Genomic DNA, 142,993 nt, shown 5'->3' on the forward strand with positions numbered 1-142,993 from the left:
TAACTAAGGACTCTATTCTCAATTAAAATTTTACATACTTAAGTGTTGTGATATTTTGCAACTTTATACTTCAATCGAACTGCATGGGAAATGTGCAAATATCTGGATTTACATTTTACATAGAAAGGGGGTAAATATAAGGCTTTATTATGGATTCAACTACAGTATAAATGTGCTTTACTTTGGCCCTCTACAATATGAAAGTGTGTTTTACAAAGTTTTACATCACTCATGATAAATGATTAATACATATTAATGTAGCACTGATATTTTAACTTCCGATAGCGTAGTATTTTCTGGTTCTACTGTATTTGTATAACAAGTAAAGGATCTGAATACATTTTTCCAACAAAAATAACACGTTAATACTATTACAGGTCGACATGGTGATTTGGCATATATCACACTAGATGGCGCCAGAAGACTAGTTGCAGATATTCCTTGTTCCCTTAAACCATGCAGTACTTTGTGTTGCATTCACTGGCTCGTTCAAGCTCGTACTTCGTAACTCCTGTGTTTGAACGATATAATTTAAGGGCTTACGCTACGAGGATTTTGTGGCATTTTCTTTTGTTATATTTATTGGATCAAAAGTAGATTTTCCACATTCCTACCTATTTGATAGCATTAGTTACTGTTCACTGTACGAAATCAGGATGTTTGCATTCACAATGTATGAAGAGGTTTTAAAATGTAATGTCGAATTACAGGAATCATAAATTGATCATTTTGATACTTGATTATTCACTTAATATGTAATAACTTTTCCTATTTACAGCTTATCAAACGTGAAGACGTGCGCTCCTTTCCTTATAAAGTCATTTTAAGGCCTAGTTTAATAATAGCGATTCTTTCATAAAATACAAAGGTTATTGGTTGTCAAAACAAAAGTCTTGTTTATAAATCCAACACACTTTAAATGAATGGAGAGAAAAATCATAAGTTGAAATTCAAAGATTGCTCCACCTCAGATAATTGAACAACTGCCCATTCCCAGTGTTTCCCTCCAACCACGTTGGAAAAGGCGTAGGTCCGACAACTAAGTCTACAAATTCCGAGCATTCCGAGGCACATGAAGCTGTCATAATTCATATCCAATGAGACCCCGCCCTGTCCACCGTGTACGGTTGACCGTCACCTCATCTGTCTGTACAGTTCGATGCAGTCGCGCCTACTCGCCAAGCTTCCATGGCGACAAACTAGAAAAGGCGTTTTCCTCAACTCTACCAGCCTGTTAGCTCCTCCAGGAGAGCTAACGGGCATGTTACGAAATGGGATGATGTAGCAGGACCTCGCAGTACTTTAGCATGCTAAGCTAACGTGGATCTGTTCACACATTTGCCAGGAGAAACAAGCCCGTAACTAGAGCGCGCTAACGGCTGTGAGCTAACGGAGGCTAGCAGTCACCTGCAGGCTGTTCTTGCTAACCAACTGGCGTCGCCGTTGCTAGCTAACATGATGGAAAGTGTGAAGGAAAACGAGTGTGGGACGCTTTCAACTCCGTCAACACTACAGGGGGTACACGACTCTAACAGTGACAGTCATTCCGTGAAGCCGAGTGGATTAACACCGGGAAAGAGACACTCAATCGGGGAGGATAGTGACGGCGGGGGCGCAGAAGCAAAACTCTTCGGGAAGGGGCTGGCAGCCACCTCCCTTCTCCAGATTGCAATAAGGAATGGTATATATCAAAACCAAGTTGCCAACGCTATCGGTGGTGCGGCCAAAAATATGAACATACCGATTGTGAAAACAGCCAACATTTACAGCCTGACATCAGCCAACAGCACCACTTCTGTCAACTCTTTGCTGAGCAGGAGGCGGCAGAGACACAAGCGGAACCTGTCGCTGGGGGCTCCGCCGACCAACACCTCTCCCGGGGTGTCCTCTGCGGAGGCGGTGAGTCCCGCTCCCTCAGTCTCGCCCCTGAGCACACTAAGCCTAGATAGGAAGACTTTTCTTCGGCAGAAACAGTCAAAGCAGCTCCAGGCCTCGGATAAGACATGGGTGAGGTCGGACCTCCGGAGAGGGTGCATTCACGTCCACGACTGGCTCACGCCCTCCTACCCGCGGCCGGTGCTCTGCACTGTGGACACCACTGCTGCAGAATTAGCCAGTAAGCTGGAAGGGAGCAAAGCTGGGGCTGTGTTGAGAATTAACTTTAAAACTGCTGCTTTAGTTGACTTGAATGATAATTGCAAAGCTAGTAATGGACACACGGATGCAATCGATGTCAACAACCTCAACAGGGGGGAGAATGAACTCAAACCACAGTATTATCCTGATGCTAAACTGTCCTCTAACTTGTTGGATGAAAAAACAGCCAGTAACTCTTCATCTGAGGTCTACCTAAATGACATTGGGATGGATTTGAGCCTGAGCGTGGGAGACTGTTATGGAGTCTACTCTGGATCAGATATGGAAAGCAGCACCTGTGAGGACTTCAGCCCAGGTGGACCCAGAAGCACAGAGCACCGCGACTCGCTCAGTGACGGGCTGGGTTTGGGGACAGACTCTTCGGTGTTGAGCCCCACAGGAGACAGTGCCACAGAGGGACTTGACCCGTTTGAGAGCTCCTCAGATGAAGTAGACCTCACCTCGTCTCCAACACATTCAGCTGGTAACTCTGCTGCAGACCAGCAAGAGGACCTGCCCACCACAGACCCCTGTAGTGCTTCCAACCCAATGACAACCACACTAGATGACCCCCCAGCTGGAGGTGGTGGTGATATAGATACCCCCAAATTAATCAAAGCCCCATCTAAATGTCCCAGCAGCTCTCAGAATCGGCCGCTGTCCAGCCAAGCATCTGCCCAGCCTGACCCGGAGGTCCCAGGGGGGAGCAGAGTGTGGCCCGAGCCCATCAATACTACCCCGACCCCGGCTCTCTTCGTCCAGCTGCATGGTGGAGCTGTGCGGAGGCTCGAGGACGAAGAGAAGCCTCTTCAGATATTAAATGAGTACCTCACTAATCTGGGGTTTGAGGACGCATGGAGGGTGCAAGGGGAGAGCATGAATCCAGAAATCGGCTGCCTGATTCGCTTCTACTTTGGTGAGTAATGTAAACATTTGAAACATGTTACACTGTTGGATTACCCCCAAAGAGAGATCTGCAGGGCATATACTTGGGCCTCATCAAATATAATGATATTTTTTACCTCAATATTGACATTTAGCTGAAATTGTAGGTTCTAAAATCTGTGATTTCGCAAACAATTTCACCCTTTAATGATATGTTTAAATAAATAGGCATCAGGGTTTATATATATTATTACTAAGTGGAAAAAACAGAAAATTACAAAAGATCATATTTTAATCTAAGACTACTTTAAGTGTCATATCTTGATATCAGTATATTTTCCAGCCCTATACGTTATGTATGTTGATGAGACGGCTTGCACTTTATTTTGTAGCATTCTTTTCCAATTACACTGAGCCGCTGAGCCACTCGCTGCTTGTTACCCCATGCCACTTTAGTTGTGCTCGGCTTGTCTCTGCTCATTCATTGTCCGTCCATTCTCCGTGTACCGTGAGCGCTGTCATTGTGTTTGGTCAGTCAGACTGTTAAACAAGTGTATTCAATTGTCCGGGGCTTGACAATACGCAGTGTTTTGCCTGCAAACCCACCCACCCCCTCTGGGAGACACATCTGGAGGTAACAGGTGTGCTCTTTGGGCCCTGCGATCATGAGGCTTTCTGGTTTTTGTTTCTCTTCTTCTGGTGGTGTTGTTGTTTTTAGTAAAGATCCTGTTTTGCTGACAAGCCGGGTAAGAGGATGGAAAACAGCCATGATCTCTTATGGGATTAGCACAACTGGATTTTGTTTTTGACCTTGTTTCCTACAACAGCAGTTAAGACGGTGGGGATAAAGAGGCGCGGTGCGATGTTGGACGAAAAGCCTCCAAATATGTGTTTACTAAAATGAATATACTCTTTTTATCTTGCTGTCTAAATCCTGTTTAAAGTCCCTCTTTAGTCTCTGTCCTGAGCATTCAAGAACACCTCTTCCTTTGTTACATTTATTTGTACACAAGCAGCACACAGAAAGATACTTTTACTACACATACCGTGAGGTATACTCAAGACACAGTACAAAACAAGCTTTCCCTTTATCCTGTATTTTTTACACGGGGGGCTGAGTAAATTCCCCTGCTTTGCCCTACACCCCCCCTTCCCTTGGCTCCCACAGTGACAGTAACATGACAGAGGAACAAAGCATGACGTAGAGTGAGGCCGCTGAAAGCAGGGGCCCTTCCAGCCATTGCAGACGAACACACAGCCGTGAAACGAGCCGTGAAGGATGGCATGACAGGGAAGTGGAAGTGATTCTGCCGTGACGGGGACGTTGGAGGGGTGGTGGTACGATAGGAAGTGCCTTTCATAATGGTGCTGAAAGGAGGAATTTCAAGTTACAGTGGGGCAAAAAAGTATTTAGTCAGCCACCAATTGTGCAAGTTCTCCTATTTAAAAAGATGAGAGAGGCCTGTAATTTTTATCATAGGTATACCTCAACTATGAGAGACAAAATGAGAAAAAGAAATCCAGAAAATCACATTGTAGGATTTTTAATGAATTAATTGGTAAATTCCTCAGTAAAATAAGTATTTGGTCACCTACAAACAAGCAAGATTTCTGGCTCTCACAGACCTGTAACTTCTTCTTTAAGAGGCTCCTCTGTCCTTCACTCGTTACCTGTATTAATGGCACATTTTTTAACTCGTTATCAGTATAAAAGACACCTGTCCACAACCTCAAACAGTCATACTCCAAACTCCACTATGGCCAAGACCAAAGAGCTGTCAAAGGAGACCAGAGACACAATTGTAGACCTGCACCAGGCTGGGAAAACTGAATCTGCAATAGGTAAGCAGCTTGGTGTGAAGAAATCAACTGTGGGAGCAATTATTAGAGAATGGAAGACATACAAGACCACTGCTAATCTCCCTCGATCTGGGGCTCCACGCAAGATCTCACCCCGTGGGGTCAAAATGATCACAAGAACGGTGAGCAAAAATGCCAGAACCACACGGGGGGACCTAGTGAATGACCTGCAGAGAGCTGGGACCAAAGTAACAGAGGCTACCATCAGTAACACACTACGCCGCCAGGGACTTAAATCCTGCAGTTCCAGACGTGTCCCCCTGCTTAAGCCAGTACATGTCCAGGCCCGTCTGAAGTTTGCTAGAGGGCATTTGGATGATCCAGAAGAGGATTGGGAGAATGTCATATGGTCAGATGAAACCAAAATAGAACTTTTTGGTAAAAACTCAACTCGTCGTGTTTGGAGGAGAAAGAATGCAGAGTTGCATCCAAAGAACACCATACCTACTGTGAAGCATGGGGGTGGAAACATCATGCTTTGGGGCTGTTTTTCTGCAAAGGGACCAGGACGACTGATCCGTGTAAAGGAAAGAATGAATGGGGCCATGTATCGTGAGATTTTGAGTGAAAACCTCCTTCCATCAGCAAGGGCACTGAAGATGAAGCGTGGCTGGGTCTTTCAGCATGACAATGATCCCAAACACACCGCCAGGGCAACGAAGGAGTGGCTTCGTAAGAAGCATTTCAAGGTCCTGGAGTGGCCTAGCCAGTCTCCAGATCTCAACCCCATAGAAAATCTTTGGAGGGAGTTGAAAGTCCGTGTTGCCCAGCGACAGCCCCAAAACATCACTGCTTTAGAGGAGATCTGCATGGAGGAATGGGCCAAAATACCAGCAACAGTGTGTGGAAACCTTGTGAAGACTTACAGAAAACGTTTGACCTCTGTCATTGCCAACAAAGGGTATATAACAAAGTATTGAGATGAACTTTTGTTATTGACCAAATACTTATTTTCCACAATCATTGGAAAATAAATTCATTAAAAATCCTACAATGTGATTTTCTGGATTTTTTTTCTCATTTTGTCTCTCATAGTTGAGGTATACCTATGATAAAAACTACAGGCCTCTCTCATATTTTTAAATGGGAGAACTTGCACAATTGGTGGCTGACTAAATACTTTTTTGCCCCACTGTATATTGGAAAAAAGTTAACACAAATTCCAAACTTTTTGGCTTTTGGGCCATTTCAAAACACAGCAACTTCACTCACAACCTAAGTTTGGAAAATATATATTGATATATTATCGTCATTGGGATTTGAGAGTAAACATGTTATATGTTGGGTATTCTTATATCATAAAAGTGTCATTTCCTGGTTTCAAAGCTGTTGAGTGACTTCATTTTCTAATTTCCATGAAATCCACACTAATAATTATTTATCAGAATTCTCTGTGTGTAAATTCTCACAAGCAATGGCCAACCCTACAAAATGTTCCCGATGTGGATATTGTGGTATTTGGTCAGAAATATTGTGATGATTTTCCTCACGTTGCCCTGCCCTAGTCAAGTGAAACCTATTAATTCACAGGAAACATTTTTGCTACATGATGTCCTGTCCTGTGTAAAGTTTGATTTGTTTGTTAATATTGATGTGCAGAGTTTCGGGTGATTGACTCAGCACTATCCCTCTCAATGTACACTACCGAGTATTCTCTTTCTCGCTCTACCACACACACACACACCTTACCACACACACACACTCACACTGTGCTGACACTAAGAGAAAAGTGACCTTAGTGGAACTCAGATTTCACCTCCTCAGTGTTTCGGATCTCTCTGAGACAATTGCAGCAGCAGGCTCCTCTTCAGCTCAGATCCGCAGTACCCAGGAGGGCACTGCGTTTCCCCCAAGGTTAAATCTGCATCTAACAAACATATCTGATAAGCGACTTGTGCTCAAAACTCGCTTAAAACATGCAGGCTTCTTATTTTGTCTTTATGGTGTGAACATCACAGCCCCTACACCGTCAGGCTGTGGTTTAACAAGTAAGATGCTGCTTTAAATTAAGCTGGAATATAAAATACACTCTTTTAGCCGTTGTGAATAAGAAACATGAATGGGATTGGTCTTTTCCCTTAGGGACAAGATGCAACAAAAGTTGTAGCGCAAACACGAAATGGCTATTGGCTGCTTGATGAGAAACAGGATGTTCCCCAGTCAGAGAAGTAGACGGAAGGAAAGGGCATGTATATGTGTGTATATTAACACACTATGTCTCGCCTGCTCCGCCCAGGGAAGGGTGGACCCGCACAATACACATTCCACATTATTGTTTAGTTTAAAACGGGGTGTGAATCCCCGCTGATCTCCTCCATCACTGAGGCAACGTCACTGACTGTGTAGAAAATACACACTTAGGCTTTGTCTAAATATGCATCATAAACCAGCAGACCTTAGTTCATCATCGTGTTTTGTCCTCCTAAAGTAGCTTTCTTCACATCTTTATATATATTTACTGACATCAACTTGTTAATGTTAGAGCTAAAGGTAATGGCTACAAAAACTCTGAAAATATGGATGGCAGTCGAGCTAAAATATTTTAAACAATTAGAGTTGAAACGATACATTTGTTCTTAGTAATGTTTTATGCAAAAATGCTCCACATTTGCTCAAATGTTAGTTAAAGTAGTACATTTGATATATTTTGTTTTAGCACTGTTGATCACGTAAAATCAGCATAATAAACTCACAATTTTCTAGCGTTTTATAATGACAGATTAATCTAATAATTAACATTATTATCAGCAGATTATTTATTAATACGAATGAATCATGACTTTGTTGCAGGAGTACTGAACAGGTGCAGTTGTTCATAGCTTGCAAGTTTCCCCCTTTTTCTAACTTTTTGGTTTGGTGTAAAATTTTGAAAGTTTGGTTAACACAATTTTTATAAAGAAATTTTAAAAAGGATAGGCGGGGTTTAGGTCCACCCCAAACTTCGAAAGTAAGGTTGGTTATCATGATATATGAAGAATAAGAACTAAACAACAACTCTTATTTGGAACCAAATAAGTTTTACGGTTGGGTTTGTTATTCGCAGTGAAAGCTGAGTGACATTTAGTCTCCATCCCCGGGGGAGGCAACAGTTAGGATCAAGGTGCCGGTTTTAAAAGACATCACGTAACAAGGTAATCTGATGTGAGTTCTTTCAACGAGCCAGAGAACTCTACTGTCAGGTTATAGTTGGTTCACTCTATTCAAACAGCATTAAAGAAGGGGAGCCCCACACCTGCTTCTAGACAATCATCTGCTTCCCCCCGCTACTGTAACTGAACTGCGGCTGCTGTGTGTCAGCTAGGGGTTAACCCGACAAATCACGGCTGAGTGACTGCTCACTCTCCCAGCCCACAGGCTATTAGAGACAATTCACTTACATAACCACAGAGCTCTCACCCGCTGGACCCAGTGTGAGAGAGTTGATTCACAAAATGCCATTCAGCTAAAAATAGCATGTTCTTTTGTGCAAAAAAGGCCATTATGAAAACAGATGATCAGTATGTTTACTGATCAATGCACTCATGATCATCAGTAACCTCATTCATTCGCATATAAACAAGCTTCTTTCTCTCCATGCAGGCAAGCCTCGCAGTGTGGGCGGCTCTGAGCGCGTGCAGCTTTCGGGGGTGTTCAACGTGCGCAAAGGGAAGCTGGCGCTGCCGGTGAACCGCTGGTCCAAGCGGCAGGTCACACTGAGCGGGACCTGCCTCATCGTCTCCTCTGTGAAACACGCCCACACCGGCAAGATGCACATCCTCCCCCTCATCGGAGGAAAGGTACTTCCTCAAGTGCTTTGGCATGTCATTCTGTATAAAGACATTTATCAACCATAGAGGGACAGCATTCCTTTCTGCGATTAAGACCAGCGGTACTAAATACTATTTTTTTGGAGCTCAGGGGTTGGCAACTAGTGGTTGTCACTGAGATTTGGGCTGATGCTTAACTCACTTTTATTGTTATATAGCATAGCATATACAGCCCCAGAAAAAATTAAGTGACCACCTCAGCATTATAATTTTCTCTTGTTTTATTACTTACAGGTTTTTTTTTTATTGTATTCTATAAATTTCTAACCATTTTTCCGTGTTGGAATTCAACAGACACTGGAATGGCTGCCATACATGTAGAGATAAAGATTTAAGAAACATTTGGAGTGGTCTCTTAATTTTTTCCAGAGCAGTATATTATGTATTCTGTGAAGTCCTTTTGATAAATATCAAGATAGAGGTACGTAACGATTAGCTAATCATAAACACTGGAAATGGGTAAATCGCTAGCCTGGCTCCATTGATAAATACAAAAACACATGAATAATTAAAATGTGTTTGTATCTAGATTATACCAGAATTCAAAATCAACCAATTTGCCCTATAAGCCCTTTGCCTGAGGGATACAAACTTATATTTGTGTGCCAAATATCTTAAAATAAATGATGCAAGCAATGAAAACATGTCTTGTGCTCCAGGTGGAAGAGGTAAAGAGACACAGCCACTGTCTGGCTTTCAGCTCGGCTGGTCCCCAGAGCCAGACCTACTACATCAGCTACGACTCGTACACAGAGCACCTCCGCTGGCACAGGACCGCCTCAAAGGTACTTTAAGTGTTGCTATATGTCCACAGTTACCCTTTCTACTTCCATAACATTCAATTTTTATCATGACGATAATGGCAAGATTCTACAAATCTTCACTGCCTCCTCTGGCCATCCAAGTTGCTCATCATGCGGCCCCGCCCTTCCTTTTTTTTTTTGTCAGATTGCATCCCAGAGGGTGAACTCAGTCGACCTGTCGTGCTGCAGCCTGGAAGAGCTGCCCGCTCAGCTCTTTTACAGCCAGGACCTCACACACCTCAATCTCAAAAACAACTTCATGTCGCTCCACAAAGGTGTTCCAGCTCTGAGCACGTGAGTTCTTGTCAGCAACACACTCCACTGTGTCAACAGGAGGAGCCCATACACAAAAAGCTCTCTGTTGGATGTGGAATGTCCCTCTTTTTTAATTTATTTTTACTGTTTTGGTAATATAACATATGGTTTCAAGAGAAAGCAGTTTATATCAAATTACAGATTACGTGTGTGAGCGGGTTTTGGATTGTTAAAGGAAAGCCAACCTTGGAGAGTTTACATCTGATCTCTGGGACACAGGGCATGTTACATTGGACTCAAAGGTCACAATCCTATGTAGCAAAATCATTACAGATATTCAATTCCTTAAAGGGGACCTATCATGCTAATTTTCAGGTTTCATCATTTTATTTTCCTCCTCCATCCACGTTTACATGCTTTCATTTTCCTAAAGGTCTTTATTTTTCCCATACTGCCGTAGCTGCTGCACCTCTTTTCACTCCCTGTCTGAAACCAGAGCTCTGATTGGTTAGCTGGCCATTGGTTATGATTTTTCAACCGCTTAGATATGTCCCGCCCCTTAGCCTATCACGTACAATGAGTGCAAGTGTTACATATTAATCTCACTATGATATGAAAGTAAACAAAGAACTATAATGGGGGCGTTTCAGGCGAGGGGGATTGTGTGAGAGAGAAACTTTTGGATTTTAGCTTTTGCAGACCATTTACACAAAAACCTAAATAACACATTACAGGAAAGACTTAACTTAAGTGCAACAGGAAGTGTGCCCTATCAAAAATACTCAAGTAAACATTTAAATATTCTGGTATGTTATTTTTCAAGCATATGTACTGACATCTCTATAGCCCTCGGTCCAAAGTGCCATTGTTTCCTACTGAAGATTAATAGTCTTTAATAAATGCTTTGTATTACATTCATTTGGCCGTGAGTATTCCTGGCAGTTGGCCAGATTATGCAGGATTTGTAGGTGTTTGTAGGATCAGTTTATTGTTGGTTTTGGTCTATTCATTGTGTTTGTCGACAAGAAGGAAAACAGAATTGTCATTTAAAGAGGAAGTCTGGATGTTTCTGCACATTGATCCCCACTCTATGGCAGCAAGAGATGTTATGTTTTGACTTAAAAAGCATATGGCAGATTTATCCTAAATCCTGATTGTGGCATTATCCTGACTTAACAGCTTTCTAGCTAAATCACTGGAGAGCTACGTGAATTTCATTGTGTCCGCCTCATACAGTCTCTGACTTTATTAAAGGACTGTAAATCCTGTTGGTTTCAGATACATTTAAAGGTCTCCTATTTTGCTATATTTGAACAATATATTGTAGGGCAATATCTATACAAAACATATCTGTGAAGTGTTTTGCTCAAAATACCAAACAGATCACCATTGTAGCCATGCATCATACCCCTCTATTTCAGCCCTGTTCCTGAAGTGCTGATTCTGTGACTGTAGCTTTAAATTTGAGCTGAGCTGAAGCTGGCCCCGCCCTTTTGCAGTGTTTGCAGCTCTCTATCTGTAAAGAGAAGTTTCTAACGGAGATACTAAGGTAAATGCTGCCATGATTAAACCCTATATTATGTTCCAAACCACATCAAGCATCCTTTCTGAAACACTTCTCAGTGTTTACCACTAGAACAGTGACATTATATGTAATATATAAACAACAACTCTAAGTCCCTCCTGCAGACATCCTGCACAGAGACACAGAGGTGCTGCGGAGGGGATTCAGCTCGCAACTGTATATTGCGGACGATAGGTTGGGACGTGTCATGTGGGACACTGCCAGGAGTTCAATGTAAAGCCAGCCCACATTTCCGTTATGACGTCAAGTAAATTTGGATTAGCTCGTTTGTACCCCCGTTTTTAGAGATGTGGGTAAGGAGGAAAAGAGAGAGGGTTGTATTTTCTTACAGTTTGTGAGTCTCCTTACACACCGGGGACACATTCATGTATAAAAGACATCAAAAGTGCATTTTGCATAATAGGGGACCTTTAAGTTTTGTATTTCTCAATTAAAAAGTCCAGCTTCTGATCAAATTTTTACTCTACATATATTTAATATGTGCTCTTTTGTAGCCAAATCAAAGAAGATTAGATTAGCATTACATAGATTACAATGAATAGGGGCTCGGAAGGATGTAGGTCTATCACCCCGTCCCCTCTGTAAACTGGATTAAGTTAGGCAATGAAAGCCAGGAAAAACACACACACACGCACGCACACACACACACACACACACACATCTACTTGATAGTCATGCTGCATTGTTAGGGTGGAATATTTCAGTCTTGTAAACATTTAGCTTTAAATAGTATGTGTTCTGCAAGTGCTTATCCTTGAGACCTTGGGCATGCTTCCTGTTGTCATTTTCCTCGAGAAGGGTGTTATGTAAGATCTCACAATGTTTTGTTTTTGTTAGAGCCTCAATTCAGAGCAAGTCTTATTCATATTTTTCTCCCTTTTCTTCCTGTCTCCACGCACTTCCTGCTCTCCTTTTTTGTCCTTTACTCTCTCTAGGTTTTGTAAACTGAGGAGCCTCAGTCTGTCAAATAACGCTCTGTCAGACTTTCCCCTGTCCTTGTGTGACATCACCTCGCTCACGGAGCTGAACTTGTCTGGAAACCGTCTCTCGTCTCTACCCGTGGAAGTAGGAACCATGCACAAGTAAGAAACACACAACGACCTCTGGGCTGCAGCTCTTAACAATAACAGCGCTGATAATGACCCTGATCATTTGCCAGGTATTTTCCCTGAGAGCAGAGAGTATCCTCCCTGACCTCTACTGTTCTGACAGGAGGCGCTGCCTTTGTGGTTCCATCAGCGCAGATTAAATCCCTCTCTGAATTAAGTGAGCGACTGGCTGTGTACCAGACTTCTGTCCTGACAGAGTTTTTTTTTCTGCAGGTGATTCAAAATGCAGAGTCATGCTGCTGCTGTCCTTGCAATAAAGGGTATTTAGGGTCAGGCGCTTAGTCATTGTTTACAGCAGCATTTTCAGACAGGTCCCCTTTACAACCGCCAATATTTGGGAGCATTTTAAGAGTTTTAAAAAACAGCTAAAGACACGTCTTTTAAAATTATTTTTTTGTTAGCAACACCCTCCTTCTTAAAATTGAGTTTTAAGTATATAGTATTTACTTTTTAGTAAACAATTTTATATTGTTTTATTTATTTTAAAGGTTTTATATGTTTTAACTTGCTATATAAATAAAGCTTTATTATTAGAGTGGGTTTTTAAGATATATAAAAACTATACAAATAAATAATGCTAATTTAATAAGAGTATATTTATGTTTTGGAGTAAACATGTACTGATGCACCACCATGCCTACGGTTACAACACGTGTTAAATAGAAACCCATGCATGGAGACGGTTAACCCTGTAATCCTTCCCCAACCCTATTTCTGTGGTTGTTGTTTTTTGGTTTGTGCAACAGGACTTGTCTGTCTTGGAAAATATATAGGACATTTAAATGTAATAAAAAGAACATTTAAATAAGTCTTAGTTGTGTTCAGTGTATTCCTATACCTTTAATAAATGTAGTAATTAACCAGTGAGGGAATACCCTACTTAAGAAATAAACCTGTATTTTACTTCTTTATTTAGTAAAGTAAAGTAAAAGTATTCATGCGGCAGTAAACAGTTTTAGGTCAGTGTCTTTCTATCATATATGATGTTTCTTGGTCATTATTCTTGCTGCAATAATGTGAACGCTGCCTTTTACTGCTGTAGACCGTAGGAAAGAACGCTTTTTAAAAACATATATTCAGTTAACGATGGAAAAACATTTTGAGGTGCATCATTACTGAGCTGCAAAACCCCCCACCTCCCCTCCCCTCTTGTTGTTGTGTCCAGCCTGCAGACGCTTCTCCTGGACGGTAACTTCCTGAGCTCCCTGCCCGCAGAGGTGGGCTCTCTGGAGGGCCTGACCTACCTCGGCTTGTCCTTCAACTGCTTCAGCTGCGCCCCCCCCGTCCTGGAGAAGCTCAGAGGCCTGGAGAGGCTCTGCCTGGCAGGGAACCAGCTCTCTGTCCTGGATATGGCGGGGCTGCAGTGGCTGCCTGCTCGCCACGTAGACCTCAGGTAAACTCACAGGCATTATTAGTCGTAACACTGGAACAAAAGCTCGTCTGAAATCCAACACTTCCCAAGATGCTGCAGGAACAGTCTGCCCTGTATTCCTTCACCCCCGCCGGTTTTGGACTTTTTGTCCTGTGGAATCTCAGCATCAAGTAATTAAAGTTCAACTTAGCAGCCATAACCAGGGTTTAACTTAGGGTTCATGGGTTGAAATTGAATTGATTAGTAAAATGACACTTGGAATCGTAGTGATTTAAAAAAACAACTAAAGTATTTTAAAATAGACATGAATACAAATTGGGTTATTGAAAGTTCCTGAAATGACACATTTTGAGCGTGAATAAAAATGTTGGTTCTTTTAGGTAGGTTAACTTTATTTTGCTAAAATAACACTTATTGTGTGTATGTCTCCCACATTGTTTCAAGCGCTGCCTTCTGGAGTGATTGAATAATGCAGGGTAAACTGGCAAGCTGGCGGGAAATCAACATTGAGCAAACCTTTAGCTATACCTGCAAAGGTCAAATCTATAACCTGTGTCTTACCAAAAACGAAGAACATCCAAGTGGCGAGCAGCACAGCCTGCAGCGAATCAATACAACTTAGCGCCATCACCTTGATCCTGTCTTAAATCGTACTGTGTTTGGTCCTTAAATTTAGAGATTTCGACCTGGAAAGTCCTAGAATGTGATACTCAAGAAGGTGTTCAAACCCTAAAATAGTGACCTAATCTCCACTTCATTTTTTTCCTTATGTCCATGTTCTTAAAGGCTGAACCGGCTTCAAAGGGTGACACTGGGAGACTCAGAGCAGCTGGTACACATCCTGCAGCTGGACCTGAGGGACACCGGGCTCCAGGAGCTGGATGTCAGGCCTATCTGCAGGCTGGAGCTCCTCCGCTGTGACAGGAACTCTCTCTCCCTCCTCAGAGTCAGTGGCCACGCCCTCAAGAGCCTGCACGCTGCACACAACGGTACTAACATTGATTAGGTCAATATTACAATGTTGTTCATGGTACAAATGTGCGCTGGAATGATGGGAGGAAGTTGGGATCAAACTTGTTAATGTGATAGATTTGTGCTTGACAACCTTTGTTGCTACTAAGGATTTTTGCATATTGTGTTTGCAGAGCTGAAGCTCCTGGAGGTGCAGCCGGTGCCCGAGAAACTGACTATTCTGGATTTGTCCTGGTAAAGACTCTATGAATACCCTAACTGCCCTATTTACTGAGTGGAAAAGAAGGCCATGTGCTTGTTCTAAGTAGGGTGCTGACAGTATTCATTTTTTTTTTTTTTTAAGGAACAAGCTGGGATGTGTCCCTGCCTGGGTGTGTGAGAGCAGCAGACTGGAAGTGTTGGACATCAACCATAACTTTGTTACAGAGCTGCCCCTACAGTGAGCAGCACACACACACACACACACCATTATCCATTTTTATGTCATCATTTTATTTCAAGTCTTCAGATAACACAAATTCTAAAACATTGAGGGAACAAAATACTATAAATAGCAGTGATGGTTATAATAGGCAACATTTTTATAAGAGGCAACCCTGTAAATACAGATATACTTCATCAATAGTTTTGGCAACTCTTAAAACTCTTTAAATAGACATATTATTCCAAAGGGTTTTGTTGATAACTGGAGCAAAATGCCTACACCAGTGCAGTGTTTTGTTTCTTGTCTGTTTTACAGTCTTTGGCAGCAATGAAACACGTGTACTGTTGCCTTCACCGACAATAAGATCTTGGTGTTTTTTTTCTGGGTGGCTCACACGTATTGACAGTGGCTGTGAGAAGCATAAATGTTCCAACTCAATGTCAGCGTTTATCCTTTTCTTTTTCCCCCGGTGGAAAATCTGATACAAAAGAAAGCATCAGGGTAAATAAGATTTCACAGATTTACAGTGCACACAGAGAGACTGAGCGCGTGTGTGTGTGTGTGTAGGTTGCTGTCCAGTGGGAGCCTGAGAAAGCTGCTGGCAGGCTGGAACCAAGTGTGTCGGCTGGCTGAGAGACTAGAGAGATCACAGCTCGAGGTCCTGGACCTCCAACACAACCATCTGACGGAGCTCCCACACAACCTGTTCATCAAAGCACAGAGGTGCACACAACATCCTTCCTCTTCTTTTCTATCTGTATTTGTTTCCATCTCTATTTTTATCTTTGTGTTTTCAACATTTATCTATTTCCTCTTGTGTTAAAGTTTGTATTCTCTGTTGGGATTTCTTCACAGCTTGCGGTACCTAAACGTGTCAGCCAATAAGCTGGAGAACCTCCCTTCAGCCAGCCTATCAGAGGACAGCTCCAGCAGCCTGGAAGAACTCTATGTGACAAATAACTCCCTGTCGGACAAGTGTGTCCCCCTGCTGACTGGACACGGCCACCTCAGGGTGCTTCACCTCGCCTTCAACCAGCTGCAGACGTTTACTGCCAGGTAATGAGTGCAGAATGTGCTGCATTGTAGGACAAAAGAAACGCACTGTCGCTCTAAGAAGTATGATCCGGAGCTCCCTCTGGCTCTGTGAGGTTGCAGAACATTACTCCACCTCCTGCACCTAATTGCAGGCTTGTATACACACACACAAGCTTACATTAACTCGCATTCCTTTGCTTCTGAACTGTCCTAATCCTAGAGGAATCTCACATTACGTTATAATCACAGCCTTGCTTCAGAATGAGGTTTATGTCACAAGAAAGATGACTTTGATGGATGTGGTTTCCAAAAACGAAGTGTGCATTAGTGCTCTGATGAAACTGAACCTCCTCCTCCTGCAGTAAACTGGCACGTTTGGAGCAGCTGGAGGAGCTGGACCTGAGCGGCAACAGACTGAGGGCCGTGCCTACCACCATCCTCAGCTGTCAGCGTATGCACACACTCTCCGCCCACTCCAACTGCATCAACGCATTCCCCGAGGTTCTCCAGCTGCCTGAGATCAAGGTTAGTCTGATATATGAAGGTATTATAGGCTCTGTTTCTCTTCTCTCTTTTAGCTGTGATGTTCCTCTGGAGCTTGAGAATGTAAACATACTTTACATAAAAGGAGTAGCGATATATGGAATATAATGGAAGGTATCGTGGCTAGATCTGCGTAGGATGTATAAAATGACTGTTAGCAAAAATACAGTACAAATTATCTTGTAATATTTTAAGCTGCCTGCATTAGACTTGCTCAGGGGTTTTTGTCCCCACACGCTCTCCCATGGCACAAAACGGATATAAAAAACTCACGTATACATCGTGCACACTCGCCAGCCTTTTAACACAAGGGGTCAGATTTGTTCAAAATAAAAAAAAGATTTCAAAATATCAAGATACATGTTGTGTAATGCATCATAGCCTAAACATATTGAGATATGTCACCCAGCCCTAGTACATAATGTATTTCACTTTTTTACCCACAACTTTCACATACATTCCATCAGATTAAAAATGAACTGAAATTAACCCAAACTAGGATGCAGCTAGCTTTGGTTGATACTCAGGGTTTTGTCTAAACCGTGTTAAAGGGGTGCTGCGCCCTCTTACTTTAGGTGTGCGCCCTCATATCAAAGTGCTGATTTTCCCTGTAAAATGTTAAAGCGATGTCAAAAATATGATAATCCTTTCAAATAGAGTGTCAGGCGGCAGAGAACGCTTTATTTTTACGGAGCTTTGAATTAATAGTGGATGGATGTGGGTCTACCGGTGGACGAGAGGCAGGCAGCAGGCTTACACTGAAACTGTGATTTCTGACTCAGATTGTTTCTTTAACTGTTCTTTTTTTTATGTAGAGGAAGTAAAGAAACCGTGCCTCGGATGTATTTGTGGTTTGAGGTGCAATATGTGACTCAGCAGCTTGGGGGGGGGGCTTGTATTTTGGCTGGAAGTGACGTTAGCACCCTCGTACTATATTTTCTAGAAAAAACACTGATACCGAGCAGAACCCCTAAAAAAAGGATAAGACAGATCACTAGGTCTAACCAAATCAATGCAATAAAATGACATGACACTGAAAAGCAAGGTACCCCTAAATACTCTCTCCTGTAACCCCTCTCTGTTTGGCTCTGTCAGTGTGTTGACCTGAGCTGCAACGAGCTGACGGAGGTGACTCTGCCGGAGACGCTTCCTCAGAAGCTTCAGGATCTGGACCTCACAGGCAACCCTCGCCTCAACCTGGACCACAAGAGCCTGGAGCTCCTTAAGTATGAGCCTCCAACACCCTGCAGTGGTGTTGATAATAAACTAAATAATGTACAAGTCACTGAATCGTTCTGAAGCGACCGGCTGACCCTTTCCCCTTCCTCCTCTCTGCAGTAATATCAAATGTTTCAGGGTGGATCCATCTCCTTCAGCTCGTGTGAGCGAGCGCCACGGGGCCCCTGCAGTCTGGAGCCATGGCTACACAGAGGCCTCTGGAGTCAAAAACAAGTCAGTCCCCCCCCCCCCCCCTTTCCCTATTTTTTTTTTCTTCTCTCCGTGTACAAAAAGGTTTCTCTAAATATACCTACGGAATTCTCTGAAGTTCAATAGCAATAGTAAGAAAATCAATAAAGAAACGGGCATAAAAAACTGCATAAAGCTTAATTCTAATTAAGAAATAAAACATTAAAAGAAATAGTTGAAAAGCCCTTACTCAGCTGTATCGGGCTGCAGCTAAAAAGTGTTTTGGTTTTTTTACCGTGGACAGCAAAGCTTTAAACACTGAGGGTCAGCAGATCTTTGGGATTAAACTGTCAATAAGATTATTTTTAGTCTTAACCTTGGACATCATGCTTGTCCCTGGAGTATATAAAGTTTGAAGATCAGAGAATAGACAAGAGATCGGAATCCCTAAAGTTTAAATGAGATACAATTAAGTTAAAATGAAAGTCACCGCAGTGCAACCAGGACTAGAGTCATATTTTTCTTGCGGCTGCATTCTGAATCTGGTCAGGACTATAGTTCTTCATGATATGTAAATTCAGTTTACAGTTATATCTCGTGGCAGAATTGTATAAATAACCTATTCTTCTTCTTCTTCTTCTTCTTCTTCTTCTTCTCAGGCTGTGTGTGGCCGCTCTGGCCCTGGACAGCTTCTGCGGGATACGTGAGGCTCTGTACGGAGTGTTTGATGGAGACAAGAACGTGGAGGTGCCTTACCTGCTGCAGTGCACCATGGGAGACGTGCTAGCAGAGGAGCTGCACAGGGGCCAGAGGCAGGAAGACTACATGACCAACACTTTCCTCACCATGCAAAGGTACACACAGCTTATAATGACTGATTCATCACAGGTGTTCCCTTGTTTGTACATATCAATTTAACTTTTTATTATAATTCTAGACTCGTTTTTGTTATGTTATTAGCATTTATTGTATTGTGAGCTTCTATGTTGCATTTTAAAAAATGATTTTATTACATTTATTTTATAGAATTTATATATTTTTGGGGTGATTCAGCAACATCTCTCCTGGGACTGCACATGTCAAGCCTTTTATGCATTTACAGAATTGTCTATTAATGCGGAATGTCCCTGTTTCTTAATTTAATAAATAAACAAATAGTTCAATATTTGCCCCGATTGTACAACTTAATTCCTCTTTTGGTTGCACCAAGTTTTTCCTCGATCAGAAGTAGAAATTTGGACTCTTCCTCATTTGTGAGCAGTAACAAAGATCACACACACTCCTCACTAAGAGCTCCTTTGTTGCTCTGCTGCAGGAAACTGGGCACAGCGGGTCAGAGGATGGGGGGCTCGGCAGCTCTGTGTCACATCAGACACGACCCGGTGGCTCCAGGCGAGCACGGCGGCTGCTTCACCTTGAAGGCCGCCAACGTGGGCCGGTGCCAGGCTGTTCTGTGCCGCGACGGTAAAGCTATGCAACTCTCCAACACACACACCGTCAAAGAGGAGCCCGAGTACCTGAGGGTCCGGCAGCACAACGCCATCATCACCGAGGTAAAGGCATATTACAAATATGAATTATTGCTTCATTTATTTATTGATAAAGTAATACCATCACAGTCACAGTGGTTGGATAACAGACCTTCACCCCCCCCTCCTGCAGGACAACAAAGTGAGTGGCGTGACTGACTCCACCAGGATCATGGGTTACTCCTTCCTGTGCCCGTCTGTGACACCCAGACCGCACGTCTCCACGGTTACGCTCACCCCGCAGGACGAGTTCTTCCTGCTGGGCAGCCGGGGATTATGGGACATGTTGTCTCCCAGCGAGGCGGTGGAGGCGGTCCGGAATGTCCCGGACGCTCTGGCTGCCGCTAAGAAGCTGGTGACTCTGGCTCAGAGCTACGGCTGCTCTGACAGCCTCAGCGCTGTGGTGGTGCAGCTCAGCATCACGGAGGACTGCTGCTGTTTCTGCGAGCCCCCGCCGCCCCCACCCAGCCCGGGCCTGGGGGCGCACACCAGCACACACCCCTACTCAGTGGGCGGCGACGGGGGCATCCCGCTGCCGCCCGCCTCCTCTGGGACGGTGAGCGAGCTTAGCAGCGAGTTCAGCACATCGGAGATGAGCAGCGAGGTGGGGTCCACCGCATCCTCGGAGGACCCCCCGCCTCAGGCAGAGCCCCTCCCCTCCCACCTGAACCTGCCAGGGCGGGCAGGCATTCGACGGCCGCATTGTGGAGGGGGCAGCTTCCACAGGCAGTTCTCCGGAGCTCTGTCCGACCACGGGGTGGACAGCGAGGACGAGGAGCCCATCGCCGGGGTGTTCTCCAACGGCAGCCGCGTGGAGGTGGAAGCGGACGTCCACTGCCTGCACCGCCACGGAAGCACAGCCCCCCAAACGCACACTACACCAAGCACAAAAATCCCTCCTGCTGTGGCCACGCCTTCGCCTCTTCCCTTCCCCTCCCCGTCCCCCTCCCCTGTCCCTCCCTCCTCGCCCTGCCTCAGCGGGGAGGCTCAGTCGGGGACTCTGGGCCGCAGGGCTCGTGCTAACGGCTCCGTGGCCTGCCAAGGGAGGAACCAGGACCTCATAGAGGAGGCGGGCGACGCCCCCGTCAGGAAGCAGGGGGGATACTTCAACGCTCCCGCCCAGCCGGACCCTGACGACCAGCTCATCATCCCGCCAGAGCTGGAGGAGGAGGTCCGGCAGATCATCCAGCAGCAGCAGCAGCAGCAGCAGATGCAGACACACAGCCAGCCAGCACACAGCTACCAGAAGCCTGCAGACTACTTCGTCACCCCGCTCTAGCTTCCACTCTGAGTCGCACCGCTCCCTCCAAAAGACCCTCAGCGTCCTGAACATGCTTCTGGACCACAGACTGTGTTTTGTTATCTACTTCATTTTCTACTGTTAGCTCGATGCCCCTTGAAACGCAATGCAATTTTTTATAACTCTTAACATTGATCAAATCTTCACAATGTAATTGATTTTTTTTTTTACCATATCTTTAATTTGAAGAAGCACTTTGAAATGCTTTTGATTGGAAACTCATTCTTTGTTAAATGGTACTTGGAGATAGGGACCATTGTGTTTTTGTGTTGTAGCAGACATTTCCCCCGTGTGTCGCGGCTCTTGGCCTTTACAGTTGTGGGAGTTAGTAAACTGTTAAACTAACTCCTAGGAGTTTAATACTTTAAAGTGACTTAGTCACTGAAGCGTACTAATATTCTCTGAGAGAAAAGATGATCATTTCAAAAGGCTGATATTCCAGGTTTGTGTTTTGGGAGTGTGCAGAGTTCAGAGTGGTGCTGCAGTGCTGAGTAAATGCTGAAGGGGGAGGGAGGGTGTTACTACCAGCTCAATGAATGTTCTCAGAACAGTGCTACAGACTTCTTGATGATGGCAAATCGCACAAGAGAGCTACTTTTGCTATATAATAAATTAAAGTTTTCAGATAAGCACAACTTGTTGACTTGGACTTATTGTGGAGGAGTGGATGTTTACTTACAGAGAATTTGTTCCTTTCTGTTAAGTTTTGTTTGTCAACATTTCTTTAAAGGCTTTTATTCGTATGAGTTTGTTTTTGAGTGACAAGAATTAGATGTCCTATTCTGCTTGTTGGGTTTTCCCCTTCCTGGAAGTGTTACAGAAACATGTCACAGTAGAGGCACAAAATACAAATATGAACCTGAAAATTAGCAGAGAAGAGCCCCTTTAAATAGATGTGTGCCTTTTGAAACTTTCCTAACTACAAAAATGCAGTGGAGGTCAATAGAATTTAGTTTTTATAACTGATTTAGACAATTGTCATCAGAGATATCTATCTATCTATATATCTATCTCTCTATATATAGATATAGATCTATATCTATATATATATCTATCTATATATATATATATATACAGTGGGGCAAAAAAGTATTTAGTCAGCCACCAATTGTGCAAGTTCTCCCATTTAAAAAGATGAGAGAGGCCTGTATTATCATAGGTATACCTTAACTATGAGAGACAGAATGAGAAAAAAAAATCCAGGAAATCACATTGTAGGATTTTTAATGAATTAATTGGTAAATTCCTCGGTAAAATAAGTATTTGGTCACCTACAAACAAACAAGATTTCTGGCTCTCACAGACCTGTACTTTCTTCTTTAAGAGGCTCCTCTGTCCTCCACTCGTTACCTGTATTAATGTCACCTTTTTGAACTCGTTACCAGTATAAAAGACACCTGTCCAAAACCTCAAACAGTCATACTCCAAACTCCACTATGGCGAAGACCAAAGAGCTGTCAAAGGAGACCAGAGACAAAATTGTAGACCTGCACCAGGCTGGGAAAACTGAATCTGCAATAGGTAAGCAGCTTGGTGTGAAGAAATCAACTGTGGGAGCAATTATTAGAAAATGGAAGACATACAAGACCACTGCTAATCTCCCTCGATCTGGGGCTCCACGCAAGATCTCACCCCGTGGGGTCAAAATGATCACAAGAACGGTGAGCAAAAATCCCAGAACCACACGGGGGGACCTAGTGAATGACTTGCAGAGAGCTGGGACCAAAGTAACAGAGGCTACCATCAGTAACACACTACGCCGCCAGGGACTTAATCCTGCAGTTCCAGACGTGTCCCCCTGCTTAAGCCAGTACATGTCCAGGCCCGTCTGAAGTTTGCTAGAGGGCATTTGGATGATCCAGAAGAGGATTGGGAGAATGTCATATGGTCAGATGAAACCAAAATAGAACTTTTTGGTAAAAACTCAAGTCGTCGTGTTTGGAGGAGAAAGAATGCAGAGTTGCATCCAAAGAACACCATACCTACTGTGAAGCATGGGGGTGGAAACATCATGCTTTGGGGCTGTTTTTCTGCAAAGGGACCAGGACGACTGATCCGTGTAAAGGAAAGGATGAATGGGGCCATGTATCGTGAGATTTTGAGTGAAAACCTCCTTCCATCAGCAAGGGCAGTGAAGATGAAGCGTGGCTGGGTCTTTCAGCATGACCATGATCCCAAACACACCGCCAGGGCAACGAAGGAGTGGCTTCGTAAGAAGCATTTCAAGGTCCTGGAGTGGCCTAGCCAGTCTCCAGATCTCAACCCCATAGAAAATCTTTGGAGGGAGTTGAAAGTCTGTGTTGCCCAGCGACAGCCCCAAAACATCACTGCTTTAGAGGAGATCTGCATGGAGGAATGGGCCAAAATACCAGCAACAGTGTGTGAAAACCTTGTGAAGACTTACAGAAAACGTTTGACCTCTGTCATTGCCAACAAAGGGTATATAACAAAGTATTGAGATGAACTTTTGTTATTGACCAAATACTTATTTTCCACAATAATTTGAAAATAAATTCATAAAAAATCCTACAATGTGATTTTCTGGATTTCTTTTCCTCATTCTGTCTCTCATAGTTGAGGTATACCTATGATAACAATTACAGGCCTCTCTCATCTTTTTAAATGGGAGAACTTGCACAATTGGTGGCTGACTAAATACTTTTTTGCCCCACTGTATATATAGGGCTTGACATATAACGTAATCCATTCACTTTTATTGGATGTTAAAAACAGATATATCAAGACGTGTCACATATCGGAAACTGCATGGCTGTAGTGAGTGCAAACCTCTCAAACATGGTTATCCCTTTAAACCGATTTCAAATGAACATGGTGCTCAACGAGCCACAAACCTGCATCCGTCTCCGCATGTCACGTTGTCATAGCGCTGCTGCGATACAATCCCTGCTTTGTGTTGAATGGTAAAATTAGAACTTGGGTAATTACCTCACTCTGGAGAGTTTCTTTTGTTAGTAATTAAGTTTTGACCAAACAGACCAACAGTTACATCACTGCTGCATCTTTTGTGTTTGTGCACTCCATTGTTGGACAGCAGTGAAGTCATGGCTGGCAGGAAGCCTCTGGAGGGGACAGAGGAGCCAAACAGCAGCAGCGGTCCAGAGTTCTGGCACCCCCTACAGGCTGATTAGATTTGCTTGTAATCATAAACACAACAGTTCATTATAATCACATTGATAGGTTTAATTTGAATAGACACATTCATGGACAGTATCAATATCAAAAAGGTTGCATTATAGAACAAACGTTGACATAAAAACATGAATTAAAAACATTTATGAAATCAAGAGTTAAAACCATCCAACATACAAACAGTTCCAAAAATCAACACCAATGTCTAAAGCCAAAGAGCCAATGACATCAGCAGAAGTATTTAACGTGACATGGAATTAAAAAGAACACGATTAAACCTTACACTGCTCCCAAATGCAGTACAAAATATTGCATTTAATATTTGGAGTGCATGTGGATTTTTGTCCATAAACAATGACCGAGGGTTTTGAGACTTAAATTCTCAACACCCGTTATCCTGAGCTGTAGGGAAGAAAAAAAGCACTTAATAGGCAGCAGTTAGCATCATCCATTTGAGTTTTCCTATTTATCTATCTACAACAAAATCACCATGGTATTATACGGTGCTTTGAAAGGTCACTATGGAATGTTTCACGCTGCATAGAGAAAGGTGGTTTGGGCTACTGTTCCGGGTCCTGCTGTCGTCCTGCTGTGGATACTCTTGAGAAAGCATCGTAGATCCAGACATGACCGATTTGAGCCGTGAGCTTCTATCAGACATGTCACATGACAGATGTGTCGCCATAGGATTTCAACTTGAGTCAATTCATTGCATAAACAGGACACCTGTGTGTGCTACAGTAAGAAGAGGTGTGTGAATGCTGACTTGTCTATGTGAAAGCACTTTAAAAAAGGGGGGTAAATACTGGAAAATGGCCTGATTAATGCAGTGTACGCACTTTTTGCAAGATGTTTCAAAACAAAGAGAAAGGGGAACACAAAAGTTGTTCTGTAAAATAATCCCTTCATGACCTCTCAGGGCCTCTGTAGTTTGCTAAATCTATAAAATTGTCTCTAAAGGTCTGTATAAGCCGTCATTATTGTAAACTCAGTCCTTTTATCCTTGTGACCATCCTCTGGGAATGATTACAACATCTTTCCAGGTTGTGATACACTAGCCTGATTCAGAGTAGGTTTCCATGGTGATATGCCCCAGTTAAAAGTGAGCCAGCTTTATGATACCAGAACTATTTGTGATCCAGACCCCTGTCCTCCTCCTCTGTCCCCTCACACAGAGGTTGTGTCGGCCCTCAGCGGGGCTCTCTGTGCGTTGGATCTGGCCTGCCGTTTGTCCGCCTCTCTGCGTTTTCTCTCCTCCAGGTAGCGCCTCACTCCCCGGATGGTCTGGAAGGTGAGCACGGTGCCGGCGGCATACAGGATGGCTGTGATGAGCCCGAACAGAGCCACGGCTGCATCGGCCCCGCCCACATCGCAGTTCATCCATGTGTAGCCTCTCCCGGCGTAAATCCTGGCGCGCTGCTGACACACGTCTGTGGAGTTCACCCTGATGATGAAGTGCAGGTAGAGCCCCACGGCCACCACGTACGCCACTGCGCCCACCGCCTGGAACACCAGCGATCCGTACAGAAGCTTCCGGGACATGTGGTGGGGGGGTTTGTTCCCGGCCACCACAAACAGCAGCGAGAGGACCCCGAGGGTGAGGCTGAAGGGGACGCCACCGTAGAGGCCCGGCGCCCGCATCTGGCTGTACTGCATGTCCAGTTCTCGCGCCTTCTGCAGCTCGGTGCCCTGCAGGTTGAAGTTGGCTGTTCATGTCGAAGCCGCCCAACCCGGCCCCCGAGGACATGCCAGATGACACCATGTGAGCTGCAACCAGGCAGATTAGAACCAGGCTGTTTGTCAGGACGGCGCAGATCAGCATGATGCCTGAAGGGGGACAACACATGAGACAGGTGAGGGATTAAATCACAACATCAGATCAAGGGATGTGATTCACTGCACAGATAGCCTTTTAGATACAAAATAAACCGATTCTTTACTGAAATGATGAGAAGACTGCGATAAAGAGCTAGAATGATATGCTTCTGCCAACCAATGAAGTGCAGTTGCAGTTGACATTATCATTAGTGTTTGTTTATGGCAGGACATTTTGGTGAGGATACAGTGATTTATCATCACGTCATCCTTGAGTCCAAGTGGACATTTGTGACAAGTTTGAAGTTGTTCCCTTAATGCATTCCTCAGAGAGAATGGGACCGATATGGTGTCACAGTGAACTTGACCTTTGAACCTCAAAACCAGTCCCTACTCCGTAATAATATACCTAAACTAATTGTCAGAATATGAAGGACCTTAAGTGTCCTCTGCGAATATGCACCCCTTTAAGATTTAGGGACACAATTATTGAATACTTGTTGTATTGTTAGTCTGGTGGGATTAACAACTGGGCAGAATGGGCCACTGTTACATGAATAAAGCAATGTGTGAGGAAATCTGAAAAAGAATAAATTATATTTAAAAAAATAATGTAATTGTTCTGTGCTTATATGCAAGTGGTGGCTCGTGGGTAACATATAAATACATGTGAAAACAATGTTATTAGTTGTGAATATATGTAGGGTTTCAAATAGTAATAAATACAACTACTTTATAACATCTATTAATTAGCATTAATCAGAAAAATGTAAAAAAATTATTGGAAAAGTTCCAAAGGTGATGCCTTCAAATGTAGTGTTGCCTGAGCAACAATACCAATATATATCATTGTGTATTAATAATTAACGAATGGGGTGGGTAGATTATTGTTTTTTACATTCCTAGAAGATTACCTCTTTTGTTCCATAAAATACATGAAATATTCAGACCCAGATATCAGGTTATCCAATATCCTCCTTTGTTAAACTTAGCTCTGCAAAGTGTTAACTCAGTAAAAAGAGGCCTGTAAACACCAGCAAACAGGTCCGTCCAGTATTCACAGAAGGAAGAAGTAAGGCTGCCGCAGTATGACTGAAACCAAAGTCCGCCCTGTGACGCAGCAGACAGAGCTTTCATTCATATTCGACCCACTGTGATCTTGACATACCTCTCCTCGAGCAAATGTGTGAGCATTTGGACTCGTGGTGCTCCACTCGAGGGACTTCCCGTTCCCGCACATGTTTGGGAGGGGAGTCGACCTCTCTGGGGTAGTATGGGGGTCTGGAAGAAGACCTGAAGCAAAGAAAAACATGCATGATCACACAGAGGAAATCTACCTCCAGTGATTGTAGCTTATACACATTTTAGAATTTTACAGAAAAATATTAACATGGCCACTTGGTATTGCTGTAGCACTTAAGCTGCGTCTGTTTTGTTTTATTGTTAAAACAATCGGATAAACGAAAAGTTATCTGTTATTCAGCTGTTCATTTAAATTTGAAAATATTATTTTTAGAGTTTCAAGGATGTTAAAAACATAGGCTCATTTTTCTTATTTTTATGACTTTATATGTTATATCAATATTAGTAGATGAAATAGTAGAAAAAATAGCTGAAAAAAATACTGAAACTTGACATGTTGAGGTAAATATAAATAGCTAACCGTTGAGATACAAATCAATACATTTAAACAAATAAATTAGATGCAATGAAATACAGAATATTGTCTGCATATATAAAACAGAATAATTCCTATAAATTAATTATTATAAAACACTGTAGGCCTATGTGAGTGGTGTTGGATTAAGCTTGTGAGGGTTATAATAGAAATAACTTTAGGCATTACTATAAAACGTAATTCATTCTGGTGGTGTATGACCCCTCTCCTGGTTTTGGAGTTTATTTGTATACGTCCTACTTGAAACCACGGAAAAATAACCAGAAATTGCCACAAAATAAAAATAGAGAGTTAAATGAAATCTTGACCCATGTCATATACAATGTAATATAACAGGTAAACCCGAGGTTTTTAATGGTATTTAATCAAGCACATTGAACACACCTGTCATCGTTGGACTCCCGGTTTCGGTGCTCTCCGTTTCTCTCTCGGTGTCCCCGGTTCGAGCGCGGTGGCTGGCTCATATCTGCTGACCGAAACCAATACGTTTGGACACAGAATTAACCTTTGACCAATAAAGACACTGTAGCCTACAGACTACTTTAAACGAGAACAATTATGCTAGAAAAGTTATTTTAAATGAAGAACTTTTTCTTAGTTTTTTTTTTTGTATTTCAACCGTTGACGTTCGGTTACACCATAAACGTCCAACAATGCAGGCAACCGCTTAACAACAAAGTGCTGTTATCCTTAATATATTATTTTCTTTGACAAACAAAAAACCCTGTTTCGAGGACTTTAAGCTAAATGTCATGTCAGGCAACGGCGAAGCAGGTTTCACTGGTGGTAAACAAAAGAAGACAAAACATGACTCCGTAGCTTCTATGATGTTAGCTTTTTTTAAAAACTTAATTAGCCTAAAACGTGTGTTATAAAGTGTTAAGTCAACATAACTGTGAAAAATGTTACTTACTGCGGATATATGTCGACAAATACACTCTGAATTCCAACTATGACGCCATTTTTTCAAATTACTCTCAGTTGCAGGTATACAGCTCCACCCTACCTGAAGGGGGAGTAGGAGGAAGAGGAGGAGGAGCAGGAAGAGAAGCTACAGGTTCAGGTAGTAGGCAGATGAGCCTTGCACATATAGAGCTTCAGAAATACGTTTGTTTTTTTATTTTTTTTCATGAAGATCAAGGCATTATCAGCTCTTCTGAATCAGCCGCTTTGTGTGCTGCCAGTCTCCCCTCTGAAGAAGCCTCTGTTTAGTGTACTCTGTTTTAGTGGGTGTGGGAGAGGCAGCCTATGTCTGTCTGTTGAGGAGGAATGTGGTTGTTTATGGGATTCTTTTATTAAACAAGAGATTTACATGCAGCTGCAAAGAGCCTGCTGTGTTCGCTCAACATCATTAACATACTCCCGACTTGGAATCACACATTTCCAAGTTATTATACAATAGGCTGCTCACACTGTTTATGGCTCATTAAGTCATATTTTCTTAGTCGCTGGCTTGCTGAAAACCAACTATGCAAGTAATATTTTTAGTCAGATTCAACCAAAAATGACAAACATTTACTAGCTGCAGCTCCTCCAATGTCAGAAGTTTATCATTTATCATCATCAGCTATATTAGCTAAGGTAAAAGATAAAATAAGCCTTTATAGAAACACAGAAGGGGAAAGTTACTGTAACAGAAGCACATATAGAAATAAGTTACCTACAGTTAAAGGTAGTACAATTATAAGAGGTGGCATATAAAACTTAAAAACATGTACAAAATATAAAGCATACAACAGAATAGTTAGGAAAAGTGACGTTGGTGTGTTGCGATTAAAAGTAGCAGTCAGCCTATAGGCCACATTAAGTGGTGATACTTATTGTGGTTCTATGATAGTAGATATGATTGTAATTAGAATACTGAAAATACAAATAATTGTATGACAAAAATTGTCAGTTTTGTTAAACAGGACAAATAAAAAGGGAACTCCTGGACATACTAAAAAATAGTTAAACAACAATAATATGAGCCTGGTAATTGACAAGCAACATAGCCTCATTCCTTCCTGGTAATTATTTCAAGTCCTCATAAGGTAGCTTAAGGTTCAAAGAAACCTGAACATTTTAAAATTAGTTGTTTTAATTTCACTTTTACACCATGTATTGGATTTGATATTGTTTTAAATTATTCACACCAAAATACAATTCATGCTCACTAGATGGCAGCAATCAAAATCTAACGTGGTCGCCACAATGAAATACTTCCGGGTTGTGGCTCTGATAGGTAAACAATAACATGAGGGCAAATCCATAGACCAACCTTTCTACTTTGTGGAGAACAAACTAGAGTTGTGCGACTTTGGAAAACACGCTGGTCGTCCTATTGTTTTTGAGTTATTTTCTGGAAACACATTTACCCTCTCTGCGGCCATGTTGTTCCTCCGGACGGCGGCTCTCAGCTGCAGAGGTCTGACCGCTCTGCGCTGCATGCCTGCCGGCTTCACCGCCTCCAGAACCACCGCTTCATATGTCCAAGGCCAGAGCCCGGAACCACGTATCCGAGAATACTTCTACTATATTGACCACCAAGGACAGGTGGGTAAACTGACAAAAAACATAACCTTAAAAAAACATTTATGCAAGGCATTCTCCTACTAGCATGACACTTCTGTGTGTGCTCCACTTACAGCTTTTCCTCGATGACACTAAAGTGAAGAACTTTGTCACCTGCTTCAAAGGTAAAAATAAACGCACAGCCAATAAAGAGATTGTTGGCTTTAATTGTTTAAAGCAATTTCTTTAAAGAAATAAGAAAAACAGAATATTACAGGTGCAACTCAATAAATTAGAATGTCGTGGAAAAGTTAATTTATTTTATTAAGTCAATTAAACAAATTAAACTCCTATATTATATGGATTCATTACACACAAACTGAAATATGTCAAGCCTTTATTTGTCTTAATCTTGATGACTACAGCTTACAGCTAATGAAAACCCAAAAATCAGTATCTCAGAAAATTACAATATTACATAAGACCAATAAAAAAAACGATTTTTAATAGAAAAATGTCGGCCTTCTGAAAAGAATGTTCATATGTATGCACTCAGTACTTGGTTGGGCCTCCTTTTGCATGAATTACTGCATCAATGTGAAGAGGCAATGAGGCCATCAGCTGCTGGGGTGTTATGGAAGCCCAGGTTGCTTTGATAGCGGCCTTCAGCTCATCTGCATTTTTGGGTCTCGTGTCTCTCATCTTCCTCTTGACAATACCCCATAGATTCTCTATAGGGTTCAGGTCAGGCAAGTTTGCTGGCCAATCAAGCACAGTAATTCCGTGGTCATTAAACCAGGTCTTAGTACTTTTGGCTGTGTGGGCAGGTGCCAAGTCCTGCTGGAAAATGAAATCAGCATCTCCATAAAGCTTGTCAAAAGAAGGAAGCATGAAGTGCTCTAAAACTTCCTGGTAGACGTCTGCGTTGACTTTGGACTTGAGAAAACACAGTGGACCAACACCAACAGAGGACATTGCCCCCAAATCATCACTGACTGTGGAAACTTCATCCTGGACGTCAAGCAACGTGGATTCTGTGCCTCTCCACTCTTCCTCCAAAAATGTACAGTGGGGCAAAAAAGTATTTAGTCAGCCACCAATTGTGCAAGTTCTCCCATTTAAAAAGATGAGAGAGGCCTGTAATTGTTATCATAGATACCTCAACTATGAGAGACAAAATGAGAAACAAAAATCCAGAAATCACATTGTCTGATTTTTAAAGAATTTATTTTCAAATTATTGTGGAAAATAAGTATTTGGTCAATAAGAAAAGTTCACCTCAATACTTTGTTATATACCCTTTGTTGGCAATGACAGAGGTCAAACGTTTTCTGTAAGTCTTCACAAGGTTTACTTTCTATGAATATGCTTGGATACAGTTCTCTGTGAACAGTCAGCTTCTATAGCAATGACCTTTTGAGGCTTACCATCCTTGTGGAGGGTGTCAATGACTGTCTTCTGGACAACTGTCAAGTCAGCAGTCTTCCCCATGATTGTGAAGTCTACTGAACCAGATTGAGAAACCCTTTAAAGGTTCAAGACACCTTTGCAGGTGTTTTGAGCTAATTAGCTGATTAGAGTGACACCGTGAGTCTACAATATTGAACTTTTTCACAATATTTTAATCTTCTGAGATATTTATTATAAGGATTCATTACACACAAAGTGAAATATTTCAAGCCTTTATTTGTCTTGATCTTGATGACTACGGCTTACAGCTAATAAAAACACAAAAATCTGTGAGTTTATTTTTTTTAAATTGACTTAATGAAATAAATGAACTTTTCCACGATATTCTAATTTATTGAGATGCACCTGTACAAGTCACTCAATTCTGGGTCATAATGCACAACCCACCTTTAAGCCTGTCTGATGTCAGGGAATGCTGTGCTTTAGTGATGCATATATATTTGCTAAACAAATGACTGCAAGTTAAGGTGTGAAACCACTGCTGATGCCTTCAATATATTCTATATAATGTATTTCATGAAATGTATGTGACATTTAGAGCAACACTCATCGCTGTTTTTTTATTTCCAGACGTTAAATTCCTGGTGTTCTTCTTCAGTCGGCTGCGTTCAAACCAGAGTGGTCGTTACGATGGGGACTTCCCCTTCCTGTCCCTGTGTGGCAGGGAGAGGAACTTTGTGCGCTGCGACGACCGTCCTGTAGTCTTCACCCACCTGCTGCAGAGTGCTGCGGGGGCCCCGGGAGTCCCTGGAGATCAGGAGCTGCTGTCTTACTGCGGTGGTGCAGATAAGTTGTCTGCCCCGTTCCGCCCAGAGGCACTGTACATGCAACCTGTCAGTGGACGACTCTACCACCCCTGCTCAGAGCTTGCAGGGGGGGTCGGACTGGTCAGGTCTGCTCTGGCCATCGAGCTTAGCCCATACTTTGTTTATCTTTCGGATCACTGCCAATCAGGACAGCCAACACACTTTCTCTGGGGTGGACAGAAGCACACATTAACCAATGAGCTCGCAGGATGCTTCCCAACTGCTGAGAAGGGCAGCAGAGAGCAGGATGAGCTGGGATAATGACCAAATGAGTGAAAGGTGTGCCTTACATTTTGAAATGCTGTCCAGATAAGCCGCTAGTGTCCCATACGGGGAACGGGTGACGACTACATTCTCACAGTGTGATCATTACTGTTTGGAGTCTGAGCTGATGTATCTTCCAATACTAATGTATGTGGTTTGAGAGATATTCACTGATGATGCAGTGCTTTTGAATGTATTTTTGCTCGAAACCCCTCAAACAACGCACTGCAAATTTCCCTATGGATTCTGTGGATTAATTAGAATCACATGTATCGCTCTGAAGTGGTATTACTACTCAGTATTTCACAACTAAAAAAGCAGAGGTAGGATTTTAGTGTGTAGCACCTTGCAGCAATCATCTCAAAACCTGTTGATCCTGAATGTGTTAGGTTGTGTCTGTTCAGTAAAATAGTCACTATCCTCTTAAGCAAGATTCAAGAGAGAGGTTACTTTGCAAATTGAGTACAGATGATTATATATGTAACTTAAACAACAACATAAAAAACACAGATTAATGCATATCCCACAAGGATGTAACGTGTAATAAATCATGTTATTTTTTAAAACGCAACATTTACAGAGGAGCAAAGTTCTGCAGCACAGCCTATTGCAGTGTTTGGCTTTAATTAAATATAAAGATTGTATATTGTTGCATTTGCTTGGAAATAATACAAAAAAATGACTCAAATAGTATTTAATATTTTTGAAAAACAATTAAAAACTACTGAACGAACCCAACATGTCATGTTTTTTTATTTGTTTTTTTTAATCCTTGACAACAAATATTTGAGCTGAAGGTGCTCCTGCAGATTTTGCCAGCCGACCCTGTAAGTAACAAAAAGCATTTACTCAATTGTTTTGAATTCTGAGGTACATGCAATGAAATTGTTTTTTCCCCTTTATTCCGTTATATTCTTTAACTTCCCTACACTTTTCTAAATTAAGTATTCCAAGGAGCAAGGAGAAATGTCTTTCGAGTGTCTGGTTTTTTAAACAAAAGTACAATTTCTTTCTGTACTTATACATTTTTTACTAAAGGGCATATCAATTAGGTTGAGTCCTTCGAAGTTGGCCCTCTGCAAGAACATCACAAAGCATCATGATTAACTGTCTCTGGAAAAGGTAAAACAAATGATTATATACATATATGGTGCTACATAAACACTGTAAGATTAAGTCACATCAATATGTTACGCAAACCCATGACATGACCTGAATGGAACTTTTTTTCTTGCTTCTTATAGGCACGTGATTGTCACAAAATGCTCTTTAAAAACACACACATTAAATTATTAACAACACAGTCTAATTAAATATACGGTGTACTTAAAGATGTCAATTGAAACTGGAATGACAGCAGTGTTGCTCTAACAACAAACCCGCCTCTTCCTTCCTGCGGGCTGTTTTGTAGAGAAGGAGTCTTTGAAAAACTGCAAGTCCCAGAGATCCCGGCATCAGTGAACCTCCAACGGGGCTTAAATAACATGGCAGCTCCATCCAGCAACACATGCGGGCTCACAGAGCACTCTATCAGGGAGAGGGTCCCCCCTCTGCTCACGGACCTGTACCAGTTCACCATGGCGTACGCGTACTGGCGGACCGGGCGGCACCAGGAGCCCGCCGTGTTTGAGCTCTTCTTCAGGGACAACCCTTTCGGCGGCGGCTTCTCGCTGTTCGCCGGGTTGCACGACTGCCTGCTGTTCCTGCGCAGCTTTCGCTTCACAGACGAAGGTGAGGAAGTCAATTTTGATTTTATTATCTCCGTTATTTTCATTTATTCAGCACCGAATAACCAACTCTTTCTAATGTTGTTTCATCACCGGCATGACGTAACTTTCTTCCTAACTCTTTTCGTGCTACCGCTGTGGTTGCGCAATACAGTGCGACCCCTGAAGGGGTTTCAATGAGACATGGTGGATGTCGGTGGAGTATTTCTGTGAACTTTGACTTTTACATCTGAACTTCAGCACAGGAAAATAATCTGTAATCTCCTGTGTGAACACGCTGCATACCAAAAGAGTTAAATGAAACTACTTCTGGCTCAAAGTCAAATGCATACATACTGTAAGCAATATAAAAAGTTGTATTTTAAGGTTCTGATAAATAACAGCGACAGATAACAGATAAAAGAGAAAAACACTTCACATACCAAAGTAAAAGAACATAAGCATGTATAAAAAAAACAATATACAGTATTTATTTAATTAAAATCAATGAAATGCACTCCAACTACACTGTATGCATGAATAGGCTGCCCACTTTAACCGTGTTGTCTAATATACTATACAATTTCCTTCTGAAATGTAGTGAAGTAGAATTATTACTCTGCAATATACTTAAAGGGGCCCTATTAGGTTTTTGTGTCCTCTAGAGGGAGTTTCTTTTCCACACACTCCCCCCTCTGCCTGAAAACATCTCCATTGGAAACCTTTGTTTACTACTTTAACATTGTGACATCACTCCCTCTTTTATTGGCTAGCACTCCAACACATTGTAAATGACGGTTGGCTCTGGTTTCAGACAGTGGATGAAAAAAGTTTCTGCAGCACAAGCAGTATGAGAAAACAAAATACCTTTTGAACATTAAAGCATGTAAACTTGTCACAGTAGAGGCAAAAAATACAAATTTGAACCTTACAAATGCACAAGGGCCTCTATAAGGAAATTACATGTCGTCATGGCCAAAGTCAATCATGTGTAGTCTAAACTTCATCACAGTCACACCGTTGATGTCTGCTGCTAGTTGCTGGATTAGATTAGCTTTACGCTGAATTATTAGATCAAGCTATTTTTGTGATTTTTGTGAGTGGCTAGTGAGACAAATTGTGGACACATGTTCTTATGTGATAGCACATGTGTTGCAGGAGGAAGGATAGCCTCTGTTGTTGGTCTTGCTGACAGCTGTGTTCTGTTTTGTGGATCCAGATGTGGAGTTCCTGCGCTCAGTCCTGCCCCCGGCCACAGACCCCGCCTTCTTCCAGTTCCTGCGAGGCCTGGACTGCTCTGGCGTCACGCTCCGTGCCATCCCAGAGGGCACTGTTGTGTTTGCTAGGGTGAGCTGCAGCTTTTCAGGGTGCAACTGAAGGTCAAAAGTCAAATTCAGGATTCTGGAAGGGGTAAATGGGAGTAAGTTTTCCGTTATGTCAAAAACATCTGCAGGTGCCTCTGATGGAGGTGTCAGGTCCGCTGGCTGTTGTTCAACTGCTGGAGACTAGTTTATTGTGTCTGGTCAACTATGCCAGGTAAGAACACCTCTCTAACACAAACAAGGGGATCCTCTAGAAATAATATATCTAAAATAGGTGAATAGTGACCTTTGCTCAACAAATAATAACACAAAAATAGTTAACCAATTGCAAACATATGTGTGTATTTGTAGGGCTGCAAACTGTAAATTACTCATATCTTTCATTCCAGGGGGTTCCAAATCCCAACCAATTAGAACTCAAGTGGGCCAGACCAGTGAAGAAAAACACTTTATAATAACCTAGAATTAACACCACAAAATCTCTTTTATTTCGTAAAAAGTAGAATAAGTACATTCTGTAAAGGTTCACAATTAATACAGAATTAAAAAAAAGTTGATAGAAGCAAATGGGGAAAAAAAATGTATATATATCTGATACTGTTATAAAATGTCGCAATACTTTTTTTTCTACATATAGAACAATTCTATGGGATTGTTAGAGTTTACATTTTAAAGTGGAGGGATATTAATTGTTTATAACATTTTCTCAAACTGAAGGCAGAGCGTTTATACACTAAAATGAATCAAATGAAAGGAAAGTGGGTGAAGTTGAAGCTGTTCTCTATTTCGCGCTGGCTCCACCATGACACTTAAAGCAGTCTGTCTCTGCTCTGCCTGCTCTCTGTTGTCAGTCTGGTGTGCAGTAACGCGGCACGTTTCCGCCTGGCGGCGGGCCCCAAAAGAAAGCTGCTGGAGATGGGCCTGAGGAGGGCGCAGGGACCAGATGGAGGGCTCACCGCCTCACGATACACACACATTGGAGGTAGGGGTCTAAAACACAATCGATGCACTTAAGTATCGCTGTATTGATTATGGATTTGTCTTAATAGTGAACATGCAAAGATTTGTTGCAGAAAGATTCTCAATCTAATTGTTTGCATTGCATAAAAAAAGCCTAGATATCACTTGTATGGTATTTTTGGCTTTACTCGACAGAAGACAGTGAAGTGTTTTAAAAATCGCAATATTTTGCCTTTCTCATAGTACTCTAATCTATCGAACCCTAATTCCCCTCATGTGATTGGTATCATATTGCATATTCTTGTCATTACACAGCCCCAATTGTGGTTAATATAGTCTGTCAAGCATGTTCTTATATACATATCTCCAGGCCTTTTCTTCTTGGGAAGAAATAAAGAAACTCCCTGTCCCCATCAAAACATGGGTAGATTCAGGCTTTCTTACTAAGAGGCACATGGGCCTGGATCTAACTGAAGCGCATTTATCAGCCCCAGGAGCTGAGATCCTTTCTAAAGTATGATGCAACTTTACCTTCATTATACCTGCAGGAATTTATAAGAATGTGCCACAGTGTTTCATCAAGTATAGTAATCGAATGCAAGAAGTGAAAATATGAGTATGTCCTCATACTTGTGGTTACAAGAGCGAACTGTACTTCTAAATGCTCCATGATGAACTTAATATGTATCCTCAGGCCTGAATGTGTTCTGAATATGCCTCGTGATGCTGTTTACAGACCCACAGACTGACAATAGAATCTTTTTTTCAGGGTTTGATCTAACCAGTAACGTTCAGGCTGGTTTCCTGTTTGGTGTCCCAGTCGCAGGCACCATGGCACACTCCTACGTCACTTCCTTTACCTCCCTGGATGAGGTCTGGCCACAAGTGAGTATGTGTTCTCCCCCCCAATCATCATCAAGGACCTTGCCTTTTTTGGGTTTGTGGGTTCGTCCATTCCAGAAAACATTTGTCCACAGAAAGCAATACGCTGTCTACTATTCATACATTGTAGGTGGTGTAATATGCACACATTGAGAGGTTTAGTCTCCGGCCTATTGTTTATTAGTTATAATTTAATTTACAATAATATGAAAAACAGCTGTTAAAGGGGCAGTGTACGAATAAGTGCCAAAAAAGGAGTCAATCTCCATAGATCCCATTTATAAAGGCCAACTTTATAGAAGAAATAAACATGTTTAAAGACAGGTACAAAGAACTGGTTTCTTAATTAATACTTATTTTTTGGTCTCCAAAGTTAACAGTGACACGGCCCGTATATATACATTTTAAAATGTCCCTGTCTCATGTTTCGTCTCAGACTCTTGAGGCGTTGAACGGGGACTCCACTCCAGTTGACATAATTTCATTGACCAAGGGCTGGTTGCGTCGCGTGTGTGAGCTCCTGGGATCGCAGCCTGGGAAGATCCACGAGGGCGAGTTGGCGGCCTTTTTGTCCTACGCCATCGCCTACCCTCAGAACTTCCTCCCTGTGATTGACAGCTTCAGCGTTGGCTGGTAACCAATCATATTACTTTTGATGCTGGAGACATATGTATGAAGGCTTTTATACTGTGATTTCTGACAAACAACATATACATTTCTGTAGGATCACATAATAACGAAGTTTAAGACCCGTTTCCTATGAGCACTATTTTTGCTCAACCTTTCATTTATGTTGGACATATTTGTCTTCCTGTAATTTAATTTAAAATCCCCAAATGAAACATGTCTTTCTTTCAAAGTACCAACAAATTCACAGTTACTATTTGTTGCACAGTTGTGGATAATCATTTTAAATGCAGGGTTTTTACTCCAACCAAGTATTTTACATTGTTATAATGGTTATTTTACTTAAGGAGCAGAGTACTTCTTCCACCACTGATTTTTAAACAATATAATTACAACAACATATCTAGCCTTTCAATAAAAACAATTAGAGTAAATCTTATTATTGATATCAGAACAGTGTCCTTAAGTGCTTGTTTTACCAGCAGGTGTCACTAGTGTAAAATCAGCTATTTATATATTATGGTGGTAATCATTTTACCATCACTAATCGTGACAGCTTTGACGCTCAAAGACACGCAATGCAAAATTCGAATTAGTGCTGCTATCCTTTGTATATCAAACATTTTAAAACTGGGTTTTTGAAAATGTTTATGTGGCAGCAGGGTGTGGTTAGGGTGCCGGCTGCTGGAGTGGTAGGAGTGGCTCAGCTGGAGGCCAGACAGCTGATCAGAATCAGGTAATGAGGGGCGGATTAAAATCATGGTCGTAACCTGGTTCTAGGCTCTTTTGCAGAAGACGGGGGCCTGAGTGAGGACGGTTTCCCCTCGCCCGCAGGACGAGAGCCACTAACCGCCAGTACCATTGTGAAAGTACTGTTCCGCAATTCCCCTCGCCTGCAGGACGAGAGCCACTAACCGCCAGTACCATTGTGAAAGTACTGTTCCGCAATAAAGATTTCATTTTGTGTCAAAGTAGGCTACCGAGTTGTCCTTCCATCATTGCGAACGTAGGTGTGAGCCCGAAAGCTCACAGTTAATAAATCAGAATTTCCCAGAAACTAATTTTACATTTCATGTTTTATGTTCATGTGAAGAAATGTGTTTCTGATTTCAGCAGTGGCCTGTTGAACTTCTGCGCTGTGGCCTTGGCGCTGTGCGAGTTGGAATACAGGCCGGTCGGAGTTCGTCTGGACAGCGGGGATCTCTGTAGGCAGTCGCTAGAAGTCCGCCGTGTGTTCAGACTCTGCAGCGAGCAGTGAGTAAGGTGCCATGCCGTATGTGTGCATCTTTAAAACCTCGAATGGAAATAAATCTGACGTCTTCATTTCCATTGTCTCCTCATTTCTGTGTCTGCTTGTCTGTTGTTTCTTCAGTTTCTCCGTCTCTGCCTTCGACTCACTGATCATCGTCGGGACCAACAACATCACAGAGCACAGCATGGCGGAGCTTAACAAGAAGGTACATTACCTGAACATGTGGATTAATTATGATGAACAAGCAGTTCGTTTTTTCCCTCCCCCTGAAGTTTTGTGTAACATTGTTTCAGGAGAATGAGATCGATGTGGTTGGTGTTGGAACACATCTGGTCACCTGCACACAACAACCTTCACTCGGCTGTGTGTACAAGGTATGCTTTTTTTATTTTTATTCTTGTCTTTATTTATGTTTTTGTATTTTCAGTGTACCCTAAAAGTATTTATTGTATTGTACATGTTTGTGTAACAAACATGTGCTTTATTGTCATTCCAAATGCCCCAAAATGATTTCTACTTTTATGTTACCATTTGCATGATGCCATTGTATTGTTTGAACGTTAGCTGGTGGAGGTGAGGGGTAGTCCCAGGATGAAGATCAGCGAGGACCCAGAGAAGAGCACTGTCCCTGGAAGGAAAGCTGTCTACAGGCTGATAGATGCTGAGGGTGAGAAATCACCAACTCACTTATTGCTCTCTGTATTCTAACCATCCTACTTTGGTTTTGGCTGCTTGTGCCATCGCAAGAGCTACAGCAGGTGCTCTTATGCTAACAAGATGTGGTAGATACCAAAAGACAATCATGGTAGCCATCCCTCTAATGCAGGGGTGTCCAAACTTTTTTCACCGAGGGCCACACACAGAAAAATATACAGAGAGCTGGGCCACTTATAGAGGTGAATATTGTCTCAAAAGTTAAGTTATAAGTTAGCAAAACAAATCAAAATTGTAAGTGAATAATGCGCAATACTTGAAAACGCGTTCAGAAAAAAACAGCCTACATCCCATCTGTCTTTAGGGTTTCATTTATTTTGTTGGCAGCTCATTCCTTAAAACAGAAGCCTCAGATTGCTGATAAGAGTAAATATGAAGGTTACATTTCAAGTTTATTATAGAAATAAGTTATTGTTTTTGTTTTTCATCAACTAGAAAAATGTTTTACATATAACATATATATTTGAGAAGTACAATATAAGATAAGCGAAAGTTTAATTTGCGGGCTACATTCCATTATATTTTTAGAATTTGCAGAGGGCCGATTCAAAATGGCCTGCGGGCCGCATTTGGCCCCCGGGCCGTAGTTTGGACACCCCTGCTGTAATGGCTCTGGTTGTATTTGGTTTTTACAATCTTGACCATACATTACATCAATAATGATTATCTATATTTGTTCTTGATCATATTATTATTATATTTGGAGAAGGGATGTACACACACATAAGGGTAATCTTAGCATTAACATGGTCTGTTACATAAAGCCTCCCCTCTGACAGTATTTTGTATGACTAACGTAGATAGCTTGTTGGTCAATATATTATAGTTAAAATATGACACTAAAAAAAAAAAAAAATGGTCGATGAACAGCGACACTTGGCAGTGGTGGATTAATACAATTTACACCCGCTGAAAACCGGTCTGCTGGGTAAACAGTCGGAATACAGAGCGAACTGCCTTTCTAATAGATTGTTGCCATAGCACCAAGTTCACCTCATGCTTTAGCCAGGGGAAGAGGTGTCTAACTTTTCTACCTCAAATTAGGTTAGTCTTAATGTTTATGCAACAGACAGACTTCACTAGCCTTATCTACAATTACCTTAAGGCAACTGGCCCCAGGTCACACCAATGAAAGTTGATCCATGTGGATTTTAGCCCAATAAGCTAAGTTCAGTCAGACAACTCACGTGTTTCATTAATATGTTTATTAGAAGCAGTAAATAGTTAGAGTTTGGCTTCTAGGCTCAGGCCTTATCACTCCACAGATTTACATAGAATACTGAGTGATGATATAACTAACCCCTGAGCCTACAGGTGGAAACTGGGGTGGAAGCTGGGGTGATGGTGGGGCAGGCGACCATCGCCAACGTGAACGCAGCAGCTGCGAGGTGTACGCATTAGCAGTATGGAAACAGCAGTAGCAGCATTAGCGAGGCAGAGGTAGGTAGATCTGACAGCTTAAATAAAGCACCAGATTTAGGAGACTGTTTGGTTGGTTGCAAGAGTGGCGAGGGGCGTTATGTGCGAATGTATCATTGGTGCTCGAGTTGACTGCCTGAACTAGCTTGCAGGCTTCTTCCCATTTGTTTGCATTTGGCTGAACTGAAACTGAAATTTGGCAGCATATAAACTCTTTGCTTCTGGTAAAACAATGGCCTATTTTTTTCTTCACAAGTGGAAAGCTGTAAAAACATTTGAAAATACAGTGACATACAGTACACTGAGCTTTTTACTTTTCACAGCTTCCCCCTCTTCTCTCCCTTGCAGGCCATGCTTTTCTGGACCTGGTGTGTCTGGTTGCAGAGGCTCCTCCTGAGGCAGGAGTGTCTGTGAGCTGTTACCCTCTGAGCTGCGATACCTCCTGCATGTCAGTCATTCCCGCTCAGGTCACCTGTCTGCGCCAGGACATGTTTACCAAAGGACAGGTGAGTTGCTCAAAATCCTTCCAACACCTTTTTTTGCTTCAGGATGCTTTTGGTTGTTGTTTCTTTCTTATCACCACATCCATATTGCTATTCTTTTTTGAGCACAGTGTATGACTAGGGCATTAGCTCCATTGTGGACTTATTTCAGTAGTAAGAATAATCTTGTTGCAAGACCAAACATGTTCTTATCTTCTTTTGGGATCTTGAAGTCTTAAAGGGGCCTGTTTGCATAGTGAGACATTACTTTTGATACTTCAACTACATTTCTTTGGTAATGTTATTTTAATGTTACTTGTTTTAGAGTGTATTTACTTTGTGATGAACAGTGGTGGAATGTAACCAAGTAAATTGACTAAAGTACTGTAAATAAGTACAATTGTGAGGGCCTTCCTGTCCTTGCAGTAATTTAAAATATGATATATGATGGGCCCTTTTCCATTTTGAGTGCTTTTACTTTTGGTACTTTTAAGTTTATTTTGCCTATACTTTTACTTACATAAGATTTATTATGAGAGTATTTGCTTGTCACAGAGTATTTTAAAAATATGGTATAGCTATGTTTACTTTAATACTTTTTCCTTCACTGTTGCTGAAGGATCTGATCACCTCTCTCACTGCTTGATATCTTGATGTATTGGATAGCTGAGCCCTTCTGGACTTCATGTGGGGGGGGGGGGACACCCATGAAATCGGCAATTTGTATTCCGCCCTGTCTGTTTTTCTCTCTACACTTTACCACATAGAGCAGCCATCTTAGGGACATTTTTTTTAGGTTTTTAGACAGGTACTGCAGGAAAGTAAGGGAAAAGGCACATACACAGTCATGCACTTGCTTAAAAACAATCAACAGACCAGGCATCTCAAATAACAAGGAAGCACAGATAATATAATGACATCAATGACATCTATTAAAAACATTCATGAACAAAAATAGAGATTTGATTTCTATTTTATATGATAAAATGTGTTTTTGAAGGGTACAAAACAAGATGATATTGCTGTGTAGGAGTTTAGTCTTCATGAATGTGTCTCCCACTCTCTCCAGGTCACACAGCCTCTGTGCAGCACTACAGAAACTAGAGCAAAGGTCCAGAGCTCCCTCCAGACTCTGCACCCTCGACACAAGAGGCTGCAGGAGCCAGACTCTTACACAGTGAGCTTCACACACTGAAAACAATCTTTCTCAGACCTCCTCACGGATACAGAATACAAAATAAATCCTATCTTATCTTTGGCTTTCTCTCCCTCCAGGTGGCCCTGTCAGAGAAGCTTCATACCCTGGTTACAGAGATTCGAAAAGGAAGCTCCCACAATAGCAATTTTCTGTTGGCCAATTGAAAATAATCCTTGACAACTGCCCTGTTGTTATTTCCTGTTATTCAAAACATTATTTTTTCAAAGTGCCTTAAATTAAAACAAGAGCATACTTTTTAGAAGAAGTGGTTAGGGTAAGTAACCAGTGTTTACCAGTGTTAATACAGTAACCAGTGTTAATACATACCAGTATTAACACTATCCTTTCCAAATACAGGAACACACAGATGTGTCTTAACAACAGGGTCAAAATGAACACAAGTCAATAGGACTTTTTTACTTGAAAGCTAAGCAGGGACAGGTGGAAGAAAATGTTGATGGGGCCCTATTATGCTTTTTGGGGTTACCCCTTTCCTACAGTGACTAATATAGGTTTTTATTGTATGTAACTGGTCTGCATGAAACACCTTTGATTGGACTCCTTTAATTCTTCCGCAACATAGTGACATACGTAACTGGTGTGCTTCTATTGGCTAGAGCTCCAACACATTGTACGTGATAGGCTAAGAGGTGGAACATCTCTAAGCAGTTGAACAATCAAAAAAGAGCCGGCCAGCTAACCAATCAGAGCAGATTGGGCTCTGTTTTTTAGGCAGAGGGTGAAAAGAGGTGCTACAGCACAGGCAGTATGAGAAAGATATGTCCCAGTAGAGGCACAACATAAATAATGAAACCCTGATAGTGCGTAATAGGGCCCCTTTAAACAAACCATTTTACTTGATTACTTTTGTTATGCTGGAATTTTTTTTTTTTTTATGTCTTTTCAGTTTTCAATTGATGGATAATGAAGCTGTGGGGCACCGTCAGTCACACTTGCTATATTAACACGTCAATGTAAATAAGAAGCTAATGCTCTTTTGACCTCTTTTTTCTTCTTCATATTTTTGGTTTGAGTCTGCGATCCAAATTTAAATAAAGAAGCTTCTCTGCTAAAAATGTTTTTCGAAATGTAACATTAATTCTCTCAAATTGATCACAAAAGTGACCTAATTCTAAAGAGTTTCCTAAAAAAAAGTTTATTTACATCAATAATAAGAGTTAAATATTTGGATCATTTGTTAAACTTAAAGCTCAGTAAATATGCATTTTTGCTAACACTATTGCCTGGACAACCTTATAAAACAGCTTCGGAAAGATTAAGAGACCAGTCCAAATTCTTCTTAGATCTTTATCTCTACATGTATGGCAGCCATTCAGTGTCTGTTGAATTTCAACACAGAAATTGTCAGTAGTTTAAAGAATACAATAAAATAAACTCAAACTCAAAGACATATCTATAAATAATAAAACAAGAGAAAATTATAATGCTGAAGTGGTCTCTTAATTTTTTTCCGGGGCTGTATGTCAATGCTATGCTTTTCAGCTGGAAAACTAATTTTTTCATTAATTATTAAAATATTCATGCAACTTTACATTCTGACAATATTTTGTATTTCACCATTTTTAAAATACCTAATCAAACAACATATATATGTTTATTTTTGTTTCGTACAGCATTTGTATTAAAGCCATTAAATCTAGAATTGTATCTTGGTCTGTACATTTCTGCGCAAATATTTGGGATTAAAGAAAGATGTATGAAGATTTTTCTTTTCTGACTCTGAATCTTCTTACATCTTAGACTGACTCCTACTTGAAGAAAGCACTTTTTTTTTTACCAGGATTCCCCTACATTTGTTCATACAAAAAATGTACAAATTACAAAACATGTCTACCATCACATGTAGCTTCAATAGATAATGGTTTTGAAGATTTGATAATCTATTTATTTCTCACATATAGCCTACCTAGGCCCTAAACATTTATGATTCAAACAAATGATTTCCTCTGTTCAATTTATGACATTCATTTGGGATCACAAGATATTTTTTGAAAATAATAGGGTTAGGTTTTAATTTTTTGGGAAAACAATATTTGTAATGTTGTGAAAAATTACATAGATTGTGATCTGTAGAAAAAAAAGGTTATGAACAAAAAATTGCCAATTAGGCCTTCCTTACAATGACATTTTATTTTAGTGTCAACATTGTTTCAGTTCATTTGAAGGCTCATGGGGGTTTAATGGCCTAATGGCTGGAGAGATACTCACTCGGCTTCATCCTCTCTGAAAATAGTTTTCTACATTCCTCTCCAGGACTTATGAAAAGTGTTTCCTTGTACTCTGATTGGCTGTGTGCTGCTGACCAGTGCTAGCAGGCACACAGACACACACCCAGCAGACATATGGAGCTGATTAGACAGGCTGTGCCGTCATCTGTCTCCTCTCACTGAGGGTGATGACACTCACACAGCCCACACTCAGAGCTGATGTTTTCTGCTCATACACAATACTGAAGGTCGTTTTAAAAAAATATATGTTTATACACAAGGTATTTCATATGTAAATATAACTAAAAAGGGGCAAATATTTTTCAATACAAATTGATGAAAATGTATCCTTTTAATTTCTTCTCGGATTGTTGAAAGCCCTGAAAAATATGGCTTTTTATTTTCATATGTCTATTTTTTAGGACAATGGTTTTGTGCCGAAATCAGACTTTTTCCCTAGAGTTAATTAATTATTGTTGTGTTTTAGTTTATTCTTTGATTTTATAAAATGCATTAAAATATGCCCATTACCTGGCCATCATATGCATTGTAAAATTTGACCTATGTTCTTGGAATTGTCCCTTAACTCAGGGGTTTTCAACTGGTTTTGTCCCAGGGACCACCATTCGGACTAGAAAGCAATCCGCGGCCCACTGATGTGCCTGCGCGTGCGCGTGTGTATTTGGTGTTACATGCATAGCTCAATGCATGAAACATGAAAGAGAGGCCACGCAGATTTTATAATAATAAAAGTAGATTTATTAAATTAAATTAAATTAAAGATTATTTTAAAGAAAGAATAAAGAATAATAAAGTGTTGTGCAATTCAGTATTGGGAAAAGTAACTAAAAATGTCATGCAAAGTCAGTCTAGGTGTGTGACAAAACAACAACGGAGAACAAAAATCCAACAACACCGGAGAACCAAAATCCAACAAATGAAGACCAAGGCAGCCTCAACTGCTGGCTGGTCAGGGCTTTTATAACCCAGCCAGGACAGACCTGTCACCAATCACCTGCTGTAGAGACAGAGAGATTGAGAAAAGCAGGGAGAGATTGAGAAAAGCAGGGAGAGAGAACAGGCTTACCATTAACACAGGGCGGGGCCTAAACCCGCCAGGGTCGTAACAGTGAAAACATGGGAGAATTAGGCCTACCTGTCAGTGTGATATCTGGGCGTGGTGAAGTCCACACAGCCTGTCTATTCGTGGCGAAATGGTAGACAGAGACAGTCTCATGTCATTCTCTGGATCAAGCCTAGCCCTGTACTTATTCTTTAAGTACGCCAGTGTAGAAAAACCACTCTCACACAGGTATGTGGTTGGAAAGGGCAAAAGACACCTCATTGCTTTTGCAGCAAGCTGTGGAAATTCTGTCTGGCAACTTATCCAGAATTTAACAAGGGGCTGTGTGTCGTACATATGCCTCCTGACAGAGTCTGTGGACATCTCAATCAGCTTATCCTCTTCCACAGCCGTCAGACTTGACCCTACTGATGCATCGTCACTGAATGGGAGCAGGATCCACTTGCTGTCACGGCGCCACTCTTCCGAATCAGTGAAGTACTTTGCGAATTGACGCACAAGCTTCCTCAAATGCTCACATATAGTGTCGTTGATGTCAGTGCTGTCAGGGTATTCCTCAACTGAAGGAAACATCGCCAAGTTATTGCTCTCCACTCGTTCGATCCACTTTGACATTTTTTTCACAAATGCGTCGAGCTTCTCGTAGAGCTGCATGACGTTTGCATCTCTCCCTTGCATGGAGCTGTTCAACTTGTTCAGCTCTGCAAAAACATCTGTGAGGTACGCCAGCTTAGTTAACCAGTAACTATCGTTGAAATTGGAAGCCAGATCAGAATGCTTCTCGCACAAGAACTCGTAGATAGCTCCGCGTAGTTCAAACACACGGGCGAGCACAGCGCCGCGAGACAGCCAACGCACCTCTGAATGATAAAGGAGAGAGCTGTGTTCACTTCCCAAGTCATGGCATAGGGATGAAAACAGGCGTGTATTCAATGCGTTTCGTTTTATGAAGTTGACCGTCTTGACAACGACATCAAACACACCACTGAGCTCAACACTGAGATCTTTGGAGGCGAGAGCCTCTCTATGAATCAGGCAGTGTGTCCAAATTACCCCCGGAGCCACCCTCCTTACATGCGCAAACAGTCCAGTCTTGCTGCCACTCATGGCTCGGGCCCCATCGCTGCATAATGCAACGCACCTCTGCCACGAGATATTGTGCTCCGTGAAAAAATCGTCCAGTGCTTTAAATATTTCTACACCGGTAGTTCGCCCGGGCAGTGGTTTGCAAAAAAGAAATTCCTCGCACATAGTGCCACTGTCCTCGTATCGCACAAATGTTAACAGTTGCGCATCATTAGTAACATCTGTCGTCTCGTCGATTTGAAGGGAAAACAGAACTGTCTGAAGTTTTGCCATCAGCTGGTCTTTGACATCATTTGCCATTTCCCCAATTCGTCTTCCGATTGTGTTGTCTGACAACGGAATAGTTTTTAATTTGTTGGCACATTCTTCGCTTACCATAGCTCTGCACATATCTATGGCTGCTGGCAATATAAGCTGCTCTGCAATGGTATGGGGCTTCTTACTTTTTGCAACCCTGAGAGCGACCAGATACGATGCTTTCAGTGCGTTTTCATTTATTTTTGCACTCTTCCTCATGGTAGCCTGCTGTCCTTTGAAATCACGCAACATCTGTTGCATGTACTCAACGGGTTTGGCCTTCAAGTGGACGTGATGCGTCTCCATATGCCGCGTAAGTTTCGACGGCTTCATAGCTTCATTACAGAGAATTGTTGAACATACGAAACACAGTGGTACCTCCTCTCCTGCTCTGTCTGTCGTCACTGTGAATCCATATTTAACATATTCCTCATTGTATTTTCTTTTTCGTCTTTTTTGCGAAGTTGACGCTTCGGAAGCCTGTCCTTGCCCTATCGTGGCGGCCTGTCCCTCTGTCGTGGCAGCCTGACCCTCTGTCATGGCAGCCTGTCCCTCTGGCACTTTCCTCACTACAAAACGATCCATTGGTGCTAGATATATAGCTAGACTAGTACATATGTAACAAATGTTTGCTGTACTACAACCTATCTTAAAATACTCTCGTCGGCTATGCTTATAAATGTGTGTCAACTTTGCTCGCAAGACTGTACGTAATGAATAATAAGTGAGGTTAGCGACGCAACTCATTACCATTAGCGAATCACAGGCTACCATAGACTGGATAGGCGCAAGGCTACATTCTGTCAGCTTGAATTTCCTTTATATTATTTTAAACATATTTTTCACGATATGTAACGGTATTCTGGAAATGTGTTGAAATATCAAAGCGAATTTATATTAAAAAAAACCAATGGTGAACTGATCAACATAGGCTCTTGTCACGGACCACATGCAATGCCGCCGCGGACCACCAGGGGTCCGCGGACCACCGGTTGAAAACCCCTGCCTTAACTAGTGCAGCAAATGGAAAAAAAAGAAATCAAACTTTGCTTCCCAAAGTAAATCACTGTTTGCTTGAATTGTGAACGTTTCATTATTATTACTGCAGCTGATGAGTGTGTGACATGCCGGTGACCTTTGTCATTGAACCCCACTTGACCTCCTGACCCGCCTCCTCCCCCGCTGGGTCTACTTTCATCCGCCGCGGCTGCAGCTCTCCTTGATTCCCGCGGAGGTCGCTCTGCTCCCTGTCTCTCGCTCTGTCGCTCTCCGCTACGACACTCTCCGCTCCCCTCCCCACCCCTTCCTTCCCCTCCCCTCATCCTCCCTCAGATATACCATAGCACAGAAGAGGAAAAAATCAGATCAAGCTTTTCCGGTCTGCTAGCCCTAATTTCCTCTCAGACCTCTCTGGCGGTGGAGCGGAGCAGACGTAGAGGCAGAGAGAGGGAGAAAGTGGGGGACATATCCGCGTATTTTACCGCTACAACCCCGCGCCTCTACGGTTCCTCCCCTCTAGTAGAATGCACCCTGACTTCGGAGAATTGTGCCCGGGAAAGAGGAGTGTGTGAGGGGGGGAGCAGAGCAGAATGGTTCGACAGATAGGAGAGCGGTCGCTCCGTCTCCGTGAAGCCGCCACAGAGCGCCCCTCAATGCCCGTCCTCCTCTCAGCCGTCCGGCTGCACTCTCCTCCGGGTGTTTCTCCGACATGTCATTACATAACTCGGCGCCACTCGACTTAGTTTACCCCAAACGCGAGGAGTATTTGTTGGATAGACTCATCTTGCTGCCCCAGGAGTGGATTTGAATCCGGTCTGTGGTGGGTTTGCTGTCGTAGTCTGAATGCTCAGCACCTAAGGGGTGGAAACCTGAGTCCAGCGGTGATGAGAGCTCACTCCGAGAGGATTTCAGTGGTGTGCTGCCAGAAGCATCTGGAAAGGATAACACAGGGATACACTCCCCCTCCAGAGGACCAGAGGATCATTCACATCCTAGACATTTCCATGTTAAGCTGTGAGTGTCTTTTAGCTTGTGTTTAATCACATTTAAAACCTCTGCCACAGTTTTAAGTCCATTAAATAATCCTGAAAAGGTAGATATGCAGTGAAGATGTGTGCAGCCAGGTTCAATGGCTGTGCCGACGAGGCCCCTGGCCCGGTCACAGCCTCCAGGATGCTGGACTGGACAGAGGCTGGGCCCCGTATCCTCCACAGCCTGGAGATGGGGACAGTGATGACTATCTTCTACCAGAAGAAGTCCCAGAAGCCCGAGAGGAGAACCTTCCAGATAAGGCAGGACATGCGACAGATAGTGTGGAGCAGAAACCCCGACAAAATAGAAGGAGAGGGTGAGTATTGATCTGAGAAGTGGTCCCACCGGGCTCATAATCAGTTCATGCATAGAAGAGAAGGTACTAATTACAGTACATTATGTCCCTGAGGTGTCTCAGTCACACTGCATACACCTCTTTGCATCTTTTAGTGTGCCTGGCAGATTCCGAAATCAGAAGAGGCTGAAATGTCTGAGAAAATGCTGACAAATACAGAAGCAGACACTTGGATCAGCCTTTCCTCATTGTGCAGCTGTCTAAGCAGTTCTTTCCAAACTTTTTATGGTTGATTTTAATCCACAGTAAAAGGTTTTTTCCACTAAAGAATAATCAAAAAAATCACAACTTGAAATCCTCTGTTTGTTTTTGCGAAATAAGTTCAGCATGAAAAAAGCAGTGACCAAAGATACCTTGGTCGACTAAAACCAAGACGTAGGACAATCGACTATGAAGTTGTCGCCTTGTTTTTACGTATTTTCACTATATTTACATTATGAAAGACATAATTACTCACTCGCAACTATAGCACTGTACAGGACATATTTTTAATATGCTGAGATGTTTAGTTATTTAGGTGAATGGAATTCTATTTGTGGTGGAAAAATGCATTTGAGAAAGAAAGCCGCCCCATTTCTTTGTAGAAGTTATTTTCCGGTGTTTGAAGAACAGCCATGGACCTCAAAATCCACAGCTTTTTATCAGGACTATCTTTTATTAGAACAATTCTTTGCTAAAAACGGTTCACATAGAGTAAGTTTAGATTATGAGACTATGGCGTGTGGTTGAAGGCTTCAGAAAAATAGCAGCTCTTGATTCAAAAAATGATTTTTTTTTGTCAAAATGCGATTCCATATGTCAACATTTGAGAAAAAAAAAAGGCTTGACTAAAACGCAGGTATCATACTAGCGCTAGTATTTAAAAAATCTGTTTGGATGCTTTGGTGCAACAATATCACTGTGTTTGAAATGATGCTGCATTAGGCCATCCCTTCTCTGCCCCCCCAATTCCCCATCCCGACCCCAACTTGCAGCTGAGGCGCTGTCACGACTGCTTCAGCAGACAGCCGCATCCTGACCCTGTGACCTTCTCTCCCTCCATGTCAGCATGCCACTCACTCTCCAGACAACATCTAGCATGCTGCTGCCACATGGATCCTGAGTCCTTGCTGCTGGACCCGAGTCAAGTGGCAGAGAATACTTAGAGCTGCAGGCTGTTGTTGTGCTGGTGTATCGGCCCATTGGAGCACTGCCTGTCTGGGTGTGGAGGTCTATTGTCTCCGCCCTGGATTTTGTGGCCTCGGGGAGGATTTGTTACAGTGTCCGTTAGAACCGAGGAAAACGTATGGCATTCACAACTGGCATGATAGAGTTTCCTTCTGTCTGCCATGTGTTATTCTAACTCTCAGACTTCATGGTAGCGCCCTTTAGAAAAAAGAAATAGACTCCTCCCCTGCGAGATAGGAAAACGTTTTTCTGCTGTCAGGTTTGTTTTTCTATCACCTCGCAACAGTTGATTATTTTGCAGTAAATAAAGAAAAACACCATGACAAAAACCAAACCATAACAAAAAAACACAAATATAGAACTGAGAAAAAGAACTGAATTCAGAACAAATTAGTTTCCTGGTGATAGGGACTGATAAACATACAACAACACACGACTTGTTGCCAGTTTTCAGATGACTCAACTCTGTTATACTACTGTAGCCTGTGTCACATCACTTGTGCATAACCAGTGTATCTAAAATATTAAGTGCTCTACATCAGTAAAGGGAATCAGAATGTTTAAACGTAAAGCCCATTAGCCAACACCATCAATGGCTCGTCCACTTCAGTAACACTGCATGCCTAAAATTATAGCAACAATTCACGTGTCCAGCCGGGTTCATCTCTCTGTCCTCTGGAAACCTGTTTTAGTTTCTGTTCTTGGCAACAATTTTTTATTTTCAGGTCGTTTTTTTATTTCCAAGGGTTCCTTAAGGTGCACCGTGTATTCATCTTATATTTGATTGCAGCTTTTTTTTTTGTAGTGCGTATTTATATTAGTAGTTTTTTTACTGTGTTCAAAGCGTGGTTGAGTTTTTGCAGTGTGTTTCTTTATGACTTTTTTTTAAGCTTTTTTTTTGTGGTGCGTATTTATATTTGCAGTGCGTTACTGTATTTTAAGCATTGTTGCAAATTTATACTTTCAGTGTTTTAATGAATTTGAAACACATTTTTTTATATTTGTAACCCTAATGTATATTTTCTGTGCATTTTTGTATTTAAATGTGCACAGAACATCTACATTTGCCCTGTTTATATTTATTTGCAGATGTTTTTATTTTGGTGGTTCGTATTTATATTTGTGTTTCTGTGGTCTAAATGTGTGCTCATTTTGACAGTGCGTTACTTTACTTGACGCGTGGTGCAACCTTTTCTGTATTTTTGCAGTGTTTCTTAATATTTCCAGAATATCCTGCATGTGAGGGTAAGATGTTTTCCTAAATTGCTTGTGTTTCTGTTTTGCATGTACTACAGTGCTCTTGACTCAGAGCCACTGCAGTTTCCTCTTCTTTCCCCTCTCAGTAATCCCATCCCCCTATCATTCTACGAAAGCTCCGGGAGTAATGGCTGCTGAACACATGTAGCTGTTGTTTCTGCTCGGGGAACCTTGTCAATTATTTATCCATAATCATAAACCGCATAAACGGCGCCTTTGCTAATCCAAGAACAACAACTACAAGCCTGAGCGTGCAGGAAACCCTGGCTAACACCTCCACCTCTCATCAGACCACATCTACACAATCCCACCCCGATGAAACTACTGTTTTCACATAAACACACACACACACCTTCATAACCCACAAACTGCGCTTTACAAATGACCTCCCTCTGGACAAACCCACCAGAACATTCCAGGAACTGAGTGGGTCTCTCCTTCACTTTATCTCCCACTCCTCTATTTCCCAGCTTCCCATTCCTCAACCTCCTCCTCCTCCTTCTCTCTTCATTTTCCTCCTCCAGCTGCCTTTCCCAATTTCCTCCCCCACATACCCTCTAAACACCCTTCTCATTTTCAAGACGTTCTCTGACATCCCATTTCACTTTCCCAGTCTTCCACTTTCATTCTGAAGTTCACAGTCGTTCATCTGATGCTTTTGTTCTCAGAAGTCTCAGCTCCCCCCACTCTCCTGCTTCTCCTTCCTTTGTTTTTGTTGCCTAATTTCTAGCGTTTGCTTTGTAACAAGGTTCCTCCTTCAGCTTTGCTGTTTTTTTCCTGAGATGAGCGCCTTGGCAAACAGCGGGGGTATTAAATTCTTAGGCACAGGAAGCATGGGGTTATCAGGGAGTGTCTCGCTTCCCGTCTCAGATTGAAGGACTGGCTTGCTGCGGGAAAACAAAAGGTCCAGCATCTTCTGCAGGAAGCAGGGACACGGACGGCGCTGGTTGGTGATTTGCACCATTAGAGATTAATTGAAGTGTGATTTTGCTAAAGGTTGCAAACTGAAATGGTCCTTTTCAAAGACTAAAGCACATAAACCTCCTTTAGATTCAGCTTCTTTTAGCTCTGTGAAGCTATAGAGCAACTTTGTAGTTGACAAAAATCAATGGTAGGGCTGTTCCAAGCTCAAATTCATTTAGTTGTTATACTAAAAAGGCAACAACTGTCCGTTGTGCTTCCAGCTGTTTAATTTTGAACAGCTCATTCATTATTTAATCTTTTCCCATGTTTAAATGAAAGTTCAACCTAAGGATAAGTGGGTAAAACCCTCTGCCATGCTCTAAGCCAGGGGTGTCCAAACTATGGCCCGGGGGCCAAATACGGCCCGTGGTCCCTTTGAATCAGCCCTCAGCCAATTTAAAAGGTGTAATGGAGTATGGCCCACACATGAAACTTGTGCTTGTCTTATATTCTACTTCTTAAATATAAATGTAAACATATATTACACAGTACTCATGTGTTAAATAAACGTCAAATAAATGAAATTAAGAAAAAGCCCAATAACTTATTTACATAACAAGCTTGAAATGTACCCTTCATATTTCCCCTTATTATAAGCAATCTGAGGTTTCTGCTTCAAGGAATGAGCTCCCAACAGAATAAATGAAACTCTATGGAGAGTTGGGATGTAGGCTGTTTTTTTCTCGAAACATTTTCAAACATCAAGTATAATTTACCTTCATTTGATTGATTTTGCTAACTTATAACTTAACCTATGAGGCAGTATACCTCATCTCTACTGTAGTGAGTGGCCCAGCCCTTCGTATGTTTTTCTGTATGCTGCCCTCAGTGGAAAAAGTCTGGACACCCCTGCTCTAAACTGACCCCCTTTAAATTTGTTAGCAACATTTTTTCAACACTTCTATATCGGCCTCCCATACATCCATTTGTTTATCCATTTTATAACCAGCCCTTTGCCTATTTTTCATTCTCTCCTTGTTTGCTTCCCTGCGATTTATAATTTCCCAAGTATACTTCTGCCATCTGTTAGGGAGTGATGTCACCAGCTGTATCAGGAACAGTTTGTTTCGGTGAAAAGGCTCTGCAATTATCCACGGCTGGTGGTTTCAGGTCAGCCGTTGCACACAGCCCGTGGTGCATTCAGGGAACTTTCAACCACTGAGAGAAAGAGAGTCGGTGAGTTTACGAGCTTCTCTAAAGAGGACTTTTTCTACAAGACTGACAGTATCTTATCCTCTGATGTGTCTCCAGTTGGCCCACTGTTAGACGACCGCCCCCTCCATCATAGTTTATATCGGACTGTTTCTTTAAAGCAGTTGTGTGTGTCTCTCTATCACAACCATGTTTATAGCCTGGACCAGGAGTAAAGGCCAAAGTGGGAGGAATGGTGTTTGTGTGTACTTTCCCTATCAGTGTCTGTGTGTTCAGGAGTGAGGCAGGCAGGTTGTGTTTCCAAGGTCCACACTAAATAGGAGGAAGTAATAAAGGGAAAGACCTGAGGTAAACAAATACCGGGCTTCTGGGGTATTTTTATATTACTCTGGATGGAAAATGGGTTGCCTGGGACTGTGAAACACTTTTTACTCACATATCTTGCTAGTATCAATGTGATCGTCCAACCTTGGTTTCAGTAAAAACACTTAAAGCTTTTTAGATTTCTTTCTCTCCACTTTTTGCCTTTGAAAACACAGCAAAAAAGAAGAACAATGGGTTCAGTTAACAATGAAAAACAACTGTGTGCTGAGTTTCCTTTTGTCAGGCTACAGAATGATAACTTGGACCATGAATAATTCATTTTTAAGTTGAATAAACAAGAATCAGAGTAAGTGTCTCATGTTGATAGCTTGAAATAATATGATCTACAGTTGTCATTGTTAATCAGGATGGATGGAGTTTGGTCCAGATGCCCTGCAGCTTTCTCTGTAAAGGTTTAACGGTTTATCACTCCTATGACGGCAGGCTTTTCTGATCACAGAATAAGAACGATTTATTGTATAGTTTTCTTATGTCAGCAAAATCGCTGAAAACTGTCTGACTTGCTCTCTACAAGTGAAGACGTAACTCTTTAAAAACACCACACAAATATATATATATATATATATATATATATATATATATATATATATATATACAAGGCACAATATTTCCCAAAAACAGCTGGACACTCTGGTGTTTTATGAAATATCAGGATGTTACCAAAATGAGAGGAAATAGGGAATTTCTTAGGGACTATTTTCAGTGGCGGACGAATCCACATTTGGTGCTTTAGTGGTTATTTGAGGTGTGTCTGGGAATGAGTCAATATAAACTACAGTGTGTGTGTGTGTGTGTGTGTGTGTGTGTGTGTGTGTGTGTGTGTGTGTGTGTGTGTGTGTGTGTGTGTGTGTGTGTGTGTGTGTGTGTGTGTGTGTGTGTGTGTGTGTGTGTGTGTGTGTGTGTGTGTGTGTGTGTGTGTGTGTGTGTGTGCGTGCGTGCATGCATGTCTTTTTTTTTCAGTTTTCATGGTAATAAAGCAGTGCAACGGTGTGGCTTATTGATGGATTTGAATAGTTTTGGACAACAATGGAGCTCTACGGTACCGGAAAAGGAGAAATATCAGACTTTAACCATACTCACCATGCTTTTAAGTACATACATAAGTTGTAGGTTTTATTGTTTTTCTTGAAAGATAAGAAGAATATAGAAAATCATGATATATAAGTATTTCAATTCCTGGGAAAGGTTTGGGAAATTGTTGCAAAGCGTTCCTTTAAAAGCGTTTGATCAGAGGGGGTCATATTCAGGTTAAAACTTTAGTTCTTCTGCTGCTTCCATCTCTGAACCATCTTCACACTAAATTACGGACACATTTCCATCTGAGAATAATGGAGTGCTCTCTTAATCTCATGCCAAACCTGCTCTCTGTCATCTCCACATGCAGGAGGCTCAGATAGGAACCAGATTTCCCCTCTTGATGTATATTCTACATTATCTACAACCTGCTGAGCACGGCTTGTTATGACCGGTTTTGAATATTCAGTCCGCTGTGTCCCCCTGCTGTCTACCTATTGTGCAGATCCCTTTAGCACAGAAGGACGTTTTGATATGGAAAAGTCTTTCCTCTCCACTTTATTCCTGTTCACTTGGCAGAAGGAGTAACACTCAGTTGTGTGTACGTTACAGTGGGCCTGTGTATTCTGTGCGCATGCCGGAGCATCTATGAGTGTATGTTTTATGTGTGTTTGCACAAGACATCTGCTAAGTCAATAAGTCGGGGTTTTCTTTGTGGGTGTGTCGACTGCTGCAAGTGTCCAAGGAGAGTGCAGAGTTTACTTCAGACTCTGTGGTCAGGCGCCTCGCTCCTCTCCACTGTTAACCCTTCTGCTGCAACATGCACCTTCACTAACTGTTCATTTATGTAGGGATGACTTACAGATAAGTAGACAAAAAGAAAAGGCAGTGTTTCCGAAATTGTTCAGGACAAGAATTGTATTCTGAAAGAAAGAAAAGAAAGATGGACCTTTATTGTTCCCCCTAGGGGGAAATTCAGTTTCCCAGTCTGTTTTTTGTACACGCACATGCTTTTTGTTACATACACATACAGTCAGTTATATTCATGCACACACGCACATGCATTTTTGTTGTAAAGATACAAGTACAAAAGTGTGTATATGCATACGTGCACATGCAAGGAGAGGTTCCAGAGTGGAGAGAAAGCCAGGGAGCAGTTAGGTATTTGGTTCCGTTGCCCTAGGGCACCTCGGCAGTGGCCCAGGAGGTGAACAGGCTCTTCTCCAGTACCAGTCCACACTCAATATTTCTTTGGTCCTACTGGGACATGAACCGGCGACCCTTCGGTCCAAACTCCATGCCCCTACAGACCACAGCCGCCCCCTTTTCTGCCATTTCTGCACAGATACCCCTCAAATATACTTTATCTTTACTTTAATCATCCTTTAATTGATACCATTCACTTTCCTTCCCACAAATAGAAAGCTTAGGGGGCAACTAACTCAAATAAAGACATTTGTTTGATAAAATGTGAAAAATAAAGTGCATCCATCATCTCTTTCTTGTTTTTTAAGTGAATGTCCACATGTAGGATCCTGTCACACTTAACTATATTGTATATTTACAAATATATTGTATTTATTTTAGATACCAGTGCAGAATTAGCAGGCAACCAAATTCCAAACCCAGTCATACCGACAAACTAGGGCCGGGGGTGTAAGAGAAAAAACTCATATCACAGTATTTTTCCAAATGATAACTCATATCACAGTATTTATTTATTATTCAATGATCCGGCCGATTGTTGAACCTCAGATTGAACAGGAACAATGCGGTTTTCGCCCTGGTCGTGGAACGACGGACCAGCTTTTCACTCTCGCAAGGATCCTGGAGGGGGCCTGGGAGTCCGGTCTACATGTGCTTTGTGGATTTGGAGAAGGCATATGACCCAGGGAGATACTGTAGGAGGTGCTGCGGGAGTATGGGGTGAGGGGGTCTCTACTCAGGGCCATCCAATCTCTGTACTCCAAAAGCGAGCGCTATGTCCGGGTCCTCTGCAGCACGTCGGACCGATTTCCGGTGAGGGTTGGCCTCCGCCAGGGCTGTGCTTTGTCACCAATCTGTTTGTGATATTCATGGACAGGACTTCGAGGCGTAGTCGTGGGGGAGGGGGTCTGCAGTTCGGTGGGCTAAGGATTGCACCTCTGCTTTTTGCAGATGATGTGGTCCTAATGGCTTCATCGGTCTGTGACCTTCAGCACTCACTGGATCGGTTCGCGGCCGAGTGTGAAGCGGCTGGGATGAGGATCAGCACCTCCAAATCTGAGGCCATGGTTCCTAGCAGGAAACCGATGGACTGTCCACTCCAGGTAGGGAATGAAGCCTTACCCCAAGTGAAGGAGTTCAAGTATCTCGGGGTCTTGTTCTCGAGTGAGGGAACAGTGGAGCGTGAGATGGGCCGGAGAATCGGAGCAGCGGGAGCAGTACTGCAGTCGCTTTACCGCACTGTTGTGACGAAAAGAGAGCTGAGCCAGAAGGCAAAGATCTCTGTCTACTGGGCCATCTTCGTTCCTACCCTCACCTATGGTCATGAAGGATGGGTCATGACCGAAAGAACGAGATCGCGGATACAAGCGGCCGAAATGGGATTTCTCCGCAGGGTGACTGGTATCTCCCTTAGGGATAAGGTGAGAAGTTCAGTCATCCGGGAGGGACTCGGAGTAGAACCGCTGCTCCTTCGCGTTGAAAGGAGCCAGTTGAGGTGGTTCGGGCACCTAGTGAGGATGCCACCTGGGCGCCTCCCTAGGGAGGTGTTCTAGGCACGTCCAGCTGGGAAGAGACCGAGGGGTAGACCTAGGACCAGGTGGAGGGATTATATCTCTTCGCTGGCCTGGGAGCACCTTGGAATCCCCAGTCAGAGCTGGTTGATGTGGCCAGGGAAAGGAAAGTTTGGGGCTCTCTGCTGGAGTTAGTTACCTCCGCGACCCTGACAGAAAAGCGGGAGAAGATGGATGGATGGATTGGAAATGTATTTAGATTTATACGTTTTGGCCCCACAAAAAAAAAGCCTGATCAGTGGTGGCCCTCATGAGTGTTATGTGGTGAAGGAATCCGAATGCATGAAACACCTGCTAAATGTAAATGATGTTATTGTGCTAGCTTTGCGTACCACATAAGAACCATTTCTATTTGAATCCAAAAAACCTCCAAACGACAGACACAGCTCTTCCTCAGCATAAGCTCTTCTTGTGTGTCATATGTATCTCCATCTCCAGTCTCATTTTCTTCAGTATCCATCTTTAGATTCAGCTTCACATATTACTACGCTACTCATTGCCATTATACCTCAGCATGCATTTCAGCAGCACCCTTCTCCACTTTTTCAGCGGAATTGCAGTACATGAAAAATCCCATATTTCATAAAAAGAAAATCATGTCATATGGTATAAAGTTCACGGTATCCGGTATAAAACAGTATTCCGCCAAGCACTACGACTAACATCCTTAAAAAGGGTAAAATGACTTATAATTTAAACAGCCTTTATACAAAGGTGTGAATATATCTTGATGGTCTAGATAAACTAAATTGCAAACTGTCTTTCTGAAAAAAACACACTTCAGCCATCTTTGAACACTAAACTTGCATCCAAAATGACTATCCATTTACTGTATAGTGTACTAAATGTTCTATATTTAGTGTTATTTGGGTGCTTTGCTGCTAACAATCCCACAGTGCAATTTGCTAAAATGTATGGATGCTAAACGGATCCTTAAACGACTATAGCTGTCAGTGACAGCGTGAAATAATTATTATTACGTGTCCCAACAACAAAAAAAATGTCTTACATAATCTAATCTTTAGATGCACAGAAGGATATTTGAGAATTCTGTTTTATATTTTAAACAACTGTCAGTAAAACACTTCATCATTAATCTCAGAGCAGACTGAGGAGCTTGAGAGACATTTTAAGGATTTCACTTCCATCTTTAGGGGTCAAATCCAGCTGTCTATTTTGATACTGAAAGTTACTCCATCTAGGTTTTAAAGGGACTTTGAGCTATAAAGTTTAGGGATTTGTTGACCCAAAAATATGTGAAAAAAGTTGTTGTTGGTCATCTACGCTGCTAAAAGCCTTCTCAGAATTTGGGAGCATCCTGCCACCAACAGCTGACATGTTTGTGTGTTTGTTGGCTCACACAAAGTACATTTGTTGAGTCCTCCGGCAGCAGATTTTTGTGTGTCTGGCAGGGAAATGAACAACGTGCTAAACTGTGATTTATGGGTGTGCATATTTGTGTTCATGCAACACTATCCTTCCTTCCTTCCTCCCTCCTCCAGTCGACATACGAGAGATCCGGGAGCTGCGGCTGGGGAAGGGCTCCCGCGATTTCGAGCGCTACCCGGAGGAGGCCCGCAAACTGGACGCCGCCCACTGCTTCATCGTGCTCTACGGCCTCGAGTTTCGCCTCAGGACGCTCAGTGTGGCCGGTCAGTGTGTGTGTTATGATGATTCCCAATGTGTTGCTCACAGTCGTTTCTGTTAAAGGTCACACACTGCCTCACATATTTTATGTGTAGACCTTGTCTGCTCAATATAATCCGTCTTGGTCAAACAAAATAGTTTTTATGTGATCATAGCATCTTTCAAGTTACCAGGTTTCATATATGAGTCATTTACAGCACAAATATAACGATTCATGCTCCGCAAACCCAGATTACTTTCAAAATATTTCAAAGTCTCTTACAGACAATTCCTTGTTTACATACAGAATGTTCTTTAAACTACATTAAACATCCCCAGTTGATTTCTTACATTAAAGCAGTTTTTTTTTCTGCTTTGCTAATTTTCTGAGATGTAATGTTTTAATAGGCAAATGAGGTATTATCTAATGCTTACTTTTGCTGAGTTTACAAGACGCAAATCCAAAAATGAAGTAAGATAAACATATAAATGTGTATTTTACATGTTTTCTTCCCACTAGTCTAAAAAGAGACATGTTGTGGAAGCAAGATAACCCAAAGTCTTGAATGCATGAAGAGAAAGGAAAATATTCCTGTCATGTTTCACATTAAAGGAAATAGTTTTTTAAATGTCATTAAAATACTCCATGTTAGCAGATCTGATTATTCACGTTGATTTCAGTGAACCATGTAAAATAAAAGCTGAAAGTCAGCACTTTAATCTGATAGTCAATGTTTCATACAAACTCCATAGAGAAGAGTCTTAAAAACGTCTCTATGTAATGTCCTTAGAAATGTTGTCAGCAAAAATAAATAAAACATAAAGAGCTGACAAGCTGAACAATATATGATTGGATAAATAAAGTTTTAACAGGGTGATTGACGGTTCCAATTCCCATACAAGAAGAGCATTTTGAAAAATAGTTACAACAACTAAAAAGAAATAGACTAAACTAGAAAAAAGGTTTTCCCTTTGAATACGATTTAAACATTGATTTTAGCTGTTAGCTCCCTAAACTTGACTCTGGCATTCGAAGAATTACAAGTTGACACTACTGTATCCCAATTTTTTATGTCTCTCTGCAGCCTTCAGTGAGGAGGAGGTCAACATGTGGATCACTGGCCTCAACTGGCTGATGATGGACACCCAGAGAGCGCCCGCACCGCAGCAGATAGACAGGTGTGTCTCCATGTGGGAAACTGTTCCATGTCTTCTTGACTTGAGAAATACTCCAGTTAATATACTTTCTGTCGGGAATGAAATACTCACCTCATTAAAAGTAATCCTGAATACTTTGCAACTTTCTTCCAATACCAAATCAACTAGCTGATTTATTTACCTAGTAATCAACACGAAACAAACACAAGACACAGCGGTTAAATAATCAAGACCATCATTTAGGAGTGTTTAAATAAATCCTTATTTGTGATTAGCTTTATGGACCAAGTCATAGATATGCATCCCTGAACTACTCATTTGTGACTATATTTTCTATGACATGTTCCTGTGTGATGAAATGATATCTGGTTGTATCAAAAGAAGTAGCGACCTGCACGGGAAAGGGAGGTGCGGGATGGAGGAGAGCACAAATATTTGTTTTGGCCTGAAAATATTTACTCAAGATGAATGTGCGGAGGTGGGTTTGGCTGCTGTGGTGCGCACAGGAGGACAGAGGGAGGCTGTCCACATAATGTGAGCCGTACATGTTTGAAGATGGTCAGAGGAAAGGAAATGGCTAATTTTGTCTTTTTTATGACTGTTGTGTCAACTGTAGACTCATCATCTTTCAAATACAGTATGGAAATGTTGCTACAAAGTGAAACTGATATGTGAATTATCCTCACTTGGGCGAATCTAATCGTATCAAAAAGTGAAACATTGCAAGACTTAAAGGGGTCCAATTAAGCTTTTGGGGCTTCTTCCTTTCTTGTCGTGTGTTATATAATGTTTTGTAAATGTAAAGGCTAAAATCCCACAGTTCCCTCTAGAGGGAGGTTTTCTCCCACACAGTGCCTGAAACACCTCAATTGGACTCCTTTGTTTACTTCTGTAACATAATGACATCAACTTGTGACACTTGTGCTTTTATGGGTCAGCGCTCCAACACAGTGAACGTGATAATGAGAAAAATAAAGAGCTTTTTGACCATTAAATCAGTAGAGGAAAAAATACAAATAAGAACCTATTAATAGGAGCCTAATAGGGCCTCTTTGAATTAGGCCTGAGTAACATGAGTTCCTGTTTGTGTTTTTATCATGTTCTGTTGCTTTTACCTCTTAGCATATTTAACAAATTGTACGTTGTCCTTGGGTGTCATGAAATGCGCCTGAAATCAAATGTTTTATTATGATTATTATTATAATTATTATTATATAACAGTGTTTTTTTCGCTACCAATGAGGAACCACTTTGTCAGTTAGACTCACATTTTTCCACCCACTCAGAACATTTGCTGTATTGGCGCTAAAACTGTAAAACAAATAGATTCTAAAAGTTGTTCTTTTTTGTGCTAACAAATTTGCCGAGTAAGTCGTTGATTTCTTCGAAAAGAAAGGTTTTTATTTGACCAATGCTGTCCAGCATTACAGCTGTAAGCGATCACTGGTATTTTCTTCAAGAAAGGTCTGTCTTTTCAATATTTAATGTCAATAAAAATCGCTCAGTCAGTCTCTTGTTTTCTCTCCACCCCTCCCCCTGTAGGTGGCTGAGGAAGCAGTTTGAAGCCATGGACAGGAGCCACGAGGGCAGGTGGGTGATTCTCCACAAACATGCAACACCCAATCAGAGCCTGTGATAGATACTTATTGGCCTATCACATTGGTGAAACCAGATCCAGATGTCATCAAAGAGCACTGTTGGGGGTCTGATCTGACCTTGTGCTCCACACCCTGAAATTCAAATATCACACACCCTTTCTCTGTCTATGTCCGTCTCGTGCTCACATTAATATGTCCAGGCTTCTGTTTGGGTGGAAGCGGCTCCAGGACAAACTGCCTGCCACTGGCTGATAAGGAGCAGGAAGTGATGCGATGGGCTGGGAGAGGGCAACTTCCTGTCTCCTGTGAAAATAGTAACAGTAGCCAGACAGAGGGAAGCGGGCGGATCAGACCTGGCAGTGAGGCCGGTCATTGACCCCAAAGGATCCTCTTGGTGCACTGAGCTGGATTCTTCTTCTCTTTCTACCTGCCTCCCTTGCTTCCTTCCTCATTCTGTTACTGACACTTACATGTGTTTTATTAATCAGTGAAAGTGGTTATCCATGTGGTGTTTCTCCTAGAAAAATAAAGGATGTGGAGGCAAAGACAGACACTCAGAATTTGAAACTGCAACAACTTTTAGGCATATAATCTCTTTTGTTACTTCTTATTTTATTATTTATCAAACAATGTCCCCACATTTACTGGCTGTTCTCAAGATACTCATTATATCTGTAGATGGTGTTTGCACAGAATTCATGAAAGTGTAAATGTCAGGACAGCTGGGGCTTCAGAGCAGCTTTTTAACGTGTCTTTTGAGAGATTATAGTATTTTGTCAACAACTATGACGCACAACACACATTTGAACATGTGTCATACATATAATTATGACAGTTAAAGCTTTCCCCTTAGCTGAGAGAGTTACTTAAAGATGTTGCACAGTATCCATTAAAAGTTGTTCCTTATTAAGAAAAGTGTTAGGACATTTGCTGCGTTGAAAGAGAAAATAAATCCCTAATTACAGGAATGTAGTGTCAGAGATATCTTAAGTAGTTTTCCTTACTTTGCTAACATATTTGAGGGGAGCACATGATCAATCCCCCCTGCAGTCAGCATGCCATTGTGTCCCTGGGCAAAACACTTCACCCCAAGTTGCTCCCCTGGGGATTGTCCACAGTAATGAGTGTATGTAAGTCGCTTTGGATAAAAGCGTCCAACAAGTTATTTGCAATGTAGTGTAGAAGTGTAAGACCAAGATAAGAAGACAACCTTAAGCTAAGGGTTTAAGAGAACCTCAAGGAGTAGACTTAAAAAGAGTTTTGTTTGATTGATTTTACTTCAGAGGAACCTTATCAGACTTAGTTGTTTTTAGTGCAACCTGCCCTTGACATTGACAGCAGTTCTTCAAACCATATTGCGCCACCTCCTGGTGACAACACATACAGCATCACTGGGAGTTTTATGAGTTGTGCTCCAAAAGATGCAATGACGTTATAGTTTGGTTTTACGATTACTCTTGTCTTCAGTTTGGATAAACAGTCCTGGATTTTCTAATCTATATTTCTTATCTTGTTTCTGTTTCAGTATCACAGTGAAGGATGTGAAAGTGCTGCTGCCTCAAATCAACTACAGAGTCCCCAACACGCGATTTCTCAAAGATAAACTGCAGGTCAGACCCTCTGCCTCTTTGAATGTGCTCTCCTAGATGATAAGATGTCACATAAACTCTTGTCCTCCCTCTTTACGCAGGAAGTGGAGGCCAGGAACGACCTGTCCTACCCCAACTTCTCCCAGCTCTACAGGACGCTCATGTTCGACGCACAGAAGAGCGTGAGTGTCACTTTTGGGTTTGCACAGATACACACTTACACTGTAGTACAAGACGTACTCAAATCCTTTACTTAAAATAAAAGTGTTGCAGTGGTAGAACCCGTACACACTTACGTTTGTGCTGAAGATAAACAAATGCTTAATTTATATTTTCTATGTACTTTTCTAGGCACCCCATGTTTGCCATAAGGCATGCAAAACAAATTGCGGAATCAAAAAAGAGTTTGAGAGTGAAACAGAGCAGGAATGACAGTGAAATTCAATCTGCAAAAAAAGATGCGTTATCAAGCAGAAAGAATGTAACTGAAGACTTGATGTTCTCTGCTGGATGTATGCAACTCAAATGGTTGGCTGTGTCCTGCTTATTACTTTAACAGATGTACTTTGCTCAGGATATACACTCATATTTTGACATAGAGTATAGGTAAAGCACAACCAAGAAACAAGAACAAACAAAAAAAAGCTAATAAAAGACATAAATAAAAATAAGGCTGATTACAAAGCACTGAATTATACAGTTCATAGGGAAGGATGATTTCCTAAATATACATTTATACACAATTACTTGTAAACATAAACATATTTACATGTGCAGCCATATCAGCATAACTGAATTCAGTCAGCATGCACTGGAAAAATGAAATGCATGCTCAGTGCTTTAGCCCCAATAATAATAATAATAATAATAATAATATTAATAATAATAATAATATTAATATTAATAATAATAATAATATTAATAATAAAGAGAGATTTAGATGTGCTTGATTGCAATACCACCAAAATGACCCTTTTATTAATAAATAATGATGAAAAATAATCCCTAGATTTGAGATGCAGGTTTTTTAACTCAGCTCTATATATCTAACAACAGGAATATTTTAGGATCTTGTAAATTATGCATTTTGAATCTGCAACACCCAGCCAGTAACATGTGTAAAAATCTAAAGTTTATGTGCAGCTCTTCAGTTCTGTATTTGAGTATTTCTGCACTCGACCCACACCTCGTTCACTGACTGGTAATGCTTCACCTGGCTCCCTCACACCTGTCTGTCACCTGTCCCTCCCCTTTTTTCCTCAGATTATTGAGCAGCTGGAGCTCTCCTTCCCACTGCGGTGAGTCCCTCCGCCTCCGCCTCCACCTGCACCTGCTCCACCTCTCATTTCCTCAGTGTCCACCCCCTCGTCTTCACCTCCCCCACTCCTTCTATCAGTCCAGTCTGACACACACTAAATATATAAATGTACTAAAGAAAGAAAACGCTACATTTTTAGAGGATGTCTTCAGTGCTTCATTGAGCGGGAAAGCTAAGTTTGTTTTTCTTCATCCAGAACTTTATATCTGACATAAAAGATACATAGTTAGTGGTAAACAAGTAGTTCAGGCAAGAAGTAGTTTTAATGGGTTACCAGGGATTGTTCTCTACATGTTGTTTAGAAACAGAACATCCTTGTTCTCTTTGCTTTTATTGCAAACTAGCTATGTTTCTTATAGCGAAAATGGCCTCCCAGATAAAGAGTTAATAGGAAATTATGGAAGAGGAGGCATTTAGCTGCATTAGCTTGTTACTAGCTTTTTTTGCTGGAAAATAAAACTTTCCCATGTGTTTTTTCCATTTAATGGAACTTGAATGTTTTTCTGTTCGCTCTATGGCTGTTAAACGTTAACACGTATGGAACATTACCTTTAAATTTGGCCTAATTAGAACTGGGTCAGGTAGAGTTATAGGAGCAGTTGCCAGATAGCCATTTGTACATAATGCATCAAGCCCCCTCTCTCATTTAGTTGAACTTTTGTTGAACTTTTATTAATTTGCTATCCAAAATTTTAAAAACCGTTGTGTTTGTAGGAACGTTGACAGACCGGAGCTTTGTCAGATCTCCCTCTACGACTTCCAGAAGTTCTTACAGATGGATCAGAAGGTACTGAGCAGATTCATCACTAGTCACAGTAAAATGTTTATTTAAAACTGCTCTATACTCACTTCTGTATCCGGCTCCTCTCAGGAGTCCTGGGCCTCGGATCTGTGTCGTGTCAGAGAGTTCCTCACGGGGTACATGAGGGGCAGGTCGCAGCCGGAGCCCATGCTACAGCTTGATGATGTGAGACAAAGAAAGAAAAACCTGAAAAATCTGTGCAGAGTTATTTCTGCTTCACAGCCTGGTGCTTTATGTTTTTAGTTCCTGACGTTCCTGTTCTCTAAAGAGAATTCTGTGTGTGACCCTCAACTGTCCCCTGTCATTGCTGATGACATGAAAAGGCCGCTCTCTCAGTACTGGATCTCCTCTTCTCACAACACGTGCGTCCCAACATTTGTGTCTTAAGAACAGCTGTTGCTTAGAAAGGTTCTAATGTTGATTTGAAGACTCAACCTTGTCTTATTTAGAGTCATATGAAAGGATAGAGCTCAATTTTATATCTGTTGGTTCAATGTTTGCATATAGCTTAGCCTAGCATAGGTATATTTTTTGCCTTGTTCATCACAGCATGTGGACATTAGCTCAAACTGTGACCTGACTACAAGTTGTATGTGTGTTTAAGACAGCTAGATACAAGTATGACATGCTTTAAACAGCAGTTAAACTCAAAATCCCAGCTTATATTTGTTGAAGGTATTGACTTAATTTACTAAGTGTAAAATACAATATCTAAATCAATTTTAGCTTACATTTTTTAAATGATGGTTATTTTCTGGTTCTGACTATGAAATGTGTGTAATTGTTAATGCCTTTAAACAGGGTTTTTTACTGAATAATAAAGATGGAATAACTGACATCTGTATTAATCAATGGTGCAAACTATGATTAGTTGCATCCCTTAAATTAAGGAAAAGTTCTGAACTTGTTTCTACGTTCCTGCCCTCTCAGCTACCTGACGGGTGATCAGTTTTCCAGTGAATCGTCTCTGGAAGCTTACGCCCGCTGCCTCAGGATGGGCTGCCGCTGCATTGAACGTGAGAGTCCCCAACATTCGATTCTAAATAAAAAAACGAATGAATCAGGATTAGAAATATGTTGTTGATCCTCGGGGGGGGGGGGGATTGGGTTATTATCTGTTTATAGAACAACATGTTTGTAAATAAATCTGTGTTTTGTGCTCTCAGTGGACTGCTGGGATGGACCCGACGACCTGCCAATCATCTACCACGGCCACACACTAACCTCCAAGATCAAGTTCCTGGATGTGCTGCACACTATCAAAGAGCACGCCTTTGTTACGTCTGAGTACGTTTGGAGATGGTTTTCATAGTTTTAATAAATGCTAACCAAGTTATTTAAGTCACACCTGATTGGGTGAGAATACCAAAAGAATAGTTTGGGTTGTTGAAGTAGGGGTAGTATGAGGTACTCAGTATGTAGCGAGTATATTATCCGGAGAAGGTGGGGAAACAGACAGGACTAATATCACAAAAGCTAAGCAATGTACTGTGAGATTTGCAACGGGAGCAAACAACATGGTCATTCAGTCCTATTTAGATCAAACATTCAAACTTTGTGCAGGTATCCTGTGGTCTTGTCCATCGAGGACCACTGCAGCGTGGTGCAGCAGAGGAACATGGCCACACACTTTAAGAAGGTGTTCGGAGATCTGCTGCTCACCAAGCCCGTAGACAACAACGCAGAGGAGCTCCCCTCCCCCTACCAGCTCCGCCGGAAGATCCTCATCAAGGTACGCTTACAGACACACACCTCTTTCTTTGGTTAAGGGTTTCAGGATTGTTGCACCACTGACCAAAGGCAGCATCGCTGAGGGGGACCACCGGGCTAGACAAAGGTAGAGGAGGGGAAGGCTCAAGCCCTATTATGCTTTTTGGGGTTTTTACTTTCCTGTAGTGTGTTATATAGGTTTCTATGCATGTAAATGGTCTGTAAATGTAACGTATCGATAAAAGAGCAATGAATTTTACAGATAAATGATCAATAATTGAAAACATCTGAGCAATTGAAAAAAGGAAAAGCTAGCGGCAAATTAAAACAGTTCCCTTATGGCTCGTCACAGATCTGATATAACCTTTTTCGTTATACATTTGATTACATAAAAACAAATTGGAATGTCAAACTTCAGTCTGCTTTGTCACTGTTTGTAGTTACCCTGTTGCGCCCTCTTCTTCTTCAATGGTTTTCCAAACGGAGAAATGGAACCACCTGCTGCTTATCTCGATTAGAACTCCTAATAGATTGCATTAAATGAGTGGGTGGGAACAAGGAGACATTGTGTCTGCATTTAACACATCTTTGTACTGGGAGCAGTGAACAGTTACAGGGCCTGGGGGTCAAGTACCTTTCTCAAAGGCACCTCGGTAGTATCCATGAGGTTGGACAGCTCTGTACTTGGTCCATCTGAGAGTTTAAAAGATATCCCTTCGGTTCTCATTTCCTTATGAACAAAAACATGAAACATCTTACCCAAACCTCAGAGCAGAAGAAAGAAACCTACTATCAGGATTTGTTGTGAAAAATTGTTGTACACTGATAAAAATCCATTGGTCTTGAGCAAGATCTCAGACCTCCATAAATAATAACATGTTGTCTCAAATCCCAAAACACAGTGCCTGCATGCAGAAAAAGGCTCCCACATTCCTCAGTGTGTTTATGTTCCTCCCCTCTACCACAGCACAAGAAACTGGTGGAAGGCACGCTGTATGAAGAGGTGAGTTCAGCCAGCTACTCTGAAAACGACATCAGCAACTCTCTGAAGAACGGCATCCTCTACCTGGAAGACCCCATCGACCACGTGAGTGTGTCCGTCTGCATCACACACTCAGTCAGTGTGTTGGGGAGTGTTACTCATATGGGTTTGTGTGTGATTCACAGACATGGACTCCGCACTATTTTGTCCTGACCAGTAATAAGATTTACTACTCAGAGGAGACGTCTCACTATCAGACAACCGATGAAGAGGATGACGACGAGGCGAAAGAGGTAGGGAGATAATTATTAAAAATAAATAAGATATAATAAGTATTGATCAGGTGAAGACGATGCTCCCTCCCCTCGGTCAGGAGTGTAACAACAACGAGCAGCACTGTGCGGAGCGCTGGTTCCACGGGAAGCTGGGTGGAGGTCGTGACGGGCGACAGGTGGCTGAGAAGCTCCTGCAGGAGTACTGCGAGGGCGGGGCCAAGGACGGCACCTTCCTGGTGCGGGAGAGTGAGACGTTCGTGGGAGACTACACTCTGTCGTTCTGGTCAGTTACACTTAAATAACACACGACGCACTCAAACTGATCTCAGCTTCTTTTGGTTTTGGAGGAAGAAAGAAAGAGAGAAATAGGACTAAGAGAAAAGATAACAGGAACATAGAAACACATTGATAAGAATGTGATGGGGGAGTCTAGCAAGAAAAATTTTAAGATACGGGTGCACAATTAGAAAAAAATAGAATAATTGCGGGTTTTTTATGATTTTGCATTTGCGATATAATTTCCAATTGGGAATCTTTTTTTTTTATGTTACTTAAATTATCAGAGAAAACATAAAAATGAACTTTTTTTTTACCAAACAAGGATATATTATCAAGTAAAGCCACATCATTTTCATTAATTGTGCAGCTGTAATTTCAGCATTTGTTTTACATTTTATTCTTATTAAGGTCAATCTTCAAAAAGTGAACCGCACATGAAATACAATTTCAAAAAATTGCAAAAATACACATTTGATATATAAAATGTTTTATATTTTTTCATAAAGAAAATCAAAAGTACAACATATATTATAGGCATCTTTACACCTAAAAGTTTTGGAAAATATATATATTTTACATGAAAAACTAAAATCAACAAATCAGGAAATGACTTAAATTATAGTAAATGGAATAAACCACTAAATAAGATAGATCAAATGCCACCCACAAAATAAAAAGTGTTTGATTAAATAGTATATTTAAGTTGAATTTACTTTCTTTTTTTAAAAAACTTTTAAAAAAACTTTTTTTGAACTTTTTATTTATTTACGTGTACAAGAAACATGAGGTCATCATGGGTGATACAGTTAAAATCAAAATATTCTTTTACACAGTCATGCATAGATACACATACATCATAGCCAAATGTCACACTATTCAAGGTGCATACACGATCCATTTTTCCCAGCGTTCCATACAATTCTCCAACTGAAGTCTTAAAACAAAGGTAAGTCTCTCCATACAGCACATTTCTTGAATGATCCCATGCCACTGGTTCAATGTTGGAGGACTGGTTGCAACCACCTTCTGGTTATGGCTTTCCTACCACTTGCCAGAAGAATCTTCAACAGTTACCTGTCCTTACGCAGGACTGTTTCCGGGATTTTACCGAGATATAAAATAACAAAAGAAAAATCTAAATCTACCCCCATTATTTTATTTATCTCGGTTGACACCTCCCTCCAAAATGACTGGATTTTCGGACAGGCCCAAAAAACATGAAAGTGGTTAGCCATAGGTAGGGATGCTCCGATCAATCGGCCGCAGATCGTTATCGGCCGATATTGATCCTAAACAGGTTGATCGGTGTGCTCTCAAAGTGCAGATCAGAAAAGCCGATCGCAAATATATATATATATATATATATATATATTTTTTTTTTACCGGAGACATTCTGCGCGTGACGTATATTATATGAGACTGTTTTGTTTCCCGCATTCCAGCGCGTGGCTAATTAACCTGCGACTGTTTATCCGCTCTCATGAATGAGGCTGGCACAGGCAGCATGAGTTCTCCGGTCTGGAATTTTTTCACAGTTTCCGAAAAAGATGTAAAACTCGCTGTTTGCAAGATATGCAACGCCGAAATACCAAGAGGTGGTCAACAACAACGACAATTTAATACAACTAACCTCATCCGACATTTGAGAACGCGCCACATAACAGAATACGGCGAGTATGAGGAACAAGCCCGGACAAAAAAAAAGACGGCCGCCGTCACTCAGCCCACTGTCAGTGAAACGTTTAGACGTCTGGAGCCTTACAGCAGGGACAGTAAAAGGTGGAGGGATATTACAACAAAGCTCATGGAATTTATTGGACTTGACGAGCAGCCTCTTTCTGTGGTGGAAGACACGGGGTTCCGCCGGTTGATATCATTCCTGGAGCCACGCTATGCCCCCCCTGGACGTAAATACCTGACGGATGTATGTCTCCCTCATCTTTACGAGACCGTTTACACACACATCGACAGACTTTTGAAAGACAATGTCAAATCAGTCAGTTTTACAACTGATATTTGGACGTCGAGTGCATGTCCTATGTCGATGTTAAGTTTAACAGCGCATTTCATCGACCCGAACTTTCAGCGACACAACCTCGTACTGCACTGCCAAGAATTCACGGGGTCTCACACAGCCGAAGCTTTAGCAGGAGTCTTCGGGCGTATGTTTGAGTCCTGGAGCATCCCAAGAGAGAAAGTCTGTGCTGTTTTAAGGGACAACGCACGGAACATGGAAAAAGCCATGAGAGACGCAGCTTTGCCCAGCTTACCATGTATGGCACATACGCTACAGCTTGTTGTCTCTGAGGGAGTACTGTCACAGCGAAGTATTTCGGATATTATCAGTTCAGGGAGACGCATCGTCGGGCATTTTAAACATTCCCAGTTAGCGTACTCCCGTCTTCATGATATTCAGAAGCAACTCGGCCAGACAACCAAAAGACTTCAACAGGATGTCCCAACAAGATGGAACAGCAGCTTGTACATGCTCCAGAGTCTCTTGGAACAGAAACTGTCTCTTTCTGCCTATGCCGCTGATTATGAATTGCCGTGTTCATTCACTAGTAACCAGTGGAAACTAATCGATAATATGACATCCCTCCTCGCCCCATTCGAGGAGCTCACGCAACAGATCAGCTCATCATCTGCAACAGCTGCTGACGTTATTCCGTCCATTAAAGCCCTCACACGTCTCCTGGAAAAAACAGCTGATTCTGACCACGGAGTGAAAACTTCAAAAACAACATTGCTGGAAGCAGTCCGAAGACGATTTGCTGACATTGGATCTGAAAACCTCTATGTAGTTGCAACCATTATGGATCCAAGGTGAGACAAACTTATTTTACTTAGCCTAAATAATCTAAATTCATTACAGTCTCACAGAGGTTACATTAAATGAGATGGTTCATGTTTAGCATCTGTAGGGTTCCCAGGGGAATATGTGTGATTGATCTCATGGTTAAAGATAAATAAATCAATGTACACACTGCCACTCTTCTACATTTTGTCTGTTGTTACTTGCCATGTGGCAGTTCAGATGTGCAGTTCTAAGTGTTTAGCAATGAAGATCTGTGTAGCCTACAGAACATGCAATTAATTTCAGATTTTTTTTTCTCAATTTAAAGATACAAAGACCGATACTTCCCTGACCATCTCAAGCCACACCTGCGTGATGTGCTTCGGGATGTTGTGGCTGCCCTTCCAGGCCACAGCACTGAACAACCCATCAGCTTGGAGGCGTGTGGGTCTAAGTCACCACAAAAAAAGAAATCAGCTGCCAGCTCTCTACAAGCTATGTTTGCAGAGCTAGTAGATGAAAATGAGGAACTGAGAGCTGAGGAGTCTCCACTCACCTCACAGATAAACCTCTACCTCTCTGAGCCCCTGACACCATATAGTGGACAGCCACTTGCTTACTGGCAGGCTAATAAGGAGCGGTTCCCCGCACTTGCAGAAGTGGCACGAGCCTACTTGTGCACACCGTGCACCAGTGTGGATTCCGAAAGACTATTCAGCACCGCAGCACATGTTGTGGATGAGAAAAGGAATAGGTTAACCTCCAAAAATGCAGAGATGCTCATATTTATCAAGAAAAACTTGCCATTTATGCTTGAGAATTAAGTAAGATAGGCTCACCTTAAAAAGAAAATATGGTAGCCTAAGCAGTACCCTGGAGTCTGTTTTTCTCAGTTTTGGTCTTTGACTTTTGTTGGCATAACTTGGGAAGGCTGTTATTTTGTTTCATCTATTGGAATACATTTGGTTTTTTGTTCCATTAATGGAACTTGCTTATTGCCTCATAGTTAAGGTTTGTTTGTTTGTGCTAAGGTTATCTAGACTGTGAACTACTCTCGTGTAGAGAATAATGAGAAATATTATTATTTTTCCCATCAAATGGACATCAATTGTGTTTCCTTATGGTCAATTTTATTTATTTTTATTTATTTTAATCTATTGCTCTTGACAGGGCAGGGTTTAAAGGTACTTTATTTGTCACATATACAGCTAGTACAGTTTACACAAATAAAAAGTTGATTGTGGTACATAAAGATCTTGATTGTGTTTATTATTTATTTTAGTACAAATGGTTTTACCACTTTAAGTGGTGCACAAGGCTACATTGTAAATACAGGACATTGAGGATTATTATTATTATTCTCCCATCTATTCTGTGATCGGTGATCGGTATCGGTATCGGCAGATATATGATTCCTGTGATCGGTGATCGGATCGCCCCCCAAAAATGCTGATCGGAGCATCCCTAGCCATAGGGGTACCACAGTGTCTCCAGCAGAAGCCTCGGCTCTGCGTGCCTGTTTGTAGTGCTGTTAATTTAGGAGTTATGAAAAATCTCACTACATTCTTCCAGCAGAACTCTTAAAGATCTTGAATTTGCAGTGGTCGCCTGTGTCTCACATATTTCTATCCAGGTCTCTTCTGATATTTGTGTTTCTGACTCCTTCTCCCATTTTTGTTTAATGTATATTGTAGAGTGATTTTTAGAGGCTTGTATACTTTCGTATATTCTTGAGACCAACTTTTTATTATCTTTCTTTTTATATGCCTCCTGAAATATAGAAATTAAATTGTATTCCTTCCCCTCCTTGATTTGTAATTTTTATTATAATAGTCTCTGACCTGCAGGTATCTGTGGAAGTCCTGCTTCTCCAGTCCAAATGTGGCTGAAATTAACTCATAACTCTGAAATGTACTGTTTGAGATGAGGGAACAAAAAGAAGTGATACCCCTCCTAACCCACTGTTTAAAACCCCCGTACAATCTAGCAGGTTCAAATTCTGGATCATATGCTATCCAATTCAAGACTCTAACCTGTTTCTCTATTCTTAACTTCCTCAAAACCTTAAACGATAGCTTAAGAGTGAAAACAGTCCATTGATTCAAGCTGTTATAATGTATTTCAGCTTGGTTTTTGTTTCCTATTATAGATTGTATTGGAATTTTTAACTGAGTAGTTTCTAGGCACTTCCATTTAGATTCATAATTTGGAGAGCACCAGTATACTAAGGGTTTAAATTGTGCAGCATAATAATAATAATCCTGTAAACATGGTAGAGCTCTTCCTCCCTTCTCTTTTTTCAGCTGCCGAGTCTTGAACTGAACCCTAGGTCGTCTACTGTTCCAAATGAACCTTGAGATCCAGGCATTCCACTCATCAAATTGTTTAAAGGCAAAGACTGGAAGAGATAAAGAAGCCGTGGCAACACATTCATTTGAATGATTTCTACTCTATTACTCATATCCAGTGGGAGGAGGGTCCATCTAGAAACATCAGATTTGATGTCTTTATTAATGGGGCCGTAGTTGTTTTCAAAAAGTTTTGACATATCTTTAGTAATGTTTATTCCTAAATATTTTATTTTGGGCGAGTCCCATTTAAAATGATATTTCCTTTTAGTATCTGGGTGGGGACTATAGTTAAATGTGAGGGTTTGGGTTTTTTGGATATTAAGCTTGTATCCAGAATATAGATTATATTTTTTTAGTAGGGACATCAGTTTGGGGATGCTTGAGTCTGGGCTTGTAATAAAAAGCAGAACATCATCCGCAAACAAGTCTTATGTTCTTCTCCTCTACTCATAGTCCCCTTTATCTCAGAGTCCTCTCTAATTGCTTGAGCGAGGGGTTCAATAAATAATGCGAATAGGGTCGGACTCGGGACAGCCTTGGCGTGTCCCTCTTTCCAAATGAATAGTTTGTGACAGGTGTCCATTAACCCTGATCCTGGCTGTTGGAAAGAAGTATAACGCTCTAATACATTTAATAAAACCATCTTTGAAGCCGAATCTTGCAAGTACCCTGTATAAATATTCCCAACCCACCGAATCAAATGCCTTTTCGGCATTTAGGCTGATTAACATTGCACTGATACTTTCTGAGGTAATATGACTCACCACCTGTAGTGTTCTCCTTAAATTATCCTGTGTCTGTCTGTTTAATACAAAGCCTGTTTGGTCTAAATCTACCAGCTCTGGGACAATGGATTCCAGTCTCTTAGATAGAATTGAAGAAAATCATTTATAGTCTACATTCAAGACTGATATTGGTCTGTATGAGCTGCATTCCTTTTGATCTTTTCCTTCTTTCGGGATGATAGAGATAACTGCTTCCTTCCATGATGGGGGGTTTCCCCTGTTCTCAGTGTATGGTTGAAACAATTAAGCAGGACAGGTATTATCTGTATTGTCTGTCAGTTCAGTTCTTCTGCTGTTATTTATCTCAGCCATAATTTCCTTATTTTGTTGTTCTCCTATAGATGGTAAATCCAGTGAACTTAGAAAAGTCTCTATTGTTGTAGTATCTGCCATGGCTGGTAGGGTATATAGTTCCTTATAATATAGTTCAAAGGCATGTTGAATGTCCTCTGATTCAATGCAAACCTTTTGTGTCTTGGGGTTTCTAATCTTATAAATCATATTTTTCTCACGTTGTTTTCGAATCCTCCAAGAAAGTAGTTTCATTGCCCTATGCCCCGTCTCATAATACTTTTGTTTGGTAAAAGTTGTTTTTCAATTTCTTCATCATATATACCATTTATATCCTGTTTAATTTTGTTTATTTTAGTTAATATCTGAGGATCTCTTTGTTCCATGTGTCTAGTTTCTAATGACTTCATTTCCTCTTGTAGTTCAACAAGTTGTCTCTGTTTTTCCTTTTTACAAAAGGCTGTGAGGGCAATAATTTTGCCTCGAACAACTGCCTTTGCTGCATCCCATAAAGTATTTGGAGACACCTCTCCGTAATCATTATTTTAAAAATATGTTTCGAATTCCTGTTGAATCTGTTTCTTACTGAAGTGTGATTCAGAGCAGAATAAAAGTGAAAGAGTACAAGAGGAAGAGGATGGTGATACAATCACTGGCATACGATATGGCACACTGTTTAAATGTGACCTGGTAACTGACATTGAATCGGAAGTAACCTTTGGTCCGGGTTGTCGTGAAATTGAAACTGACGCTGACAATGACACAGAACCATTTGATTTTGGGTTAAGCCCCAACACCAACTGCAGCCACAGCCACTCATAACCTCGGATGTTTCCTCGTCATTGCATTCTGCCTCCTCACTTCAGCAAGTCATGGATGGACCCACCACCTGAGCAACTGCTCTCCACATCAACAGTATCCAATGATGCATCTCCAGCACAACTACCTGGCTCCACATCACAGGCCAGTCTCGCCAAAATAATAACCATACACCATAGTAATTGCCTAAATGAGTTGATTAAGGAGTTCATGGATCCTACTTTGCTCACACGCCCATTAATTATGAGAAGAATACTTCCAGATAACAGTGTAGAAAAGGGGATTGGCGAAGGTGTTGTCAGAGATATTTACTGTTCTTTTTGGCAAGAATTTTATGATCGCTGTACTGTTGGAACAGCAGTCAAAGTTCCATTCATTAGGCATGACTTTAGCTGTGAAACCTGGAAGGCCATTGCCAGAATTTTGCTTTCAGGTTTACAAACATGTCAGTATTTGCCGATAAAATTAGCTCTTCCTCTGATGGAGGACCTCTTTCATGGATCTGTGTGCAGCAACCTCCTAGAAAGCTTCCTTCAGTATGTGAGTATTCAGGACCAGGACATTCTCAAAAAGGCGCTTGAGGATTTCTCATCAGTGGATCCCAGCGAGCTCATGGAAGTCCTTGAGAACTACGAGTGCCGAAAGATGATCAAAGCGGAAACGCTTCCACAGATCCTGAAGGAGATTGCACATAAAGAACTAGTACAAAAACATAGGTATGTAATTGATTGTTGGAAGCAGGTGATGTATGGAAAGGTCAACATTGCTCATGATGACCTACTGGCACGCTATCAGGCACTCAGACCCAATCCAAGACGAGTTCAAGGTCTACTTGACTTCCAAGAGGTCATGACCTCAAAACAGCGAGAGGTGGAAAACCACTTGAGAAGATATCTTAGAGAGTTAGACGAGGACCATCTCGGAAAATTCCTGCGTTTCACAACTGGTAGTGATATAATCACTTGTACCAAAATCCAGGTTGTCTTTACAAAAATGTCAGACTTCTCCAGGAGGCCTATTGGCCACACGTGGATTTGTCCTGGAGGTGTCAGATAGTTACGATAACTTCCCAGATTTTAGATCAGAATTCAGTGCTGTTTTGGACAGCAACATCTGGGTTATGGACATTGTCTAGGCTTCTGATGTTTTGCCCTGTCACATGCATATTGCTCAGGGATGTTTTTACAGGGCTTTGAAAACGCTGCTACCTGAAACGTTAATTCTGTAACATATATGTTTATGTTCTCTAGCACTTCAGCTGTTTTTTTAATTATACAGCCAATTGTATAATTGCACTCATGTTTTATACAGTTTAGGCTATGTGTTCATTGAACACAAATTGTGTTTAGGCCTATGTATTTGAGTCTGACTGAGATTTGTATGTTTTGGCTTGTCACATGCATATTGGTCATAAATGTTTCTACATGCATTTGAAAGTTATTCCTCTTGAAATATTGATCTATACTTTTATGTATACTGTTCTCCAGCACTACATAACCCATAAGGCCTTTTGTTGTATGCATTTTTTTGTATTTGTACTTTTTTGTATTTTTGTAAAGCTGTCATGTTTTATATGGTGTAGGCCTATGTGCTGTTTGAACACAATAGGCCTATGTGTTGTTTGTTGGAACTTGAGCTGCTCAGTGTACTTGAGTACATTGAAAACAATAAGTAAAATGAGTTTTAAGTAAACGCTTCCGAAACCATTTAAGAAGTCAGTGATTTTAAAATTGGACGCTCTGCTTTCGAAGGATACCCCACCAGGATTCGATGCGCTGATTTGCAGTGCTGCGGCCGTACAGGAAGCTCTTTTCGCCGGCAAATGCATCGCCGTGTTCTCTTCTTAGGAAGTTTTGCATGCCCTCAACGTGACCGTTCTCAGTGCCCCTGTCAGCTCGCAGCCGCTCTGGACAGCCCCCAACACGCTCAACACACTGGAGGTAGTAGGAAGCAATGACTTTGGGATCATTATTGGTGGTGTAAGCCTCCATCCATAAGACATAACGACTGTAGCCATCGATGCACCCGTTGATGCAAATCCCAAATGGCTTCAATTTGTCATATGAATCCATATGCCAAACTGCCCCAAGGCCCGCGGGTTGTATACAGACGCCGCCTCAGACGATGGGCCCGTCTCATTTCTACCCCGTGTGGATCAAGTGCTTTGATGATCTGCCTTACTGTTTCTTGCGAGACTACCAATCCCCTCTGAAATGCTCGAAGGTGCAGCCAACGATACCCCTGCATCTGGCCATTTCCCCTCAGTTCCTCCTGCACGAAGGCTATCACTTGGTCTATGTCGGTCTGATTACGCCTCCTGAAAAGACCAAGTTTGCGACAACGCCTCTTTAACGTACGGATAGAAATAGTAATATTGTGATTCTGCGCCAAGACACCAAGGATCTCCTTGTTATTTAACCCAATCCTGAAATAACACTCAATTAAGTCTACCATTTCAGCAGCAAACCAAACACGAACCAGCTCTGTTGTGAAGGACTAGTAGCACACTTCCGCCATTCCTGGCAGATTTCTGACTTTTTTTCTTGAAAATTTCGACTTTTTTCTCAAAAATTTCGACTTTTTTTCTCAGAAATTTAAAAAATATTTTCTCTTCATGTGGCCCTAATACTCTTCCGTAGTTTCTGCACTGTTTTGTCATTTACAATGCTCGTATTAAGTCTCCAAAGTGTATTTTTCCATTGCTTAGTTAGGTGCAGGGTTAAGTACACCCCTGAATGATCAGATACATCCCTAATCCCTATTGTACAGTCCCTGACTCTGTGCCAGTCTGATTTATACATAAATGAATAATCAATTTGTGTATACAGAGTGACACGGGGAATAATAGGTGAATTGTTTTTCTCCTGGATGAGACTCTCTCCACACGTCAATCAGACCCAGCTCTGCAAGCATCCGCTGGACCAAAATGGCATTTGGACTTTTCTTTTGGCGTTGATTAGATGTATCTAATTTTGGATGGAGTTGGACATTGAGATCACCACCACAAATTAGAATTCCTTGTGTTTCCAAAGCTATCAATTCGAATAGTTTCTTGAAAAACATTTTTTTGCTCCCTGGGGGGGCATACACATTAAGTAAAGTGACTTCTTCATTGTCTAATTTACCTTTTACTAAAACAAATCTCCCTTCCTTGTCTTTCACTTCTGAAATAAATTCTAAATTTACTGCATTAGGGATCAGTATAGCCACTCTCCTCCTACGACCTGATTTGTGAGATGAGTAATAGGTATTTTGAAATCCAAGTTTTTTTAATTGTTCATGTTCTAAAGAGGACAGATGGGTCTCTTGCCAAAAAACTACCTGGAGCTTTTCTCGTTTCATTTTAACTATAATTTTACTCCTTTTGATCGTATTATGCAGCCCATTGACATTTAGTGTGACTATCTTATATTCCTGATGATGCACACTCTTTTCAACCTGTGTACACCTGTGTAACATTACCCATGATATCCCGAACAAGAACAGTGAACAAAAAAACAGAGAAACAAAAAACAAAGACTTCCAAGTCCGAAGTTAAAATGAAACCTCAAATTGAGAGGAAATCCTCGCGTCCATCAAGGGCCTCTCGTCAGTATCAGAAGAGATACTGTGCACCGGTGACATTCTTTTAAGTCAGTTTCTCCATAACCGGTATAAAGTTCCATCTTGTCAAGAACAGTAAACAATAATATTTATTATCTTTGTAAATTGGAAAAGAGTTGAAAAACACGGGAATTATCTTCTCAGGTAAAAGGATAAATTGAAAACTTTTAATCTAATTCTTTTAGTAGACTGAAAATTAAGTTGTAAGCATTTTCCCGCAATGTGTGGAGATGTTTACCCTCAGGTGTTTCACTCGCCAGCAGCAGTTGTTCCGGGTGGAGCACGCTGAAAGCTCCGTAGTCTCTCTCTTATCCGCCCTTGAACCACCACCTGCGATCTGCACCTGCCTTCTCCCACGTTGCCAATCTCCGCTGCTTCAGCGCTGCAGGGTTGGGCTCCTTAACATTCTCCATAGGGAATCCTCTCTTCTTCAGGTCTTTAACCGCCTCTGCCGCGCTCTCGTAGATCTGTGTGCCGCTGTCAAAGAACACCTTCAGTTTAGCTGGATGTGGCGTTTGGAAGCGGATTCCTTTGGCTTTAAGCTCTCTCATAATCCCCACATATGCCTTTCTTTTCTTCAGTATTTCGGGGGGGGGGGGGGGTAATCATGATCAAAATAGATCATTTTCCCCTCGTAACGTACATCTTTCTTTCTCCACGCCGTATGCAGTACCTGATCTTTCACTCTGAACTCGAGGAAGCAAATCACCAGTGATCTCGGCGGTGCGTCTTGGGGAGGCTTTGGGGCAAGAGCCTGGTGGCAGCGCTGTATGCCGAGGTCAATATCCGCGACCGCCGGGCCGACTTCTGATTTTATGAGCTTCGTTACAAACTCCGATAGATTGGGCCCCTCCGATTCCTCCGGTACTCCGTATAGCCTATACGGAAATTGTTCAGGCGCGAGCGTGCTTCTAGCTCGGTCAGCTTAGCCTGCAGGGCCTCCTGGTTCTCCAGCGCCTGGGTGAGAGCCTCCTTCGCTGCCGTGTGCCAGTCTTCAATGTCGGATACGCTGTTCGGCTTCACCCACTCTTGCAATGGTGGCTTGTAGCTCACCTGTAGTTTCCTGGAGTTTACGGTTGGTTCCTCTAAACTCGTTCAACTCGTTCTTCATGTCGTTACGAAAGGAAAGCCGAAATTCACTCATTTCACTTTTAACATCCGACCTGAGTGCACGAATCTCGTTGAAGATGGCCTGCATGACGGGGTTAGCTTCTTCCTCGTCAGCGCCGCCATTGTTCTCATTGCTTTCCTCGTCGCTGTAGTATTTTTCTTCGACAGTCTCTCCTCTATCGCGTCTTGAGTCTTGTTTACATTTAGTAGTTTTTTGTTTATCCCCTTCCATGATAAGTTTCAGGGTAGTTTTTTTTTAAATCTAATGTTCTTCAAAGGGGATACATATCTGACCGGTTAGGAGCGGGGTGTTTAGGCTGCCATTCGCTTCAGCGTCACCACCGGACCTCTGAATTTACTTTCAAACACATTTTTGAGTCAACTTTTATGCCGAAAGGCCACAAGATATATGGTTTACATGTTACGAATTGATGAGTTTGAGATATTGTATCTGTAATCTGGTTGGAACGTTTCCTTTGTCTTCAGCCTGCCACAGTTTTATAACAGATTGGTAGAGATGGAGACACTAACTTTGCCTCCTCCTCCAGGCGCTCCGGTCGAGTCCAGCACTGCAGGATCCACTCCCGCCAGGAGTCAGGCTCCACCCGCTTCTACCTGACCGACAACCTGGTGTTCGACAGCCTGTACCGCCTCATCTGCCACTACAGAGACACGCCTCTGCGCTGCAACGAGTTCGAGATGCGGCTGGTCAGCCCTGTCCCTCAGCCCAACGCACACGAAAGCAGGGAGTGAGTCATCGTTGTCCCTTCCCTTCTGATTTATTTGAAAGCAGAGAAGAAAACTTAATAAAATAGTTGTGTGTCTTCCAGGTGGTTCCACTCCAGTCTGTCCCGTGTTCAGGCTGAACACATGCTGATGCGTGTCCCCAGAGACGGAGCTTTCTTAGTACGAAAACGTAGTGAAAACAACTCCTATGCTATCTCCTTCAGGTAGAAATCCCTCAGACAATCAATTAAGTCTATTTTGAATTTGGTTTAACTTTCTGTGTCTAATTTTCCTTCTCTGGTCACCCGCCTGCAGGGCGGAGGGGAAGATCAAGCACTGCCGTATTCAGCAGGAAGGCCGCCTCTTCATGTTGGGCAGCTCGGCAGAGTTCGAGAGTCTCGTGGACCTCGTGAGCTACTATGAGAAGCATCCTCTGTACCGCAAGATGAGGCTCCGCTACCCCATCAACGAGGACACTCTGGACCGCATGGGAACCGCGGTGAGTCACACAGATCAGGAATCACATATTACATGTTTACATTACTGCTCTAAAGTTCACTAAGCAGCATGGGTTTTCCACTTAGATTCAACCAACTGCTGACGTCCAACGCTCTTGAGCTTTTAACCTCCCTCCTTCTCTTCCACAGTGTTTCTTTTTTCTACTAGGGACAGTTTAGCCATCATGCATCCAAAGTTAGGTGCTCTCCACAATTATAAATATGAGTATTCAAAAAGTATTCCATAGTGTTTTCTGATAGAGAACGATTTGTTCTCCACAGCTGACGTTAAATTCACCAAACTTCTTTCTTCGGATTGATATGACTGCACATAGCCCTTTTGATCCAAACGATACGGTTTGTTCTCCTTAGCAGCGGTGAGAATATACCAATCAGAATCATGGATTCAACCAGTGTAATAAAAAAATGCAGCAAGTCAGAAAATTGAACAATAATGTCCATCACAATCCAACCATACATTGTTTTTTTTATCAATCAACTAGTAATTGTCTTACGTTCTTGCTGATAAACACCTAAAGAATACATTAGCGTGCTTCATTTTATGGATTTCGATCAATTTGCACCTAAAAGTAGCTTTTCATGCAACAAACTAGTGTCTGACATTAAAGTCATGTATGGTTACCACTGAGATAGTTTACATATTCAAGTTACCTGGCTGATTCGAAAGCAGAAAAAATACAATTCTAAAATATACATTTTATGTAGCAATAATTCTTACGTGCAGAACATAAATGCCACAGCTGATATTTGCTGTTAAATGACCTTCATACATGTGTATTTCAGCCTTTAATGCCTCAAGAGTTTAATAGCAGCATTAAACCTCAGCAGTAAGCAGTATTATGTGTCATGTACGTCTTAGGAGCTGGACTACGGGGCGCTGTACGAGGTCCGAACCCCTCATTTCTACGTGGAGGCCAATAAGATGCCCACAGCTCGGGTAAGTGAGACTGCCTGAACTGTGGATGGATACTCTCGATGCATGTGTATACTGTAACTGTGTGTGAACTATATGTGAATTTACAACTATGTGCGCATGTGTGTGTGTAAAAAAAAAAAAAAAAACTGAAGTGGAAAACTGTTCTTCCTGTTTTATTCAGTGTTAGTTATCTAATAATTATCATGTCATTCAATACATGATTAGCGGAGTGGTTTACTTTTGTAGCTTATATGGATTTTTTATTTCAGTATTTATTCCAGAGCAATAATTATTAATTCCTTAGCCAAATTAACTTTTTTCATTTACTTATTACTTAGTTATTTTCTTATGTCATAAAATGTTATTCTATGGAAGAGAAGAGTTTAGTTTCCCTGTTGGGTGATACTCTTGAACTCTTTTTTTCTTGAGCCTTTTTTGCTTCAGAATGAGTTAGCGATCAGAGATGGAAGAAGTAATCAGATCTTGAACTTGAGTAAAAGTAGAAGTACCAGAGTGTAAGAATACTCTGTTACAGTAACAGTCCTGCAATCAAAATGATACTCAAGTTAAAGTAAAACAGTATTGGCATCAAAATATACTTAAAGTACTCATTCTGCGTAATGGCGTATTTCATAATAATATGGTATGCTTTGATTTATAATTTTCGTTGCATTACATTGCAAGTGTTATCAAAGCTGGTAAACTTTGTATACGGCAGGGTAGATTGTAAATTTACTCCAGGTGTATCTAAATTTTGATTTAAGGGTTGATTACATTTCACATCATTAATCCAAATCTGTGGAGTAACTTACGATATTATATAAATATAGTGGAGTAAGAGTACGCCATTTACCTCTGAATCGTTGTGGAGTAGAATTACAAAGTAGCATAAAATGGAAATACTCAAGTAAAGTACAAGTATCTCAAAATTGTACAGTACTCAAGTAAATGTACTTAGTTACTTCCCACCTCTGTTAGCAATGAATCAAACAAAGGAAGACACATTGAAGGAAGAAAAGGATGTTTGGAAATAGAAACAAGATGTAAAGGATTTTTTAAATGTCTGACTTTTGACATCCCCTAGTGGTCATATATAAAAGTGCACAATGGCAGACGCACTCATGGTTCTCTCCTGTTTCAGTGCACGGTCAAAGCTCTGTACGACTATCGAGCTCAGAGGGAGGACGAGCTCTGCTTCCCCAAACAGGCGCTCATCGTCAGTGTGGAGAAGCAGGAGGGCGGCTGGTGAGTGCATCTCAGTGTACCATGTGACCTCCCGTGCATCTGTTACGCCACATCATCACACCTACAGCAGCTCCTTTTGAACCTGTGTGGTGTGTTTAGGTGGCGAGGTGACTACGGAGGGAAGAAGCAGCTGTGGTTTCCTGCAAACTACGTGGAGGAAGTCCCCAGCTCCCCCTCCAGAGAGCCGGACGAGGTGGTGAGTGAGTGCTGAGCTGTAACAAAATGATCAGCTGGTGTTTCCAGTCCTAATTTTTTTGTTGTTGTTGTCTCAGTCCACAGAGAACAGTCCTCTTGGGACATTTCTTAAGGGCTTTATTGATGTACCCACCTGCCATGTCGGTGAGTCCCATAAACACATGCTTCAGAGCCAAACAAAGATCTGTTGTGTTTTTTTGAATTTATTGTCTTACAATAATAAAGAAATAAAAACTCTAACAAGATTCAAGATTCAAGGCTTTGTTGTCATATGCACAGCTCCTTTAGGAATGCAACATAATAGGACATAAAACAATAAAAATAATGAAAGAAATAACAGAATATAAATAAATTAAACAAAACAAATAAAATACAAATAGTGCAAGAAGAGTCTATATATATGTAAATGTAATATGATATATACAAGAACTCTCTCTCTCTTAACTTGCCTCCTCCTCTCTCTATCGCTCTGTCCAGTGGTGCAGAAAGACGGGAAGAACTCGCGCCCCTACGTGATCACTATCCAGTCTCAGCAGCCGTCCTCTCACCCGGTGCAGACCCTGGACGTGGCTGCTGACACTCTGGAGGACCTGACGGGCTGGGTGTCCAAGATCAGAGAGGCCACACAGAACGCTGACGCACGGGTCAGTACGCAGGGAGGGACTCAAACCTAATGTTGTGGGAAAAGGAGCAATATTACAGACATACGTTTTTAACCATCAGATTCCAAACTATTTATTCTGTGAGGAAATGAGTTTTTATGACAGTTGCTCCAATAAAAATAAAATAAACATACAAATATAAAAAAGAATAAAGTAAAAAATAGTAGAAACTTGCACATTTTACTTCTATAAATAGCAACAATAAATATGTCAAATGTGAATTTAACAATATATACATTTCCTCATAAATTATAATAAAGATATTGATTTTTGGAAAATGTTATTATTATTTTTGTTAAACATATAAATATATTTGAATATACTGTATACATATAAAACAAACTGTGTTCTACCAATGCGGTATTCTGTTCAACATTTTATTTTTTGTTTAATTCTGTTCGAAATAAAGATTGTAATGAAAAGAAACGATAATGAACCATATTATTGCTAAAAATGCACAGTGATAATTCTTAGTTGTACAGCATTACTATTGCACAGGTGAATAATCACAAGTATACAGTATTAGTATAGTAAGTATGAGTATGAAAGCCACTGATTGGTTAGTCAAGTCAATGCAATTTCCGAATAAATCCTTTGAAAGTATTGCTGCTCTTTCAAAAGTAATCCAATATTTCAAAGGCTCTTTTTGTAATGACTGAACAGTACCTCCATGGTAACAGATGCAGGAGGAGAAGCAGATGGAGAGGAGGAAGAAGATCGCGGTGGAGCTGTCTGAGCTCGTGGTCTACTGCAGACCCGTCCCCTTCAACGAGGACAGTAAGGATCAAACTGCTCGCTCTTCTTCTCTTGCACCACTTCAAAAGTTTCCGTGTTTAATCCTTTTTCTTTCGATTTGCTGCTGCTTCCAGAGATCGGGACAGAGAGGGCGTGTTACCGGGACATGTCCTCCTTCCCGGAGACAAAGGCGGAGAAGTTTGCGACCCGCAGCAAAGGGAAGCGCTTTCCTGCAGTACAACCGCCGGCAGCTCTCTAGAGTTTATCCCCGAGGGCAGAGGCTGGACTCGTCCAACTACGACCCGCTGCCCATGTGGCTCTGCGGCTCCCAGCTGGTTGCACTCAACTTCCAGACCCCAGGTCAGTGTGCAGAAATATGTACGTTTACACAGCATTTACAAAGAGAAGGGGATATACAAGCAATTATCAATAAGAAGATATTATAAAATGTTTTCCTCGTATTCAATGTTTTATTCAATGATTTTAAATTACAACTTGCAGTTTTTCCGCTGCTAATCAAACTCTTAAGTTTCTAGTTACAAGTTAACAGTCTAGTTGCCAGCTCCTAGAGACCTGAACACGGAAATGTTGAGTACACCAAAGTTTTATGTTATAATTTATAGTACGGGTCCCCAGCACTTAGAAACTGCCATTGATAACTTGCAAGTTGATTTAATTACCATGAAGAACCGTTATAGGGTCAGTAGCTAAAAAATAATTTGGCCGATTTGGAAAACTTTGGGGGTGAGGATGCTGAATCTATTTTTTATATTTTCAGGATAGAAATTGCAATTTTAACAAGAACATTTCCATATTTGTACTCTTTGTGGGTCGATTTTGAAGATTTAGAAGACTGGATCATTTGGATTTGACAGATTCTTTTTTTATTTGAAAAATAATTGTCCACAGTAAAGGCAATTTTAATTTTGTGCTTTCTAATTCCAATGTTCACAACACTACTCATGGTATTCAAAATCAGCCCACAGGATGTGAGTTGTATGATTAAAAAAGTACATTTGTTTGATAAATATGAAATGTTTGTGTGTGTAGATAAACCCATGCAGCTGAACCAGTCGCTGTTCATGCTGGGAGGTAGCAGCGGCTTCGTTCCTCAGCCTGAGGTCATGAGAGACGACGCCTTCGACCCTTTCGACAAGGACACCTTACATGTGGAGCCAATCACTGTCCAGTTACAGGTCAGATCCATAATTTCTGGATAAAAAAAGAAAACACATTTTCTTTAGCCCATGTGTAAGTTTATTCTTGATGGTTTTTTTCTATCCTTATGTTTAAATGAAAAAAACAGTAGTCCTCTGTGCCCGGAGACTAAATATAGTGTAATAAGAATCTTAGAAACAGCAGGAAGCACAATCAAGCATTGCATGAACTCATAACAAGTCAGATATCAACATGCACACTGCCCAAAAAAAACCAAATGGAAGAACTTTAAAAAATATATAAAATAACATTAAAAAAAGTGCTTTTAGATATCATTATTATTAATGAGTTGTCTTGGATTAAGATGGATAAATGTACTTTATTGATTTAAAATGAGTTAAATTATAGCAGCAACAACAGTCTCTTCAAACTTAAAATTGAGATGTTCAGTGTTGTATCTGCTTTTCACACTTCTTTTCTCTTCTTGAATCAGGTGCTTGGAGCCCGTCACCTGCCTAAAAATGGCCGCAGCATTGTCTGTCCCTTTGTGGAGGTGGAGATCTGTGGAGCAGAACACGACAGCTGCAAATGCAAGACGGACGTTGTGGGTAAGACAACGCGCTGCCGTCGTTGCTGCTACATACTTGATTTACTTTTATGTGTTCAGTGCCTGAGGGCTGATCATCTGTCCTCCTGCTCCCCAGCTGATAACGGTTTGAACCCTGTGTGGGTGCAGAGGCAGTTTGTGTTCGACATCCACAACCCCACCTTCTCCTTTCTGCGCTTCACGGTCTACGAGGAGGACATGTTCAGCGATCCTAACTTCCTGGCACATGCCACCTACCCCGTCCGTCTGCTACGTACAGGTGAATGTGGAATAATAGCATAACCCCCAGTACTAATGTCATAGTTAAGTTCTGTTCAAAGCCAACAGTCAGAAATGTTCTGAGGGAAGAGGCCAACAAAGCATGCACATCTAGATGTTATATATAAAAGTGATATAATACAAAGACACACCTTGAAAAACACATGTTTTATTGTATTAGCATTTTTCGAAATTAATTTGTTACTTGGCATACATAACACAATGACATACAGTTAAACGAAACTCAAAGAAGAACAAAAACCGATGATCCGGTTATTACAGTTGTTTACCTCCGTTACATAGGGACACGATTACTCGCTTTCTATTGGCTATCGTTCCAACCCATCGTACGTGATAGGCTAAGAGGGCGGGACATCTCTAAGCGGTTAACCAATCACAACAGAAACACAGCCAGCTAACTACAGTTAACTGTAGAACTGTATTCATATTTCACAACGTGTTTATATAGTCTTGTGTGTGTTCAGGCTACAGGAGCATCCCCCTGAAGAACAGCTACAGTGAAGAGCTGGAGTTGGCATCTCTTCTGGTCCACATTGAGATCGTCAATGCAAAGGTACTGTAAACCAGGTTTTGGGGATAAAACAATGTAATGTGGTGTTCTGATAAAGAAATGCATGGGTAATGTGTAAGATAGATGTTTTGTGAATTATTGGCATGAAGTTCGACAATTTCCGACACTTAGCTAAAGCATCTATAAAGCCAGTCATGGAAAGCCGATGTGATTCTCCTTTGTACAATGTGGGCTACACAGGGCATTTTATCTCCGCTGTTATCATACTGTGAGCACCATCTGTTGCTACCGTGGTGACCCTGTCCGCTATCTCCCCCTCCTGTGCAACTTCAAGAAACTGGTGCATGGTTCGGCAGAATATCTTTCCTCCGCTTTCACCGCATCTAAAGCCAGCAAGTGCAGTTGTTCCTTAACATCGAGGTTAAGATGACTGCTTCCTGATGTCTAGTGGGCTCCAGTCAGTGCAATACATAAAGCTTTTACCGATCCCAGCCCTCCTTTTGCCTTTTCACTGCCATGCGATTAATGGTAAACATCCACGCTTTCGGAGCACAGACCTAATATTTTTAGTATTACTATTTATGCAATTAGTTGGGAGGAGAGAAGTTAATGAATGATAACTTCCACTTTCCTTGCCGTCTCTGTTCCTCACTGTGGCTGCAGGAGGAGGACGACGAGAACCTGTACATGTCCATCCAGCGGCTGCGGGATCGAACCAGTGAGCTGTCCAACCAGGTGTCCCTCCTGGAGAGGTCAGGTTCCGGGGACCTGGGCTACCAGCAGAGCCTGGAGGAGCTCAGAGCAGCTCAGGACCAGCTGAGTGAGCTGGTTGAGGCCCGAAACCGCAGGTGACTGATCACCAAGATTCAGAAAGGAAGCGTGTACTTTTTTATTTTTTCAGACAGTTTCATATTTATTATTCATTTTATTATATACATTTTTCTTATTAATTCTAAGAGAGTAATTCAATTAATTACTGTATTTTCCACATATTTGTTAGAATGAGGCTGTCTACCACTAGTCTATATGTAGTATATCATAAAAAGTCAAAAGAAGATATCGGTTTTTTGGACCTTTTCATTGCATACTAAATGAAATGTATTTTTCTGTGCATGCACATACACTTTCATGACATACTATATCAGTCCACTATAAAATAAAGGTCACGTTATGGTGTCACCATAAATGTATGCTATTAAAATGTCTGCAACAATCATAAAACACAGTCAAATTTATGCTAGTACAAATTCGAATTATATGTTCATATAAAGTAGGTTTTATTTGTTCGTTATTTAATGTGCATTTTTTTACCATTACCTTTATTCAGCTTATCCTGAAATAATAATTTTTCGATCTGCAAAGTTGATTTAGAATATTCTCAAACACAGGCATGGGATGACATTGTACAGCAGATATATAAAAAATTATATTTATTCTCTGCTTTCCAGGCTGATTGAGAAGAAGAGGAGGGAGAAGCTCAGGCAGCAGGTGACTGCAAAGCGCAGCTAGCCCTCTCGCCCACCGGAGGGCGCTACACTGCGACTCAAACTGTGGCGGAAACGTCCACCAGAGCTGTGTTTACCCCACAGGGTCTCTGCAGCAGCCTCCTGCAATCCTTTTATAACTGGAATAAAGAACATGTGATTTCACAGTAAAACATCTGAGGCTTTTAAGCGCTATGCTGGACAACAACAGAGAAGAAAATGACAACAGAAGCGTCTCATGGACTTAAAGGAAACCTCAAAAAACTAAGCTATTAAAACAATCATTGACCTGAAGCTGAAACACATTAAGAGCCAACTGGATATGGGTTTCCATAGAAACGATACAGACACAATACGTGAATTCTCTACAATGATCGTAAAAATTATGACTTGATAAATGCAGAGTAAATCTGCAACTCATTTGTTTTAATTAATCGTTCAAGTTGTTTTTCAAGCACAAATACTCAGCTTTTTATTTGTTATGTGATCATAAATTGTTAACTAGGGTTTCAGTCAGAAACAAAAGCTAAATGAAGATGCCCCCTTGAGCTTTATAAAATGTTAAGAGGCATTTTCACCATTTGGACCAATTAGTCGATAATGACCGTTTTAAAAACTGAACTTTTTTAAGTATATGCTATAATGCTTAAAAAACTGAACTGAAATGACTAGCACTTTTGAAAACAAAATTTGAAGCTCACCAGGTTCACTCTTACTGTGTTTTGGTCTTTAGTGAGAAAGAGAGGACAGCAGGGAAAACAAAAACTCAGGTTACACAAATGGATAGAATTGAAATATGTGGGGAAAAAAGCAAAGGCACATTACAGCTAGCAAAAAAGTAATTATCGTGTATGTGCCTTTGATGTTGCCAATGAAGAGTATAATTACTACTCTTCAAAAAAGTTAATAAAACTTTCTCTACAACTGGAATAGTGCCCTTTAAGGGAAAACTCCTCCCGAACTGGAGGAGGAATCCACTCGCTTGACTCGAACTACTACTTTAAAGGGTTTTTAAGACAGATTTTGAACATATGAACTCTGCCCCCAGGTGGCGAGTGGCTTCTGGCCGTAAAGTGGAAAAACAAATCTGCACCAAGCCTCACACAAGCCCTTTCTCAGTTTAGCACCTCATCGACTGCTCCTAACTGGTCTCGGATCTAGGAGTTTATGAGGCGGTAAATAGAGAAATGAGAAAAGGCTCGAGACGATCTTCAAAGGGCTCTAAATGAATCTATACTACCTTCAAAGAGGCACAAGAATCAGAGGGAGGAGACAATAATCATCACAGCACTCCCTGGATGTCACCTGCACAGGGCTATCACATTAAAACTATACATTTTCCCCCTAGCCTCCCATCAGAACCAGGATTCATTCACATCATCGGGCTCTTATCAACAGATGTGTCATACCTGGTCCTGGATCTGCCAAAAAACTGCTTCAAGATGACCCCCTGCATGGCTTCGTACCCAAAAACGCCCCCCTTCCTACTTGTAGCTACTTCTCCTTCCCATCATCCTCTTTTCTTATTGTATATAACTGCTTTTATTTATCAAACCAATGTTTTAATGGGTGAAAAATCATTAAAGATACACTGTTAGGTGTAGAATATCTTGCTATATTGTTCACAGAGACACAAACCTCTCTTTTCTCCTACGCTGCAGTTGCACTGCGTTGGGACTTCTATGCAAAGGTTTTCTTTGATTTGACTACTGTTGTGTTTCCTCTCTGTATCTATGCTAACTGTGTAGTATTATTACTCTGCATTACAAACCCTTGTTTATAAAATGTCCTTTATCTATATCTATGTTTGTGCTAATTTTTTAAAGGTACAGTCCATCATTATTTCATGAGGGACACAACACTGTACTCGACGCTGCACCATCGTTTGTAGCGCAAAAACTAGCAGCAGCCAATGATCCTGACAAGTAAGCAGAAGATTACAGTGAGATGAGAATTGAAAGCCAGACAGATGAGCTGCACTTTTGCATATTTTATCTCTGAAAGGGTCTTAAAAATCAGGATACATCTGCCTCTGCTCAATTAATTTTGACTGAAAAAAAAAACTTCCCAACTACGGAAAAAAATCAAAACGTGTAAGAGAAATGTGACGATTCTCAAAAAGGCAAATCTCACATTCTGTTGTTTAGCCCTCGCAAAGTTTACTGCAATCATCACAGTATTAGTTAGTTGGTAACTTAGTGTGTTGGCACACTAAAAGCTGAAAATCCACAAGTGAAGTTCTTTTTTTTAAGCAACAATAGGCCAAATAATACTGTTTGATATGGCCAAAAACTTTGCTACTCTTTCAGAGATTCCAGGGTCCTTAAACTTCGATCAACAAATTCTAATCAGATTGTCCTTTAGTGTAAGAGCCATTGTGATATAGGTTGATCAACTGTCAACTTAAAGTATGCCATAAAAAGTCATAGTTTGTCATAAAAATGTTTGTTTAATTATAAAAGCAGGGTTATAGGTGCCCTATTGTTCTCATTTTCAGGTTCATATTTGTACTGTGTGCTTCTTTAATGTTCTAAAAGGTCTTTATCAAGGCCTCTTTTCAACCTCTGTCTGAAATCAGAGCCCAGTCTGCTGTGATTGGTTAGCTGACCGGCTCTGTTGTGATTGGTCAACCGCTTAGAGATATGTACGCCTATCACGTATAATGTGTTGGAGGGCTGTGCAAAAGAAGCGTGAGTGTTACATAATGATGTCACGATGTTGAAGAAGCAAACAAAGGAGTCCAATGGAGGCGTTTCAGGCACAAAAACCTATTTAACAGACTAGCAGAAAGGGATAACCCCCAAAGGCATAACAAGGTCTCTTTAATATAACTATCTCCACGATTGGCATCATCCAAAGGGCATCCGAGCCAACCAGAAGCCATGGCTGACAGGGGAGGTCTGCACGCTGCTCAAGGCCCGCGACACCGCTTCAGAGCTGGAGACCCAGCTGGGCTGAGAGCAGCTAGGGCTGACCTGTGCCGTGGCATCAGGAAAGCTAAACGTCTGTACACCAGGAAAATCACAGGACATTTCAAAGACAGCAGGGACTCACGGAGCAGTCATCATACAGTGAATGTGATTTTTGCGCATTTAAAATGTTATGGAGCCAAAGCCCAAATTCCTTGACCCTTCCTTGGGTTAAGAAATGTCTTTCTTTCGAGTACCATCTAGATTCTTTTTTACAATACCACTTAAGTGTACATTTTTTGAAATATTTCAAGTCTTTAAAGTTTGCTGAAAGAGTGCAAAAATAAATTGTTGATTACCAAAAATGTGTCTGTATTCGAAACGCATCTAGAAAGCTATCATTGGAGGAGACTTTTTCACCTTTTTGATTTTCTGGAAGACTTGTTTTTACAGTTGAGGTTCCACATGTACAAAGTCCAAGTTAGATAGAAGGTTTATGTATTGGATTGCAGCAAAATATTAGCATGAGGGATTACTTATCCATCGGTTGAACTGACTGACAGAGAGAAACTGGTGAGCCATCTAACCTCTCCTGCATGCACAACGACTTTTGCTGGGGAGTGAATTTGCCACATTCCGCTGCAACAACAGCCTCAGATTATAAGCAGTTGTAATTGACCAATTCGGATCCTAAATAAAATCATTTGAGGAAAAAAATGATGAGTTCCCTGAAACATGTGAACCCCACGGTGAAGGGGATCAAAGAGTCAGCACACAGTGTGCTGCAGAGTCTGGCTGCACACGTCACACAAGAGATCGCACAGGTAAGTACTGCTAATGTGTCTTTATTTATCTTCAGCTCACACACTCATCTGTGTATATTGAAGAAATAAAGCTGTATAACTTAATGTTTAAGGGGACAACCTGTTAGTTAAAAATGAATAGATAATGTGATGGAAACTTCTGGAGCAATGGCGATGAAACTTAGAGAGACACGGGGAAAGCTGGAACTTTGATGGCAAACACTGAAGGTTTGTTATGACGTTAAAGGCCGGAGAATTGACAAGACTTTTGCTGCTGCCACAAGTTGAGCGGTTGCCCGACCAATTCTGAAGATCTCTACTACAATACGAGGTTTTAACTAGTTCAAAGTGTATAATCAACATTCTACATCAGCGAGACTAGAAAAATGTGGATCCTCAATCTAAGTAAAGCTATCATACATGGGAAAATAATGTATGTCAGGGAACCTAAGTTCCAGATGAGGAGGGCTACTAGATGTCCCTAAACTATCTCATATCAGCGTGTGCTCGGTTAGAAACGGGCAACAACAAAGCGCCCAAGCTGCCCCTCCTTAAAGGAGATTACAGCAACCCGAAGGCCAAAGAACTATGCCATGGGAATAGAGACAGAGGAAGGAGAACATTATGAAGTAGGTCAAAGGTTAAACACCTAAGCTAAATGTTCCCTAACAGATACCACTATGAAACTTCCCAAGTTGGTGACTTATTTCAATCACATCTTTATGTTTGAATCCGGAGTTACTTTATGTTAGCCCTTGTTTATTTATGATGACGACTGCATTAAAAAAAAAAGATTTTGGCAAATGCAAAGATGTACAGTAACTTTAACAACTCAACCAAACTTTGTCATTAACAACCGATTCACACCAGAGCAATATAAATACAGTGTAAAGGGTTAAACAGTTTAATAGAACTGTAGACTTTTTCAGTTCCCACAACCTATAATTCAAGAATATTTGAAGAGCTATGGTTGGTTTTTTGGGTCTACAATCCAAGCTAGACCTGACCCTTTAACCTGTGAGTGTGTTCTCCTGTAGGGGGTGCAGAAACCCTTCAAAGGGGTGATTGACATCAACTCAGGGGATCCCCACAAAGCAGGCATGAAACCCATCTCATTTGTCCGTCAGGTTAGTTTTATCATTTGAGATTTTTTTCCACACACTTTTAAATCTGTTCTTCATGATTTGGATGCTGTCAGACTTTTAGAAATATCTTATTAAGTTCTTAATTAAATGTGCTTATTTGTTATTTAATTTGTTTAAATGTCCATTTGCACTACGTTAGGAAAAGTCACGTGGTACCTATTTGGTTATTTTAACTTCATGACCTGTGTCAAACCGTCAAATATGATGATAAGCAAGCCCAAGAGTATCCAGGCGGTCTACCAATTATGTACTGAACAAGCCCACCCCTGCTTAGCTTCCAATATCAGACAAGCCTGGGCCTGTTCAGGGTGCAATGGCCCTTGTGGTGGAAACTTCTGGCTGGAGAATTGACAAGACATTTGAGGTAGGCACAAGTTCCCACAGCGGTTGCCAAACCAATTCAATACAATTGAAACAAAGGCTGTCAAGCCAGGCCAAACATTTTCTAGATTTACAAGCTTACACAAAATATTCCCTAGCGCAAGTAATAATTGGGCAATCACGCTAAAAGGTGATAGAAATTGCACCATTGTTTTTTAATCCCTTCCAGTCTTTTTGCCAGTTCCCGGTTCAGTTCCCGTAAGGTTGTAAAAATATAAAATACTACTCACATATCATTGTCCTGTGACTTATAGATACACGCTTTTACATTTTAATGAATTAACCTGAGACTGTGGCTGAAGGGATAAATGTTTGTCTAGCAAACAAAGGATTGGTTGTGTCTGCATCCTCTGCAGTACATTTTTTAAGTGTACTTTGGCAAGGAAGGCAGAGAGAGAGAGTTCTTGACAATTGAGCTGCCGCGCCGGGCAACCTTCCACACTGCTGCCTTTGTTATTTTTTTTTAATAAAAATCCCCCAAATTATTCAAAAGCATATTTTTGCAAAAAAGTATTGAAGAAGAAGGATCCCTTAGTCGTCCCACAGAGGGGAATTCACATTCTGCATTTGACCCATCCTAGTGTTAGGAGCAGTGGGCTGCCATATGTACGATCCCAGGGAGCAGTGTAAGGATCAGTGCCTTGCTCAGGGACACTGGCACTGAGGTGGTCTATCCGGGACTTGAACTGGTGACCTTCCAGTTCCTAAGTCCCTATGGGCTTTGCCACCCCCACCAATGCTATATTCATTGGGGTGTAAAATGCCAAACTGACCATGGACACCTGGGTGCAAATGGAATCTGCCTTATTTGTCTTCATCCTTGCATATCTTTATTTCAGTCACTGTAATGAAATATTACCTTTTTTATATTATATATTTCTGATCAAACACATCTTGTTGATCCTTGATTACTCTCTGAATAGTCTGTTGTGTTGGATTTTGTGTAACCATGTACCGGGATATTATGTTCTTTGACAGTCATATAAATCTTCTCTAGCTCATTGCTCTGAATAACGCCCCTTTAACCTCAGGTCTTGGCTGTTTGCCTGCACCCTGAACTGCTGGGAAACAAAACTCTTCCTTTGGATGTCAGGCTGAGGGCTCAGAGGCTCCTGGAGGTGTGCGAAGGAGGAAGTGTTGGTAAGCACTAGAGAAAACACCAATCTCTTTGACTATATAATGGCAGGGGACTATCATGTATAGCATGTTTGATCCCTCCACAGGTTCCTATACAGACTCATCTGGCATCCCTCACATCAGACAAAGCATCGCTGACTTCATCATAAGGCGCGACGTCGGAGTGCCTTCATATGCTAATAATGTATTCATTTCTGCTGGTTCTCAGAAGGGCCTCATGGTATGAATAACTGTCTTTACATTATTATCACTTTTCATTGTCCAGATACTCTCTGAAACTATATTACAGAACAGATTTTTGAAAGGGAAGATGAGAAAAAAGTGTTGATGTGGTTCAAGGAGAGACGTTGAACTTAATCATAGCATTTTGCCCTCCTGAAAGAAGTGTTTACAACCTCTTATTGTACAGGTTGTTTTATGATCAGTTTTAGTTTTCCCTGTTTTATTTTGTCAAGATCTGTCTTTGTCAGGCTGGAGCCTTAGGACCCGAACAATTGAGACCCGATCCATAATTCCAGTGGCTAGCTTGATCTGAAAATGTCATAACCGAAAAAAAAGCCAACAAGTTGTAAATATGTAGAATTATGCCTCAATGCTCAGAATACAACATGATGGAACAGTTAAGCATATCCCTTATCAACATTCAATACGTTTTGTACACTGATCTGTTGTGTTTAGGTGATTTTGAAGCTACTGGCCAGTGGGGAGGGGGACACTCAGACAGGCGTGTTGACCCCGATGCCCTGCCCTCACACCCTGCCCACACTGCTGGATGATGCCGGGATGACCTTGGTGCCATACCAGCTGATGGAGGACCAAGGCTGGGCTGTAGATCTGAGTGAGCTGCACCGAGCTCTGAAATGTGGTCGGGGGCACTGCAATCCCAGAGCCATTTACATCAGCAACCCAGGAAACCCCACAGGTAACTACATGCTCACAGTGGTGGAAAGTACGATTACTCATGCACTCTACTTTACTTTTTAAAATGTTATAATTCTACTTTATACTTTATTCAGCTTTGGGTCAAAAACATGTGATAACCTTTTAAATTAATGCTTCTCTAATGTTTTAACAGAGAAATAACAGTTTTCTGGTTAAAGTTATTAAATATATAAATAAAAAAACACTAATGTTGTTGTCACTAGTGTAAAACAAGAAACTATCAAATTCAAAGTCCAGTTTATTGTCAGAATTTCCACATGTGTTTTACATACAGAACATTGAAATACCGTTTCTGGCCGTCCCACAGTGCAAATATAAACAAGAACATATAACATAAAAAGATAAGAGCCTAGAAAAAAAAAGGGGGGGGATTCCCCTTAAATATGTCCCAGTATGTCGTATCAAAGCAGTGTTGAAGTGCAGCAGTACTGTCTTCTGTCCACACCCATACCTGTTTTGAAACCGGTTTGGTAACTTTTAACATTGCTCTGTAGGCCGGTTTCAGCAGCTTGATGCAAATCATAATGTCATACATAATGTCTTTCACATTCTGAGGCAACTTTTATATTTAAATTTGATCCTTTATATACAGTACATACTTTTAAACACAGGACTTTAACTTGTAATGTGGTATTTGGACATCAATGTATTGGTATTTTTTAGTAAGTAAAGGATTTGAATACTTTTTCCACCACTGCATATACTAAACACATTTATGCCGTACGTTTAAATGTCCTTTCGGTCATCATATTGTGTTGCTGTTTTGTCCTCCTAGGTCATGTGCAGGACTGGAAATCAATAGAGGAAGTGATCCGCTTTGCAGCAGCGGAGAGACTCTTACTGATGGTCGATGAGGTGAACCATATCTTTAAGGTTTAACAGAACACATTGCAGTCTTCTGCTTAAATAGGCTTTCATTAGTGTGATGAAACTCTTGGACCGAAGAACCCGAACACAAGCAGTACACAGGAACGTTTGGAACTGAAGTCCGACACTGAAAATGTATTAGAAGCTTCAGTTAGATTCTGTACTCTCGGCCAAACGAACTCTGAGATATTCTTCCCTGAACTGCTCTTTTTCCCCACAGAAAGTTGTTTATCAGACTTTCCATCAGAGAGACACAACCAGTTAGGGTTCTTTAAGAGAAGCGGGCTCCAGAAAGCCATGTCAGATAAGAGTTACTCTTTGACACATACCACACATTCAGTCTATTCATTAAGGAAGAAGAGAATATTTACAACCCTGCTCTATTTATATTCACAAGTAAGGAGGAGGTAATATTTTAACACAGCTGCTTGAGAGAGCCTGAGGAAATCCGTGCTAAAAGTATCTTCATACACTATGGTGTCCAAGCCCAAAGGCCAAATGCCGGCTTCCTGTGTATGCAGAGAAACACGAACTGAGGACAGAAGTGGATAATTAATGGAAGGACACTAGTAATAGAATTCACCATTGATTATCTATCTGTTCCTTTCCCACTGCAATCCAGGTGTACCAGGACAGCGTGTATGGACAAGGGAAAGAGTTTCTTTCCTATAAGAGAGTCCTGTTTGAGATGGGCAAAGAGTACTCAGAGACAGTGGAGCTGGTTTCCTTCCACTCTTTATCCAGCGCCTGCATGGGAGAGTGAGTTCTGTCTCCTACACTTGTAATTTTGTGAGCCTGGATCAGAATCAGATTACGTTTAGTAGTCCCACAGATGGGAAATTTACAATATCTTATTGTATGATATTTTGATTATATTTTGGTACTGTGTTTGCTGAAAGTATTAAACAACAATTCACATACAGTACATGCTACCAGGATCCAAATGATTCCTACAGAAATCCATAGGGTAATCCTGGAAAGTACTCTGTTCTACATGGTCCTGCTGAAAAGTCGGCCCAATTGACATAACCTGCTGATCAGAGAGTTTAACATTTAAAGCAGAGAGGGAGAATAACACCCTAAATTCAACAGGACCTAAATGTCAAACCTCTTTCACAAATGTCCAAACAGGCATGAAGTACCCTAATAACTTCTGCATCCGTTTCCCAGGTGTGGTCTGAGGGCAGGTTACATGGAGCTGGTCAACATGGACCCAGAGGTGATGTATTTTGTTGATACAATGCTGTGTACTGATATCAGCACTCCAGTTACAGGACAGCTTGCTCTGGATCTCATGGTCAAGCCACCAAAACCTGGAGACCATTCCTATGACACATACACGCAGGTGACTCTTTGTGCTTATACGGTATTAAAGTTGTATAATTTCCCCATATGGCTGATACATGTATACTCTAGGTCCTTCTTCTGTATTGTATTTCTAATTACTCTTTTCATATTTGAAGGAGATTCTCCTCATTCGGGCCACTTTGTCTCAGAATGCTCAGCGGGCTCATGAGTTCCTAAATGATTTACCAGGGATGAGCAGTCAGCCAGCGATGGGGGGAATCTACCTTTACTCCCGCCTGCATTTACCATCTGACATTATACAGAAGGCTAAGGTGAGCCTTCCTATTTATGATGGTTAGACGATTACACCATGCAATTATGAGGAAATTTGATTTTACTTTTATATTTTTATTATCAGGGCAAAGGGCAGTGCCCAATACAGAGGCTGTGACATAGTATACTACAATAGTAGGGATAGAGAAAGAGGTACTATTGACAAACAACACAAAAAAGCAACAGTAAATGAAAAGGATTAAAAAAACAAGCATACATTTGTGTTATTATAAACATGGAATAAATTAGATGGATGTGTATACTTTGTATTATTGTAAACTGCATTTTATAATGTGTAAGAGTGGCTTCTATGCAGCCTTTCATTTCCTCCATGTATTTTTCATTATTAAAACTCAACTTGAAATATATTTGCACAACTAACTCTATATTTACTTTTGTACAAAATCCGACTGTAAAGTTCCCTCTGGAGGGGGTTTCTCTTCCACATTGAACATCGAAAACTTGTGAAATCATAAAATGACCTTAATAGGGCCCCTTTAACATCTTCAGCAGTGTTAAAGGATAGAGTAGCAATATTTAGGTGACAACAATCTGTTGGTCTTGGGACAAAATGCTATTTTAAGCAAAAATGTATACTTAAAATATGAAGTTGATTAACATTTAAACCATTTTAAACTCATCAGGTATCATATTCTTTTCCAGGTACTACCAGCTTGTTGAAAATGCAAAAAAACTAAACACCTATAGATTCATTCTGCTAGCAATAAAAACTTTCGCCTCTCTGCTCTCAGATAGTGGAGGTGGAGGCAGATGTTCTTTATTGTCAGATGTTACTTGAGGAGGAAGGTGTGTTTTTAGGTGCAGGATGTCAGAATGGGGAGACAACTGGAAACCACTATCTGAGGTAAAGACATTGCACCTTAGTTAGGTATGTTGCATTTTCTCAAAAAGTGAATATCATGCTTTCTCTGTCTCCGTCTCTGTCTCCGTCTCTGTCTCCGTCTCTGTCTGTCTGTCTGTCTTTCTGTCTGTCTGTCTGTCTGTCTGTCTGTCTGTCTGTCTGTCTGTCTGTCTGTCTGTCTGTCTGTCTGTCTGTCTGTCTGTCTGTCTGTCTGTCTGTCTGTCTGTCTGTCTGTCTGTCTGTCTGTCTGGCTGTCTGTCTGTCTGTCTCTCTCTCTCTGTCTTTCTCTCTTTCTCTGTCTGTCTCTCTCTCTGTCTCTCTTTCTCTTTCTCTCTTTGTCTGTCTCTGTCTCTCTCTCAGGTTATGTATCCTTGTTCCTACTGACACCCTGGAGAAGGTCCTGGCTCAACTCGCTTCCTTTCACCTTCGCCTCATTGACAAACATCCTCCCACTGACAGATGAATGAGGGGCAGAGACAAGAGGGACACATTGTGGCCCAACATGAAGCCCTGTGAGAGAAAACATGTCCTAAAAAAGGATCAAGCCATTTGCAGATCGAATCGTACTTGGTTTCTTTGCTTTACTGTTTATGTAACAATTTTCCCCTAAAAAGACTCTTCTTTGACAAATGTATTCCTATTAAGATCTAAAAATGCAATATGCATAATAAAAATGTTATGTTGGTTTTGCTATGGGATTCTTCTGCTTTACTAAAAAAGCTATAACAAATCTGTAGTCATTCAATTTTGAACCATTTAACTTTCCTGAAACTACTCCTACAACTTTCAAACCTCTTATCCCTCTTGTTTAGTTCGCCTGGTCTTTTTGTGTAATAATGCTTGTATAACCTCAATGCTGAAAGGCATAATCAAGTTATATAGATATTTTTATTCAGGACAAACTAAACTATCAGTGTAGGCGGTTGAATCTTACAGAAATGTATTCATACCACAAAGAGAACATTAATTTACAAGCCTTTGGACTTCAAGAAAAGGATCAACCATACCTGCCTTCGTGAGGCTACATATCATAGGATATTCTGTGGGATTCGGCAGTCAAAACATTCCATTAAACACTTTTTGGTGATTGTGGATGGTACCAACAGAAGATATGATTTACAATTTCTTTAGGGAGACCATAACAGGTGTCACAAGTTTATCCGAGCAACCCTAAGGGAGCAGTCGAAATGCTTTTTTAAACATTTCCGTTTAATGCATGTGTTTGTAGCAATGTGTTCCTGCAAAGCATGAAGATATTCACTATCAGAGCTTGCATTATGAAACTAAATGACGTGCGCTGCATTTTCTCTAGAGTGTTACTTAAAGTAAAAGTGTACCACAGTCCAAAATAACTCTGAGATATACTTTTACAAAGTACAAAAGTATAAGGATTCAAAATAATCTTAAAGATACATTCTCTGTGACCCCTTTCAGAAATATGATATGATAATAATTGTTATTGAATTCATTTGATCATCATGTTATTGTTGCAGTCTGTAAAAGATAAGCTTTGTAATTGTGTATAATACTATATATTCTGCCAGGTAGTTTCTGCATTTTAGCAAAGGGATAAAACAAGTTTATTTTATAATTAACTAGAATGGCACCTGGAGAGCACACACTTTTTTTTGTTGTTGTGTAAAATATATTCAATTATCTTGATGTTATAAGTCGTAGTGCAACCAGAAGTGATTCACAATGTTATCCTGTTTGCTGTAATACAACATTTGGCAAATATTTAATAACTTGCTATTGAGTGGAATACCTATAAAAAACGTCCAAATCACCTTGTTGGTTTTGCAACAATTATTTTAGAACTAAAAACCACTTGACACACCATCTCCTGTTGGTTATCTAATCAAAATGACGCAATATAATTTGTTTTCTAAGTAGGGTTGTACATTTTCCTACAAAAATAATAAGCTACCATGTTGTGTGAAGCGTAATTTGTGTAAATTAAGTTTGGTTTTTGAGTTAGCCTATTGATGCTGCAAATTCGAATCTGTAAATATAATTCTGACTTTATCAAACTCGAGCCAAATCATCAGTCTAACATACCGAAACGAGTGTAACTTAGTTGATTATTTTGTGTTATAATCGGAATTTCACCTTAAAGTTATTAACTACCTGCAATGGAGTTAAAGCTTTGAAGGGGAATAAGCCACTATTAGACCAGATGAGAATATCTGGATGGTCAGAAGTGATTTGTGGACATGTTTATGGATTCTAAAAGAAGAACAGAACGTTTATACTGGACACCTTTGGTCTTTTTACCTGTGAAAGGGTACCAATGAAAAGTACACGTCAACGTCTTTACCACAGCAGTAAATGTTGTTGAGGATGTGGTTTTGGTGTTCATGTGAACAGGACATTTAACCAGGTGTTAAGGTGTAGGGGGTTCCTGGATCAGTACAGAAAACACCAACAGAACTTCTTTGAAACACACGTCAAGCCTTTTCTTACAATATAAGTAAGTAAAGTAGGATATATAAATCTACCTCGAAACTGAACTAAAAACAAAGTGTACATAGTTGCTCATGGGTTTTGTCACGATAACTATTTTATGCTGTTTTACTCCGCTAGAGGTGGTTTTTCTGACAGTCGGTGCCCTCCCACTTGCTTCACAGGTTTATTACATCTCGACGTTAAGCTTCCCATTGACAGGTGATCCGTCAGACAGAAATGAGTTCGCTTGAGGAAGGAGACCCCAAACTGCGGGGGACCAGAGCCCCTAGCCGGATGCAGGGCCAGGCTGCACGTAGCACCGAGGAGAGCACCCATGTGAGTCCCAGCTGACTGTGATTCACCTCAAGGACATACTGTTTTAGTTATTTCCTGAAAGTCCGAACTAGTTCAACTATTTAACGGCACTTCTGAAACGTTTTTAATTTACCCTTTGAGAAATGGTTGGGCAAATCATATGAAGACGTATTCAGATATGTTACTGAAAAGTAAAGAACAAGGTTAGATGCGTAATTGAAAATAAAACAGTACGTTAACATACATTTTCCACGAATTCGACCGATACATTACTCATGAAAATCGTGTCTTTGACAAGGTTGACAACGAACTACGCTCTAATTGTCACTTAAAAACGCCGTCGCCGTGTGCACGATAGGCACATCTGTCGAAATGTTCTACGTTTATCTGTCGTTACCGTTGTCGTGGGCACGGGGCCTTAGACAAGTCGACAGTCGCTGTCTTCCAACTTCAACATTTGTGTATCTGCAGCCTGAGTAGAAACAGGTGGCATGGACCTTCCAGAAAGTGCAATGCCAAAAAGACTTTATGAAGCATGGAGCCTGCCCATCAGGCACTTGCAGAGGATTTTAGAGGTGCAGGGGCCAGAATTCTTAAAAGGGCAAGCCAATGATGTTGTTTACTCATTAAATGGATTTAGGCCTGCAGTGCATGTTTATTGTGTATGTGTGCAATTTTGTATTCTTGCATTCTTTCACCAAGGCTTCGGTGCTCTCCACTGCATCAAATAACCTAGAGGGAGGGTGGCTAAATAAGACATTTTTGACGTGGGCCTATTTTTTGGTAATTTAGTTTGTAACAGTGCATCATAGTTTTCAAACGGATCCGTGAAAGTAAGTAGCAACAGTTCAATATATTCTATTTAGCTTGTTTTAAAGAGCTACACCGGTAAATCCTTCTTTTGTGTAAGGCTATGACAAAACAATGTATTCTTCTTTAAGGACTTTTCTTTCAGTATTTTACAAAGACTTGTACTTTTCCAATCAGACTTTCTCACATACATTTCAGTTACTAATTACAATACAAAATAAACGGCAGGAAAATATTAGAAGGATAAATATGCACTCAATGACTTCAAACTTTACTTATTTACTTTATATTGTTACAATACTAAATGTCCTGGGTTCAAATTCCCTCCAGTGTATACACTTACTTACTCTATTGCAGGAGCTTTACTATTATAGTGCAGGTGTAAGGTGAAATAAAACGTTTTTTAAATCCTCCCGCATTTATGTGGCCCTATTTATTCCTCAGGAAGCTAAGAAACCCTTCCAGCAAGTGATTGATGTCAGCACAGGAGATTCCCACAGGGCCGGGATGAAGCCTGTTTCGTTTGTTCGGCAGGTTTGTTACAAATCTGACCTGTGTGTGTGTGTGTGTACTCTCCTTGTGACCAGTCTGACAGGTACTCTAAGGTAGCCTGTCTCCATCTGTTGCTCTTTGCAGGTTTTGGCAGCGTGTGTCTACCCGGAGCTCCTGGATGAAAATAACCTTCCTCTGGATGCCAGGCAGAGGGCACATAAGCTTCTGGGGGCCTGCACCGGAGGGAGCGTGGGTAAAAAGGAATACTACTTATTCATTCGTCCAGGCAACAAAATGTTTTTTTTTAATCAAATTCCTTTGACTGGGAACTCTCCTTTAATGAATGATGATTTATTAATTATTTTCAATGGTAGGCTCATACTCTGCAACAGCCTATGGAATACCATATGTCTGTAAAAGTGTTGCGGAGTTCATCATGAAGCGAGATGGTGGAGTGAGGTCAAACCCAGAAGACATCATCTTCGCCCCTGGCTCTACAAAGACACTGTTGGTATGATGATATGATTATTAGTGGGATTATTTAGCGATGAAAGAGACATCTTCGCATTTTGCATTACAAATAAATGTCCGTAATCAGCTTTGAAACACAGTCCACGGCTATTTTAAAGTCAGCAGCCTAACGATGGCACTGCTAACATGTTGATGTTTACTATGTTCACGTTCTCAGTTATGTGTGTTAGAGTGCTAACATTGGCTAATTAGCGCTAAACACAAATCCACAAAAAAAAAAAAAAAAAAAAATCTCAGTGGAGTAGTCAAAGGAATTGAGTCTGTGGGTTACATGAATGTTTGAACTTTATTTCATGGCAATCCATAGGTGTTACGACCACTTTAAACAAACAAAGGTTATCTCAACTAGAGACACTGGAAACCAAAAACGTGTAAAAGATGAACAGAGTTTATTAGAAAAAACTAAACTTTTAACACAAATAACTGTACTGAAAATTCAAAGAAACAGAAAAAAAGTATTGGCCATCCCAGCCAAATCAACCAATCAACCAATCAATTAATCAATCACATTTTATTTATGTAGCCCAACATCACAAATGACATATTTGTCTCAGTTGGCTTTACAGTTTTTATATTGTCAACCTCACAGCTGAACAAAAGATGAGGAAGCCACTTAGCCTACCTTGCCTTGGGCCAATACAATCCTCTAACCTACATGACAAGAAAAAACAAAACCGAACCTCATAAATGAAATACCAGTGAACAAAAACTAATTGTTCTCATGCAGGGCCACATAAAACACTGTATGAGATTCTGTAAAGATTAGTAATTGTTGTGGTCTTTTCGTGGCTTGTCAGGTCACACCTGTTCAGGTACATATTGCCACTGTGTAGTAGGCTAATGTTACATTTCATTTATTGTAATGTTAATGTGTTAATGAATGTGTTCAGATGGTTCTGCACCTGATGGCCAGTGGGGAAGGGGAGCACTGCACAGCTGTGTTGACCCCGATGCCTTGCCCACACACCCTGCCCATGCTGCTGGACATGGCTGGATTGATTTTGGTGCCTTACCAGCTAATGGAGGACAGAGGCGGGGCTGTAGATCTGGAGGAGCTGCACCGAGCTCTGGAGACCACTAGAGGGCGCTGTTCTCCCAGAGCAATTTACATCAGCAACCCAGGAAACCCAACGGGTAAAAGAAACCCAGATACATTTACTGATCTCCCAACTGTAATCATTGTTGCTCACTATTATATGTCCTTCTAGGTCATGTGCAAGACAGGAAATCAATAGAGGACGTTATTCGTTTTGCTGCAACTGAGGGCCTCGTCTTGTTGGCTGATGAGGTGATTGATTACAAGTTTAACAGGGAAAGTCACTTTAAAAGTTGTTCCCAATTTCACACAAGCTCCCTTTTCTCATGTCTTCCTAAATCCTTCTAGGTGTACCAGGACAGCGTGTATGGACAAGGGAAAGAGTTTCTTTCCTATAAGAGAGTCCTGTTTGAGATGGGCAAAGAGTACTCAGAGACAGTGGAGCTGATTTCCTTCCACTCTTTATCCAGCGGCTGCATGGGAGAGTGAGTGTCTTAAAGAGGACATTTTGTTCTGATATTCAGGTTTATTCTTGTATTTTTAGGGTTTTTTTTATGTCTGCGTGCTAACCCAAGCCCTAACCCTTATGTCCCCCTTACTGTAGTCCATCTATTGTTCTACAAAAAGCTTTGCATTACTTAATAGCAAATCCTTTCTGCAATGAGACAGAGGGCCAAAGCTCCCTCCTTGCATATCATCTAATAATCACACCAAATCTACATATAGATTCTAGACATCCTTATCTGGATGGATCTTATCTTGACATCAAGACACCCACAGCCTCCTCGGGGCCCGCCAAGTGTGAAGTTCTCCACGCCTCTCAAAATATTAAAATATTACACAGCAAAAATAACATATTTCTTTATGTGTAATAACATTTTTCCATGACACCTTGTGCTTACGTAGGTGTGGTCTTAGGGGAGGGTATATGGAGGCAGTTAACCTGGATCAAGCCGTGCTGAAATATTTGAGAGGCTTGCAGGCCTCTTCCAGCCCTCCAGTTTTCCCACAGCTGGCTCTGGAGGTCATGGTCAATCCACCCAAACCTGAAGATCCTTCCTATAAAACCTACTCACAGGTATTGGAAAAACAAATCCTTGTTTCCTCCAAAAATATTATTGGTATTAGATGTCTTTCACAGAATACTGCTGGTAACTATAAACAGTTATATAAATGCACCACAATAATAACTCTATTTTTAGCCAAGGAGGAATACAGCTCAGTCAGCAAGATATTTTACACTGATTTCAGGTAGTTTAAAGTGTAAATTGTCTAAAAGCAGATGAAGGCCAAAACAATATAGTCAAATTATTATTTACAATTTTTGGTCAAATAGATGCTCACTATGGTTAAGAAAAGCTTCTCTCTGAGAGAGGCACGTTTTTCCCAAAGCACCCTCCACCTTAAAGAAGTGAGCCTCATTCAGATGTGTTTGTGAAGACACACAGAGTTTACTCCATCACAGAGTGGGAGTGCGTAGGGGTTGGTTTGGAATTGGGCTTCTATGTTGCTCTGTCACTATGACAGTCATTACTCATTTTACAACTTCACTTAAAATAATGAATACTTGCAGGAGATTCTTCACTCTTTGACAACCCTTTCCCAGAATGCTCACCGTGCTTGTGAGTTCCTGAATGATCTACCCGGGATGAAATGCCAACCAGCGTGGGGGGGAGTGTTTATTTTCCCCCGTATGCATTTACCACATCAGATGGTAGAGGAGGCCAAGGTGAGGGATCATCACCACTGGACCTCAACCCGAACCATTTTATAAAAGTTTATGGCTGTTTTATTATTAATATAAGAATATATTATTCTGTAAAAATGATAGCATATTAAATGTTAAAAGCAAAACGTTTTTTTTATGTCTTTCATCACAGGAAACGCTGATGATAAGAAACATTATTAACTTGATTAATGTTGTGCATCATATCTTATTAAGCATTGAAAGGTTTTAATAACAATGGGTCATGGTGATTCCTTCCAGGTGTTAGGAGTGAAGGCAGATGTGCTTTACTGTCAGATGTTACTGGAGGAGGAAGGTGTGCGTTTGGGCGCTGGCTGTGAGAACGGACAAGAAGATCCAAACTACCATATCAGGTAAAAAGAAAATGCCTGATGCCTGTATGTACGCATGTGTTATTTAAAGTGGCCGTATCGTGCTCATTTTAAGTTCATATTTGTATTTTGTGCCTCTACTGTGACATGTTTTCCTGCTTAATGTTCGAAAAGGTCTTTATCTTTCTCATACTGCCTGTGCTGTAGCATCTCTTTTCACCCTCTGTCTGAAACCAAAGCCCAGTCTGCTCTGATTGGTTAGCTGGCCAGCTCTGTGTGAGTGTTAGTGATGTCATTCTTTCATGGAGGTAAACAATGCAGGCGTTTCAGGCAGGGAGGGGGAGTGTGAGTGAGGGCCTCTTTAAGTGTCAGATTATCAGAGTAAGAACATTTAAAAAGAAAAAGAGGACACTGTTGTTGTTTTTTATATAGAGGACATTGTTCTCAAGTACTTCATTAAAGACTTATGGAAAGAGAGAGCATTATGGACTTTTTGTGACATTTTTGAAAGGTTTGTGAAAATATGGTCATTTTAAAAAGTGTGCTATATGCATATATACTAACTAACTTTGCCACAGAACAAATGTACATGTTATTTGTTTGTCATGTAAATCTATCACTATTTATTTATTAAAAATCCTCCTCTCCTAATTGTAAGGAAAAATTACAACAAAATACATTTTCCAAGATTCTTTTCTTAGAATATGTCACTAGGAGAACTCTTCAAAGCCCAAAGCTTTGTGAATATGAACCTAACACATTTTGTAAAGTGAAAACATTTTGGAAAGTGTTGGAAAGTTCAGATCATTCCCATAACAGTGTTGCATGGCAGGGTGATAGGGAGTCATTGTTCGGCATTTTTATCTTCCATTTTTTAAAATTTAAGTCCATGTTTTCTACTCAATTCAATTTATGATTCTGCCCAGGTCACCAATCGTTCGTTCTTTAGGCTCATATGTGTTTTCATACATGGTAATGCAGCGTTTTCGTTTCCCTCAGGTTGTGTGTTTTGGCTCCTCCCGACACCCTGGAAGAGATGTTGGCACGCCTTCAAGCTTTCCACCTGCGCCTGCTGGAGAGGTTTCCCTGAGTCAAGGACATGCACTCAGGGGAAAAATACCAAATCCTGGTTTATTAATAACACGTTTTTATTACTGCTAATTGTTGAAAAATAATTCTAACTTTTTTTTTAAAGCTTCAGACTAACTTACTTCATTACTGTATTTTGACTTGTAAAACAGAGGATGTAAGCAGTCCACTGATAGCTTTTGAATATTTCAGATTTATTTCACCATTTTAAATAAAAAAGCTGTATGTAACTTTGTTTTATTTTCCTGAAATGCATCCAAGGCATATTACACTGTTTTTCCATTAAAATCGCAACATTAAATTAAAAAAAAACTTTAAAAAAACTAAATCATACGTACACTATAAACCATGTGAAAATACTCTACTCTAGGGCATTCAAAGCTTTACTTCAGGAAAACTGAGGACGTTTCATTAGATGTAGTACTGTACTTGCATTTGAGGATTGTTGTAATGAAATACAAAAATAAAATCACATTTGGACAGTAAACCATCGTGGATTCTTCTTCTCTGATATCTTTCAGGTCCCACACCAAATAGTCTTTTAAATTGTTGTAACATCTAACTGCAATATTCTTGTTTTCACTCTCACCCCATTGTAGTACTCCCCGAAAAGTCTAATACTTTGTCACATTTCTGTACCTGTGTTGTTTTTTTCTTGCTCTGCTGCGGTTACGTAAGGAGAGTTGAAACAGATGCTGGAGGGAAAATAGATTCCCAGGTCACAGGTGTGTGTGTGTGTGTGTGTGTGTGTGTGTGTGTGTGTGTGTGTGTGTGTGTGTGTGTGTGTGTGTGTGTGTGTGTGTGTGTGTGTGTGTGTGTGTGTGTGTGTGTGTGTGTGTGTGTGTGTGTGTGTGTGTGTGTGTGTGTGTGTGTGTGTGTGTGTGTGTGTGTGTGTGTGTGTGTGTGTGGTTGTTTGTGTGTGTGTGTTGTGTGTGTGTGTGTGTGTGTGTCTGATCGCTGTGAATTTTTAGAGTATAAAAGCCATATACCAAACTTAGACACTCATCCAATCATGATGAAAGCAGCCCTTGTCCTGCTGTTTGCTGCCTACGGTGAGTTTCATCCACTTGTTTTAAGGGGTTCATATTTTTAAGAGCAAACTTGAGACCCAACTTTTTAATTTGGCTTTTAATTTATGTTTTAATTTTAATTATATTCAGTTTTTAATTCTATTTAATTTACATTTAACTATTTTTTTTGTTTTTTATTTATGAATTTATTTGAATCTTGTTTCATTTATTTCATTATGATTGATTAATTTAACTGTTCAAGGCTACAAAAAACAAATAATCTGAATTTATTCTTTATTCCTTTTTTTTTGTATCAACTTGTCCGTCGAAAATATTCAGATCAACAACTTGTGAAGTCGGCAATGTTTTTCCTTTAAAATCTTGTTTGCTTGATTGGTAATTGTAAATGTCCTCAAAAATGAATGTGATTTAAAAGTGTGATTAAAAAGCAAGTACGGCTCCGGCCTTAGTTCTTCCTCTGGCACTCAGTCCCTTTGTTCCTATTGAAGATTTAAAAAAAAAAATATATATATATATATATATATATATATATATAACTGTAGTCTAAAAGGTGGAAATAGTGCACTTGTATGGCACTATTTTAGTGGCGGATTAATCCCAGTTTGGTGCTCGAGTGAGAATTTTTACAGGATGTTGTGCGTCGGATTTAGCCAGCCACATGTAAGACCTCTGTCTTTGATGAATTTTAACCAGCAGCAAATTGTTGCAAATTTATATTACATGTTTGCTCTCTTACCAAAATGCACAGACGGACAGGAGACATCGTTCAGACCAATACATTACCTTAGAATATGTGACTTTCTGCAGCTAACAAAGTTAGGATAAGCAACCTAATCACAGACAAATGTCCCGAAGGTCAAAATGGTGATACAGCAAGTATAACAGCTTTTAGTATTAGAGATGAGCTGTATCGCCTCTGTAACCTCTGGTTCTCTCTGTGGCCCAGCTCACGGGTGCGGCGTCCCCAGCTATCCTCCTTCTGTGAGCCGCGTTGTGAACGGGGAGGATGCTCGACCCTACAGCTGGCCCTGGCAGGTGAGTCAATGATGATCAGTATATTTGACGTATGGTATATATGAACTATGACGGGATAAAGATCTGCCATCTAACAGATTGTTTTCTGTCACATCTCTTAAATGTTTCTGTTGTATTGTGGACAGTGCAGCAGATAAATGAACAGGTCTGCTAAGTTCTGTGTGACTAATGACAAAGAATAACCCCTTTAAAACTAAAAGAGTTTATTAGCAAAAAAGGTAAAGAACTGCTAGTTTTATCGTTAAAAAATGTTGTCTATTCTATAGTATATACTCAGCATATATTTCATGATAAATCTTAATTAGAAAACCGAGCTCTCAAATACATTCATTTCAATATTTCTGTCTTAGCTTAGCACACATTTGAAATACTTATGTGAAGTATCTGAAAGTTGTACAACACTTGGGTAAATACATTTAGTTACTTTCAAATTAGTGAATACAAAATATAAATCAACAAACATTTACATATATTTATAGCTAATATAATCCATCAACAGTATATTGTCCAGTTAGCTCCTCTTTTACAAGCTGTTACAGTATGTACACATTCATTAATCAATAATCATAATCCAGTTATTTAATAAATATGATTCCTAATGGGTCATTTGGCTTAATGAGCAATCTTAAAATGTATATTTATTAAGTTCATTTGGTACTTACTTTGTGTATATTTGATGCCAAAACCTTTGTACTTTAGTATTTTTAAAGTTCAGTATTGCTACTTTTATACTTATACTACCAACCCTGCTTCTCAGATCTCTCTGCAGTACCTCAGTGGCTCCACATACCATCACACCTGTGGAGGCACCCTGCTCTCCCCCGACTGGGTCATGACTGCTGGTCACTGCATTGGGTGAGTTTACCCTCTTTCTCTGTTGTCTGATGTGAAATGTAGATTTAGGCTAAAGTGTGTTACTTTTTACACTATATTTACCTGTGTTTCAGATCTCGTACCTACCGTGTGGTGATGGGCGAGTATGACCTCACCAAACAGGAGAGCAACGAGCAGATCAGGAGTGTGGAGAAGATCGTGGTTCACCCTAACTGGAATGAGAACTGCCTGTCCTGTGGGTAAGTGTGTGTGTATAACTCCTACACACTTTTGTTTTATCCTGCGTTTTACATTTAAATATGCATTGATTGTTTTTTTGGTTGGCCACTTGGAGACAGATAGACTTCTGTAGAGTGACTTGTAAATGTTTAGGTCAAAAGTAACTTCAGTTTTGATGTCCTTGGCTAAAAGAGTGGGCCAGGAATGAGTCCCAAAGAACAACTATTTTACCACTTCCGGTTACTCATGTTGAAGTCAAAAGTCTTTTGTTTTAGACGCTTGAAATAATGTCTTTGGTAAAGCTAAAAAGGATTTCATTATTGGTTCTACAATTTAGAATATGCCTGGAAATTAAAGTATATTTATAGCTCCTGAAAAAATTAAGAGACCACTCCAAATTGTTCTTAAATCTTTATCTCTAAATATATGGAAACCATTCCAGTGTCTGTTGAATTCCAACACAGAGAAAAATTGTCAGTAGTTTATAGAATACAATAAATAAAATAAAAAAATTATCTAACTCAAAGACATATCTATGAATATGCTGTACATATGCTGTTATCATATTATTATGTTATTTTGTTTCTTATTTCTCTCCTCTTTTTTCAACATGATTTTCTTATTGTTTAGCAATGACATCGCGATGATCAAACTGGCCTCCCCTGTCGTTCTGAACGACAAGGTGCAGCCCTCCTGTGTACCAGAGAGCGGAGAGGTCGCTCCTCACGACAACCCCTGCTACATCACCGGCTGGGGAAGAATTTACAGTCAGTGTTTGAAACACATTTTAAAAAAGAGATTTAAAATGGCAGGTTTGGATTGAGATTCAAGAGGATTGAAAAAATACAAATAAATTCAAACTACTAACATTTATGAGTAAAAAAATGCAGGAGAAATGAAATGAAATTCTTCAAACAGGGCTGCTAGCTAGTTTAAAAATAAAATATTCTCTCTTCAAGCAGTTGTGACATCACCTGGCGATGTACTTGGTTTTTAACTTGAATGCTCTTCCTGCAGGTGGAGGTCCCCTTGCCACTAAGCTCCAGCAGGCTCTGCTTCCTGTGGTGGGCCACAGTGTGTGCAGCAGCAGTGGCTGGTGGGGAAGCACTGTGAAAACCACCATGATCTGCGGTGGCGGTGACATCCTCTCTGGCTGCCATGTATGCATGGCCCCCTTCACTATACCACTTGTTAATCACTGCAGGTTAACACTGTTGCTTCACTTGTCTTCTGTGTGTTTCTGCAGGGAGATTCAGGCGGCCCTCTGAACTGCAGGGGTAGGGATGGCCGCTGGTACGTGCAGGGCGTGACCAGCTTCGTCTCCTCTCGAGGATGCAACACCCTCATGAAGCCCACAGTGTTCACTCGCACCTCTTCCTTCACCAAGTGGATCAGTGACGTAAGTATTCTTCACACAAATTTGACAAATTAAAGAACAAAAGTGTTGGGATACCATGAACGTCATTAAAAGCAACACCCTTTTTGGACCTCAACAGGGAAGATCAATAAAATATATTTTAGTCCAAAACTTAAAAATAAAGTAATTTATAAAATGTTGGATAACATTGGATGAGATACAACATTTGTACTTTACTGATCCCAAATTTGTAAATAATTGAGTTGCCGCAGGGGGATTGCTCAAGTTTAAAATTAAATTGTAAAACCATTACAAAAATAGTAAATATATACACATATCAACTGTACAAGATGTAAATCTAAAGAGCATATGTGGAAAACACAATTTAAAATATAAAGATGAACACCAACCAACAAATGAAATATAAACAAAGGATTCTATATACTGTGCATGTGTGCAAAGTATTCACAATTTTTAAATTCAAATAAAATAAATTAAATTAGAGCTCCGGAGGTGTCTTACGTTGTAGATCCTAAATGACTTATGTTCAGAGAAAAAGTGGTACAAACCAGTTTATAGACAATGTACAAAATAACAAGGCTGTAATTATAATACAGTATATAATGGGGGAGACACTTCCGAAATAATCATCAGCAAGCGTTATCTGGTTATTGTATAACGGTGTTCACTCCTTCTTCCATTGCTTTATTCAGTTGTGATCTCACTTTTTTTTCAATCTTCCAGACAATGCTGCAGTACTGAAGACCTGGAGCCTTTTAAATGTCAATAAATCAACTTAATCAACCACTTAACGTCTCACTTGTCTTTTAATTTCCTTTTTATAGTGCAGGCAATAAACCCCCAAGCTGTACTGTCAGTATTTAGACAAACAACTGATTGTTCTGTTGAGTAACACTACTCCAAAATTGCAATGCACAAAATGGAAGACAGGTTTACAGCCGGGGGAAATTAAACTAATACTAATACAGTATCTAGATTTTCTATATACTAATTATTCTATCCATGTCAGTTTACTTTGAGTTCCATGTATGGTATACTATTAGCGGCCAGATATATTTAATTAAGTACCGTACTCAAGTACGTTTTTGATTTACTTGTACTATACTTTTTCACTTTATTCCGATTTCATGCTACTGTATACTTCCACTCTACAACAATTTGGAAGCAAATATTGCACTTTTTATACTTTCACTTCACAACCTTTATTTTACAGCTTGAGGTAGCTCCTAAGTAATTCAAAATAAATCAATAAATCATGATTTACCAAGCTACCCAGCAGCAATCAAATAAACCAGACCTATACCAAATGCAATATTAGTAAGAATTATAAGTACTTAACAAATTCATGCATCAATAATTATAGCACAACAATTATTATAAATGATTCTGAAAGGGGCCATCCTGCATGATAAGTACTTTCAATTTCTGGACTTAAAGTTTGTTCTGATGATGTACTTTTACTTGAGTACAATTTTTAAATGTAAGACTTTTACTTGTAACAGATTATTTAACCCCTGTAGTATTGACATTTTTACTATTTAAATATGTCTGGGTGAGATTTTAGCCTTTGCAGACCATTTACATACACACAAACCTATATAACATACAAAAGAAAAGGGAGAACCCTAAAAAGCATGATGTTAGAGATTTCGGGCATTCGGGAAGTACTACAAGTGGTCAATGTGTACCATTACTAGAGCTCCACTTTAACTATAGAACAGTTTAGTGTACTACAACTGGGTGTAGTGCCATTTGAGTAGGTGACCACAGGGTGTCAGTGTTAGCTTTTGCAGTCGACTTACAGTCGGGATTGCTAATGAGAGAGGACAAGGCAACAATCATAAAGAAAAACAGCATATTCCAAACATCCAATAAATTCAATTAAGCCCCACATGATTGTGTGAGTTTAATTCAAAACCTTAACCTGATGACTAAAATCATTTACCTGATATTCAAGGTTTAAATGCATTAACACACACACACACACACACACACACACACACACACACACACACACACACACACACACACACACACACACACACACACACACACACACACACACACACACACACACACACACACACACACACACACACACACACGTGATATATCACCTTAGTGCAAATGAATGAAGTGAAAAATGGCAGCTGGCTTTGTTTCCATCTGGGGGGACTCCTCCAGCTTTTAGCCGCCTGGAGTTCAGCCCAGCGAGTGAATAAGAGAGCCTCAGATCACAGGCTATTGGCTCATTACTGAAGGATGCATTAAATCCTCGGCTGTAAATAATGTGATAACTGCTGTGCAGGGCTTGCAGGAACTGGCGGCCATCATTCCTGTTCTCTTATCCTGCTTCCTTTCTCTCTTTATCACTTACTCTCTATCGTTTCAAAATGAGAGGAGCTCAATTTTGCACGTATACTATGTAATTATTCCACCCCAGTTGCTCCAGGAAAAGAAAAAGTGTTAGGGCTCATTCCTCAAAAGCAGATCCCCACAATCCACTCCTGCCTCCACTCTCCCTTGTGTCCATCCAGCCTCCTACTGCTCAGCTCAGGGTGGTTGGTCCACTGCAGGAGGCAGAGGGAAACTACAGCATCATTTCAGAGGCTTCAAAGAAATGCAGAATCAGCATCTTTACAGGAGAGAAAAATCAAAGGCAGACCTAAACACATAATGTTCAACACCACAGTTACATGGGAGGAGGGACAGTTATGGGAGGTATAATACAGGCAAATCTGCACACTGAGGATTATGTTATGTTAAACGTCTGTTGTGAAATAAACAGTTTAAGGGCACAAAGCTCTTGATCCTTTTTTTTTTAACTGAGGGGCTTTTCTGTTGAACAGTGATATCAAATATGCTCCGTGCCCTTTCCTGAATAATGGTTTGAATTAAAATGATGTCTCATTCAAGTTTTAATATAGCGGCATATCATGCTATAAAAAGTGAAGCCTCTGCGTAGTGCCTTAAACTTGCCTTCAAATTGCATTGATAGCAAGCAGGGTTGAATTAACTGAGAAGACCAATTGTATAGAAGTCTATGAGCAAATGACCTTATTTCCCTCTTCATTCAATCGCTCAGTGAACATGTTTTTTAAAGTTTATGATCTCAATCGCTAGTTTCAGTACAGCAAGATGTTTTCTTGATTGAATTATGGTTCAGCATTTTGTAAAAAAAAAGATAAAACATGATTTATGTCGGTGTTACCTTTCGATTGACAGTTTGTCATGGACACATTGGTAGTTCATTTACATGGTTTATTACCAAATTCCACATTCAAATATACGTTCAACATTAATTACATGAAACAGAGAGGTCATGTGCTGCAATTCAGGTTAATCATTCTGCAACGCTCCCAAAAAAAGGGCAACATACTAGTTAATTAATATACTTTAATATCACTCAAATTTGGATCCAGGTGATCCTAGCTCATAGATCAAAAGCTGGGTGAAAAGTAGATGATTAATCCCTCACAAACAGAAATGTAAAATGGCAACGCTCCACATGATTTCCAGTTGACAATGCAACAAATCTAACTTGTTTTACAGCAAGTAAAATAATACCTCCAGACACTTGCTGTCGACAGACACACAAAGGAAAATCAACCTGAGAGAACAATTATCTCCAAATAGAGACATTGTAGGAAGGAGGTCCCATACAAAATATCCCTGACAACAGACTTTATAAAAAGATAATCTAGATTAAGTTTTAAGGACTACAAGAAGGGAATCCAAAGTTAAACAGAAAACCATTTAAAAAAAGGAAAAAGAGTTAAGACAAGGTTAAATATGAGTTTAAATATGAGTTATTTAGCTTTGAAAAAAATGAAGCTGTCATGTTTTTGTCATTCTTTAAATTATCTAACATTTCTAATAAATAGGTAATGCTAGTCTTTGTGATTTTGATGTATTCTTCAAAGCTATTTTCAGTATGTAGAGCAGTTTTCCCTTTGTGTAGTGTTGCAGGAGACTCGAAATAACCCATACTTAATAGTTTCATTAGCAATTTTAGGCCTACTTACCATATCAACCTTTAAAATACATTTTTTGTCTTCTGTTGTCTGTGCCCATGTTTCTGTGTAACTGAACAATCATTAGGATGCAGCTTTTAATTTGTCCTGATGTGCTTTCTCTGGTTTCTCAAATGCAATTAGACCCTTGTGTTAATCCAATCTGAAGCACCGATTGTTTGTTTGGCCATCTGCCTGCTGACCTGCCTGCTTGGATTTCCACTGCAGACATGATGGCGGTTGCGCACACACACACACACACACACACACACACACACACACACACACACACACACACACACACACACACACACACACACACACACACACACACACACACACACACACACACACACACACACACACACACACACACACACACACAGAGTTCAGCAGATGTGGTGTACCTCATTGTAACTTGGTATAAGAGGAGGTGACGTAACAAAACAAGAAAAAGGCATCAGCGGAGACTGAGTGTGCATAACCAACTAAGGTCTGTTGCTCCTTGAAGGAAGTACAGCAGGAGCTCACAATCTGTCATGATGTTCACATGGCGACCCGACAGGACAGTCTGCTTGTTTTTTCCTCATCTCTCTGTGTTCTCGTACACCTCTTGTTTGTGTGTGTTTTCTTCCTTCTGTCACTTTTTCACACTCGGAAAGACATCAGAGATCCTTTCAACTTCAGTTTGATATGCATGCAGTGTAGTGCAAGGGAGCTCAATTAACTCTATATTTCAATATTCATGTTAAAAATAGTGCTAAAAATGAAAAATTGGCTCTTCAACTTTAGTAAAATGCCTTTTCAATAATGTCGGGCAAGGGGGTCTTGATCTAAAAAAAAAAAACAATCATGAATGAGGCTTTTAGGATTTAGGTTATAGCAACCATAAACCATTACAACATTATGTAATAATATCTTCCCTGATGCAAAGGTGCTTAATAATATTCAGCCCAAACTAATTTGAGAATGCTTAAAATTCACCCAATTAATCAGTTAAATTAGGACATCAAATAGCTTTAAAAGGGCCTACAGAGAAAGTCTCTGGCTGACAATATAAAGTGTTTGTGTAGGATAAAAATGCAGATTTTAAATTCTCAATCTCTCCTTTACCCTAAGAAAAGGACTTAATCACAGCCTGATAGGTCACAAGGAAATGCACAGAGCTGCTCATAATTAAGACTGGACAGTTACTGAATAAGCCTCCAATCAGATTAGGAGATGTGTGACATTCAGCTGACAATAATTAGGGAAGAAAAATAACAACAACTAGCAAATAATAAAAGACTGCCACATAGGCTACTGTATGTAGCTAAAGTGGAAGTGCAGACAGGAACACTGGCTATACATTCATTCACCCCTCAATTGCATAATCAGCTCATTTTGGGTGTTTACTTGACTGTGGGTAAGCACCACCTAGGGGTGGTTAATGGACATTATCACATTTAGGCTACCAGAATGTACCTGTTTATCTTTGAGATTATATCACGGCCAGGTTTAGTTGTGCTAAGGGACCACGTCGCCTCTGCAGTAAGGTGTACTTCGTATTTCCTGCCAGTTCACGCATCGTATGTATTCTCAGACAAACTGTGTTGTTGTAAGGAGAATGTTGCTCGCATAATGTTTATCTTTATCTGTTGTCAATAAAAGTGTGCCATGTCAGTATTGTGTTAACAGTTTCACCAACTCCTTAAACTTTGTGTAAACCGACATCTGTGCCACATGGTTTCTTTGAAAGTGTTCAACTATATAGATAGGTGCTAGTGAGACCTTCACAATGGGTGTCCACTTTAAACGAATTACATTTTATTTTTCAAGTCTCTTTTGAATTAACTGTCGGTGCATCCCAATATCCACACTAAAATAGAATTGATTACGCCGTAATTTTTTTTTTAACATTTTAACAATTGGGTCTCATTGTTTGGCATGTTCAAAACTCTAATTGGGGTTGTCCCAACCCTGAGTCAACCCTCCAGAGTGCTCTCACTTATGTAATACTCCATTAAAACACAGCTACCTCTCTTAAAGGTCCCCAATTATGCTATATTTGAACAATATATTGTAAGACCATATCTATTCAAAACATGTCTTTGAAGTGTTTTGCTCAAAAAAACCGAACAGATCACTAATTTGGGCATGCCTCGTACCCCTCTATTTCAGCCCTGTTCTTAAAGTGCTGATTCTGTGGGCATTTTCTACCTGTGATTAAACGCCATATTATGTTCCAAACCACATCAAGCATGATTTCTGAAACAGTATGGAGCTCAAACGTTTCTCTCTCGCGGGGTTTACCAAAAGGACAGTAGCTTACTACAAATAGTCTCTCCAGTACAACGTTAACCCTGCGTGTTAGCGATACTTGCTAATGTAAACACAGACCATATTACTTCCAAATTGTTTCTGATACAGCACAAAGCTTGACATGTTCTTTCTCCAGTGGTTACCGCTAGACCAGTGCCATTATATATATATAATATATATATATATAAAACAAACAACTACTCTAAGTCCCTCCTGCAGACAACCTGCTGAATATACAGACACAGAGCTGCTCAGGGGGTTCAGCTGGCCGACTGTATTTGGGGGACGATAGGTTGGGATGTGTCATGTGGGCGGGACGTTGCCAATAGTTCAAAGTAAATCCAGCCCACATTTCGTTATAAGGACAGCCGATCTTGATCAACTGGTTTGTACCCCCGTTTTTAGAGATGTGTGTAGGGAGGAAAAGAGAGAGGGTTGTATTTTCTGACACTTTGTGAGTCTACTTACACACCAGGGACAGATATGTACTGTATGTATAAAAAACATCAAAAAGTAATTGGTGACCTTTAAAACGTTTCTTCAATAAGCACCGGATGATGTGAACAACATGGAAAATCAGTTTGAAATGTTAATTTAAAAGAAACATCCCAACCCTCCTTTTGTTTTTGTCTCACACTCTGGCTAAGATGTTGCAGAGAGCTGCCAAACTGTGTTACCATGGCTTTTCTGGAGAACCTTTTTACTGAAAGCTCTCTGTGTATGCAACACATTTTGCAATTATGAAGAGGCAATCCCAAGTTGACAATACAACGGAGAGCTTTCCAATGAGGTGCTGAGTGCTTTTTAATTATTTTAAAACTATCAACACAAGGCCCTCTGCATACTGATTGGTTGTTGTGGATGCAAGTGGAGCTGATCCAATCCCATTGTCTGAAATACAACCGGATTGGAGAGCCGTCTTGTGTTGGAAGCATGTCGAGCGAGTGGAGCTGAGCAGCTTCTGAGAAGTGATGCTTGACACTAAGAGTTGCTATGGATACCTTCTCTGAAAGCTCTGACAACAAGTTTATTACTATGAAAGACATTTAGCAAACATATAATATGTGTATTTAAGGATTCATATTTTTATTTTCCCAGTGTGGCATCAAAGTGTAGGAGTGTTATACAAATTGGGCTCCCACAAATGTGCCTTTTTTCCCTTTCCCAGCTCCGTCTGCCCTAAATATCCTGGCGGTAGCCGCTGAATGCCAGCAGGTGGTGGAAGGTGTTGCTGGGGGGTGATAGGTGCCGGCTGTCAGGCAGCAGGGGGGTTGATGGGGCTTTGGCAGGTACAGCTGCTCCTGTAGCCTCCATGCGTATGACTGGCAGTGAAAAAGAAGCACCTTGGAAACCGAGGTCAGGGGTTAGACAGTTAGCATGTTGTTCACAGAGCCTGCAGGAATACATAATCTTATTACTGTCAGAGGAAGCAGAGGAATACATGCACAGATGGCTGCGGGGTTGAGAACTCAAATGCAGTTCGAGGTCCAGGAGTGGCTGTTGTAGAGTTGCATGGCTTTGAACGACTGAAGCAGAACACAGCATCAAAACGTATGAAAAGAAAATGCAAACAAGAAAACTACAATCTTTGGAACATGACATGTTTAGGCAAGAACATGTTATAATTAACTTTCATGAAGTGATAACATGTTAAGGGGTGAACGTTGTAGGATGCAAAACAGAAAACAGCCGGACTGGACTATATCTTAAAGGGGCCCTTTTATGCTTTGTGTTTTTCCCTTTCCTGTAGTCTGTAAAAATGTTTTTGTGCATATAAATGGTCCGCAAAGGCTAAAAGTTCATGCCAGAGGGAGTTTCTCTCCCACACAGTCCCCTCCCCCTGCATGAAATGCTTTAATTGGACACCTTTGCTTACTTCCATAACATAGTGACATCACTACGTAACATTCCAACTTCTATTGGCGCTCCAACACATTGTACGTGATAGGCTTAGGGGCGGGCCATCTTTAATCGGTTGACTAAACACAACAGTGCCGGCCAGCTTACCAATCAGAGCAGACTGGGCTCTGGTTTCAGACAGAGGGTGAAAAGAGAATCTGAAATCCTTTATTAGTCCCACAGCGGGGAAATTTACAAGAGAGGTACAAGAGGTGTTGCAGCACAGGCAGAATGAGAAGAATAAAGACCTTTTTGAACATTAATGCATGAGTATGTCACAGTAGAGGACCAATATACAAATATGAACCTGAAAAGGCCATAATATGACCCCTCAATAATGGCCTGTCATTCACAAAGAAGCAACTTCCTAAATCTGACCCTGCTTTATCGTCTATTTTACAAAATAAAATTCCTGGTGTTTTGGAGAAAAATCTAAAATGCATGATAAGAATGTTAACTGAGATGACAAATCAAGTAGAGTCATTTTCTCATAGACTTTTATGCAATCCCACTTTTTAATTTGAGTAGTTTCCTCCTAGTGGCTATCTAAAATAATGCATGAATCGGCTCTTATTTTTAGAACTGGGGTTTGCCCACTGGGTAACAAGGGCTAAAATGTTTTGTTGGGGACAGGTTTAAGGTCAATCTAAGTTTCTCGGGGCAAAAGCAGTGAGTGTTTTTTCCCCCTGTCACAATGAGTTAATGATAGTTGAGTTGTGGTATTTACGGTGCCAATCAGCCTCAAATGTTCAATCATTTTCTTCAGCTGTATTTCTCCTTCTTGCCTCTTGCAGGCCCTGTGTGGCTTCTCTCCTTAGTGAGATGGTGTCTTTTTCAAATAATGTCTCCCTGGGGATGTTTTAGGCTTCATACATTTCCACCTCATTTACTTTGCTAGCCTTGGGAGACAGGCAATGACTGCTCACTGTGCATTTGTGTGTGAATGTGTGTGTGGGTGGTTGAGTTGGTGGTTGTTGTGGCTGACACATTATCCTCCTTGGGGAAAAAGGAGAGTGTTGGATGATGTGTCTAACTGTTACAGTGAAATTTGGTTGTTTAAGTATCTGACGTACTACTATGTAGATGTTCATTGCAGACAAATGACGCAAAAACCTGTTTGTTTGTGCAGTGATTCTGACCCTAGTGTCTAGTTTGAAACTGTTCTTTTTTAGAGGCAACCTGAGGAAACACTATCCTTCAGCTCTTCTATTTCTTTCACATACACTATATAGTGTCTGACTTATCAAGACATAATAGCTCCAGGCTTAGGCACCCGCTGGGAGGACATACGGACATTATTTCCCCACTGTATATGTTGAATTGTTTGAGCACCCCGAGGGCATTGAACCAAAACTATTCTCTCACTCTGCACAGTACTTTGTCAGCGTGCAGCCAACAAAATAAAAATCGAAAATAAGACGACAAATTTACAAATTAGCGGGAATCTGAACGTTCTTGACTTTTTGCCTTTGAGGTAATTTCACAGCGTACCTCTAATACACATTTTACTTTTATATAAACCCTTTGAATGATTGTTAAAAAATCAAAATGCTTCCCGGTTTCTTATTTTTTCTTGCTTCTGACAGTTTTCGAGAAACTCAAACTTCTATATGAGTTTGCACTAAGAAAAAGGTATTTCAGTTGTTGATATTTTCATTATTACATAGTCAGATCTGAAACATTTAGTCTATTATAACACAAATTAAGTTACTGTTATTGGCTGAAATTTAATCAGCACCTACAATGAAAATCACTTCAGCATTTAAAGGGCATTTCTGTGAAAAAATACGAAAAATGAACAGGATCAGCTTCTCAATTTTTGGGAATAATTTCTGGCTTTTCTATTGGCTGCTGTTCCAACACATTGTACGTGATAGGATTGGGAGCAGGAAAGCTCTAAGCTGCTGACCAGTCACAACATAGCCGGCCAGCTAACCAATCCGAGCAGATTGGGCTCTGTTTTCAGACAGGGTGAAAAGAGGTTTTGCAGCACAGGCAGAATGAGAAAAATAAAGACCTTTTTGAACATTAATGCATGAGTATGTCACAGTAGAGGCTCAAAATATAAATATGAACCTGAACAATTAGCATGTGTCCTCTTAAAGTTTATATGATATCTTTAGGTCTAGCCCCACGGGCCCACCACCTACGGGAAACAACGATGTGGTCGGGTGCGCTGCCAGAAGGTTGGCAGTGAAAGCAGAGGGTCTCGACGGACCAGACTCAGGCGACAGAAGTTGGCTTTCGGGGACGTGGAATGTCACTTCTCTGGGGGGAAGGAGCCGGAGCTTGTGCGGGAGGTGGAGCGTTACCAGTTGGATCTGGTGGGGCTCACCTCTACGCACAGCGTCGGCTCTGGAACCTTACTTCTTGATAAGGGTTGGACTCTATCCTTCTCCAGAGTTGCCCAAGGTGTGAGGCACCGAGCGGGTGTGGGGATACTCACAAGCCCCCGGTTGAGTGCCACTTTATTGGAGTTTACCCCAGTGGACGTAGTGTTGTGTGTGCTTATGCACCAAACAGCAGTTCAGAGTATTCGACCTTCTTGGAGACCCTGAAAGAAGTCCTGTATGGGGCTCCTGAAGGGGACTCCTTAGTCTTGCTGGGAGACTTCAACGCACACGTGGGCAATGATGGAGACACTTGGAGGGGTGTGATTGCGAGGAACGGCCCCCCTGACCTGAACCGGAGTGGTGGTTTGCTACTGGACTTCTGTGCTAGTCATGGATTGGCCATAACAAACACCATGTTCGAACATAAGGATGCTCATAAGTGTACGTGGTACCAGAGCACCCTAGGCAGAAGGTCCATGATCGATTTTGTTATCGTATCATCGGACCTGAGGCCGCATGTTTTGGACACTCGGGTGAAGAGAGGGGCGGAGTTGTCAACTGATCACCATCTGGTGGTGAGTTGGGTCGAGTGGCGGGGGAAGCCTCTGGACAGACCTGGTAAGCCCAAACATGTAGTGCGGGTGAACTGGGAACGTCTGGAGGAGTCCCATGTTCAGGAGGCCTTCAACTCACACCTCTGGCGGAGCTTTTCAGGCATCCCTGTGGAGGCTGGGGACATTGAACCAGAGTGGGCGGTGTTCAAAGCCTCTATTGCCGAAGCTGCGGCAGGGAGCTGTGGTCTCAAGGTCTTAGGTGCCTCAAGGGGCGGTAACCCTCGAACCTCGTGGTGGACACCGGTGGTCAGGGAAGCCGTCCGACTGAAGAAGGAGGCCTTCCGGGATATGTTATCCCTGGGTACTCCTGACGCAGTTGCAAGGTATCGACAGGCCCGAAGGGCAGCAGCCTCAGCCGTGGCCGAGGCAAAGCAGCGGGTGTGGGAGAAGTTCGGAGAAGTCATGGAGAAGGACTTTCGGTCGGCACCAAAGTTGTTCTGGAAGACTGTCATGGTTGACACGTCTCGTCAACATTGCGTGGAAGTCGGAAACAGTACCGAAGGAGTGGCAGACCGGGGTAGTGGTTCCTCTCTTTAAAAAGGGGGATCAAAGGGTGTGTGCCAATTACAAAGGCATCACATTACTCAGCCTCCCCGGGAAAGTTTACTCTAAGGTGCTGGAAAGGAGGGTCCGGCCGATTGTCGAACCTCAGATTGAAGAGGAACAATGCGGTTTTCGTCCTGGTCGTGGAACGACGGACCAGCTTTTCACTCTCGCAAGGATCCTGGAGGGGGCCTGGGAGTACGCTCATCCGGTCTACATGTGCTTTGTGGATTTGGAGAAGGCGTATGACCGGGTTCCCAGGGAGATACTGTGGGAGGTCCTGCGGGAGTATGGGGTGAGGGGGTCTCTGCTCAGGGCCATCCAATCTCTGTACTCTCAAAGCAAGAGCTGTGTCCGGGTCCTCGGCAGCACGTCGGACCGATTTCCGGTGAGGGTTGGCCTCCGCCAGGGCTGCGCTTTGTCACCAATCTTGTTTGTGATATTCATGGACAGGACTTCGAGGCGTTGTCGTGGGGGAGGGGGTTTGCAGTTCGGTGGGCTAAGGATTGCACCACTGCTTTTTGCAGATGATGTGGTCCTAATGGCTTCATCGGTCTGTGACCTTCAGCACTCACTGGATCGGTTCGCGGCCGAGTGTGAAGCGGCTGGGATGAGGATCAGCACCTCCAAATCTGAGGCCATGGTTCTCAGCAGGAAACCGATGGACTGTCCACTCCAGGTAGGGAATGAAGCCTTACCCCAAGTGAAGGAGTTCAAGTATCTCGGGGTCTTGTTCTCGAGTGAGGGAACAATGGAGCATGAGATGGGCCGGAGAATCGGAGCAGTGGGAGCCGTACTGCAGTCGCTTTACCGCACCGTTGTGACGAAAAGAGAGCTGAGCCAGAAGGCAAAGCTCTCTGTCTACCGGGCCATTTTCGTTCCTACCCTCACCTATGGTCATGAATGATGGGTCATGACCGAAAGAACGAGATCGCGGATACAAGCGGCCGAAATGGGATTTCTCCGCAGGGTGGCTGGCATCTTTCTTAGGGATAAGGTGAGAAGTTCAGTCATTCGGGAGGGACTCGGAGTAGAACTGCTGCTCCTTCGCGTTGAAAGGAGCCAGTTGAGGTGGTTCGGGCACCTAGTGAGGATGCCACCTGGGCGCCTCCCTAGGGAGGTGTTCCAGGCACGTCCAGCTGGGAAGAGACCGAGGGGTAGACCAGGACCAGGTGGAGGGATTATATCTCTTCGCTGGCCTGGGAGCGCCTTGGAGTCCCCCAGTCAGAGCTGGTTGATGTGGCCAGGGAAAGGAAAGTTTGGGGCTCTCTGCTGGAGCTGTTACCTCCGCGACCCTGACGGAAAAGCGGGAGAAGATGGATGGATGGATGGTTGTTGACCTTTGACTCATCTTGAATCATTGGCCATTTTGTATATGTACCAAAGAATTAACAGTAAAAGTAATGCTTTTCTTTAAGCATTTAAGAAAAAGGTATTCTGCCCCCATTTCCAAATCATTTTATTTATTAGTATCTTGGTGTAATATTAAGCTGTCTTTGGCTCTTTCTGCTTTAATAATGCAAATGTCCCCTCTGTGGGACGATTGAAGGTATTCTGATTCTGATTCATGCATACACATTAACTTCTTTCTTTTACACTTCAAATATAATTGTGTTTTCTTTTCCTTCTGCGTTTGACAGGAAACCACAATGCAGGCTTGATGGACACAGGGGACGCTTCTTTCTTTAATTGTTCTGAACAGACTAGTGTGCAGTTTATTTATACATGCTATCAAAAGCCGCTTCACACGTCATTAAGCTTTATTTTGTCACTCTTCCCGCCGGTTGGCATTGATTGCCTCTATGAATAGCAACCCTTTCCTGGATGACAGACATGGAGCAGAACACAGCAACACAAATACCAGGAAAGACACAGGCACTGCATTTATGCGACACAGCAATGCAGCTATATGAGAGTCTGTGTGTGAGCGAGAGGAGCACACTGGGAAAGAGTGAGTGCATGATGCTGTGAAATTATTGTTATTTGAAATGAGGTGGGGCATAACAGAGGAAAATGTCGACTTACTCAGTTGCCATAGTGATTGGTGAACTGGAGGTGCTGCAGGGGACAGTGTGTTTGTATTGAAGCAATTGCCATCACATTTTGAAATGTTTACTAATAATGCCGGTTTTTACATTCAAGTACAGTACGTCATTGCTTAGATCAAAGTATTTTCTGAAATATTAACATTCTAATTTTCAATAATTATGCCTCCAGCCAGAGTGTGCTGACGTTTGTGTGTGTGTGTGTGTGTGTGTGGGGGGGGGGGGGGGGGGCTCACATGTATCCGAGTTGTCCTCACTGGTCAGATCTCACAGCTGATGTGAGTTGTGTGTTCAGCACATGGAGCCCTCTGCTCCTGCTGGCCTCTTTCTTCCGCCTGACCCAGCTTCTGCCTTCTGCTCAGGGGATCCTCACTTAGAAACCAACCTGCTATGTTCAAACGTGTGTTTAACATAGTTATAAGAATTTATGTGAATAATCATTCAAACTAAGAACCCATTGGCTATCAGTCTTATGATGGCAAACCTCTTGGGAAAACGGCCAACATTTTGAAGGTTCTGGGGTAACCAGCAGATATTCAGGCAAAAGCACCTCTTCCCTGCACCAGTCAATGTTTCATGTCAATCTCAATGTTTATCTGTCTATAGAGATACACAAATATGTAAATTCTTCACCAGACTATAGCTGATGGTTTTCTGCACTGCCTTTTTTGCTTTTCTCATGGACTGTTCATCTGCATACACCCAAAGCTGGCAACAAACAGAGACATGATGAAACTAATTCCTAAATATCTTCCTGTTCCACATGATTAAAAAAATGGCTTCATCTAGTATGACACATGTTCATGCTTATTTTAACCTGTTATTTATAAAACAGTCCATTGTTATTATGATTTTTTGGCCAATTATTTAATTAAAAGCATGCAGTATCTGCCACTTTATCAAATATAAACCTGTTTTCATTTTTGAACAGCATGTCTTTTTCTCACTCTGTGTTACTCTCTAACCGAATCATATGGGCCACTGAAAACAGTAAGTCATAATTACTGCTTCACAGGTCTTTCCACTTTCTCTTTTTTCTCTCTTCCTCTGCTCTTCTCCTATTCTCCCTCTCTTTGCTAAATGCATTACTGTACGTCGCCTCCCTCTCCCTGCTCTGTTTATTATAGCAACACCGTTTCTTTTCCGGGCCCCTGCACAGAAGAAGAGTCAAACATTGCATGACAGTAAACAAATGACCACGCTCAAACCTTTGTTGTTCCTCTGGACAAAAGAGCTAAAAGTGTTTAGGCCCCCTTCTCACATTTACAGATCAATGCAGGGCATTGAGTGAAGCCCCCTGTTTGTTAACCTGAATGAACAAGCACAAACAAACCACAACAGAGCAGGGAGGTGCGGGTGAGGGATCGGGGCAAAACACTTTGCAGAGCCACTGGCAGAGTCTGCTTCATGCCAGTTTGGTGGAAGCCTTCTCTTCCTACATTTTTCTCAATTTTCTATAGTATTTTTCTCCCCTACCCATCATGCCATTCCTTTTCAAGTTATTGCGCTGTGTGAATGCCGGCTGGAAGGAACCATCTGATTGGACGTAATCAAAATCATGTGGCTCTGCTGTGACTGCAGGATGGGCAAAGGACCGAGGGATAAGGCGGTTAATGAGACGGTCATCATGTAAATACAAACATTGTTCAAAAAGATATTTATATTGATATATTTTTGGAGCCAAATTTTTATTTAATCTCTATGTTTTCCATTTAAGTTACAAAAACCTCCTTCACACCTAGAATGTCAACAGACTTTGATATGATTTGTGGTAAAAGAATGCATGTTACTATATTGACAGTTGCAAATGCATGCAAGAACCATACCACAAACAAAAACACCATCTCCTTGGCAGATGTTATCATCTTAGTGTTTGCTCTCAGGGAGACTGTTGTCTGTCATCGAAGAAATTCATTTGCTAAAATCATTGGAAGTGCTCTCACCCATCAAAAACAACGGCAGTTCAGTTATCCTGTGTCACATATTTATAATGTGTCGTGTTGAGATATTAGACACAGAGTGAAGGTTAAGGGCAAACAGACACAGACAGGTGAGAGAATAGAGAGGCAGGCCGGAGTGACAGTGAGCCGGATGAAGAGACAGAGCCTCCTCTTTCTGCCGGCTCACTGTTTACACACTGAGGAAAGCAGATGGGTAAATGAGTTTGGCGATGCAAACACAAGCACATAACATACAGGGGGAGTTTAGGATCACCTTTGATACATGCACAACATGGCACAGCAGATTACCAATGTAGTATGCCAAGTCAAACACTACAGGACGTAATATCCTTTCTGCATTCCTGTGTTAAGATAGTCTGATAAAATGTAAGATTGAGTGTTCAATTCATCTTTAACTCCACATCCTGTATTATGCATATCAGGACAGTAAAATACCAGCAGGCTGACCAACACTAAAACAGACTCAGCTGTTCAGATGAATTATACATCTATATAAGCTTGGTTTTAATATTCCACATGTGAATATGACGAAAGAAATGTCTGTCATTAAAATCCCCCCTCTATCGTCACCAAGTAGAGGATTTGCTCCATTTCCCGCCTTTTGTGGAGCAGCTCAATGATTTGTCTTTATGACATCATTGTTACAGAATCCCTCTGCTTCAGGAGAGACTGATTCAAATCCAAAAAATAAAGATGACCTGTACTATATAAAAGCATGCAAATAAAATAGAATCAAATGTTTTAATTTATAACATTCTAACATGCAGGCTCTGTTTTTGACCATTGCAATGCATGTTGTGGAGACTGAATGCATGTGATGTGCATGGATGTCAAGGTCTAGCCTCCTCCTACAGGCTCTCTGTCTATCTCTGTCCTTCTCTCACACCCCCTCTGCTCTTTTTCCCCCTCTGTCTCTCATCCTTCCCCTCCCTGGTGAGCAACATGGTTTGCAGGCGTGTGTGTGATCTGAATTTTAACATCGGTGTCTGTCTACCAACCAGACTCCTGGGATGTTGCTGCCCAGAATTCTTGTTTTCCCTCCCTTCGACTCCCACCCTGTTGATTTTCTCTCTTCCCTTCTCCGTCTCTAAGCAGGTGCTGCAATCACATCAGTCAGCATTACATATGGTTAATCGCCTCCATGATTTGTAGCAGCTATAGACAAACGGATGCCTGATTTGCCTCTTATGTAAGGTGCTAATCCACGAACAGGGAAGCAGTGATACTGTGATCTTTAAGAGCATCTGATGAGCTGCGTGGCACATGTTCTACATGGACTGAGTCACACTGAGTCCTCCTGCTGCTGTCATGGGAACAAAAAGCTCAGAGTGAATTGCAGAGGGATTCTGGGCTTATGAAACCTTGAAGTCTAGCTGTTAATTTTGCTCTATCTTTAAATGGGTTTAGTGTTCACGCTGCCTTTTAGTTCAAGAGGTATTTAAAGTGGACCTTCCACTGTTGTTTTTGACATAAGATAGGTCAATATGAATTTGTGAACTATGGTAGGTTTGAAAACTGGAACTTGTCTGCTGTATGCAATAGCCAATGAAAGAAAATAGGCGGAAGATATGGCCAATCTGAAGTGTCCGTCAGTGTGTCGTGGCCAAGCTTAATTATTATTCATGGCTCCGCCCACTTGGTTTGTAACCGCCCATAGAATTTTTGACAGAACCAGGCAGAACGAAATCCGGTGACTAGCAGACCCACTTTTCAGACGCAGATGAATTGTGGAGCTGTTGTGGGAGTTGAGCCGCAAGCACACTGCTTGCCTCGGCAAAGCAGCAAGCTAACGCTATCAACGCTATGCTACCAAGCTTTCAGGCTGTATGCCCACCAACTTTACCTGAACTGTGCAGAAATACGGGGATGGTTTTTCATCACAACACGTTAACCTCTTAAACCCAGACGCAGCAACGTTAACGTCAGGGCATGTTAACATTTAACAACCTGTTAATGCGGCATACCCACTGAACGGGAAGAAACTCAGCCACCAGACCATATCAACCATTTTTACCAAAACGAAACATAATTGCAACACCAAGCGTCTAAATCAGCACTGCACGAAAACGAGCTAACGCTACATAGCACCAAGTGAGCTACTGCGATTTTTTTACTTCATGCTATCTGCACAAACATATCATATGAAGCCTGAGATTCCACGGATTCCATTGGTATACGTCTCATCACTGTATGAACAAAACTTACTGAACTAGCACCAAAGAGCAAGAAAATTGCTTCACTTTACAGAGCCATAGCTATAAACAGTCTTTGCTGATTGTGATCAAAAGTTGTGTTCAAGGTCATACAAACGCAGCTGAAGGTTAATCCGATGTCTCTGTGTCACTTTGAAATGATCACTGATAATCTATCATTATTTATTTGTAATAAACTGGTACGGCATAACAAGCGATGCCATTTTTTCAGTTTTTTACAGGGGCGGGACATTTGACAAATCTGTAAGTGGTTGACCAATCACAACATAGTCGCCAGCTAACCAATCAGAGCAGAGTGCGCTTTTGCAAAGATGGGGGCATGGGCTCTTCAGAGCGTTTTCAGACGGAGGCAAAAGTGGTCAATTATGTACAGGCAGTGTGAGGAAAATAAAGCGCTTTTTCAACATTGAAGCATGAAAACATGACTTAGTGGAGCAACAAAATACATATATGGACCTGAAAAGTAGCATAATAGGGGACCTTTAAAGGGAAAAGGTGCATCTAAGAGGTGTGTCATTCCTTTGATTTCTGCCAGCAGCACAAATGATATTTTATTAACGGCAAGGAAGTGTGAACAGGATGAGGCTTAACACATGAAAAGAGGTTTACGCTCATTTCAGCCCCTGAGGTACAGATAACAGAAGATTAGGTTAAATAAGCCTCCGTACTTGGACATTTCGGATTTAATGTGCCAATGGGAAAAGATACAATTTCACACAAGTAAATTAAAGAACGTTTTCATGTTGTATTTGAAGTACTCACAATCATTTTGCTCTTTGGTTGATTATTTGCAGGTAGGTTAACAATATTTGAATGATAACCAATGACATTTCTCACATAGTGTATGGTGATGGTAGTTATTTGCAATATTTTGTCTTTGTTGAAAATTAAGGAAAAATATTTGAAAGATTTAAGAGCATGTTTCTTTCAGGAAATATTTTGAGATGAGGAGGGGTATTGCGTACAACAGGAAACAGTTATATCGTATGCTCATTCACCCTTCGATGAAGCTCCCACTCCTGCTCAATAAGGTAAGACACACGTGTCTCTCTTTGTATTTTGGTGATTATTTAAAACTATCAGTTGCAGATTTTAAAGAGAATGTATTATGCTCATTGTCAGGTTCATTTTTTTTTTTTTTTACAGGGATATGTTTACATGCTTATATATTCATAAAGGTCTTTATTTTTCTCATACTGCCTGTGCTTTAGCACCTCTTTCACCCTCCGTCTGAAACCAGAGCCCAGTCTGCTCTGATTGGTTAGTTGGCCGACTCTGTTGTGATGAGTCAACTGCTTACTAATGTTTGGGAAATATCCCACTAGTCAATAGAAGTGCAAATGTTAAATAGTGATGTCACTATATTGCAAAAAGGAAACAGAGTCATTTCAGGCAGGGTGGTGAGATTATTGGAGAGAAACTCCCTCTGGAGGGAACTTTGGGATTTTAGCCTTTGCAGACCACCTAGTTGCACAAAAACCTATATAACACACTACAGGAAAGGGAACCCCTCAAAAAGTGTCATAGGGCCTCTTAAATATTGGTCAGCCTTGGTGAAGGTGTAAGGTTTAGTTGCACATCTAAGTGCTCTTCTAGAGTGACAGAGGTCAGAAGACATTATTAACAAAGGATAATGAATGACTGACAACTATAAAAAATGTATCCAGGGGGTACTATGGATATGCAAACTGATTATGGATATATTTTGCAAGGTATCTAACTGGAACTGGGAAATTGATGGCAGATGAAAGATGAATGTATCACAACACTGGATTCTGGCTCAAAAGAAGACCCGTCTTCATCAAGCAAATGGCATCAAAAAAACACAACAAAGTACATATGATGATCTGATCAAATACTTACAATCTCAATGTTAATACATTTTAATGTAATGCAAAAGACATACATACTGTATGGGTGCATGAAGGACACTATTTCAGGCATAAAATCCCTTTTATCTTTTCCATTGCTAATTGATCTAATTTTTTAAAAACATCTTCTCAACTCTACTTTGTTTTAATATTTGTCTGTCTATAGCAGGGGTGTCCAAACTTTGTTCACCGAGGATACTTACCTGTACATCTTTTTTTTGTTTGTTTTATTATCCTGTGCGAACCACACTGTCCTGTTTTTCAATCTTATTCTGTTGCTGCTTTGACTACTGAATTTCCCCACGGGGATTAATAAAAGGGATATCTTATCTTATCTTAATCAGAAAAATGTACAAAGAGCTGGGCCACTCACTAGAGGTGAGGTATACTGCCTCATAAGTTAGCTAAATCAATCAACTGTAGGTAAATTATTGTTGATACTTGAGAATCCTTTAATAAAACCAATGGCCTACAACAGTGATACTCACTATTTTTTTCTCAAGAGCCACATAGGAAGAAAAAAGACAGGAGGAGAGCCGCACATGTACATTAACATACCACGCCTTTGCAAATGTGCACAAACGTCCACAAAAAAGACAAAAGCAATATCATTTCAATTAAGATATTTATTACCTTAGTACTGGGATGAGCGGAACATTGCTTGCATGGCCTTGACCTTCTTGATGTTGTATTTGTAATTTGTTGTTGCAATCACAGTGAGACATTCAAGATGAGCATTTGTCAGTCGGTTTCTCTGTTTCCTCTTGATAATGTTCATAGTTGAAAATGTTGACTCGCAGGTGTATGTGCTCACAAAAAAAGACATCACTTTCTGCACAAGGGGTTTCAAAGTGGGAAAACTTTCTTCAGAAACCAAACTCCAGAAGTGACCAACACCTTCTTTGAGTTCAGCTTGGAGAATGGCATTTGTTTGCAGCTCAACTATTTCACACTCCAGAGCAGCACGATCACCAGGGCAGAGCTGAGTGATGGATGGAGTGAGAGAGGTTACATCCATGTTGAAGGGGTTCTCAATAAAATTGAAAATGTTCTGTTGCTCAATCACGTCACTGAACCTGGACTCAAACTCAAGCTTCAGTTCCTCCCAAACCTTAACAAATCCAGTATAGCTGAAATGCTGCAGCAGTGATGGGTCTCGTGTGGTTGTTTCTCTCAGTTTGGGGAAGTGAATGAGTACTCTGTCAGGTATCCACAGAGCAGTTATTTTGCTTTTGAATGCTATGTCTGAATGCTATGTCTCTCAGCATGTCACTTGGGAGCTTGTCTCTTCCTTGGAGTTGCAGGTTGAGAGAATTCAGGTGACATGTAATGTCAGTAAGGAGGGCCAGCTGCACAATCCACTGTGGATCTTTCAACTCTAGCTGTTGCTTCCCCTTGCTGTCCAAGAAGGTGCTGATCTCAGGAAGGAGGCTCAGGAACCGCTCCAGCACTCTCCCACGAGGCAGCCATCTCACTGCATTGTGCAACACTAAGTCGCTGTATTCTGTTTCATAGTCTTCGATTAATTGTCGGAACTGTCTGTGGTTTAGTGGTCTTGACACTATATAGTTGACCACATGCACAACAACTTGCATGACGTTTTGAAATGCATGGTTTCTCAGTTTTGACACCCAGGCCTCCTGGTGGATGATACAGTGGAAGCTGGTGAAATTTGGCATTTCATCCCTTTTTTTCATGAGGCCAACAAGACCCTTCTCTTTGCCTCGCATGCTTGGGGCACCATCAGTACAGACACTTGCGAGTTTGGACCAGCTGAGATTATTTTCCTCATAAAGGCCAAAAGTGCATTCAGGACATCCTCGCCTCTTGTTTGGCCCTGGAGTGGTAGTAAACACAGCATTTCTTCTCGAAAAGCGTTTTCTTTTGGGAACCTCACCCAAACGCACAGCTGAGCTATATCTGTGACGTCAGTGCTTTCGTCCACTGCGATGCTGAAAGAAGGTGCGGTGCGCAGATCAGCAAGCAGCTGGTCACGGATGTCCTTTCCTATATTTTCCATCCGCCTTATTATCGTGGAATCAGAGAGCTGTAGTGCTTTTAATCTTTTGATTATCTCTTGCTTGTTGGCGAAGTCTCTGAACACTATTTCAGCGGAAGCCAAGAAACAGTGTTTAACCGTTTCGGAGTCCGAGAAAGGTTTTTTGTCCCGGGCCAAAATCCACGCTATCTCAAAAGATGCCTCTGTTAGAAGCTCGGCAGCGGAGCTTGTTGTGGATAAGTCGTTGCTGCTCCCCAACTGAAGTAATGAGCTGTGTAATTTTATTCTTTCTTACTTCACTGCCAGGTGGATACTTTTCATTAAACTGTGGATGCGCTGTTCTGAAATGCCTCTCCAAGTTACTCCTTTTAAAGCAGGCACGAGTTTCATTGCACAATAAGCACAGCGGGGTGTTATTATGGAGAAGAAACAAAAACTCATCCGTCCATTTATCTTGAAATTTCCTGTGCTCATCTTTTATGCTTCGTACCTTCCTTTTTTTACACTGACTTTCCGTCTGGCTGCTTGTCCCCTCGTCGGGGTCTGCATGCTGATCCTCACACTCTCTCCCCTCTCTGTTTCTTGCATCTGTCTGTGTCTCTCGATCTCCTGCATCTATTCTTGCAACTCTTCCATCTCCTGCATCAGCTAATTTCGGTCCCTTCCTAATTAAAAAACGATCCATTTTGTGATCACTGATTTTTGCATATCACATCCGACGTAGCATTGGCACGTGCGAAGTTCAAACGTTTAAGTATCTATAAACAAATGTTTGGTGGGATGCGTTGCCAGGTACGGCGGCCCCTTTAGAACAAAAGTTAGTTCGGCTTTTTTTTGTTGCATAGGCTACTTATCGGAATGCAGATGATTATGTTGTAGCGTTCACTATATGGTTCGGGAGCACATTTGAAAGGTTGTGTTTTTAAAAAAAAATATTATTAATATTTTTTAGGCTTGCGCGAGCCGCCAAGTAAAGCTTCACGAGCCGCATGTGGCTCGCGAGCCGCGCAATGAGTAACAGTGGCCTACAACATAGCTCTCCATAGGGTTTCAGTTTGAATGTGAATTAATTTTCTTTTCTTTTTTTTCTTATGTTGAGCACCATCATGAGCGGAACAAATACAATTAAATGAAATTTATTTTGTGTGCACTTAACCCCTAAAACAGAATCTTCAGATTGGTTATAATAAGAGGAACTAGGAAGGGTATTTTTGAAGCTTGTTACGAGCTACAACTAAAAATGATTTCAACTTTGACATAATTTATTTGAAAAGTGCGCTTATTAACACATAGGCTACAATACTACTGTGAAATGTATTTTGACCAGAGGCGGCTGGCCCATAGGGGGCGCTGGGGCTCTGCCCCACCAGCTGTTGAGGGGAACAAATATTTTTTGCATATTTTTTTTTAAATCAATGTCAGTTTTACTTAATAGTGTGTGTGCCTACATGCAATTTAAATCATTTAAACAACATTTCCACCAACTAACACTCATTAAACAGTGAATTTCCACTGACAGACAGTGTATCATTCTCTCATGGGGCGATCGGCAAAGTGCCCCTGACCGGCAGCTAAACAGCCAATCCGGTTATGGTTGCTAGGGAGAAATTATGAATAATTGGCCTATCAACGTCGCCAAATTTAACGCCGGTGGGGCGCTGGAAATTTAGCCCCAACTGCTACGTAAAATGCGTGAAGGTTTAGGATTGCTGTAGCTACATAAGGAGCCAGCGATAGTTTTTTTTCGTAGTGCGACTCCCAGACTCTGTCCTACGCTACGTGGGGAAAAAATACGTGCGACGACGAAGAGAGATGATGGCGATGTAATAGGTAATAATATTATAGTATGTAATTATAATATAGTTGTGGAGAATGCTTTGTTGTTTCTCTCAGGCTGTGACATGCAATGACAACTGTATGGCACTGATGCTGTTTTCTCCAAGTAAATGCATTTTTCCTTGAGAGAGGGTATTAAAATAATCTGTTTATGTAAAAAATTTTGAAAATAACTTGGTTCTAAATTCTTTGTATATGTTACATTTGAATAGGAAAGTTCTGTTTCATTCTCTCTTCTCAACCCACACTCACTCATTCACTCACTCACTGTTGATTTGTATAGATTCAGCTGAAATCATACCCTTGTTGTTCATTTATCCCTTGATTGTATTGTATAGTATTTGATAGCATAAAGTCTAATATAGCTGTAAATTGTTACTTTTTCTGTGAAGCTGGAAACTGTGAAATTAAATTATTATTGTGGAACTGTAGTCATTTTCCGACTGTTCATTTGAATGCTTATGCTAAATTAGGCAGGGAAATCTGTTGGCACACTAGCCCCACCAAGATTTTTTTTCACCAGCCGCCACTGATTTTGACATATATATTTAAGAAGTACAATATAAGAAAACTCAAGTTTCAGGTTGGGGCCATATTCCGTTATACTTTAGAATTTGCTGAAGGCCGATATAAAATGCCCCGCGGGCCGCATTTGGTCCCCGGGCCATAGTTTGGACACCCCTGGTCTACAGATATTTCCCTGTCATCATAAGAAAAAAGTGAGTCTACATCGGCCTGAGGTTTTTGCCTGATGATGATTACAGCCTCTGCACAGTATTAAAGAGGTAAATATGCGGCTCCTGGTGTGAGTATACAGTGTACAAGTGAGAAAAACAAACCTCCTCTCATTGAGATGCATCTCAGTAGAGCTCTTGTTTCTGCTGCTGTTCCAGCCGCCCCTGCAGCTGTCCCTTCTGAGACACATACAGTACAGTACAGCAGCAGCAGCAGCAGCAGCAGCAGCAGTGGACTACGCAACAGCCCGAGGCTGGACAGACACATCATCATCTGGAAAGGGATCATGGAGCATCAGTTACATGTCTTCACTGGGGTGTGAAATGAAGGAGAGATTGTTTGATCCTGCGTAACAACTTCCTCTGCTCCTGCTGCCCCTTTTATTTAAGGCAGATATTGGAGTGTGTGAGAGAGAGACAGATGTTTGGTGACCGACTTTTTAACAAAATATCTTCATTAAAGCGAAATGAATGAAATATATATCACTGTCTTTGAGAGTCTGTCTTCCCTAACCTAACCTTAACCAAAGATACTGCTGGTCTGTTTCTACCATGAAAGTGTTGCTTAAATGGAAATGTATGGAAATGTATAATTAATTGTCTCTCACACCTCCACTCTTTAACCTACCATATTGTAATCTAACCAATCAATCAGTTTTTTGAACCTCGGGCAATTTGATCTTTGTCTGTTACTGTCGAAAGACAGCATGACCAATTTAATTAGTCAAACAATCTGACAGAAAATTACAACATCAAAGAGGTGCCTGGTTGAGAGGAATTAGCTCAGTTTCACAGCAAAATTCAATATAAACTAGTTCAACCACCTATGCGAAACCGTCTAGTATATAAATGAAAATGAGACTCATTGTAATTCGGAATCATCCAATGCTCTAATCAATACAGCTCATGTTATCTCATTAACAAATCACACTTGCTTCAATGTATGCTCACACATGCTATCATCATTATCAGTGGTTTCACAGAGCTAATAGTGTGGTTTTCAAGGACTTCCTACACACTGCAATTATAATTATTATTTCATTACATGCTGTGAAGCCGCGTGCTGCAGATCACATTTCGAGGAAGCAGAACATGACAAGACACGATCTTCTTCAGACCTGTTGTTTATGTTAATGCCAGCGAGTTAACATGCATCACCTGACATTTCCACCAGCCAGTTCAATAGTCAGAGCCTGTGGGAAGGAGGTGACAGCAGTGTCGTCTTTCACATGGATAGGCCTCGGTGACACCAGAAGAAAAGATTGTGGGTTTACAGCCTTAGTGCTCAGAGCAGAGGGCGTTCATCCACCACCTGGGCAGCTCTCCAAAAACATCAACCGTTTCATGTTTATGTTAAAGCTTAATTTAAATTACGGTTATATTTTGAGTGAAAGTAGTCCACAACAAAGATATAAAACAAATCTCTTCTTACCGAGTCAAGTAATGATTGAATAGTTAGATTAGATTGAAAGTATTCTGGGTAGTCCATTATCCCAATGAGATTACAGCAAAGACAAAGTCAATATAGCACAGTACAGGCAGCAACCATGCAGCGTGCACAGTACATAATTGGCTTCCACTATTTCTAAAACAACACTGCTGAGAAGGGTTCTGTTGCACAATATATATACAGGGTCATCCCTCAAAATATATTATATCACAGTTCAAGTGTTGTGCCCGATTATGTCACAAGAACAGAACCTGTGGTGTCAACAGGAATACATTTATGCTTCATTATTCCTTCAAAATATGAAATTTAAGGGTACTTGTGAACATATACATGTTGTATAATGGTATTAGAAAGACTACAACATGAATGTATGGCATATCTTTATATGTAATGAATATGCAAAACAATCATTAAGGGTAGCCAAATATAGTTTTCTTGTAAACAAACAAATGTCATTCAATTTTTTCTTACCACATTGCATTGCATGTGTCCTTAAGGACTTGCAAACGTCTTGAATTTACATGAAACAAATGCAAATCCAATTGCAGTCTTCTTCTCACTGCCTTTGCGGGCGCATTGGCATGTTTGCTACAGATGTCAAACATTGACTAGATCTGTGTTGTAGCCTGAAAGAAAAATGGGACCTACATGACATTTTTCTAAATAAGGCCTAAGGTTGATATATTTTTTTTAAATCAGGATTTTGGGAAAGAAACATGCTGTTGAATCTTTTAAATATATTTGAGGCATTGAGAACAACAGGCCAAGTGCCATCTAGTTCCTTTAGAAGGCAGACAAATCTATGGCTGTAATCTCCAACACGCAAATCACAACAAAATAATTTACATTGATAAACAGCACTATGTTTTGTTTTGTTTTTTTGAAGAACTGTCGAGTGTGAGGGTATGGATATATCCTGGGAGCAAAATACATTGTGCAGACCCAGATAGCTCACTTTCTCTTGAGTCACGGGAAAAAATACATAATAGTCACTGTTTTGCCAGCACCCCACTGCAGCAGAGTCAGATCCTTGGTGCTGATAGTGAAGGTTGAAGACTACATTAATCTAACAGTGAAGATGGTAACGACAGCTGTGCTTGCATTGATGTGAAGGGAGAAGGGGACATAAATCGAACAGTAGTGGACTGAATGGGCCATTAATCTCTGAGGGGGCCAAGGGCATAGCTCAATTTAGCATTTGGCCAATGGTTCCCATGGCAACCACAACTGGAATAAATAGGGATATCCTGCACTGCATGCGCCACACAGTACAAATCCCCTTTCTCTGAACGTGGACAAACACACACACACACACAAACACACACAAGTGTACAGGTGAACCATTGGTATGCAGTGTGTGTGACGAGGTGCGTTCACTTTAGCCCATTACAGTGGGAAATGAGACACAGCCCTCACCCATCATTACTGTAATTGGTTAAATTGCGGCTACATGTATCTCTCCACCTGCTGCCAATTTAAAAATGAAAGCATCCAGTGGAGATAAAAAAAAAGAAAAATAACTGTTGTGGTGAAAGATGACAGATTATTTTTTTCCTGGGAAAAGATGATAATCGCTTATATTTGTCATTTTATATTCCCCTACACTGACCGACTCAGACATAATCTGACAGTTTGGGTAGTAACGGCACATATTAGTCTTAGTTTTGGATGTTTTCTTTAATTGCCAATGATGTTCCAGGCACACATTTTACTTAAGCATTGTATATTAAGATTAGGATCTACTTTTACTCATACCAAGGGGAAATTCAGTTTTCAATCTGGTGATTTTTTTTAAATTACACACATAGACCCGAACCGATCCACATTCCACACTGTTCCCTAGCCAAGTCCCTACAGACTGAGCTATTTCAGCCCAATTATATGAAAAATAACATGGAAATAGTAGAACTTCTTGTTATTTTGTTTTGCTGATGCTGCACTTTTCAGTCTATTAATTCTAGCATTCAGAGATTTCTGAGAACTGCTTAAACATACAGTATATATATAAAATGCTTTAATGAGATATTACCAGAAAAAAACATCAGTATTTTTCTTTACA

General features: G+C 41.1%; 9 protein-coding genes across 15 annotated transcripts; 7 read left to right on the plus strand and 2 right to left on the minus strand.

The window, feature by feature from the left end:
• Positions 1–1,129: 1,129 nt before the first annotated feature.
• Positions 1,130–21,656, plus strand: LOC134870118 (PH domain leucine-rich repeat-containing protein phosphatase 1-like). The gene is made up of 17 exons (XM_063892145.1): positions 1,130–3,052; positions 8,461–8,657; positions 9,347–9,472; positions 9,636–9,784; positions 12,266–12,412; positions 13,605–13,832; positions 14,598–14,800; positions 14,957–15,017; positions 15,127–15,222; positions 15,775–15,930; positions 16,063–16,263; positions 16,605–16,767; positions 17,881–18,011; positions 18,124–18,237; positions 18,852–19,046; positions 19,508–19,745; positions 19,855–21,656. The coding sequence occupies exons 1-17, from the start codon at positions 1,456–1,458 to the stop codon at positions 20,998–21,000; spliced, it is 5,148 nt and encodes a 1,715-aa protein (XP_063748215.1). The 5' UTR covers positions 1,130–1,455; the 3' UTR covers positions 21,001–21,656.
• Positions 21,657–24,201: 2,545 nt separating this feature from the next.
• Positions 24,202–28,722, minus strand: si:ch211-191a24.4 (uncharacterized protein LOC100150331 homolog). Its single transcript, XM_063892282.1, is given in 5 exon segments — positions 24,202–25,875; positions 25,877–25,998; positions 27,155–27,279; positions 28,049–28,130; positions 28,578–28,722. Coding segments are annotated over 4 exon segments (864 nt in total). The 5' UTR covers positions 28,129–28,130; positions 28,578–28,722; the 3' UTR covers positions 24,202–25,338.
• A 1,118-nt stretch (positions 28,723–29,840) lies between these two features.
• c9h8orf82 (chromosome 9 C8orf82 homolog) lies at positions 29,841–33,430 on the plus strand. The gene is made up of 3 exons (XM_063890502.1): positions 29,841–30,199; positions 30,294–30,342; positions 32,198–33,430. Exons 1-3 carry the CDS (start codon positions 30,035–30,037, stop codon positions 32,692–32,694), a joined length of 711 nt encoding a protein of 236 aa, XP_063746572.1. The 5' UTR covers positions 29,841–30,034; the 3' UTR covers positions 32,695–33,430.
• A 685-nt stretch (positions 33,431–34,115) lies between these two features.
• Positions 34,116–44,983, plus strand: naprt (nicotinate phosphoribosyltransferase). Of its 3 annotated transcripts, none has more exons than XR_010166383.1 (13): positions 34,116–34,428; positions 35,623–35,750; positions 35,857–35,939; positions 36,577–36,707; positions 37,455–37,570; positions 38,004–38,200; positions 39,308–39,448; positions 39,567–39,651; positions 39,740–39,820; positions 40,011–40,113; positions 41,475–41,600; positions 41,928–42,085; positions 43,131–43,150. XR_010166383.1 is itself a non-coding variant. In XM_063890500.1 (13 exons), the coding sequence occupies exons 1-13, from the start codon at positions 34,182–34,184 to the stop codon at positions 43,421–43,423; spliced, it is 1,665 nt and encodes a 554-aa protein (XP_063746570.1). In that variant the 5' UTR covers positions 34,120–34,181; the 3' UTR covers positions 43,424–44,983. The 3 variants fall into 3 exon arrangements, 2 of the variants coding, with proteins under 2 accessions (XP_063746570.1, XP_063746571.1); XM_063890500.1 differs by lacking the exon at positions 41,475–41,600 and adding an exon at positions 43,337–44,983 and having other exon boundaries at positions 34,120–34,428; positions 43,131–43,238; XM_063890501.1 differs by lacking the exon at positions 41,475–41,600 and adding an exon at positions 43,337–44,983 and having other exon boundaries at positions 34,120–34,428; positions 39,311–39,448; positions 43,131–43,238.
• A 1,096-nt stretch (positions 44,984–46,079) lies between these two features.
• Positions 46,080–48,951, minus strand: LOC134869082 (protein FAM200A-like). The gene is made up of 2 exons (XM_063890499.1): positions 46,644–48,951; positions 46,080–46,505 (listed from the first exon to the last, which is right to left on the minus strand). Exon 1 carries the CDS (start codon positions 48,726–48,728, stop codon positions 46,647–46,649), a length of 2,082 nt encoding a protein of 693 aa, XP_063746569.1. The 5' UTR covers positions 48,729–48,951; the 3' UTR covers positions 46,080–46,505; positions 46,644–46,646.
• A 352-nt stretch (positions 48,952–49,303) lies between these two features.
• LOC134869081 (1-phosphatidylinositol 4,5-bisphosphate phosphodiesterase gamma-1-like) lies at positions 49,304–92,983 on the plus strand. The gene is given in 33 exon segments (XM_063890497.1): positions 49,304–50,301; positions 60,557–60,706; positions 61,766–61,859; positions 63,381–63,428; positions 64,962–65,046; positions 65,127–65,207; positions 66,289–66,323; positions 67,058–67,130; positions 67,215–67,310; positions 67,389–67,507; positions 68,076–68,161; positions 68,312–68,432; positions 68,709–68,877; positions 69,823–69,942; positions 70,023–70,130; positions 70,211–70,395; positions 82,696–82,896; positions 82,978–83,097; positions 83,189–83,372; positions 84,251–84,328; positions 85,449–85,552; positions 85,652–85,748; positions 85,825–85,891; positions 86,225–86,391; positions 87,090–87,186; positions 87,279–87,370; positions 87,372–87,504; positions 88,195–88,340; positions 88,796–88,910; positions 89,007–89,168; positions 89,653–89,741; positions 90,363–90,547; positions 91,148–92,983. Coding segments are annotated over 33 exon segments (3,906 nt in total). The 5' UTR covers positions 49,304–50,063; the 3' UTR covers positions 91,209–92,983.
• Positions 92,984–94,633: 1,650 nt separating this feature from the next.
• On the plus strand, positions 94,634–103,636 carry LOC134870165 (alanine aminotransferase 2-like). Of its 4 annotated transcripts, none has more exons than XM_063892226.1 (11): positions 94,634–94,916; positions 95,933–96,022; positions 97,453–97,561; positions 97,645–97,778; positions 98,237–98,480; positions 99,276–99,355; positions 99,990–100,126; positions 100,538–100,712; positions 100,831–100,986; positions 101,740–101,852; positions 102,210–103,636. In XM_063892226.1, exons 1-11 carry the CDS (start codon positions 94,809–94,811, stop codon positions 102,310–102,312), a joined length of 1,449 nt encoding a protein of 482 aa, XP_063748296.1. In that variant the 5' UTR covers positions 94,634–94,808; the 3' UTR covers positions 102,313–103,636. The 4 variants fall into 4 exon arrangements, with proteins under 4 accessions (XP_063748296.1, XP_063748298.1, XP_063748297.1 ...); XM_063892228.1 differs by having other exon boundaries at positions 101,807–101,852; XM_063892227.1 differs by lacking the exon at positions 95,933–96,022.
• Positions 103,637–104,467: 831 nt separating this feature from the next.
• Positions 104,468–111,112, plus strand: LOC134870166 (alanine aminotransferase 2-like). 2 transcript variants are annotated; one of them, XM_063892230.1, is made up of 11 exons: positions 104,468–104,630; positions 105,864–105,953; positions 106,056–106,164; positions 106,286–106,422; positions 107,333–107,576; positions 107,651–107,730; positions 107,827–107,963; positions 108,385–108,556; positions 109,052–109,207; positions 109,466–109,578; positions 110,536–111,112. In XM_063892230.1, the coding sequence occupies exons 1-11, from the start codon at positions 104,532–104,534 to the stop codon at positions 110,624–110,626; spliced, it is 1,428 nt and encodes a 475-aa protein (XP_063748300.1). In that variant the 5' UTR covers positions 104,468–104,531; the 3' UTR covers positions 110,627–111,112. The 2 variants fall into 2 exon arrangements, with proteins under 2 accessions (XP_063748300.1, XP_063748301.1); XM_063892231.1 differs by having other exon boundaries at positions 109,085–109,207.
• A 450-nt stretch (positions 111,113–111,562) lies between these two features.
• On the plus strand, positions 111,563–115,908 carry LOC134869131 (proproteinase E-like). Its single transcript, XM_063890571.1, has 8 exons — positions 111,563–111,677; positions 112,603–112,691; positions 113,449–113,546; positions 113,639–113,764; positions 114,375–114,511; positions 114,762–114,904; positions 114,991–115,143; positions 115,846–115,908. The coding sequence occupies exons 1-8, from the start codon at positions 111,638–111,640 to the stop codon at positions 115,861–115,863; spliced, it is 804 nt and encodes a 267-aa protein (XP_063746641.1). The 5' UTR covers positions 111,563–111,637; the 3' UTR covers positions 115,864–115,908.
• The last annotated feature ends 27,085 nt before the right edge of the window (positions 115,909–142,993 follow it).

This window comes from Eleginops maclovinus, chromosome 9 (assembly GCF_036324505.1).
Source record: "Eleginops maclovinus isolate JMC-PN-2008 ecotype Puerto Natales chromosome 9, JC_Emac_rtc_rv5, whole genome shotgun sequence".
NCBI lineage: Eukaryota > Metazoa > Chordata > Actinopteri > Perciformes > Eleginopidae > Eleginops > Eleginops maclovinus.

Bases quoted from the DNA above. Each gene is read 5' to 3' on its own strand.
- LOC134870118 (XM_063892145.1), top strand. From the start codon at position 1,456: ATGATGGAAAGTGTGAAGGAAAACGAGTGTGGGACGCTTTCAACTCCG. The intron at 19,047-19,507 runs GTACACACAGCT...GCTCTGCTGCAG, and splicing joins ACTTTCCTCACCATGCAAAG to GAAACTGGGCACAGCGGGTC. The intron at 19,746-19,854 runs GTAAAGGCATAT...CCCCTCCTGCAG, and splicing joins ACAACGCCATCATCACCGAG to GACAACAAAGTGAGTGGCGT.
- c9h8orf82 (XM_063890502.1), top strand. From the start codon at position 30,035: ATGTTGTTCCTCCGGACGGCGGCTCTCAGCTGCAGAGGTCTGACCGCT. The intron at 30,200-30,293 runs GTGGGTAAACTG...CTCCACTTACAG, and splicing joins ATATTGACCACCAAGGACAG to CTTTTCCTCGATGACACTAA. The intron at 30,343-32,197 runs GTAAAAATAAAC...TTTTATTTCCAG, and splicing joins CTTTGTCACCTGCTTCAAAG to ACGTTAAATTCCTGGTGTTC.
- naprt (XM_063890500.1), top strand. From the start codon at position 34,182: ATGGCAGCTCCATCCAGCAACACATGCGGGCTCACAGAGCACTCTATC. The intron at 34,429-35,622 runs GTGAGGAAGTCA...TTGTGGATCCAG, and splicing joins CTTTCGCTTCACAGACGAAG to ATGTGGAGTTCCTGCGCTCA. The intron at 36,708-37,454 runs GTAGGGGTCTAA...TCTTTTTTTCAG, and splicing joins ACGATACACACACATTGGAG to GGTTTGATCTAACCAGTAAC.
- LOC134869082 (XM_063890499.1), bottom strand. From the start codon at position 48,728: ATGGTAGCCTGTGATTCGCTAATGGTAATGAGTTGCGTCGCTAACCTC.
- LOC134870165 (XM_063892226.1), top strand. From the start codon at position 94,809: ATGATGAGTTCCCTGAAACATGTGAACCCCACGGTGAAGGGGATCAAA. The intron at 94,917-95,932 runs GTAAGTACTGCT...GTTCTCCTGTAG, and splicing joins TCACACAAGAGATCGCACAG to GGGGTGCAGAAACCCTTCAA. The intron at 100,713-100,830 runs GTGACTCTTTGT...TCATATTTGAAG, and splicing joins CCTATGACACATACACGCAG to GAGATTCTCCTCATTCGGGC.
- LOC134870166 (XM_063892230.1), top strand. From the start codon at position 104,532: ATGAGTTCGCTTGAGGAAGGAGACCCCAAACTGCGGGGGACCAGAGCC. The intron at 107,731-107,826 runs GTGATTGATTAC...AAATCCTTCTAG, and splicing joins TCGTCTTGTTGGCTGATGAG to GTGTACCAGGACAGCGTGTA. The intron at 109,208-109,465 runs GTGAGGGATCAT...GATTCCTTCCAG, and splicing joins AGATGGTAGAGGAGGCCAAG to GTGTTAGGAGTGAAGGCAGA.
- LOC134869131 (XM_063890571.1), top strand. From the start codon at position 111,638: ATGATGAAAGCAGCCCTTGTCCTGCTGTTTGCTGCCTACG. The intron at 114,512-114,761 runs GTCAGTGTTTGA...CTCTTCCTGCAG, and splicing joins CGGCTGGGGAAGAATTTACA to GTGGAGGTCCCCTTGCCACT. The intron at 114,905-114,990 runs GTATGCATGGCC...GTGTTTCTGCAG, and splicing joins ACATCCTCTCTGGCTGCCAT to GGAGATTCAGGCGGCCCTCT.